At 38.7% G+C, this 144,179-nt stretch overlaps 2 protein-coding genes across 2 annotated transcripts in view; one reads left to right on the forward strand and one right to left on the reverse strand.

Annotated features, from left to right (window-relative positions):
• Positions 1 to 11,235: 11,235 nt before the first annotated feature.
• LOC142143092 (uncharacterized) lies at positions 11,236 to 97,813 on the reverse strand. Its single transcript, XM_075200806.1, has 18 exons — positions 97,610 to 97,813; positions 80,955 to 81,117; positions 78,620 to 78,769; positions 76,145 to 76,305; positions 62,786 to 62,962; positions 58,681 to 58,822; positions 57,297 to 57,481; positions 53,888 to 54,029; positions 51,744 to 51,922; positions 38,991 to 39,191; positions 30,394 to 30,556; positions 28,442 to 28,591; positions 26,457 to 26,617; positions 24,544 to 24,720; positions 21,309 to 21,450; positions 19,899 to 20,083; positions 15,088 to 15,229; positions 11,236 to 12,865 (listed from the first exon to the last, which is right to left on the reverse strand). Exons 1-18 carry the CDS (start codon positions 97,781 to 97,783, stop codon positions 12,684 to 12,686), a joined length of 2,976 nt encoding a protein of 991 aa, XP_075056907.1. The 5' UTR covers positions 97,784 to 97,813; the 3' UTR covers positions 11,236 to 12,683.
• A 23,301-nt stretch (positions 97,814 to 121,114) lies between these two features.
• The window catches only part of LOC142143420 (cytochrome P450 2C5-like), a 25,397-nt gene continuing 2,332 nt past the window's right edge, over positions 121,115 to 144,179 (forward strand). The window contains exons 1-10 of the mRNA XM_075201256.1: positions 121,115 to 121,286; positions 126,414 to 126,611; positions 127,496 to 127,658; positions 128,566 to 128,715; positions 129,820 to 129,980; positions 130,294 to 130,470; positions 133,048 to 133,189; positions 137,703 to 137,887; positions 139,044 to 139,185; positions 144,097 to 144,179. The exon at positions 144,097 to 144,179 is cut by the window's right edge and continues 2,332 nt beyond it. Coding sequence (XP_075057357.1) covers positions 121,230 to 121,286; positions 126,414 to 126,611; positions 127,496 to 127,658; positions 128,566 to 128,715; positions 129,820 to 129,980; positions 130,294 to 130,470; positions 133,048 to 133,189; positions 137,703 to 137,887; positions 139,044 to 139,185; positions 144,097 to 144,179 — 1,458 coding nt within the window. The 5' untranslated portion in view covers positions 121,115 to 121,229. The remainder of the gene's footprint in view (positions 121,287 to 126,413; positions 126,612 to 127,495; positions 127,659 to 128,565; positions 128,716 to 129,819; positions 129,981 to 130,293; positions 130,471 to 133,047; positions 133,190 to 137,702; positions 137,888 to 139,043; positions 139,186 to 144,096) is intronic.

A 144,179-nucleotide genomic window follows, 5' to 3' on the forward strand; every position in this document is an offset into this window, starting at 1 on the left:
TGGTTCTGTTACACTGTAATTCAGGAGCAGATAGTATTCGGTTCATTATTAGTCTATATATATATATATATATATATATATATATCTATATATATATATATATATGTTGATTATATCATCATCATCATCATCATCATCATTTATTTATATAGCGCCAACATATTCCGTAGCGCTTTACAATTGGGGACAAACGTAATAAACTAATAAACAAACTGGGTAAAACAGACAAAGAGGTGAGAAGGCCCTGCTCGCAAGCTTACAATCTATGGGACAATGGGAGATTGACACATGAGGTTAAGTATACATTTTGCATCTTGGCCCAGCCAGACTGCAAAGGTAGGGTGACTCATAAGCTAAATGATCCTGTCACACAACAATGTTGGTCCGGGGGTAGTTGTCTTGTGTGAAATTGTGTAACAGGCTAAAGGTAGTGAGGTTAAGATGGTGGTTGAGGAATATTATAAGCTTGTCTGAATAGGTAGGTTTTCAGAGAACGCTTGAAAGTTTGTAGAACAGAGGAGAGTCTTATTGTGCGAGGGAGAGAGTTCCATAGAGTGGGTGCAGCCCGAAAAAAGTCCTGTAACCGGGAATGGGAGGATGTAATGAGGGTGGATGAGAGACGCAGATCTTTTGCAGAACGGAGTTGCCGAGTTGGGAGATATTTTGAGACAAGAGAGGAGATGTATGTTGGTGCAGCTTTGTTGATGGCCTTGTAGGTTAGTAAAAGTATTTTATATTGGATTCGGTAGAAGACAGGCAGCCAGTGTAGAGACATACAGAGTGATTCAACAGAGGAATAGCTATTTGCAAGGAAAATCAGTCTTGCCGAAGCATGCAAAATAGATTTTAGGGGTTTGAGTCTGTTTTTGGGAAGACCAGTAAGGAGGGAATTGCAATAGTCAATGCGGGAGATGATTAGTGCATGAATTAAGGTTTTAGCAGTGTCTTGTGTGAGATATGTGCGGATTCTGGAAATGTTCTTTAGATGTATGTAACATGATTTAGATATAGAGTCAATGTGGGGAACAAAGGATAGGCGTGAATCAAGGATTACACCTAGGCAGCGAGCTTGTGGGGTGGGATTTATGGTCATGTTATCAACAGAGATAGAAATGTCAGGTATGCTCTTGTTGGCGGGTGGGAATATTATTAACTCTGTTTTAGAAAGATTAAGTTTGAGTTGACGAGAGGACATCCAAGATGAAATGGCAGAAAGACAGTCAGTTACACGGGACAACACAGATGTCGAGATATCAGGAGAGGATAGATAGATTTGGGTATCATCCGCATAGAGATGATACTGAAAGCCAAAGGAACTTATTAGATTTCCAAGAGAAGCGGTATAGATAGAGAACAGCAGAGGACCTAGCACCGAGCCTTGTGGTACTCCAACTGATAGGGGAAGCGGAGCAGATGTGGCTCCAGAGAAATTAACATTGTACATTGTAGTGTTATTAAAGGTTTAGGTAATAGGAAAGGTGTCATGCCTGATATCATATTGAAGCCCTAATCATCAGCAGCTGTCCGGTGCAGTCGGCGAAGAGATCGCACATTGCATACTTTAGTTATTGATATTAGAGAGTAAACCTTTGTATGATACTGGCTATGAAAAGGAGCAGACCCCCTGGAGAGAAGACCCCCACCTTTGGATTCCTTAGATTGAATCAACCTATTACCTGTCTGGCCTGGACCCACCCAACGTCTGGACCTATAGAAACAATCTACATCATCTCTATTGTTCACAATGAAACACTGACTGTATATATATTAGCCGCATCTCACTGGGGCCTCAGTCAACTCTGACACAATATTCTATACAGAATATTGTCCATCGGGTCCCGTGGGTGTGCAAGCGAGCGCAAGCGATTGCATTGGTATGTACTTATCTTTTGGTATTGGCTGTGCTGTACTGTACTTTATCATTATATAATAATGTATTGAATTGTTGACTATTTACATCTGTTAAAAAATAAATCACTTTGTGCTTTGGACACACATTCAATTGATTGGGCAATGCTTACTTTAAAACGATAGAATTACTTTAATAATTTGGGGGCTCGTGAGTTAGGAGTTACGTTACCGGCAGGTATGCAATGCTTACGATATTCAGTTCCTCAACAAAGGGTGGATGGACGGACGCGTCGCATAAAGCAGGAAAGAACGTAATGCGTCTAATACCTGTGGTTCACTGTGTGTTGCGAAACCAAATGTCCGTTGTTGCATAGACTGAAGGAACGCTAATTAGAATTTAGGGACAAGAAAGAAAAAAACGTTTCTTTTTATTGTCGTTTTAATGGTTTAAAGTGTATTGCATTGCTGTGCGTATGTGTACTTCCTGCTGTGCGTACGCAAACTTCCGGTAGATTTGCCACGTGGTTGAACAATTGTTTTGATAGTTATTATATGTATAGTATAATTACTCGTGAAAGCCTCTGAGACATTATTACGGTTGTTGGGAACTTTCAATTTTCTGCGCAGAAAAGGTGTATAGTGTGCGATTTTGTAACGTAGATACACTGTTTATTGTTGAGGTGCTCAGTTGCTGTCTGACGAGGCGGATTGCCCAACTGAAGGACGGTATACAGGGCAGGTATACCGAATGCGAAAACCGGGTTTTCGCAAAGAGCTACCAATAGATCGCAAGGTTTGCTAATAATTAGTATTGGTAGGCAGTGCGATCCGATCGCACCGTTAGTGCGAATTGGTGAAGCAGCTAGGAGGAATTATACTGGAAAGGCAGGTTGATTGTATTAACTTGCGCTCCCAGCGATAATAAACTCAGCAGATTTTTGTGGTTGAGCCAGGGTATCGAGGAGCTGATAGCCCTTGGGGCCCACAGTGATATTTCTGTATTAGGGATCCTCGCCAGGGGCGAGAAAAGCGAGTGAACGCGGCTAAAGGAAATACGTTCACCGAGCATTATAGATCTCTAGCGGTGAGTATAGCAACAGAGTTGAAATTATTTAGTGGAAAGAACAGAGCATTGCGGTGTGTCTGTATTTCACATTTGGCCGGAAGGAACAGAGCATTGCGGTGTGTCTGTGTTCCGGGTAGAAAGTATATTGTGCAACATGGGTGCTAGGCATACGCTAGAGATTGCCAATTTACTGCCTAAGGAAGGTCTTATTGAGTCAGCGAGATTTCTCATGTGTGCAAAATATGGTGCATACGCAACTGTGTATTGTGACACGTGGGTCGAAATGACCAAAGATTGTGATAGGCCTTTCCCAACAACAGGGAGTTTTAATGCAGAGGTGCTAAATACCGTAAAAGATAAAGTACGGTTGATTAAGTCAACGAAAGTGAGAAATGCACATAATCATTGTTTAAAATCGTGGCAAATGGAAGGTAACACGTGGCAGAGCAGCGAACGCACAGCGGAAGTGAGTGTAAGGAAAAACACGTGTTCAGCGGAAGTAAGCATACCGGAAACAAGCATTCCGGAAGTGTGCGTTGCAAAGCGTGGTGAACTGAGCGCAAAGACGCCCCCGATAAATTCGGTCGGGGCGGGAAGTACAGCCAATACCAAAAATGTAAAAACTGTAACTAGTAAGTTGTATGTTGTTTTAAGTAACGTTAAAAGTAATGTTTCAGGACAAAGAAGAGGAACGGTCCCACCAGCAGGGGCAGCTGCTGAAAGTGGTGAGAATAATGAAAAGGTTAACACAGGGGGAGACATCCATTGTACTGCAGCAGCAATTTCAGCAACTAGTTTTAGTGATTTGGTAGACTTACATCCTGTCTGCACAGCAGCAGTTCCCAATGGGAAAGCAGACAGGAATAGTGATGTTCCCTTAAAACATGTAGCAAAGCATGATCCATGCACTAGGTCTGAAACATTTTCAATTTTGTCTGATTTCCCTGATCCTAGGAAAGATTTGACCAAATGTCAGCAGTTTATTAGATATTATGGTAATGTGTATGAGCCAACTAATAACGATTGGCGAGTATTATTGAAGACCTGTCTTCCTCTCAATACTGACATACAAAAGTTCATTAAGGATTGTATGTTGGAGGAGGATGAATCCTTAACCGAGGATGATAATCAGGACAATATTAGACATATAATCACACAGTTGGCCACATATTTCCCAGTGATAGTGGACTGGAGTAAAATTTTTAGTATCCAGCAAAAAGATAGTGAAAATGCAGCAGACTATTTTTGCAGAGCTTTGATAGCAATGGGCAAATATACGGGGGTACCAGACATAAAAGATAATCCATATTACAGAGAGGTTGCTGTTAAAGTTTACATAAAACAGCAAGGATTCTCCAATGTGCTGGAGTAATGCAACATGTACCCTCTCTCCCAAACTCATGGTTTGATGTGTAGGTCTTGATGGTTTGTTGCTGTTCCTTTTAGTCGCTGAAGCATATATACTGTATATAGTCTGGAATTTCTTATTGTTACTACCTCTTGCTTCAGTTTGTGGCATGGCAGATGAGTATAGGGATTTTAATAAAGACTCAGAATTACACTTTTATCACTCACAATGTCCAAGTATATATATGATTTTGAGATATATCACAATTTTTATCAGTTGGACAGTTGATTTACACTGAAATTAAGTTTAGACTATGGATCAATATACTTTTTACCATTTCATTCACTATCAATAATATGGTTTACTGATCGCGTATTACTTATACTGAATTTTAACTAGCATTATTACTATGTAGTTTTCTGATATGTAATTGTATTGCACTGATGAGAATGATAGGATTGAGGAATTGTCTTTAAAATAACAGATCGAAATGACAGGAGACTCCTGCCTATGATGTTATGTGATATGTATAGCGTTAGCAAAACTTTGATCTCTCTTTGAAGTATACATGTGACTATGTGTTCTAAATTCTTTATTAATCTTTCTTTACTTTTACTTACATTGGGAATATCCTTTGGTTATGGTTTATGTCTTCCCAATATATGCATAAGACCTATTGGCCTGTAATTACCAATAGAAACTGTGGGGATGCATGGCTAAGAGACACTCAGAGATCATGATTGCCAGCTACCACTGTAAACCATGGACATCTCTAGTTTAGAGTGATTGGATATTAGATGTGGCACAATTAAAAGGCCAATTAAGAGCATCCCCTGGCTTGCCCTCAGGAAGCTATACTAGGAAAATGTACACCGGCATTATCACTTGTTGTTACAATATAACTCTGTTATGCTGTTTATTCACTAGCTCAGAATCCAACTATACTTATATTAGAAAGGAAAAATAAGGGGATGAACTGAGCAATAGAATTAAAAGCTATGATTAGAGACAGGAGATAACGAGTCAGTGAGCAAAAATCAGATAGCATACATCACAACTTCTATAATAGTGAATGCACTATTTAACCAAAACCATCAAAGAGAACATGCAATATTAGAGTGGAGTCTATCACCACCCAAGGGTGTCTGATTTATAAGCCAATGATAAGTATTTTATTTTATTCCTTGATTTAATTAAATCTTAATGATATACATCTATTTTGTGCAGCACGGTGGCCTAGTGGTTAGCACTTGTGCTTCGCAGCACTGGGGTCATGAGTTTGATTCCCAACCATGGCCTTATCTGTGTGGAGTTTATATGTTCTCCCTGTGTTTGCGTGGGTTTCCTCCGGGTGCTCCGGTTTCCTCCCACACTACAAAAAACATACTGGTAGGTTAATTAGCTGCTATCAAAAATTGACCCTAGTCTCTACCTCTCTGTCTGTATGTATATGTGTGAGTGTGTGTCTATATTAGGGAATTTAGACTGTAAGCTCCAATGGGGCAGCAACTGATGTGAATGAGGTCTCTGTACAGAGCTGCGGAATTGGTGGCGCTATATAAATAAATGATGATGATGATGATGATGATGAGTATCTTTTTAATAGATAAAATATGAAATTCGATATACCAGTTCTAGCTAAGATTAATAGTTGGGACCTTGCAATTATGGTATTTACCTGTAAGGGGCTTTCTATAGCAACTTCTTATGGAAATGCTATCATCATCATCATTTATTTATATAGCACCACTGATTCCGCAGCGCTGTGCAGAGAACTCACTCACATCAGTCCCTGCCCCATTGGGGCTTACAGTCTAAATTCCCTAATACACACACACACACACACACAGACAGACACACAGACTAGGATCAATTTGTTAGCAGCCAATTAACCTACCAGTATGTCTTTGGAGTGTGGGAGGAAACCGGAGCACCCGGAGGAAACTCACTCAAACACGGGGAGAAAATATAAACTTCTCACAGATAAGGCCATGGTCGGGAATTGAACTCCGGACCCCAGTGTTGTAAGGCACAAGTGCTAACCACTTAGCCACCATGGTGTGAATACTTATTATAATATCTTATAGCTTTTTTTTGATCTGGCATACAGGATTGGATTGTGTATATAAAATCTTAGGAAATTTAGACTCAAATTATAAGCAGTGACATCATTATTAACTATTGTAGTTCAATCTGCAATTTTTAAATTACTTTATTTCCAGAAAATTAGTATAATCATATCACATTTCACTATATGTTTTATCTTTATTTCACTACTTTTTAGGAAACAGGATATGTCCATATATGTTAAAGAATATTATTAAAAATTCAACTTTTAAATCAACATCCTAGAGTGTCCCAGATATATACATTTATTTTCTCCTCTTTTATACAATTACTCCTCCCCCCAATAAAGGCCTGCTTGGAGTTATTAAGTTGATGATGATAATATGATTGCTGTTGCATTGTCTGTCACCGGTGATGATGATAAGGATGAAGAGCATTAAAAGTCATAACCTTGGTGATGAGAAGTCAGAACTAAGTCATAGTAATGACATCTTGATTGTTAGGGGAGGAAGGATGAGTTTAGTGGAGAAAATGTTGTAAGAGCAAAACAAAGAGAAGAGCAGTAATATCTGTCATACCTTTATTGCCATCATGCAGTCTTCTGTCAAGTTAAATATCTTTTTTGATATTGAAAACAATGAAGTGTCCAAATCAATGTGTTGCCTCTACTGCTATCTGGCTATCTGATTAGTATTCAGGGGCAGGCTGGGCTGGAGGGCAGGGAGGCATCTGCCCCCTGAGCCAGTCCCACAGTGGGCTAGCTTGGATTGGGTAACTTGGCAACCTGCCTTTTTTCTTCTTTAAAATAGGCTGCTGATTCGAATCTTGCCAAAGTTTGCCAGCCCTCCCCTGTTAGTAGAGATAAAATGAATACACAAATAGGCACTGTCACACACCAGGCTCTCAGATCCTGTCATTTACCACTTTGCTGTCTTTCCAAGCAGCCCCTGAGGTCCTCAGACTCTGCTGGTTTCAGATCTCTCTGCAAGATGCTGCCTAGACTGTCTCCACTCCAGAGATCCCTAAAGAATCAGTGTATGGGCGCTGTTATCTTGGATTCGATCACATGATTCCTCTCAGCCAATCAGGGGATAGCGACCTCCACTCCAGGTCCTGGGAGCTGCCATCTGGGATATGGTCACCTGATCCATCTCAGCAAATCAGAGTGCTGCTTCTGCCCAGCTGAGCACAGTCTACAATAAGGAATCATTAACTACTATAAAAGGACTTCCTGGAGGACCTGTTGCCAGTGCAACATTGTATTTCTATACGCCAATCTGTTTCCTAGCAGTCTGCAGTCTTTCTATCCTTTCTGTTGTTCCACTTCAGGCAGTGTAGTCTGCATTCCAGCTCCAGTCCGGTTGCATCATTCTGCTTACATTCCAGCTCCAGCAGTCTGGTCTAAGTATTCCAGTTTCATTCTGATACCTGCATTCCGGATTCATTCTGGTTCCAGCATTCCGGTTCCATTCTGGCTCAAGTAATCCGGTTCCTTTCCGGTTCCAGCATTCCAGTTCTGTTCCGGTACCTGCATTCCAGTACCATTCCAGCTCCAGTCCAGTTCAACAATCGAGTTCCTGCCTGGCTTCCTTTGCTAATCTATCACCACCTGTACCAATCATTTCAGTTTCATGCAAAGAAACATAATCGGGTCACCAAGGTTTGTGTATCTAGTCACCAGTCAGACTCCAGAGACACCACCCAGTCTGGGTCTGGACAGATCCTCAGACGTGACAGGCACAATGAGCCCTTGACTGCACTTACCAGGTCAACATAAAACCCACTGGGAAAATGCAAAAACAAAATAAAATGAGTGGAATTAAGTGTTAAAGCTTATGGCTTTACTATATTGAGTGGATCTTTATGATATTTAATTGCTCTGTAAGGGAATTGAATGACGTTGTATTTAATTTTAATACAAATTCCTTGAATATTACCTTATAAGAAAGAAACAGGGAATTAACCCAACTTTTTATGCAAAGAGGATGCAATCATTTTGATCGCAAGTGCACATGAATTGTATATTTTGGATTTAAAAAATAATGTTGGGCGTCAGTGTTTGATGACTTACTAACCTATCGAAAAGGCAACTTTAGGAAATTTGTTTCTTTTTTAACAGAGTAATCATCTATTACCAATTATTAAGAGTATCCTTGTTGGTCAATGTCTTTATTGTCCATTATTTCATTAAGGAAGCCAGGGATTTATAAAAACATTTTTTATCAAAGAGGATAAAACTATTGTTTCATTTGATGTGACTTTCACACAAACACATGTAGTTCAACATCCAAATACAGGCACTCTGACACTAAATTGCATAGAGAATGTTAACAAGAATCTTGTGGATCTGTTGAAATACCTGATTCAGGCAATTATTTAAATATCTGTTAAGAAAGAGGAGCAGGGGCACAACCTTGTGCAGTTATCATTTGCTAATATACAGAAAATAACATAGGTTACAGTGCAAGCTTTACAAATTGTAAGAAAATACTGGTATAATTGGTTCAGAACTGACTCAAGCAGAGGCATTGTGGAGTTAAGAACTGGGGTGTTCAAATATAGAGATTAAGTGAAGAGGAAATAGCTGCCCCATGCAATGACTCTGAAAGGACGGATGGTGGCTCATGTGATTCAGCATATTCTGCATGTTTCAGAGCATGGTCGTTTATTCATTAGGCATACTGACTGTGAGCAGCAACGCATGTTATAAAGACTGACATTTCAGTTAATCATCCTCATAATGCTAAATAGTAATATACTAAAATAATTAAAGTACAACTGGCATACAAAGAAATCTATAGTTTTTTAAATCACATCTAGGAACACAGGATCAGAATTTATTTATTTATTAACATTTATATAGAACTAGCATTCTCTTCTGTGCTCTACAATGGGATAACATTTATCCCAGAATCCTGTCTGTATAGAAAGAGAAACAGTTTTTTTTAATTGTATTAAATTGGTCAAAAGGAATGTTTTGGCCAATGACATGAGAGGCGGACATGAGAGATGGAAAGTGGGAGGGAAGGGGCACTCAGGTAGGTGAATTTATTGTAAACATTCCATAATAAAAATAATAAGATTAAAATATTTTCAACTTCAATAAAGAAAGAAAAACTGCTGCCCTTTTTAGGAACAGTGTGTCCTATACCAACAGAAACAAAACATATAAAAGGAAAAGGGCGCTCTTTTCTAGTCTATATTGTAGACCACCAAACAATTTGTAATTAAAAACACAAATATTTATACATTAAAACCATAAGAAACATATAAACATAAAAACATAAATCACTGAATCCCTCTTATTAACCAAAAATACATATTATATATTAAAAACCAAGCTCTGTATACACTATATGGACAAAAATATTCGGACGCTTGACCATTACACCAACAGGGACTGTAATGACATTGTATTTAAATACATATACTTTAATATGAAGTTGGTCCCCGTTTTTGCAATGGTGACAGCTTCCACTCTTCTTGGCTTTCCACAAGTTGTTGGAGTGTTTCTGTGGGAATTTCTGCCCATTCATTCTGTAGAGCATTTATGAGGTCAGGCACTGATGTTGGATGAGAAGGCCTGGCTCTCAATCTTCTTTCCAGTTAATCTCAAAGGTGTTTGGTGTGGAAGAACTTGACTGGCCTGCACAGAGCCCTGACCTGAATCCCATCAAACCATGTCTTTGTTGTCCAGGTTTTGTGCACTCTGGCACAGTTATGTTGGAATAGAAAATGACCTTCCCCAAACTGATGCCACAAAGTTGGAAGCATAGCATTGACTTGGTATGCTGAAGCATAAAAAGATTGTCTTTCAATGGAGATAAGGGACATAGCCCAAACCCTGAAAAACAGCCCCATATCATTATCCCTCCTTCAACAAACTTTACAGTTGGCAAATAGCGTCCTTTTCCTTTGTATGTTTCATACGATGTAATGATACCTTATTGAAAAAAAAGTATCAATATTTAAAAAAAACCAAGAAATGTCTTAGCGAGTCCAAACTTTTCCACGTTAAATTGTGGAGTCTAATTATAATTGGAAGAAGAAATACAGCTTTCCTATGTGAAGAGAACCGTTTAAACCTCTATGCCCGGGGACAGATACATTATGTGTACTTTCCCCTATTACATTCCTTTACAATGGCCAAAGAATGAATATTTATTTCAGATTACCTGTTTCCCTGCTCGACGCGAGCAGTGGATTGTGCTGCACTTTAGACTCCCCAGTTTCTGGAATAAGACTGAAAACTCTTTCACTGTTTTTATTAAGACTTTCTGCTTATAAGTCTAGAAAAAAAACTGAAGCTGTCAATACTAGTGTACAGATTAACTTCATGACCTCTACTCCATTAGATAAATAATTTAATATTTAAGGCTGAATGGATCTCTTAAAAAATTGTGGTTACATGAAGTTGGACCAATAAATATTTATATTTCCCTATGCATGTTATCTATGTTGATTTAAAAAAAAAAAATTAATTCCAAAGAATACCATCTTAATAATTAATTACTTTCCATCTTATCTTTTTATTTAATTTATTCTATGATACTCTCTATTTAGAACCTAATTCCTCCATTAGAGGAGAGGATCTTCCATCCTACATGTCAACATGGGTGGAGAAATTTTACATGTGTTTGATGCCTCAACATCGTTACACGAATTCCCACCACACTCACAGATCAGTAGCTGCATCAGGTATCTGGTCTGTAGTTGCCCCAGAATGCACCCATATTACTCAACCACAAGGGAATCAGCACCTTATCATGGTGCGGATTCCCTGTGTCCCCTTTACTTCATAATAACTCCTTTGCCTATGAAATGATCTTAAGTCCTTACTGTTGTCACAATCAGATGAGCTGACACCACTCTATTTGTGTACAAACACTTCACAAGCCAGATATTAGGTTAAATGTGATGATTTTATTGCAATTTAATACACAGGTTACAGTTACATTACAGGTGTTGTACTAATTTGAAAACAGTACTAACTGCAGTTTCTGTAAATGTCCATGTAACAGAATTACCAGAGTGCAGTCTTTGGTTACTGCATATATTGCAAAGCTTCATGCACCACAATAGGTAGAGTACAGACTGCAGATAACTCACATGAATTTAGAAATAACCAGAATGTAAAGCAGAGGCCTCTAAGCAGAGAACTTAACAGAACGTCTGAAGAGCAGGCAAATGGTGATACAGGCTGTGACTCATTACTGCATACTTGTTCCCATAATAGACAACAAGGATCTGGGGCAGACTGCAGTCAGGATCAGGCATTTAAAGAGCATAGACAGGTGTAATAAGGTGCAATTAACTCCTCACAATCTGAACTGTGATGTTCCACAGAAGCAGCACCACTAGTGGAAATGGGGTACTGCAACAGATTCCTACCAGGGACATGACAACTGTTACATTTACTAAATACTGCCAAAGTGGTGATCCTGGTGCCAAATGTTAAGGAATGGATCTACAGGGTTAATGAGATGTGTAAAATGGAGAACATTATACTATCACATAAACGGAGACATTAAGCCTATATTACTACTCGGTTTTACTGTGTGAACTTTAAAGACACTACGAAGTACAAATACTCTAATGTAATCATCAACCCCTCTTCGCCCACCTCAACAAACAAAATATAATCCCCAAAAACTATTTTGCATGTTCAAAATTTTACTGTTATCAGAAATACGGTATACACTGTTTATGTGTCCCAGTGAGGACCCAGTCAGTGGCACCAGGATTTGACAGTTGCATTGACATTTGTCTGTCTGGATTAATCCATACAACACCATTATTTGCCGAACTTGCAATTTGTTGTTGTGCGTTGCCAGAGAGGCAATATCTGTATGAATCGATGGTTATGATGATTTTTTAGCCTGAAAATATTATGGTTATTTTTATCACGACCACCCCGCATAACATTCTCACCTTCACCTTAAAGGCCTTGGCACTTATTTGTCGCTCATTTAATGCTTAACCAAACTACTCTTCAACTCAGTCACACCTGAAAGCAATACCTTAAATCATGTGGCAGTTATGTGCCTTGTATACTAGCTGGCTTGTATCTAGCTTATTATTTCTGTAATCACATTAATACAATATTGCACAAAAACTAAGAAAATGCAGACAGGTATAGAAATTATCATAAACTCATTTAATACTATGCACTTTAAATAATTTGTTTTATAGGCATCACACAGTAATGATTTTATTTTTTAGGTGGTGATTTCTGTAAAAATAGTCTTTGACCTACCTTTAACCTTACGTATTATTTATGACCTATGACCTTGCTCATTACTTATGACCTACAAATATTAATACTATAGTAGATTTCTGAATACATTTGTGTTAATGTCGTACTATGGCACATATCTTATGAGGCCTGGGTGGAGTGGTTATTCCAACTGCAGCTGTTAGATCCACATCCTTCACATACGGCGGTTTGCGAAATGTGAATTTTTGCAGGAGACTTGTAAAAAACAGGAACAGTTCCATTTTTGCCAGATTTTCCCCGGCACAAACCCTGCGACCTATTAAACCAAAAACAAGGAAGCAAATTATTAAAATCAAGAATGTAAAATATCATTAAATAACTATTTTAAAAGAAAGATGCCCTGATTATAAGTGCACCATGTTCACTGTATCCCTATATAATTACTCAGGATAGACATAAGTCATACTGTAAACAGAAATGTATTTATTGGTGTTTTTCCATGAATGGAAGCTGCCATGTTTTATTGACACAAGTAGAAAAAAAAGGCAGCCATGGGCTACAACAGAAGTGTCCCTATTACAAAGACTTTTATTAAACGTACATCTATATAGTCCACCCAGTGCATACCAAAGGGCGCATCTACTCTCTGCCTTTGTAAGAGGCTTCATCAATCTAGAAGTGCAAAAAAATTAAATCGGACAAGCCGCACTGTGCAAAAGTGTAAACGCCCCATGAAGCCCAACCTCCTATCACTTTCGTTAAATAGAAGGTTAACATTTTCTCCTAAAATTCTGCTCACAATAGCTTTTTTATGGCTCATGTCCTTCATGATTAATTTGTGTGTTGAAATATTATTTTTTTTTCATTGGGCAAGATGAAGTGCACTTGGAAGACTCAAAATGCATTAAAAACATAGGCTGAGATCCGATCTATGCCAGCTCAGACATGATGGTAAAGTCAAATCCTTTTAGTGGAAATGGCATTAAGCACAAATGTCCCATAAGAATGTACCTTCTCCACTATTTAATTTAGTTTCGATAGTCTTGTTTCACAAAATAAAATCTCTTTTTTTGCACTGCTTTTTCAAACTATGCAAATCAGTGCACCTAATCTGTACTTTGCAAGGAACTCCTGCCATTGTCCAGTGTAAACATCTGTTCCACTGCACCCACAACCATTTTGCTCCACAAACTAAAATTGTACTTGTGCAAATTTGGGCTCACAGCACCACTAAAGAGGACTCTGCCCTGCATCTTGGACATTATGTGCTTAGCAAATGACACACAAAGTGTTTGCTTTACAAAACAACTTGAGACAAGTAAAATTCAGAACTCAAATGAAACATACACCAGGTTAGTAGGGAGCCACTGGTGACATAATCTATACCATTGCCCAAAAAAGTTTTTAATGGTCACAATTTCCATCTTAGTCTGTCAAAAATCATTTCCTCATGCATAAGCAAATCATTCATTACAGAATCATAAACAACACATTTTTATAGATTCTTCTGTGCAGTAACCCTACTTAATTATGCATGAACCCTACAGTGCTTGGCACAGGCATAATGAAATAATTATATAGAATTTTAGTAAGCCCTGCTTGCATTTCTTTTCAATTAGAGGTATTGGCTATGAATGTAAAAAAAAAAAACGAACACATTAAGTAGTTAACAGATTAGAGCAGGGTTTCCCCAAATCCGGTCCTCAGGGAGCCCCAACAGTGCAGGATTTCCAGGTCACAAGTGAAATAATTAGTACCAATTGTGGATCTTTTAAATTGTGTCAATCAGTAATGACCACACCTTTGCTCCAGCAAGGAGATATGGAAAACATGCACTGTTGGTGTTTTCTGAGGACTGGAATTGGGAAACCCTGGATTAGATATTTCAGTCCAGACAAACATCAATTACATTCAGAACAGTTTTGTTTCACAAACCAGGTGCATAATTTTGTACAGTTGTGTCTCTATAGTTTACAAGGAAATCCCTTACTCTATCCATCTGCATTACTTTAGGTTCAGACCCATGCAGGCATTTTTTTTAGTGTTTTCTGAGGACTGGAATTGCAAATCCCTGGATTAGATATTTCAGTCCAGACACACATCAATTGCACATTCAGAATAGTTTTCTTTCACAGATACAGTTGTACAAAATTATTCAGCTACTCTATACTATGCATCTGGATTTAAATTGCCAATATGGTAAACCTGAGCAGTGTCGGAAAATGACCATAATATAAGATGATAACTGTCATAGAAAGGACATTTACAAATTGTAATCTCTGGGAAGAATGTGATCAATCAATCCCCGTATTAAATTCCTAAAACCATAATATATTTACACTGCATACATCTTGTTAATTTCAGAACATCTCAGAAAGCCAATGTACTTTAATTTCTCAATTTACTCAAACTGTTAGGTAAAATTTAATCAAGTGGTTAATAAAAAAAAGATCAATTTAGCAACATCAAAGCTTTTTAAATGGTAAAATTAAAACTATTAATAAGAAAATTGCAATGGATTCATGCATAAAGCCATACCTGCAGAAAATGGCATAAAGGCGTCACTCTTCACAAAATTCCCTTTTGAGTCAAGGAAATGTTGGGGATTAAATTGTTGAGGTTCTTTAAACTGAGTCTCATCATAGAGGACAGAAGCAAGAAGGGGAATGATAAAAGTACCCTAAAAATGGAACAAATTGTAAACATTAATTGATGCAGATAATTAAAAAGAGCTTTCTGAACAAAAAAATGAGTACTTGTTATTACTATTATAATAGCCAACAACTAATGTAAGTAGCTTTTTAACTCTTTATCTAAGTACAATCCTAAGGGTCCTCTTTTTATAATATTGTAATGCTGTTAGAACTGACAATTCCATTGGCAGTTAGGATTTTGGCCTGATGCCTGTTATCTTCAGTATTCACATTAAAGGGGAGGATATGAAGAGCATTTAAAAGCATTAGGAAAAACGAAAATAGTCCTTTCCTCTGAGCTTTTGAGGATAGAAAATGTAATTCCACTTGTTAATTCAAAATGTTTAACAGCATTAACTGGACACATTCTTATTTTAGTCTTTTGGAGCTAGTACTGCGGTGTCACTTATGATTTTTTACTTTACCAAGATGTGGATGTGAACTACAAGAAGATGTCAGCGATGCCAGCCTGGATCTAGGTGATCTAATAAAGAGGGTGGTTGAGAGCTATGGATTTCCCTGCTAAAGCACCTCTAGTGCTGGCTGACAAAGCCTAATATTGGTACTGGTATTTTCAGGGTGACCACACTTTTCCACCCCAATTTTGCTGGTACCAGCCTAAACTGGCAGCAAGAGGGATAGTTAAGGTTTGTGGGAGAGTGGGGGGCTTTTTACTTTTTTTTTAAAACACAGCAAAGTTCCTGCTGATGATCATCATTATTATCACCAGCACAGTTCTTGTACCAGAGGGGGAAGCAGCCACACAGATATGCCTCCTAGATGCATATCTGCAGCTAGATCCTCCTCAACATAGTACATGAGCAGCGCTAATATGCCCATGCCCTTACTGTACTTTGCCTACACCTGCCCGCCCCTTCCCCTCTCCCCCGTTCTGCCTCTCCAACCATAGAGAGGTCCAAAGGGGAGATATTTTTCAGTCTGTTCGCAAACTGAAACGTAAACCTTGGTACTGTGCACAGTGAGAAAATTGCATTTTGCGCTTATGAATCTGACTTATGTCCAACTCTATACAATCAGAGTTTTTCATCTGTATAAGCGTCCCTTATAACTTTGTAATATGTGCTTGCATAGTAATGGTAGCTACAAATTATTGGAGCCAATTCATGCTAGCTAGATAGCCCACTTTTTAAAATTGTATTAAGTTTGTGGAAATAATCAGAAGCAACTGTACAAATGCATTCTATGTACAGTACATTAATAACATTATTATTATCATCTTTGACTTATAAGGCGCCACAAAGGGTCCGCAGCGCCGTACATTACATATACAGAAAACAGAGAACCAAGACACAACATGATACAAAAATATATACAAATACAGGTGACAGGGCAAAGCAAATCAGATTATTTCTGGGACAGGTAGTGAAAGGGATGGTAGAAATCAGCGAGAAGAAGGCCAAAGCTTAAGAAAACAGGGAAAACAGGGCTTGCGAAGCAGGCCAAGAGGTACAGAGGGTGATGGAATACTAGAAGGAGCACACAAGGAAAGAGGGCCCAGCTCATGAGAGCTTTCATCCTAAAAGGGAAAGGAGAGACACAAATAGGGTGGTACTAACTGGGAGAGAGAGTCAGGACAAGAAAGTTAGGAGGAGAACTGATAGACTTGAATAAAGAAATGAGTCTTAAGGGCACACTTGAAGCCTTTGAGAGTAGATGCTAACCTGATGGAACGTGGAAGATCGTTCCACAGCAGGAGAGCAGCCCGGGCAAAGTCCTGAAGACGAGAGTGAGAGGGGGTGATCAGTGAAGTAGTGAGGTGGCGGTCACAGGCAGAGCGAAGGGGGTGGGTAGGAGTGTAGGTAGAGATGAGATTGGAGATGTAGGGAGGGGAAGATTGACTAAGAGCTTTAAAGGTGAGGGTGAGGAATTTAAATTTAATTCTGTAGGGTATGGAGAGCCAATGTAGTGAATGTTGGAGGGAGACTGCAGAGACAGAGTGGAGAGAGAGAAAAATGAGACAGGCAGCAGCATTGAGGATAGACTTAAGAGGGTCAAGGCGAGAATCAGGTAGGCCAGAGAGATGGCGGTTACAGTAGTCAAGGAGAGAGATAACAAGAGAGTGAACAAGGGATTTCGTAGCTTCCGTGGTGAGAAAGGGATGTATCTTAGATATATTCTGAAGGTGGAAAAAGCAGGATTTTGAGAGGGACAGAATGTGAGGCTTGAATGAGAGGGAGGAATCAAGGATGACCCCCAAGCCACCGGACTTGGGGGACAGAAACGAGGGTAGTGTTATTAACAGAAATAGAGAGGGGGGGAGGTAGGAGAGTCCTGGAAGTGGGAAGACTATAAGCTCGGTCTTGGAAATATTGAGTTTAAGGAAGCATTGGGACATCCAAGATGAGATGGCCGAAAGACAGGAGGAGACACGAGACAGTCAGGGGATGAAAGATAAATTTGGGTATCAGCAGCATAGAGGTGGTACTGAAGGCCAAAGGAGTGGATGAGGACACCAAGGGAGGAGGTGTAGAGGAAGAAATGCAGGGGACCAATAATGGAGCCTTGAGGAACGCCAACGGGTAGGGGAAGAGGGAGTGATGTAGCATCATGAGTAGAGACTGAGAAGGAGCGGTTGGTAAGGTAAGAGGAAAACCAGGAGAGGACAGTGTTGCATAGCCCTATAGATTTGAGAGTTTGCAAAAGGAGTGCGTGGTCAACGGTATCAAAGGCAGCAGAACGGTCAAGAAGGTGTCAAAGATATTTTATTTTGGATAAAGACAATTTATTAATATAAAAATATTTACTTTGTTTTATCTTATTTTAGTATATCATTAATATTTGATGTGGTATTATTATGTCAATAGGAGCCTTGCGTGTCAGCTAATGAGAAGGATATGAACAGGAATGAAGGAGTTAATTCAAAAAGAACAGATGTTTCTAATCAGAGATATTGGACAAAGAGTTGCAAGAATTTCTTCAAAGTTTTCATTGCGTCCAGGAGAGCTAAAAGGATCGGAATACACCTATATACCTTCTCAGCCGATTTTAATATGACATTTGTAAATTGTAGTACAATCTACTTTTGCTGGTACTAAAAGTAATTGTCTGGAATGTGAACAGACAGAGTTTTCAGAGAGTGAATATGAGCGCAAGCTTTTTCTTTTTTAAATAAACAATGATATAATTTTATTCTTAAAGTTTCTTTTGCTGAAGAAATTAAATTATTACTTTAACAAAATTGAAGGCACTGCTGAGATTCCTCAAACAAGATTATATTTGGAAAAGGGACATTTGTATTTCTAATTTTGAAATGCATGGTCGACGATTTTCTCTTTTATAACGAAAGGTAAGTTATTGCCAATCCTTTTGAAATAGAGAGAGATGTAAACCATGAATTGCAAACTGGTTATCTTGTATTTTTTTTTTCCAATGAAATTTGTGTTGCAGAAATGAGAACTTTTAGCTTATTATTTTTGTTTATAGTAACTGTTTTAGAATTTAAAAGTAGGAGTTTAAAGTGTTACATTTTTCTGTCTGCTACTTTGATAAACAGTACATCATATGTATTTCTGTTATTGGAATGTAGGCAATATAAAAATATTTGCCTTAGTTCAGGGGAGGCTGCTTTGTGAACTGCTTATCTGAGTATAAATGTATGTTAATGAGTGTTGAGAAGTTAAGAGATAAAATAAAGAGTTAATAAATCTTTGTAGTCACTGAATACAGTGTTGAGATTGAGGCTCTCTCTCATACATGAGGCCTAATGGACTTTATGGATAGTGAAACTGCGGGGTCACTATCGATTGATTGCACACTGCGGGACGCCTTTCAACTTGAGAAATCCAGTTCTTAAAATAAAATAAAGATGAATATAAAATATAATGAGCGATTTATGTACTGCGGGGGATAAATCTGATTGCGATTTTGAAACAGTTATGTCTGAAAAGACACAGGATAACAATAAAATAGTGGAGAATTATCCCAATAAGAAATAATTTATTAGCGAGTGGCTGCAATAGCGAGTGGCTGGTGTGAACAGACAGAGTTTTCAGAGACTGAAAATGAGCGCAAGCTTTTTCTTTTGTAAATAAACAATGATATAATTTTATTCTTAAAGTTTCTTTTGCTGAAGAAATTAAATTATTACTTTAACAAAGGATAAGAAGGGAGTAGTGTCTATCGGATTTAGCGAGGAGAAGGTCATTAGTGATCTTAGTGAATTTAGTGTATTTTATAGGAAAAAAAAATGCAGAAATACTCACTTTGCTAATTTTTTTTAATGTTTTGTCATTAATGACTATATTGTTAACAGGCAACATTAATTGATTTTTTTCCCTGATCGTTGCTTTGGGACTTTATATTTCACATGCGTAATGGACGTATTCAGCAGTCCATTGTCTGATGAGCAGAGCAGACCTAGGCCCATATTCTTCAACAGACGTATCATCACATCTGCTTCTTGTTGAATAAGGACATGCATATGCCCAATATATGTGCATTTTTTTTTTAGAGACGCACAATGCTTTTGTTTTATGTTCCTTGATGATTCAGGCCCAATAAGTTTATTTGTGTAAATTGTATTATCTCCTGTGTATGTGTGAAACTATACACAAGTATGTGATAGAACATTATGTCTACAAAAAAATTCTTGGAGAAATTATTTATAAAAGAACAAATTAGGAAATTAGCACTTACCTCTGGGAGAAAATACCCCATGAAGTTGACATCCTTAGTGGTCTGATGGGGTAGGTTCATAGGCACTATGTTAGCAAACCTTTGGATTTCGTGTATTACTGCATTAGTATAAGGCATATGGTGACGATGGTCATACTTAGGTTGCAGATTCCCGATCACTGTTTCGATTTCCTTTTGTACTTTTTCTGAAGATGGGGAAAAGAAAAAAAGCAACTAATAACGTTGTTAGTAGTAATGTTAATAACAATGTCCCCAATTCAGCTAAATGTGTTATATGCAGAAAACATTGCTTTTTAGTGGATGACTTGCCCCCCCCCCTGCCCCCCATTGCTACAATGAGATTGTCTGAGAGTGACCGCCCCTGGTTCCAGTGGTTTGGTTTTATCTTAAGTGTTATCTTCTGTTACATTATGGAGCTACACATATAACACACTGTGCAACTAGATTCCACTTCTTCATCTGAAAAAATCTCCAGTGACACAAATCCATAAACATTCTGACATTAAAAATCAGAACAAAATAGACAACTCCCTGAATCCACCCAGGCTATTGCCCCAATTTACTATAACCACTCCACAAAACAGCAAGCACATGCCCGTTTTTTCTGACAAAAATAAAATCTGCAATGAAAAATGTGACAGGTGACAGTATGATATTATCTTTAGAAGAGCCATTGGGTTTAATAATTTAGTGCCTCAGGTGGAAGTATGTGTTATAACATGAGCTTATATTTCATTTCTATTGTAATATTAAATAAAAATTTTGCTTTGCTGCAACGAATACGATTCAAAAGTGGAATAAATAATAAAAAGCTAATCCCACCCTACCACCTAATACTAATAGATCAATAGATTTTGAAGGCATATGGACAGAGGCGGAACTAGTGAGCTGTGGGCCCTGGTGCAAGGAAGTGGGGAGGAGGGAACTGGAGTTCACTAGTTCCCTGTGCAGTGGTCCCCATTATCTACATGGGCCCTGGTGCACACCACCTGCTGCACCAATGGTAGTTCCACCACTGCATATGGCAAATATTACATAACAAACACCAGAATGAGTTAAATGCTCCGCCTCAGATACAAATTTATTCTGGATTGTAGAACTGTGATTTCCCTGGTAGATATATCATTGATATGTAGTCTTGCTGCTCTTTGCTATATTGTTCATTAAAAAAATTATTAATATTTTAATTGATCTAATATAAACTAGTGATTGTGGTTTTATTAGAAGTTTAGCTTTTATAACAAATCTTGATTTCAAGTTTAGTGAGTTAACATCTAAGAATATTGTGTTCTGTCAGGTCATCTACTAATGATTGTACTATACTTTGGGGCTCTGAAGGGTGCACTAGTAATATTCATCATATACATAGAATTAATGTGTATAGATCCCCCATGCCCAACGTCACATTACCTTGAATGTCGGGATATTTTGTCATGAGAAGAAGACCCCAGCGGAGAGTCGTTGCTGTTGTTTCCATCCCAGCAGAAAACAAATTTCTCACAAGACTTAGAAGGTTTTTATTGTGGTAATATGAATGGTCGTTGTTTTTCTCCTATTTGTGCCAAAGCAGGCACATTGCAATAAAACAATGCAAAAACAACAAGAGTCACTATTTAATTCCATAGAAAGAAGTCCAAACACATTCATTTTTCCCCCACTAAAAGATTTGACTCATAGACCCAAAGGGTCTTTATTGTAGTATGCAAAGAAATTGGGTCTCAACATGCCTCAAGTGTTATCTTGTGTTAATATGAGCTTACAGGTTGCTTCTCTTGTAATAATAAAAGGGGTTAGTGGTCCAATGACAGCTATGACAGCTAGAGAGAGCATCTAAACAATTATAAAAGAAAGGCTTTCAGGGCTATTAGTCACATTAGTTGGGAAAAAAATGTTCACTTTTAACAAACTGCATAATACAGTTGATCTAAAATTCTCATCTAACCAGTAGTACACAACGAAACAAAGATGTATGAATGCACAGAGAAGTTCTTGCCTATATATGGCAATGTGAGTTGTTTTAGGTGTGTTCACATTGCACAGTTTTTGCTTGAGGAGTAACTTAACGCAGTCCAATGATTCTTGGTTGTGCTGTGATCGATTTTAAACTTCATTTTTAAGACTCTATTGACATTTATATAGCACTTACCCAGCTCTTTATAGAGGATATTTAGTCATTCACATCAGTCGCTGCCCTAGTGCAACTTACAATCCATATTTCCTACCATACAGATACACTAGGGTTAATCAGAAGCCAATTAAACTACCAATATGTCATAGTAGTGAGGGAGGAAATCAGAGCAACTGGAGAAAACCCACACAAACATGAGGAGAACGAACAAACTCCACACAGATAGAGCCTGGGTCGGAATTGAACCCGTGACCCCAGCACTGTGAGGCACCAATACTAAACATCGTGGACTGCCTGTGAAAGTCTCTGGGAAATGCAAGTGTTTTTAATTAGTTTTATATTATATATTTTGTTTCATTTTATATATTGGGAGAATTTGGCCAGAAATATATTAGAGGCTGCGTATATTTCACCTACGTTCTTAAGCTGGGTGAAATTAATTCCAGGGACATACAGTTCCTAGTGACTATTACTTCACTGGTGAGTTGGTAAATTTGGGTTTCTGGACCTGAAAACCAGGAATGACCGGAAGGTTGGACAGACTTGTCCCTTCCTCCTGTCCAGGGTCAGTTTGTTATTGGCCTATGGAAAATTGTGCAGCTTTGGATCAGAGCTGGAGAGAGGAAAATAAATTCCAGTTGTTTTTCCTCCAAGTATTGTAAATCTGCCAATTTACTATTGTGCTTGCTGTCTAGGAAGGTCCTAGGGACTCCTGTGTAGAAGTATGTGTTATCTGTTCTACGTTTGTTTGCTTTGTACAATACCTACAGGAACCAAAAGAAAAATAAACTGTAAAATATTAACTGGCTTGAGCAAGGAGAAATATCCTTTTCCCCCCCTCAACTATTACAAATATGTACAAATTACTTCCTAAATGAGTACATGACCAAAATGGTAAAACTTTTTTGAACAGGGGATATGGCAAAATTGAGATACCGTTGTTTTTTTGAATTTTCTCTTCATGCCCATTACAATTGTGACATAATTTTGTTTCAGAAAGAAACCAGATGAATTTATTTTTATTATTGGATTAGTTGCAGCATCTTGCTTGTGTTATATTCTGATACTATATCACTGTTTTTCTGATTTTGACGTACATTTTTGTCTATATTTTGTGACATACATTTATGTCTCTAAGGGTATTTAGTGTGTGTATATGAGATAGCTATATACTTAAACCTAACCATTGTGTGCTACTTTTACCCTTGTTCTGTTTTACTTTGTCCTTCTATTGTTAAAATTTCTACTCCCATTTTTTTTTTGGGTGCCACATTGATACTTGGTTATTTGTACATTTTTATAATTTGTTATTATGTGGCCTACTCCCTTAGTGTCTGCTGAGTGTTTTGGTTTTAGGTTTGGAAATGGTGGTCATGTGTTTTTGCATTGCTCATGTGGCCTTATATTGTGATTCACATTGACCTAGCCTCTGCGTACTCCATCGATAATCGTAACCAGCTAAGTGTTCTCTTGCAATCGGCTGATGCTTGGTGATGGTAGGAAGTCTGGGTATGCCCAGTGTGGTCATTTTGGTGGCATAATTTGTACTTAAATTTTGTTTGTGAGGAAATATTAGAATTAGAATTAGAATAAAAATGAACAACAGGGTAAGTGTGCTTTGTTTTATACACATTAATGTTAAGAAACTTACTACACCATGAATGTGCTGCATATCTACAATTGCTTGCTTAATATTTTGGAGGGTTTAGCACTGTAATGTATACCATTTTGTGAGTGAAATGAGCATGTCTGCAAATTTAAGTCCCCAGGAAGTCCTATAACATTTGTATTACTGCCTTAATTACATTTTGCTCCAAAAGTATTTCTCTCGCCTCATTTGCCTTGTATAACTGCTGACAGGAGGCATTTAGGGCTGACTTTATTTGAAGTGACAACTTTACATTTTGTATTTTTTTTTTTTACACTGCACGCTGTGCACTTTTTATTTTTTTTCGCTTGTATAAAATTTAGACGAACAAAAGACTTTCCTCAGAAAGTAAAGGGTATTTACTGATCATCTCCGACTCTGAGTTGGTGTAAAAATGTTTTGCGTATCTAAAAAGACCCTGCAGACTTGTGCTAAAACTAGAACAGCTTCAAAAGATGCATTTAAACATGTCCAACCTGTCCCGCTTGAAGCCTATCCAGGGCTGGATTTATATCATTGGAGCCTGTAGGCACACAACATTTAATATGCTGTTTCAACATTGTAGTTAGAGAAGAAAATAAGGCCACTATTATACACAATTCATCCCCAACTGAAGTAAATTACTAGATAACAATTTATATTTTCCCTTTAACTAACACCTTTCTGCTTCTACCAGCCCTATGGTGCACATGACCTCCTGTCCTTACTGATAAATCCATCCCTGGGCACATTATACTAACTTTTCCTTTAATAAAAGGGTCTCCATATTGTAAGTTTTATCTTAAGCTCGAATTCAAAGTTTGTTCTTCTGTAGAAGTTAGAGTAAATGCAATTCCAAATATTTATGTAACTGCAGATTAAATGCTTACCTCTTGTTGTTTGACAAGAAATGCATCAATGAAACTTCTCTTATCATCCACATCCAGTTCTTTCAGATGGCTGACAAATGTTTTTGTAATAAACTCGTTTATTTTCGCTAAATTGGTTATAATTGTTTTGTGATTCCCGGGAAAGAGTCCAATTATACCAGGAAACATATTATACAGCTATAAACAAAACAGAAAGTGGTTAAATATTTTAATAGTGACCTCTTGAGAGACAACACTTTGGGTTGTTCCCCAAGGTAGTATTAGTAGTAGCACTGTTGCAATTGAAATCTTTATAAAGAATCATTCTCTAAAATCTTTTTCCAAAAGTGGCAATGATAGAGTTACCAACAAATATCACAGAAATGAGTAGCTGAACATTCTCTGCATTCTTCGTGGGGAATTCATTTACCCCAGAATTAGTGCGGCGTTAAAGCTATTATCGTTAATACAGTAAATTTAACCCAGCTTTCTGCTTGCAGCTCAGAGAGCTGCGAGCAAAACCTGGCATTGAAACTGCCGCAATAACGGTAATTAAGCACATTATTACCATAATAACGGTAATAATGAGAAGGTCTCGTTACTTTTAACAGTAACATGGCCAATTGAATTCCCCCTTCTGATCTTTCAAATGGTTATTTTTGCCCCTTTAATGACTTATTTGAGCGAAGTTCCGAACCTATTCAAATCCAAGTGGATCCCAGGATGCATTTCGATTTGAATCTGCCTACACAGTACTTGTCATATGTTAATAGACAGAACAGACTGCCGTATATGCACAAGCATATGTACAATATAAAGTCATGTCAGAACGCATACAAAAAAAAAGGTATATTATAAAATAAATGATCTCTAAACAGTACAATTAATATGGTTAGTTTAAAAATATTATTTACATTAAATACATAAATCAAAATGTTCTTAATACATACTGTACATACGATACATTTTTATGATCTATATTACTTGCATACACATGTTCTGTGCTAGCTACTGGCATGCAAATGTGTAAACAAAGACTATGATATGCCAGTCATCACTATCAGTTGACACTTACACCTGCCCTGTAGGTGGTGCAAAGATACAGATGAAACAAGCATATTTAAGAGAAAAGCCAAGAATTGAATTGCCCGTGTCTGTGTTGGCACACCCTTACTATACATTGCTTATGGTCATCCGCTCCTCTGTCTACTATTCAAGTTGTAGGCAGTTAAAAGCATCATTTGTGTTTGGGCCTGAACTTCATGCAATTGCTTTTCATTGGTTTAAGGTTTGTTTCTGAGCATGCGCAGAGCTTTTTCACACAAGATACTGCACACAAACGTACTTACATTCAGTACACGAATCAGGCCCCTTGTGGTTGCAAGTCTATAGGAAGCAGTGAACATATAGGTGCCTATAGGTTCCAAAGATGTAGGTCCAGTATAGTCACCACACACACACATATATATATATATATATATATATATATATATATATATATATATATATATATACACACACACATATATATACTTACATACATACATTTATACATACATACATACATACACACACACACACACTGTGGGATTAGTCACTTACAAAATATAGTGCTTCGATGTATATAATGTGTTCTTTTTTTTATTTCAAATGGGCCCAGAATCATTTCACATTTCTTCCAATTAATCACTCATTCCATTACACCAGATAATCAACTTGAAGTTCATGTGAAGCAATTAAATAGCTGCATTTTGTGATTGAATGAGATCATTACACTACACAACAATTTGATTTGAAAAAGCAAAATTCTTGTGTAGCAGATCACTTAGGAAATAATGAGTTACATTACGTTTTGTAATAAGAACTCTTTATTGCAAATAGTGTAGTAGTTTATTCTGTACTTAATACCTGTAAAAAAATCAAAAATGAACTACCGAAATCATGGGGGATGCACCAAGTCTAACGTTTTCATTTGTCAACCTCAAGAGTCGTAAAAATGTAGGGTCTTCATAATCCATGCGATGTCCAAGTGCAATAGTCACAATTATGTTTCCAACTGCAGCATTCATAACCACAGAATTATCAAATGGTTGTCCTGTAAATCAATAATAAGAAATGACAATTGTAATAAACAGCATTTTCTTAGTAAATGAAATAATTGAAATTACATATTAGCATTACCAGAGCAATGTCTGCCTTGAGGCTGTATAATTATATTGCCTTATACAGTGCATTTGAATCAACATGGAGAAGAAACAAAAGGCTCTCTTATAAGAGCCCATTGTCACATGTAGAGAGTGTTCTTAAGTGGGCCATCAACTGTATCTTGCTGACCACTGCCATTTATCCGAACACTGTCTTACTACCTCCCAGTAGGTCATTGTCACTCAACCCCCCTGCGTTTTATTCAGTGATTGGGTTGCCAGTTATTGAGGTACCAAGAGTTGGGTTAAAACCCAGAGCTTACTGGGGGCCTCAGTGAAATTCTGTTAGATTGAGTAGTGGCACCCTAAATTGTGGAGTCTCAATGATAGGAAAACTCCTGTTGGTAGACTGTCAGATACAGGGGCAATTATTAAAAGCATATCCCTGAGCTCTCCTATGTATTATGGAAGCAATACTGAATAGAGAAGCTTGAATTTGGTTACTCATATCTACAGATTGAAAAATTGTGATTTTCAAATGCTCAAACTTTAAATAGGCTAAATATTATTAGCTAAATACAACCAAGGGTCAAGCATATTAAAGCTTAGTCGAACTTACCTGGCTACATTGTATATTTTTTTAATAGTTTTCCATGCAAACATAGACCTCAATTTCCACTGTTCGAATCATAAAAGTTAAAAATACTACAAAATGTAGCCATTTCAGCTTAAACAGGCAGCATCCTAAAGTTTATTTTCGTTTGAGTAAAGGTTTATCTAAGTTTAGGTAAAAGATGAGATGTGGATGAGAAGAAGAAGATTAATGTTGATAGGTCTGTCATAATTTGAGGTATTTAAGTTTCACACATATTGAATGTTAGTGTCTAAAGTAGGTATATGGTTTTGATTTTATTAACATTGGGAAGACCATATAGTAAGGAGCAAGGCACACTAGCACTACTAGATCCAGGGGTAGATTTACTAAAAGGTGGTTTACTTAAGCCACAAAATTTACTAATGGTCAAAGCACCTGTAAAACATCTGAAAATCAGTTTAACAATGCACCACTTTACAAGTTGTCATCCCCATTTTTAACATGCTTAAAATACAGTCAAATTTACTAACAAGTTGTTTGACAAACGTCCGTAAAAACCACCAGCAAAACAGCCAAAAAACAGAGGTGGTTGTAAGAGGTGATTTTGCTTAACCCACTTGTTGTTTATATATTTTGAGGGTAATATGAAAATATAATTATATTAAGGAGCAATAATTGCTAATGGGGGCAATTATTATTTATGAGGCACACATGTAGCACTACATATTGTCCCCATAGCAAAATATATTAATATTGTCCCTTAATATAAAACTAAAATTTGCCCCATAAGTTAATTATAAATTAATTTTGCCCCTTAATAAATAAATAATGAGAGTCCCACAATTCATAAATCAGTGGTGCCTCCTCTTGTGTTCTAAATGGCAAGATAGCTTTTATTATGGTGGTTTGACTAAACCAGTGGCGCCGATGATGTGTGGTGGTTTAAAACCGCCACTAAACACGATTTTCAGTAAATATATCCCCAGTGTTATTTGAAACTAATAGCAATCTATATGTAAATTCTTATCTGAACCTCCCATTATCTCATATTGCCCCTTACAATTTAGGAAATTGTAAACACAAGCTTCTGAGAGCAAAATTGCTTTGAAATAAATAACTCTCATCAACATTATGATGCCCTATAAATATTGCCTTGTATTTATAATTTGCAAGACCGTACCAGTGAATGATTGAAACTTTTGAACTACATGATCACATTCTTCTAGTATTCTGTCTTCTATCGTACGCTTTCCCATGCCAAAGTCACGTAACGTCATAATAGTAAATCTTCTCATGGCTTTCCAATTATCTCCATGAGAAAAAAGAAGACCTGGATTTAGAAAATATAAGGTGTTAATGTATATAGCAATATATTACAGACCTTCTTTCTATGCATCACATGAATTCTTTTTGCACAAGTCTTTATTAAAGGTTACCACATTCTGAAATCATTGTCTTGTGCACACAGCCATTTTTTTTATTATCCATTTCTCCTTCATTCTGGACTTTAACAAGAAAAATGTAAGGAAGACAAAAGCTCCAAAGATTACTTTAAAGTAACAGACTGACCATGGACAGGGGACGTTTATTATAATAAATATTGGTTATACTCCATGCTTGGGTTAAGCTCTTCTCCTGTGCCCTTATCCATTTATGAAGGTCATTATAACACCTTGGGGTAAATGTATCAATATGCGGGTTCTTCAACACCCGCGTGTTCAGCCTCCTCCGCGATTAAATTTCAAGCGGCACTGCATTGTAAAGGGAAGTTAACCCTTTACAAAGAAGCGCCGCTTGAAATTTAATCGCGGAAGAGGCTGAACACGCGGGTGTTGAAGAACCCGCATATTGATACATTTACCCCCTTATATGAATCTCCCACAGCCTTCAAATCTTTAAAAAACTTCAAATTTATATTTTTTGGAGCGTTCTTTACTTCAACCTATGCTACACACATCAATACAACTTCACATCTCCCAATCTCCACTCTAAGCACAACAGACAAGTACACTTGAATCATTCAGCTATTGCTATCCCAATAGTAATTAAGCTGATCTTGAGCCAACTCTAAATATAGCGTGCAATGAAGAAGATAGCTTGTATCAAATGTTGGTTAAAATACTCCTTCAAGGTCATATTGTGTTATTTTTTGGCTTCATGCTGGAATTTAGACTATGAGAGATCTCAGAAACAAGTTTTAGTGATCTGTTACAAACATTTGCCTACTCCCAAATACTTGTCTGTAGACACTAAGAAGAAACATTCATTGATCTAGCTTTCAATGAGGGTCATTAATACACCACAAGGGGTTTATATGCAAACAGCCATTTAGAGCGCTTTCCCTATGCTTCAGGCAATCAGAGGTAAGTCACTCTGATTGGCTATTTGAGGTCAGGCGTCTTTTCATTCGTTTGTGGCTTCACCAGGAGCAAGACCTAGCCATCCGATGAGGGATTTTTTCCCGTATGGGATTAAAACAGGACTGAAGAAAGTAGATTCACAATGGATTTCAGAGTACAAAAAAGTAAAATGAGAGATTTGTGTAAATATATTTATTTTAAGTAAAGGATTACAGCACTTAGTGTCTGTATGTTTCTTTACTATTAGATAGGTTTGTGGAAATACTTGTTCCTCAATACTTTACACCAGACCAAATGAAGCCACAAAAGATAGGGCTCCTAAGAGGCATAATTAGATATGTGGTCTACTTCAAATAGGCCACATCACCAGGGGGTGTGCTATATTTACATGTGCATGTCTTTACTGTACATAATTTGCTCTTGTATATCCCTGATGTGCCTCTCCGGGTATATTGAGCTGTAAGTCATACTACCCTCTAAATGTGGCACCTTTTTTACTGAGCATGCGCAATGCAGCAAAGCACATTTTTGCACCCCTGAGTTGTATTTACGTCCAACTCTAAATAAGGCCATAATTATCTATATTGTTGTCTCTTTAATATTGTTGTGACCAGTGGTTGAAGTGGAAAATGTGTGTGTGAATGGAATTTGATAGTGTTACAGTGCAGTAGGAGAAGTTGTGGTATGGCATACCACCATATACCAGCCCATTCTAACCACTGGCTGTGACCCACATTTTCTACAATCAACTGTAACATTCAAGAAATCTTACCCATTCCTTTGTCCATTTTTTCAAATAATGGGACCTTTGCCCTTTCACCAAACTCTTCAGCATGGTTTACCAGAGCGTTCTTCACCGTCTCATAACCAGTCAACACCACCATTTTCTTCATGCCCATTTGTATGCTGAATACAGAGCCATATGTTTTTGAAAGCTGTAACATCCAAAAATAAACATTCTAACATAACTTTAAAACATATGGTTTTGATTCTTCTTAATGCTGTATATCAGGTCAAAATCTACTATCTTCTGGCTGGACATAGATCAGCACACTGTTATATTTACACCAAGTTTTAGCAAGATGCATGTGTGTTATATATATATATATATATATACACAAGTTAACCCGTGCATGATACTCATGCATTCTAGTCAAATCAAGCTACTTAAGGTGTTAAAAAGGTTCTTGTCATGCATTTGGGGCTAGCCCAGGCCTCCTCCGGGGAAGAGCGTTACTTCCCGACGTAGGCGCCCTTTTTTAACGTGGTTTTGTCCACATGTCACCACCTCATCATTTTTCTCCATCACCTCATCCTTCATCTTTATCGCCACATCTATCCAGATGTCTATCCAGACACAGGGATCTCTCTCAGCGGTCCTGAGTATCACACTCCTCTCGCTCTGTCACCCCCGGCAACCACCAACCACTCCCCACTGTCACCCCCGGCAACCACCAACCACTCCCAACTGTCACTTCTCCTTCAAGAAATATATATATATATATATATATATATATTTTTTAAATCTTTATAAACACTTTTAACAATTAACAAATTAAATTAACAAATTAAAAACATCTTAGTATAACAAATTTCAGCCCTTTCTGAGTTTTTTTTTTCACACACACTAAGAATTTAGTAGGTCAGTGTATAACTTCGCCCAGCAGGTGGTGCTGCAGCTTGGTTTTTTTTTCCCACACACAGACACACGCCACTAGGCTTTTATATAGTAGATAGCTCTATCTCTACTTCCTCTCACCACAAGGATTTGTGTTGACAGATGCCTGGCACCCACCTACAGGTGTAATATCATCATCATCATTTATTTATATAGCGCCACTAATTCCGCAGCGCTGTACAGAGAACTCATTCACATTAGTCCCTGCCCATTGGAGCTTACAGTCTAAATTCCCTAATATAGACACACTCACACACACAGACAGACAGAGAGGGGGACAGACAGACAGACAGAGACTAGGGTCAATTTTGATAGCAGCCAATTAACCTACCAGTATGTTTTTGGAGTGTGGGAGGAAACCGGAGCACCCGGAGGAAACCCACGCAAACACAGGGAGAACATACAAACTCCACACAAATAAGGCCATGGTCGGGAATTTAACTCATGACCCCAGCGCTGTGAGGCAGACGTGCTAACCACTAGTCCACTGTGCTTCAAACAGTCAAACAAAATGAAAACTAAAAATGTACATCTTTGTTTCTGGGCCTTATTATTGCATAAGACCCATGTATAAAGTACACATATTTGATATAATTACTTGAAAGAACTAGCCCAGGCCTGGCCAACCTGTCTCTCTCCAGGGGCTGTGAAACTAAAAATCCCAGTATGCCCACCAGCTATTGGCTAGCTGCATTCCAGGGTCTGTAGTTTCACAACACCTGGAGAGACACAGGTTTCTAGGCATGAACTAGCCAGTTTAATTTTAGGATAAAACTCTTGGGTTGTACAAATTACTTAAAATATGAATCATGCAAAAGTGCATTTTTATTTTTCTAGAGACCGTAAAATAATATATGTATATATTCCAATAATTACAAATAAGGAACCTGATTCATGAAGGATCTTAACTTAAGAAACTTCTTATTTCAGTCTCCTGGACAAAACCATGTTACAATGCAAGGGGTGCAAATTAGTGTTCTGTTTTGCACATAAGTTAAATGCTGACTGTTCTGTCATGTAGCACACAAATACTTTATAGCTTATTTGTACACTGAAATTTAAAGTTGATATTTGTTTGCTACATTTAAAAAAACAGTCAGTATTTAACTTACCGTATATACTCGAGTATAAGCCGAGTTTTTCAGCACATTTTTTGTGCTGAAAAGTCCCCCCTCGGCTTATACTCGAGTGATGCTCCAGGACCACATTGTTTTACTCTATACCCCCGAGTTTCACATACAGCGCATGCGCGGTCAGCAGCGATCATCGGAAACAGGCAGCAGAGAGGTCACACAACGCAGCCACGTAGCTGTCATTATAACAGAATCTAATAAAGTTATCTTGAGTTTAAATCCCGCCTCCTTACTCCGTCGAACAGAAAGAGGGGTAATCTCTAGGAGATTAACGGAACTCTGTAGACTCACATCGTTTGGAACAGTGGACGTTATCGTCTAAGGGATTGTGGGCACTGCAGACAATATCCTGTGGAGACTTGGACTTTGCAGTGATGGAGTCTTGGCACCGGACGGAATTGAACCTTCATAAACATACATGTGAGTAACGGATGTTACAGTTTTTTGTTTACTTGGCTTGAAGACTTACAGTTGTTAATTTGATTTATATGGAACGGGAGTGTTATCGGAGAGGTGTGAATACATTACAGGCTGCAAAAGTCGATATGGAGTAGAACAGAACACAATTGAGGACTATTCTATATGTGGACACTGTCGATGTACATGTATAATTTTTTATAGTATAAGTGAGTTTACCCTTTTGTTGGGAGGTGTTGGAGATTGGCTGAGCGCCGCAGTGTTTATCCATTTGTATTTATTTAGGAGGGTGGGATCTTCAATGCAGCTGCATGCCTATTCTCTTGTAAGTAGATAGAGTCAGTGCGCAGAGGTCAAATTTGGTATTAGTCATCCACGGGCAGACCGGTTCACACCCCACACAGCCTCTACAGGACCCTACACAGCATCCAAGGCATCCCGCATGATGGTAGCTTAAGCGCATTTACTACCATCTAAAAGGTAATTGCACAATATCGCCACACCTGCAAGTCTGGAAGTCACTACCTTTTGAACATTATTCCACTTTGAACACTATTCCACTGTGCACCTATAACGCCTACCTTGCAGACACAAGTACTGCAGATCCATCTGTTTATCGGCACATCCAATTACTATTTCAGTAGCAGTATTACTTGCTTGTTTTCACATACTGTTTTACTGTATACCACTGCATTTATCCAGTGTATTATCCATTTCCTTGCCCATCACTTTAACCCACAATCCCGCTGCTTCTAATGAATGTGCTTCCACTGCAGTGGAAGCATGGGGTCTCAGCTGAATGTATAAAAGTAAAGTAAAAAAAAATTACCAGTAACTGCTGCATTTCCCTCCCTAGGCTTATACTCGAGTCAATAAGTTTTCCCAGTTTTTTGTGGTAAAATTAGGTGCCTCGGCTTATATTCGGGTCGACTTATACTCGAGTATATACGGTATGTGCAAAACAGAATATTAATTTACAACCCTTGCATTGTAACATGTCCTATGATTTATGTCCATTAAAATGGTATACAGTATAATGTATAATGTATTAGGGTTATTGTTTTATTAGAGTGGTATATAGTAGCAGCAATTACTTTTTGTTATAATATAGTGACACATAATACTATAAACAAGTAGGTCAGCCTAACATATTAAAGGTAATCAAAATTAAATATTGAACAATATGTACTTTTCAAACATTTATTTACCTACTGTTATGTAATTTGTCAAGCTTTGTCATTTTTAGTTTATATTCCTGTACTAATATATCATAATCCAAACAGGAATGTCTGCTTATTTGATAAACAATTCTTAAATAGCTTAAGGGAATTTAATCATGCATAAAAGTAGAGGACATTTGATATTAACAGTGTAATATAAGATGTATTTTCAATGCATGTCTTGGATCAAGTTACTTCTCTATGAAAACATTTTCTTGCTAATCCAGTTTATGTGGTATGGGGTTCAAGACTCATATTATTGAGCCTTACTGTAGTGTAAAAGACTAAACAATAAGCATTTTGCTACATATTAAACAGTTACTTACTCAGAACTAACTCATGCATGGACATAACTTGATTAGTCAGTAGCAGGCCACTCACCATATACATTATATGATACATAATGTAAAAACTAGGCTATGGGTAGAGGAAAACATGGCTAGCAGTATGCTACATGACTAAATTCTCACATTACTATAGGTGTATTTTGCCTTACACTACTTGGAGTCTCCACATTTCAGTTATACATTTCATTAGGAAACTTAATTGTGATAACACACAAATTCTTATTTAATGTGTACATAAAGGGATTAAATTAGCACACTATGTTCTATCTTTTTGCCAAATAACTTAAAAATATAGTTAACGTCTGACAGGATGAATTTACAAACTTCCAGTCAACTAGATTGGTGAGAAATAGGTTTAACATAAACTGTTTTACAGTGTAAGAGTGAATGTTTGTGGTTGTTAATGGAATGTTAGTTCACTTGTGTACTCTGCTATTTTAAACACCTGTCATATATTCTGCAGTGTGAACTTTTCCCCTTGAACCAAGTGCAATCTTCTGACAATATACTTCATCCTTTCATTTTAATTTGAGATTGAGTATTTCTTGTAGTTCAGAAAGACAGAGATATAACAGATCCAGTTAATATAATGTTGATCAGTGAAGTTGCTACAAGTAAAGCAGACGTTTGGGGTGCAGATATCAAATCAAAGTTCATACTTATTTACTTCATTTAAATAAGTGAAGAATTCCTGTATCTATTTGGTAACAAATGGTGAAAAAGGCAAAAAGCAAATTAAATATTGCAACAGTAACTGTATATCATTTTTTTTCTTTAGTAAGACATGAGCAATAACTACTGACTATCAATCCTTTATAATCTGAGAGCATATACTTTTTTTAAACTAGCTCCAATTAAATTGTATAAAGAGATCTCCATATATAAGCGTGTGCAGCATGTTTCACTTTGTTCTTTTTTTGGCTACATTCAGGGCCGGATTAACCATAGGGCTAACTGGGCTACAGCCCAGAGGCCTATGGCATCCAGGGGGCCCTTGAAAGTGCTCAGCAGCAGTATTGATCGGTCGGGGGCGCCCCCAGCCCGATCAGTGCTGCTGAGCACTTTCACTGCAGTACTTCCCCAGCGCGCTGTATTCTCCTTACTGAGGAGATCTCGTGAGTCTCACTCTCATAAGATCTCCTCAGTAAAGAGTGTACAGCGCGCCGGAGAAGGAGGTAAGTGCCGGGGGAGGGGCGGCTCGGATCACCGGGGGGGAGGGCGGCTCGGATCACTGGGGGGGCCTCACGGGGAAATGGAGGCCCCGTTAGCCCAGGGGCCTCCATTCCCTTAATCCGGCCCTGGCTACATTGTATATACATAAGAGCACACCTAGGGCTAGATTTACTAAACTGCGGGTTTGAAAAAGTGGGGATGTTGCCTATAGCAACCAATCAGATTCTAGCTTTCATTTATTTAGTACTTTCTACAAAATGACAGCTAGAATCTGATTGGTTGCTATAGGCAACATCTCCACTTTTTCAAACCAACAGCTTAGTAAACCTAGCCCCTAGTCTCAGCTTTTGGGAAGTGCCTTTTTGCAACCGCTCTGTACTTCTATTTTGTGCAGTTCAAGAAAATTCAAGAAAAAAATAACTTCAAAATCTTACCTAGTTTCACATTTGTACCACCTCTTTAATTAGTTAAATATCTCCTTGGCTTCTGGAGAATTTTCACCTAATCTTGATGTCTGTATAATTCCCACTATATGCTCACACTCCTTTTTCATCCCAAAATTTCCCATCCATGTTGTACTTGTACAATCACCCCAACCAAATCCACTGCTCAATACTACAGTCCTTCCCCTACACTGCCAGACACAGGGAAAGACAAGGTGGAAGAGTAAGCATCCTACATTCTCCCCACTGCACCATTCAAGTTATATCCAAGGAACCTTTTCTTTCCTTCTCTTTAGGGGCAGATTGGACACAGACTTTACCAGGAATTTTCCCTGTAGGCCAGTGGCAAATGAGTCAGCTGCAGGCTACCTGATTCTTCTGATTCTTATTTTTTTAAAGTTAATTTAAAAAAGAAAGAAACGATTCACAAACAAATAAAGTACATTTTTTCTTCCTCCCAACAGCGCGGGCCCTGCTCTACCCCCCCCCCCCCCCCGAGAACGGGGCCCCCGCTGCCAGGAGGAGAAAATAACATAACTTTATTTGTCTCAGGATCATCACTTCCTCCTCCCCCCTCCCATGCTTGGCCTCCTCCAGTCCCGTGGAAGCAGTATGTCTCATGGGATTAGCACAACTTGACAGGTTCTGTCCCATGTGTACTCGCACGATGCAGAAGAGACTCCAAGGAAACATGGCTCAAAGGTAAGGGTTAGAGAAACGAGGGGGGAAGGGGCTGCTTTACCACTATAATATACTACGTTAGAGAGCGGAATTGCTGCTATACTATGTGAGAGAAATGGGGGGGGGGTCGCTCTACCACTATACTACTATACTATCTGTACTGTCTGAGAGAAACAGGAAGGGCTGCTCTACCACTATACTATGTGAGAGACACAGGGGGGCTGCTCTACCACTATACTATGTGAGAGAAATGGGGGGCTGCTCTACCGCTATACTATGTGAGAGAAATGGGGGGGCTGCTCTACCGCTATACTATGTGAGAGACACAGGGGGGCTGCTCTACCGCTATACTATGTGAGAGACACAGGGGGGCTGCTCTACCGCTATACTATGTGAGAGAAGGGGGGCTGCTCTGCTACTAAACTATACCATGTGAAGGGGGATGCTCCACTACTGTGCCATGTGAGTAAAACAGGGGGGGGTGCTGCTCTAGTACTATACTAAGTGAGGAAGCTACTCCACTACTAGACTATATGAGAGAAATGGGGGGGGCTGTTGCTCTACTATACTCTATACTACTATACTATGTGAGAGAAGTGGGGGCTGCGCTACTACTACACTATGTGAGAGAAGTGGGGGCTGCGCTACTACTACACTATGTGAGAGAAGTGGGGGCTGCTCTACTACTAGACTATATGAGAGAAATGGGGGGCTGTTGCTCTACTATACTCTGTACTACTGTACTATGTGAGAAGGGGGGCTGCGCTACTACTACACTATGTGAGAGAAGTGGGGGCTGCTCTACTACTACACTATGTGAGAGGGAGTGAGCCTGCTATACTATGTGAGTTTTCCCCACTACCAAGCAATGCGACACCTAACAAATCAATGACAATAATAATAAAAATAATATTCCTTTTTCTCCTTTAAATGCACTCTTTGGAGACTCTTATGTCATACTTAAATCACAAGACTAAAATGCTCTTGGAAGAATGTTTAGTTCATGTACATTTTAAGCTTTTTTATATCAGTTAATTTTCACCTATATGCTTTCCTGTGTGATTTACCTTGGTTGGTGCAACAGGCTACCTCCTGAAACCATAGGTTGTCACCCTATTTTCACAATCTGCAAGTACATGTAAGAAACAGGTTTCATTTCACAAGCACCCGAGATATGTCTCAGGACAGGTGTTTCCAGGTCTACTTCAGTTCCAATTACATAAACATGCCAAAACCGCACTCAGCCTATGTTTATCTGCCCTTTCCCTTACCCATTCCACCTCTCCAAGTGTAAGGAGGCATAAGTGTCAGATGCAACACTATTTGCACATAGATGTATATGTATTCATTTTTGGTGCTTATGCACAGTACAGAAAAAAAAAGACTTAAATCCAGTTCTATATGAGTTCCCAGTGTGCTTTATAAATGATTTCAAGGAACTTGATTACCTGCTAATTACGGTTATTAAATCATAGCAATAGCTGTGTCAATCAGACATTTCATGATCTCCACAGTCTGCAACAGTGAAAGAGCTTTGTTAGACCTGACTGTGTGGTGAAAGACAGATATCTAATAATAAAACATACTAATTTTTATATATATATCATATATATATATATATATATATATATATATATATATATATATATATATATATATGTATATTAGAGTTCAGTTTTCTTTGTAAAGGGACGTAATGTGCCACCAATCTGTAACATAAAGCTATTATGCAAGTAAATAGTGAATTCTATATTGCCATACATATCATTCATAGTTTTGATTATATTAGGACTTGTGCTCTCATATTTGGCCTTTTTACAGTGAGGCTTGATGTGGAAAAATGCTTCTCACTGGATTACGCTCTTTATAACAAAACATGGCATATAATAAAAATATTTCCATTTTTCTAATTAAACACAGCAAACTTATATTACATTTCATAGAGTAACATCAGTAATTGTATCCTGATTACTGTTTTCCTATAAGGGTGAGCTTGTTGCTGTGTACATTGTATCTTTGAATTGGGAAGTGAAAGAACTTTGAAACTTTGTGAAAAGTGTTTAACAAGTCAACAATACCCTGTGTGCATTTAACCCTTGTCACTATCTAAATCGAGATACTTGATATATATTGTCTATAAAACTCAGTACAATCATTGAATTGTGCGAGTGTGAATATCCCATTCTCAAACAATTGATTGGTTGCTGTGGGTTATATCATATTAAACAAGGTAATTAAATTGAATAGTTCTAATTGATTTCATGCACAGTTATTTACCTCCATTAAAGTCAGATAAGGTTTCTTCAGATTAATGATATGCAGGTTCCCAATGATAGGCAGAGGCTTCGGTCCTGGAGGAAAATTCTTTGGTGTTGTATTCCAGTCATTGAAAACATAGATAACTATTAAAGCCAGTATCACAGCCAACACAACAGAATATATACATTCCATTGTCACTGTCTCTGGAGCTGTTAACAACTAACTAATCCTAAGCGAAAATGTAACATTCAGACTCTTGTGAGGATTTAAGTGGTTCCCACACCCACAGGTGTAAAGCACATACCTCCTATTCTTGACAGAGGGCAGGGGCCCCACCATGACATCACATGACATAAAATAAACAGCCAGAAAAGTTAACACAAGGACTGCACATAAAGATGTGATCATTTGAGTTCCTGGTTCAATAGTTGTCGCATGCAATATATCACACAAAATATTATTTCCAAAATAGATAATTCAAATAAACAAATGTAAAGGTGTTATCTAGTTAAATTAAATACTTGCTTCCCCTTCTAGTCAGTGACACAATCATAGGGGGGTATTCAATTGTTAGCGTTAACGGAAAAAAACGAGCGCTCAAAAAATATTACCGTTTTTACGGTAATATTGTGCGTGAAAAGCGTTAATACGGTAGTTTACTCGCGGAATTTCAGCTAGGGAGCGGCGAGCTGAAATGACCGTATTACCGTATTAACGCTAAGATTTTTTGAGCGCTCATTTGAGAGCGTTAACGCTAACAATTGAATACCCCCCATAATGTCCATTTGTGTTTTATTTACACTTATCCAGCAATTCAATGCTGATTGAACTTCATACCATGAGTCTCCCTACAGTTATTCTATTGGTAGATCTGTTAACATGACCTTCTTTTTGCATGACCTTGTTATCTCTGCTTTTTGCTTTGATTCCTGTCTGCAGCCGGTCATATCTATTATTATCAGTTTGCTCCCTCCCAGGTCAGTGCTCTCCTTATGACCACATACTTTCTCTTATTCAACATCTATCCATTATTTAATCTTGTTTAATATAATTTACAGTAACTGAAATACCTGTAAAGTCTTTCGAGCATTGGAATATTCTCAGTGACATTTCTTGGATTTTGGAATGGGGAAGGGGATTTTCACAGAATATGTATAGCACCTTTTACCTTGGCATCATTTTAATAGTTTCTCACCTGCTTCGCCCTCATGAGACCTATGAAGATAAAAGTAAACAACCCACTGCTCAAGATCAATATTGGTTTCTAACAAACCCTGAAGTATATTTCCTTAACTTGTTTTTTTCTTTCATTTTTTGAATTAATGTAGTTTGATGCTCTCAGAGTTATGATGGAACATTCTGCATAAGGAAAATAACTACTATTAGCGTGAGGCACTTTTTGGGTATTGGTGAAGGCGTGTTATTTTTGGCCCGACTATGGCCACATGTAGCTAACCAAAATACAGGTGACAAAAATAAAATACAATGTGTTTAATCTCATCTATCAGGAGAGAAACATAGAATTTGATGGCAGATAAAAAACTGCTTGGCCCATCTAGTCTGCCCATTTTTTACCTATGGCAACCTCAAACCCTATTTGCTCCTTAATTCTTTGTAAGGATATCCTTAGCATGTTTAAAGTACTACTGTATTAGCCTCTACCACCTCTGATGGGAGACTATTCCACTTATCCACTACCCTTTCTGTGAAGTAGTTTTTCCTCAAACTTCCTCTGACACTACTTCCCTCAGTGCATGTCCTTGTGTTCTAATATTTCTCTTCCTTTCAAGAATGTTTCCTTCCTGCATCTTGTTAAAACCCTTGATATATTTGAAAGTTTCTATCATGTCCCCCATTCCCTTCTCTGCTCCAAAGTATACATATCAAGAAATGTTAGTATTTCTGGGTAAGTTTTGTGCTGTAGGCCACTCACCATTTTAGCTGCCTTTCTTTGTACAGTCTAATGTGTATTTATATCCTTCTGGAGATGTGGCCTCCACAACTGAACACAGTATTCTAGATGAGGCCGTACCAATGACCTATACAGCAGCATTATTACTTCTTTCTTTCTGCTACTGATTCCTCTTCCTATGCAACCAATCATCTGACTTGTCTTCCTCATTGCTTTGTTACATTTCTTACCTGCCTTTAAGTCACCTAAAACAGTGACTCCTAGATCCCTTTCCTCCTCAGTCGTTTCCATTATAATGCCATTAATACTGTATTTAGGCTTTGGGGTTTTAAGATCCAAGTGTATGATTTTGCACTTTTTGGCATTAAACTGTAGTTGCCACGCTCTTGACCATTTCTCTAGTCTACCTAGATCATCAATCATTTGTTTTACTACTCTTGATGGTCTACTTTGTTGCATATATTTGTGTAATTTGCAAAACGGCATACTTTCCCTTCAATACCACATGCAATGTCACCAATAAAGATATTAAAAAGCACTGGTCCAAATACAGATCCCTGGGGTACTCCACTAGTAACCTTTCCCTCCTGTGAATGCACTCCATTTACTATAACTCTCTGTTTTCTATCCTGCAAGATCTTATCTCATTCAGGATAGGGAAATTAGTCTTCTAAAAAGCTGGCTTACGAGAACGATCAATTCCTAGATATGTAAAGGAAGAATCTTGTATGATTTCTTAAGTGCTGTGTGGATACAGGACAGGATATTATATCTGCCATTAAGAAGCTTTCTGTATTTTTGTTGCATTGTGAGGCAAAAGGAGCGGAACTGCTTGCCCCACTTACTTGGCACATGCTTCTGCTGTCACAGTATCTCCACCTGAGGACATATATAACATAAATATTATGTTTTTATATCCCTCTGTGTCCAATAACTTCACATCTAGCACTTGTCTTAGAACACCAGGGACTGTAAGGTGCATGAGCAACAACTATAAATGGTATAAACTCGACCAGTATAGGGAGTGAAGAAAAGTCTACAACTTTACTTATGTTCCAAAATTCATTACAAATGTTGACCTTTTAACCATTGGTGCCTGTAGACCCTTTAACAGAGCAAAATGAGGATTTAATTTTCATAATAAAAACAGATGTCGATTTCAACTGCATTTTAATCACGATTCAAAGCGTCATAAGTATTTATTAAGGCAAATAGATGAAATTCAAAAGAAAGTGAGCTCACTTATGAAATCAATGACCTAATGTCACCAATGCATATATAAAGTAAAAAATTAACTTTAAAAAAACAATAAAAAAATAATTCTAATTAATAATTCTCCACTTTTTGCCATATTTTTGAGTCCATAGATATAGATGTCACCCCCCAAAAATAGGCAAGTGTGTTATGCATCTCATAGTCCGAACGGGACAGCAAAACAGCAACAATGTTACCTTTAAAGGTCATGGGTTTAAGCCCCTTTCACCTTTCTATTTCAATCTTCTTTCAAGATTAGTTTATTTTACTGAGAATCTGATCATGGGTGTGGCTGTAATATGTTATACTTATGGTATTTAGAACCATTCTTGAGTTCTGGCTTCCAAAGCAGTCAAAGTCAAACACATCAAGCTGAGCTCTCCTTCCAATGACATAAACAAATGGACAACATATAGCAATTCAGTTGGGTTTTAAATGACATCATTATGTGTATTCTATTGGCCCTAAATGACTAACAAGTCATGGAAAAGTAATAATCCTTCATAATATAAATCAAGTGCTGACTTCACATTAAATACATTTTCCTTATGGTAATTGAAAACTGGGGGGGAAAAAAATAAACTTTAATATTGGACCTGTTCCACATAATTTTTTTCATTGAAGGCAGCTATTTTTTCTGCCTAGTCTGTATCTGAATGCTCACAATTAAATATACTGTATGCACATTATAGAATCACTTATAATGTGCTTTGATTTTATACAATTTTATTGTAGTTATAGCCAATTATATAATTAGCTATAGCTGCAAGAAGAGTGGAGAATGCTGACACTCGAGGACACCATTAATAGAACATCTTACAGCCGACATCATTCCCCCATAATGCTTGCACTGTAATGTTGCTACAATATACAGTATAATTGGCTAGTGTTTTGTAATTAAATACAATGCTCTAAATTAAATAATTAAAATAAGTGGATACCTCCCTTTAATTATTTACTTTACTGCTCAAAATGCTTTGTTTGACAATGTTTTTATGCTATTTTATCTTTATTTTTGTTAAGAGTGGTGCACACAGAAATTTTTCCTACTGAAGGAATTGAAAATCCCACAGAGGGTTTCACATGGAAGTACGTCCCATCTGGTGAAGGGCGAAGCTTGAAAGCAGCTGGTAAAGAACAGAAATAGCTCAATTTTTACAGGTATTTTTCTAACACAAGCCCGTCTTCCTGAAAAAAAAAAAAAAAAGGAGGGAGATGGTATGTTTAAGAACTAATTATATATATATATATATTGTGGCAAGAGCCCGCTACTGCAGAAGCACATGCGTACAACTTCTTCCTTTTTATGGTTCTTTATTGTCAGGATGGTAATAATGTTTTGACACCGTATACTTGCACAGCAATTATGGAGACCCTCAACGCTTATTATACATAGTCCAGCTCTGTCCAGATCAGCCAGCTAGCCCAGCGTTGATCTCCCTGAACAATAAAGCAAGCAGGGTTTTATACCTGACACTCCTCCCACAGGCCTAGCTTGATGGACAGGTGACACACCCACCTTCTCTTTAAAAAGGACACGACCATCCCTGGCTCTGTTTAGACTTTCAGATACACCCTGTCTGTTTGCTGAGAGGAAGCAGCTTTTAAATCATGTAAGTAAACCAATTTTAAACTACACATCTGTTTTTACCTGGTTTAATCTCCACCTAGGTACATAACTGTGCCAATGTTTTACTCTACTTCCCTGCTTTCTCTGCATATTGCCAGCTAAATGCCTCCTTTTGTTACTATATATATATATATATATATATATATATATGCTAAGGCTGCTCCTCACCTTTATATATGCATACACAAAAGGCACAAATAAATTTGGTAAAATGTTTGCAAATGACTTTTGCGTACTTGACTATTCCTACTTTTTTGTGGTAGTTACCATTTATATCAAACTAAGCTATTCCAAATTGACTCAAAGTTCTATCCATTCATTTGATTTGCACTTAGTATTAAATTAAAAGGAATATACAAATTAATTTAAGCAACAAAGTGTAGCTGCGATGACACCTAAAATGCAAATGTCTGCTGTGAGAGTAATTGCAAAGCAAGAAGCAGCAAAAAGACGAAGGGCGGATCAGGATAAAGCCTGACGACAATCTATGACTGATGAACAAAGAGAACGCGAACGTGATTGTCATCGCCATGCAAATATGACTCCTCAGCAAATTTCCCGTCACAGAGTAAAGCGGACAGGACAGACATAATATCACGTCAACGCCTACAAAGTCAGCAAACAAGATGACACTCCATTCTTGATATCAGTAACTTTGATGAAACAAATATTCATGCTCATAACTGTGGTCCCATAAACAGTGTTTGTGAGTTTTGTCATGCTGAGCATTTTGTGGCTGTGCAGCCATCTGACAAACTATTCAATCAGTGTTGACACGAAGATAAAGTCAAATGTGGTGCAATAAGGTCTGGCTCTGTTAAGTTCTTCAATGACATGTCAGAGGGCATTGACAGCATGCAAGGAGCGTGGCTATAAAATTAGAGTGCTAGGTCACCGCCAACCTCTTCCTCTGTAAACGCACCAGCAAATGCTGCACACACCAGTGGCAGCTCTTCCTTCTTAAGCAAAGCAGTGGGAAATGGGACATATTTCCTGAATATCCCTAAAGTCAGAATTATGTCCTGACTGCACAGGACAGCCACCCCAAAATCTAGACTGTTCCACCATAATTGGGAAAATTGGCCATCAGGCTCTTTCATACCTCTTATTGCAGCTTTCGCTTCCTGCTGCTGCTAATGTATTAAGCTCAGTTGCTGCTTGCCTGGATCCTGGTATGTTTTGGACCTATTTGTAAATTGAGATATTATAGGTACTATTTAAATGAATATATGGACAAAAATATTTGGACACTTGACCATTACACCAACAGGTACTGTAATGACACTGTATTCAAATACACATACTTTAATATGAAGTTGGTCTTCCTTTTGCAACAGTGACATCTTCCACTCTTCTTGGCTTTGCACAAGTTGGAGTGTTTCTGTGGGAATTTGTGCTCATTCATTCTGTAGAGCATTTAGGAGGTCAGGTACCAATGTTGAACGAGAAGGACTGGCTCGCAATCTTCTTTCCAGTTCATCTCAAAGGTGTTTGATGGGATTCAGATCAGGGCTCTGTATAGGCCGGTCAAGTTCTTCCACACCGTAATCAACAAACCATGTCTTTGTTGTCCTTGCTTTTTGCACTGGGGCACAGTCATGTTGGAATAGAAAAGGGCCTTCCCCAAACTGATGCCACAAAGTTGGAAGCATAGCATTGACTTGGTATGCAGAAGCATAAAGATTATCCTTCACTGGAGATAAGGGGCATAGCCCAAACCCTGAAAAAACAGCCCCATACCATTATCCCTCCTCCACCAAACTTTACAGTTGGCAAATAGTGCCCTTTTCCTTTGTATGTTTCATATGATTTAATGATACCTTAATGAAAAAAAAAAGTATCAATATTTCAAAAACAAACAAGAAATGTCTTAGCGATTCCACACTTTTCCACATTAGTGTCTGTAAGGTCGACCTAATTGTGGAGTCTTTATATAATTGGAAGAAGAAATACAGCTTTCCTATCTGAATAAAACCGTTTAAACCTCTATGCCCTGGGACAGATACATTATGTGTACTTGCCCCTATTACATTCTTTTGCTATGGCCAAAGAAAGAATATTTGTTTCAGATCACCTGTTTAACTGCTCAACGCGAGCAGTGAATTGTGCTTCACTTCAGACTCCCCAGTTTCTGAAGTAAGACTGAAAACTGTTTATCACTGTTTTATTAAGACTCTCTGCTTATAAGTCTAGAAAAAAACTGATGTTGTCAATATGCTCGTGTTTAGATTAACTTCATGACCTATTCTCCATTAGATAAATAATTTAATATTTAAGGCTGAATGGATCTCATAAAAGATTGTGGTTACATGAAGTTAGACCAATATGTATTTATTTTTCCCTATGCATGTTGTAATGGTCACCAGTGCAGCATAAACTTGTAGAACAAGGGGTAGAGGTCTTCACTTTTAGCAACCGCCTTTCCCGTAGAGACTGGTTTTGCTCACAGGTACTCGGATGCCCCCAGGACTTATGCTCAGAGTAGTACAAGTTTATGCCTGCATGACGGCGCACAGGTAGAGGAGGCAATGCACAAACTAGGACATTCCAGGGCGTCTGCGGATTGGAAAGAGCACCGGTGGAGAAGTCAAATACCAGCAGGGTCAGGGTCACAGGCAATGGTTCAGAGTCCGGGTACAGGCAGAAGATCAGGGCAACAAGCAAGTATCAAAATCCAGGAAACAGGCAGAGGTCATACATAGAAATCAATCCAAAAGGCTTTCACCAAACACAGCACAGGAGCAGGTTAGCTAACAGGAAACTGGACGCTATAACCGGCAGTGAGGTTAAGCCCTCCCTGCCTTAAATACTTTGATGGGCCAATCAGAAAAAAGAAGGACAGGGCTGCCAATTAATTTACTAGCTTATAACTGGCATAGATAATAACATAAACCAGGAACATGTATAAATATATAAATGAACCAATTTAAATCATAGGAGAGCTCCCCCTGGTGTTGTAGGATGTCCCTACACCCTCCTACTCTATGCCAAAAAGATAAGCTCAAGGAAAAATGACAGTGCATTACATTCAATGCACGCGCCCGGCTGCTAGATCACGCCAGGATACGGCGTACCACCGCGACTCGTGACACATGTACCTTAGTGTGTAGGTGATTTTAAAAAATATTAATTCCAAAGAATACCATCTTAATAATTAATTACTTTCCAACTTATCTTTTTATTTTATTTATTTTATGATACTCTCTATTTAGAACCTAATTCCTCCATTAGAGGAGAGGATCTTCCATCCTACATGTCAACATGGGTGGAGAAATTTTACTTGTGTGATGCCTCAACATTGTTATACAAATTCCCACCACACTCACAGATCAGTAGCTGCATCAGGTATTTGGTCTGTGCTTGCCCCAGAATGCACCCATATTACTCAACCACAGGGGAATCCGCACCTTTTCATGGTGTGGATCCCCCTGTGTCCCCTTTACTTCATAATAACTCCTTTGCCTATGAAATGATCTTAAATCCATACTGTTGTCACAATCAGATGAGCTGACACCACTCTGTATGTGTGTACAAACACTTCACAAGCCAGATATTAGGTTAACTGTGACGATTTTATTGTAATTCAAAAACACAGGTTACAGTTACATTACAGGCGGTGGACTAATATGAAAACAGTACCAACTGCAGTTTCTGTCAATGTCCATGTAACAGAATTACCAGAGTGCAGACTTTGGTTACAACAGATTATACAAAACTCCATGTATCACAGTAGGTAGAGTACTGACTGCAGATAACTCACATGAATTTTGAAATAACCAGAATCTAAAGCAGTGAACTTAACAGACTCTCTGAAGAGCAGGCTAATGGTGATACAGGCTGTGACTCATTACTGCATACTTGTTCCCATAATAGACAACAAGGATCTGGTGCAGACTGCAGTCAGGACCAGGCATTTAAGGAGCATAGACAGGTGTAATAAGGTGAGAATAACTCCTCACAATCTGAACTGTGATGTTCCACAAACTCAGCACCACTGGTAGAAATGGGGTACTGCAACAGATTTCTACCATGGTCATGACAACTGTTACATTTACTAAATACTGCCAAAGTGGTGATCCTGGTACCAAATGTTAAGGAATGGATCTACAGGGTTAATGAGATGTGTGAAATGGAGAACCTTAAACTTTCACTTAAACGGAGACATTAAGCCTATATTACTACCCGGTTTTACTGTGTGACCTTTAAAGACACTACAAAGTAAAAATACTCTATTGTAATCATCAACCCCTCTTTGCCCACCTCAACAAACAAAATATAACCCCAAAAAACAATTCTGCCTGTTCAAAATTTTACGGTTACAAATCGTGTATAACGTGTTTATGATGTGTCCCAGGGAGGAACCAATCAGTTGCACCAAGATTTGACAGTTGCATTGAATTTGTCTGTCTGGATTAAACCATACAACACCATATTTGCCGAACTTGAAATTTGTTGTTGTGCGTTGCCAGAGAGGCAATATCTGTATAAATCGGTTGTTATGATGATTTTTTAGCTTGATAATATTATGGTTATTTTTATCACCCCCACCCCGCATAACATTCTCACTTTCAGGCCTTGCCACTTACTTGTCGCTAATTTCATGCTTAATCAAACTACTTTTCAACTGAGAGCAATACCTTAAACCATGTGAAATTTATGTGCCTTGTATACTAGATGGCTTGTATCTAGCTTATTACTTCTGTGTTCACATTAATACAATTAATACAATAATACAATACAATAATACAATTAATCCTCCATCCATGACCTCTTCATCTCCAACTCTCTAAATCTTCTTGCCATCACTGAAACCTGGCTTACTTCTTCTGACACTGCCTCTCCTGCTGCTCTCTCCTACGGGGGTCTCTCCTTTACTCACTCCACCAGACCGGATGAGCGCCCAGGAGGTGGAGTGGGCCTCCTCCTGTCCCCTAACTGTACTTTTCGGGCTATTCCTACTTTACCTTCCCTCTCCTTCTCCTCCTTCGAAGTTCACTCCATCCGTCTCTTCTCCCTTATCCACCTCCGTGTCTCCGTCATCTACCATCCCCCCGGCCCCACATCCCTCTTCCTTGACAACTTCGCTACCTGGCTCCCCCACTACCTAGTCTCTGACCTCCCCTCCATCATACTTGGCGACTTTAACATCAACATTGACAACCGTTCCAACCCGGCCACCATCAAACTTCTCGCCCTTTCCTCCTCTCTTGGCCTCACTCAGTGGACCTCTTCCCCCACTCACTGTCTTGGTCACTCCCTCGACCTTGTCTTCTCTCATCTCTGTGATCTCTCTGACTTCTCTAACTCTCCCTTCCCACTCTCTGACCACCATCTCCTCTCCTTCACTCTGTCGTCCTCCCATGCTCCCGCCTCGCCTAAAGCCACCCTCACTAGGCACAACCTTGATGCTATTGACCCTTCCTCTTTCTCCTCCTCTCTTGTAACTCTACTATCACCTCTTCCTTCCCTGGCCTGTCCTGATGAGGTGTCCTCCCTTTACAACCTCTCCCTCACTACTGCCCTTGATGCTGTTGCCCCAGCCTCCGCTATCCGCAGACGCCGCCTTATTCCCCAACCCTGGCACTCCAAACTCACCCGCTTCCTACAAAAGTGCTCTCGCACTGCTGAACGCCTCTGGAGGAAATCTCGCTCCCTGGCCGACTTCTTTCACTTTAAATTCATTCTCTCCTCTTTCTGCTCCGCCCTCTCCCTCCCTAAACAATCCTTCTTCAGTCCTCTAACCCCCGCCGCCTCTTTGCCACCTTCAACTCCCTCCTCTCTCCCCCTCCCTCTCCCGTCCCGCCCTCCCTCTCCGCTTCTGACTTTGCCACCTTTTTCTCTTCCAAAATTGAAACCATCAGACTGAACATCTCCTCCTCCCCTTCTCCCGCCACCCTCATCGCCTCACCTCCCGCCAACAATCAACTCTGGTGCTCCTTTTGCCCCCAACAGGGGAAGAAGTTAGTTCCCTCATTCTTTCCTCTCTTCCCTCTACCTGTCCTCTCGATCCCATCCCCTCCCACCTGCTTCGCTCTCTTTCTCCCACTGTCTGCTCCTACCTTGCTTACCTCTTCAACTTATCACTCTCCTCTGGTGTAGTCCCCTCCTCCTTTAAACACGCTCTTATCTCTCCCATCCCTTAAAAAAAACCAATCTTGACCCCACCTCTTTCGCTAATTATCGCCCCATCTCACTGCTCCCCTTTGCCTCCAAATTACTTCAGTGGATTGTCTGCAGCCGCCTAACCAGGCACCTCTCGGTCTTTTCCCTCCTTGACCCCCTCCAATCCGGCTACCGTCCTCTTCACTCCACCGAAACTGCCCTGGCCAAGGTTACTAATGACCTCCTATTGGCCAAATCCATGGGTCACTTCTCCCGACTAATCTTCCTTGACCTCTCTGCAGCCTTTGACACCGTGGACCACCCCCTCCTGCTGCAAACTCTTCTCTCTTTCGGCCTTTCCGGATCTGTCCACGCCTGGTTCACCTCATACCTTGCTAACCACTGCTTCTCTGTATCCACATCCGGCTCTTCCTCCTCCCCCTACCCTCTCCCTGTAGGAGTCCCGCAGGGCTCCGTCCTCAGCCCTCTACTCTTCTCGCTCTACACTTCCTCCCTTGGTGATCTCATCTCCTCCTTCGGTCTTCAATATCACCTTTATGCTGACGACATTCAACTCTACACCTCTTCTCTTGATCTTTCTTCCACCCTCCTCTCTCGTGTATCTGACTGCCTATCCGCCATCTCCTCCTGGATGTCCGAGCGTTTTCTCAAAATCAATATCTCTAAGATGGAACTCATTGTCTTTCCTCCGTCCAGACTCCCATCCCGCCACGACCTCTCTATTGTCGTCAACAACACCACCATCTCCTCTGTCACCCAACTCCACTGCCTGGGTGTCACCCGCAACACCTCTCTCTCTTTTGCCCCCCATATTCATGCCCTTGCCCAAGCCTGTCGCTTCCAGCTACGCAATATCGCCCGCATCCGTCCCGTTCTCTCTCAGGATGCCACTAAGACTATCATCCACGCACTCATCATCTCCTGCCTGGAATACTGCAACCTCCTACTCATCGGCCTCCCCCACTCCCATCTCTCCCCCCTCCGCTCTATACTCAATGCGGCCGCGAGACTCATCTTCCTCTTACGCCGCTCCACCTCTGCCTCCCCTCTCTGCCTTGCCTTACACTGGCTCCCCTTCCCCTACAGAATCCTTTTTCAAACTCCTCACCACCACTTACAAGGCTCTCTCCAACTCTACTGCCCCTTATATCTCTAGCCTCCTCTCCATTCACACTCCTGCCCGCTCCCTGTGCTCGGCCAATGATCGACGCCTCCCTCGTTCCATCCGCCTCTCTCCTACTCTGTGCTCCTTCAAACGTGCGCTGAAAACCCACCTCTTCCTCAAAGCATACCAACCATCCACTTAACTCTGCCACTCGCTCTCAACTCGCTCTCCCCCTTGCCTCATCTGGCTCCCCCTGTGCCTGTTCTGTTTTCCCTCCCTTAGGATGTAAGCTCACTTGAGCAGGGCCCTCTTCCCTCATGTCTCCCTACCTGTTCTTCTGCTCCGTTTTTTGCATCAGCCAGCCTGGAGTTTCTGAAGTATTGGTATTTTTGTTTATTGTTTTGTACTGTTTCACCCTGTATAGTCGACTGTTTTGTACTGTGTACGGCACCGTGGAAACCTTGTGGCGCCTAACAAATAAAGGATAATAATAATATTGTACAAAAGAGTAAGAAAATGCAAATAGGTATAGAAATTATCATAATCTCATTTAATTCTATGCACTTTAAATCCTTTGTTTTATAGAAATCATACATTAATGATTTTATTTTTTAGGTGGTGATTTCTGCAAAAATATTCTTTGACCTACCTTTAACCTTACGTATTATTTAAGACCTATTACCTTGCTCATTACTTATGTCCTACAAAGATTAATACTATAGTAGATTTCTGAATACATTTATGTTAATGTCGTACTGTGGCACATATCTTATGAGGCCTGGGTGGAGTGGTTATTCCAACAGCAGCTGTTAGATCCACATCCTTCACATACGGCGGTTTGCGAAATGTGAATTTTTGCAGGAAACTTGTGAAAAACAGGAACAGTTCCATTTTTGCCAGATTTTCTCCGGCACAAACCCTGCGACCTATTAAACCAACAAAAGAGAAGAAAATCATTAAAATCAAGAATGTAAAATTTTATTAAATGACTATTTTAAAAGAAAGATTCCCAGATTATAAGTGCACCATGTTCACTGTATCCCTATATAAATATTCAGGATAGACATAAGTCATACTGTAAACAGAAATGTATTTATTTGTGTATTTCCATGAATGGAAGCTGCCATGTTTTATTGACACAGGTAGAAATAAATGGCAGCCAAAGACTACAATAGAAGTGTCTCTATTACAAAGACTTTTATTAAACATGCACCTATATAGTCCACCCAGTGCATCCCAAAGGGCACATCTACTCTCTGCCTTTGTAAGAGGCTTCATCAATCTAGAAGTGCAAAAAAAATCTGACAAGCCGCACTGTGCAAAAGTGTAAACACCCCATCAAGCCCAACCTCATACCACATTCGTTAAATAGAAGGTTAACATTTTCTCCTAAAATTCTGCTCATAATAGCATTATTTATGGCTTAAATTAATCATGATTGACATTGGTCCAATTTTTGTGTGTTTAATTTTTTTATTTTTTTTTAAATTGGGCAAATGAAAGACAAAGTGCAACTGGAAGACACAAAATGCATTAAAAACATGGGCTGAGATCCAATCTATGCCAGCTCAGTCATGATGGTAAAGTCAAATTCTTTTAGTGGAAATGGCATTAAGCACAAATTTCCCATAAGAATGTACCTTCTCCACTATTGTAATTTGCAAGGAACTCCTGCCATTGTCCAGTGTAAACATCTGTTCCACTGCACCCACAACCATTTTGCTCCACAAAATGAAATTATACTTGTGCAAATTTGGCTCACAGCACCACCAAAGAGAACTCTGCCCTACATCTTGGACATTATGCGCTTAGCAAATGACACACAAAGTATTTGCTTTACAAAACAACTTGAGACAAGTAAAATGCAGACCTCAAATGAAACATACACCAGGACAGTAGGGAGCCACTGGTGACATAATCTATACCATTGCACACAAAAGTTTTTAATCGGACAGTCCCATTTTCCATCTTAGTCTGTCAAAAATCATTTCCTCATGCATAAGCAAATTATTCTTTACAGGAACATGAAAAACACAATTTTCACAGATTCTTCTGTGCAGTAACCCTACTTAATTATGCATGAACCCTACAGTGCTTGGCACAGGCATAATTAAATAATAATATATAGAATTTTAGTAAGCCCTGCTTGCATTATTTTTCAATTAGAGGTATTGGTTATGAATGTAAAAGAAAACCCATTAAGTAGTTCACAGATTAGAGCAGGGTTTCCCAAATCCGGTCCTCAGGGAGCCCCAACAGTGCAGGTTTTCCAGGTCACAAGTGACAAAATTAGCACCAATTGTGGATCTTTTAAATTGTGTCAGTCAGTAATGACCACACCTGTGCTCCAGCAAGGAGATATGGAAAACATGCACTGTTGGGGCTCCCTGAGGACCGGATTTGGGAAACCCTGGATTAGATATTTCACTCCAGACACACATCAATTACACATTCAGAATAGTTTTCTTTCAAACTGAGACGCAGCTGTACAAAATTATTCAGCTAGTCTATACTATGCATCTGGATTTATACTGCCAATATGGTAAACCTGAGCAGTGTCGGAAGAGACTGCCCATAATATAAGAAGATAACCGTCACAGAAGGGACAGTTACAAATTGCAATCCCTGGAGAGAATGTAATCAATCAATCCCCGTATTAAATTCCTAGATCCATAATATATTTACACTGCAACATCTTAATTTCAGAACATCTCAGAAAGCCAATGTACTTTAATTTCACTTTAATTTCTCAATTTATTAAAACTGTTAGGTCTAATTTAATTAAGGGGTTAATAAAAAAAAGTTCAATTTAGCCATTTTAAAGCTTTTTAAATGGTAAAATTGAAACAATTAATAAGAAAATTATAATGGAATCATGCATGAAGCCATACCTGCAGAAAATGGCATAAAGGCGTCACTCTTCACAAAATTCCCTTTTGAGTCAAGGAAATGTTGAGGATTAAATTGTTGAGGTTCTTTAAACTGAGTCTCGTCATAGAGGACAGATGTAAGAAGGGGAATGATAAAAGTACCCTAAAAATGGAACAAATTGTAAACATTAATTGATGGAGATAATTAAAAAGAGCTTTCTGAACAAAAAAATAAGTACTTGTTATTGTTACGTGCCGTGGCTGGGCACCGCCGGGACTCCCTCACCTGTGTCCCGGCCATCGCTATGACAACCGGGACGTCACTTCCGGGTCTCATCTCGGCCGTTGCCAAGGCAACGGTCGGGACACTGCAGTTGATAGCGCTGCATCCCGGCATTAGATGCAGCCAGGCGCGCGCTTTAATCTCAGGTGGAGATCATTGTGACAGCCTCTAGGGCTGATTGCATGCTTGCCCCCATTGGCCAGTGCCTGTTTATAAGGCAGGGAGAGCTTAGCCTCCCTGACAGTTATAGTTCTGTCTACCAGTGTTTAGCCTGCTCCTGAACTATTGTTGCTGTGAACCATTGATTGGATTACCCGTGTATAACCTATTGCCTGTCCCTGGATTCTGAACCTTTGCCTGTGACCTTGACCTATTGCCTGTCCCTGGATTCTTAACCTTTGCCTGTGACTTTGACCTATTGCCTGTCTTTGGATTCTGAACCTTTGCCGGTGACCCTGACCCTGCTGGTACCCGACATCTCCTCCGGTGCTCTGTCCAGTCTGCAGATCGCTGGCCTTTCTCCGTTCCGTGTGTTACCTCGTGTACCTGTGCGCAGCTGTGTGAGTTTAAACTTATACTACTTAGAGCTTAGGACCTGGGGGCATCTGAGTACTTGTGAGCATAACCAGTCTCTACGAGAAAGGTGGCTGCTAAAGGTGAAGACCTCGTCTACCTGTTCTATAAGTTTATGACGCACTGGTTGTCATAACAGTTATTTGCCACTTTTATTAGTAATATTAGTATATATAGGAGAGACAATGGAGGAGAATCCTTGAATAAAACGAGTATGAGTTTTAGCGGCTTCCACTGTGCAGGTTGCGGCCCTCTGGAGAGTATGGTAAATGGACGGATACAGCTATACACAATGGGAGCAGGGACCTCCTTAAGCTGGATAGAAGGTGGAACGCAGGAGAGTAGAAAGTCTCTGAGTAGTAGGAGCTGTACTGACACAGCGAGAGTAATTACCAGTAGTAGAGGTGAGTAGGTAGTTCAGGAGTGACTTGAATGTGGATGAACTGTCACTGATAGATACGTTCACTAACTTGGTAAAGACTATTCAAGCTGCCAATATAATACTAAGTAACGGAGTACTTGTGGCTGGCAGTTATTACCACTAATGCGAAGTAGAAACTTAGTCCAGATTGCAAGTAAGATACACGATGGCATGAAACGATCTGCGGCTGACAGGCTTCACCAATGACATGGAGTAGAGACTTGTCCAGATTGCAGGTAAGATACAAGGTAGCGTGGGACGATCTGAGACTGACAAGTATTACCACTAACGTGGAGTAGAGACTTGTCCAGTTGCAGGTAAGATACAATGTAGTATGGAACGATCTTCGACTGACAGGTATTGCCACTGGTGTGAAATAGAGACTTGTCCAGATAGCTGGTAAGATACAGAGTAGTGTGAAACAGTCTGCGGCTGACAGGTATTACCACTGACATGGAGTAGAGACTTGTCCAGATTGCAGGTAAGATACAATGTAGTATGGGACGATCTGCGGCTGACAGGTATTACCACTAACGTGGAGTAGAGACTTGTCCAGTTGCAGGTAAGATACAATGTAGTATGGAACGATCTGCGGCTGACAGGTATTACCACTGGCGTGGAGTAGAGACTTGTCCAGATTGCAGGTAAGATACAATGTAGCATGGAACGTTCTGCGGCTGACAGGTATTACCACTGGCGTGGAGCAGAGACTTGTCCAGATTGCAGGTAAGATACAAAGTAGCGTGGAACAGTCAGCGTCTGACAGGTATTACCACTGGCGTAGAGTAGAGACTTGTCCAGATTACAGGTAAGATACAATGTAGCTTTGAACAATCTGCGGCTGACAGGTATTACCACTGGCATGGAGTAGAGACTTGTCCAGATAGCTGGTAAGATACGGAATAGCGTGGAACAGTTTGCGGCTGACAGGTAGTGCAGGAGAGCTTCCACGGCAAACAGGAACCACGAACAGGAGCAGTGAACTCCTTGGATACCTCACAGGAATGAGGACAAAGAAAAGGCAACGGTAGTAGGGCTGTAGGTGTCTTAAATAGTGAGAATTAATTAATCATCCAATGAGGAGAGGAACAAGGTTTTATCAATCCTATAGGTCTGCACATGCGCAGACCTCTGGTCAAGATGGCGGCCGGCCGCGGCGCAAGACAGGCGCCGGCAGAACGAAGAGAGACCTAGATCTTGAGCCAGCTGAACTAGCGGTCCGGTGTGTGACAGTGAGCAGCGCTAACATGCCCATGCCCTTACTGTACTTTGCCTCCACCTGCCCGCCCCTTCCCCTCTCCCCCCAATTCCATCTCTCCAAGCATAGAGAGGTGCAATAGGGAGATATTTTTCAGTCAGTTTGCAAACCCGAAACGTAAACCTTGGTACTTTGTACTGTGCATGCGCAGAGAGAAAATTACATTTTGCACTTATGAATCTGACTTATGTCCAACTCTACATGACACCCAATATTCAGTATCTTTCATCTGTATAAGCGTCCCTTATAACTTTTTAATGTGTGCTTGCATAGTAATGGTAGCTGAAAATTATTGGGGCTAATTCATGATAGTTAGATGGCCCACATTTTAAAATTGTATTAAGTTTGTGGAAATAAGAACTATAATAACTAAATAAGAAGCAACTTTACAAATGTACTCTATGTGCAGTACATTAATAACATCCTAATAAATGTATTTTATAGAAAAAAAAATGCAGAAAAACCCACTTTGTTAAATTTTTTAATGTTTTGTCAATAATGACTACTAATAACAGGCGACATTAGTTGATTTTTTTTTCTGTGCACTGTTTTTGGACTATATTTTTCACATGTGTATTGGACATATCCTGCAGTGTATTGCCCGTTGAACAGAGCAGACCTAGGCCCATATTCCTCAACAGACATATCATCACATCTGCTTCTTATTGAATACAGACATGTGTATGCCCGATATATGTGCATTTTTTTTTTTAAAGATGCACAATACGTTTGTTTTATGTTTCTTGATGATTCAGGCCCAATAAGTTTGTGTGAATTGTATCATCTCCTTTGTATGTGTGAAACTATACACAAGTATGTGATAGAACATTATGTCTACAAAAAAATTCTTGGAGAAATTATTTATAAAAGAACAGATTAGGAAATTAGCACTTACCTCTGGGAGAAAATACCCCATGAAGTTTACATCCTTAATGGTCTGATGAGGTAGGTTCATAGGCACTATGTTAGCAAACCTTTGGATCTCGTGTATTACAGCATTAGTATAAGGCATTTGGTGACGATGGTCATACTTAGGATGCAGATTCCCGATCACCGTTTCGATTTCTTTTTGTACTTTTTCTGGAGATGGGGAAAAAAAAAAAAAGCAACTTAGAATGTTATTAGTAATGTTAATACCAATGTCCCCACTCCCTTACAGAATTCAGCTAAATGTGTTATATGCAGAAAACATTGCTTTTCAGTGGATGACTTGCCCCACCCATAGCTACAATGAGATTGTCTGAGAGTGACCACCCCCTGGTTCCAGTGGTTTGGTTTTATCTTAAGTGATTCTCTTCTGTTACGTTATGGAGCTATACATATAACACACTGTGCAACTAGATTCCATTACTTCATTTGACAAAATCTCCAGTGACTCGAATCCATAAACATTCTAACATTAAAAATCAGAACAAAATAGACAACTCCCCCGAATCCACCCAGGCTATTGCCCCAATTTACTATAACCACTCCACAAAACAGCAAGCACATGCCCCTTTTTCCTGACAAAAATAAAATCTGCAATGCAAAAATGTGACAGTTGACAGCATGATATTATCTTTAGAAGAGCCATTGGGTTTAATCATGTTGTACCTCAGGTGGTAATATGTGTTATAACACTAACATGAGCTTATATGTCATTTCTCTTGTAATATTAAATACAAATTTTGCTTTGCTGTGTTGAATACGATTAAAAAGTGTAATAAATAATAAAAAACTAATCACACCCCACCAGCTACTAATAATAGATCAATAGATTTAGAAGGCATATGGCCAGAGGTGGAACTAGTGAGCTGTGGGCCCCGGTGCAAGGAAGTGGGGAGGAGGGAACCGGAGTTCACTAATTCCCTTTGCAGCGGGCCCTATTATCTCCATGGGTTCCACCACTGCATATGGCAAATATTACATAACAAACACCAGAATGAGTTAAATGCTCCGCCTCAGATACAAATTTATTCTGGATTGTAGAACTGTAATTTCACTGCTAGGTATATCATTGATTTGTAGTCTTGCTGCTCCTTGATATATTGTTCATTAAAATAATTAATATTTTAATTGATCTAATGTAAACTAGTGATTGTGGTTTTATTAGAAGTTTAGCTTTTAGAACAAATCTTCATTTCAGTTTAGTGAGTGGACATCTAAGAATATGGTGCTCTGTCATGTCATTATCTACTTATGATTGTACTATACATTGGGCTCTAAAGGGTGCACTAGTAATATTCATCATATACATAGAATTAATGTGTATAGATCCCCAATGCCCAATGTCACAATACCTTGAATGTCAGGATATTTTGTCATGAGAAGAAGACCCCAGCGGAGAGTCGTTGCTGTTGTTTCCAACCCAGCAGAAAACAAATTTCTTACAAGACTTAGAAGGTTTTTATTGTGGTAATATGAATGGTCGTTGTTTTTCTCCTATTTGTGCCAAAGCAGGCACATTACAATACAACAATGCAAAAATAATAAGAGTCACTATTTAATTTCATAGAAAGAAGTCCAAACACATTCATTTTTTCCCATTAAAAGATTTGACTCTTACTTATTGTAGTATGCAAAAAAATTGGGTCTCAACATGCCTCAAGTGTTCACATGAACTTACAGATGGCTTCTCTTGTAATAATAAAAGTGGTTAGTGTTACAAAGTGGCTATAACAGCTAGAAAGAACATCTAAACAATTATAAACGAAAGGCTTTTAGGGCTATTGTCACATTTTTTTGGGAACAAATGTTCTCTTTTAACAAACTGAATAATACAGTTGTTGTAAAAATCTCATATAACCAATCATTACACAATGAAACAAAGAAGTATGAATGCACATAGAACTTCTTGCCTATTTATGACAATGTGAGTTTTTTAGGTGTGTTCACACTGCACAGTTTCAGTTTTTGCTTGAGGAGTAACTAAACACATTTCAATGACTTTTGGTTGTGATGTGATGTGATGGATTTTATACTTATTTTTTAAGAGATTATTAACATTTTATAACACTCACTCAGCACTTTATAGAGGATATTTAGTCAGTCACATCAGTCCCTGCCCTAGTGCAGCTTACAATCTATATTTTCTACCATACAGATACACAAGGGTTAATAAGAAGCCAACTAAACTACCAGGATGTCTTTGGAATGAGGGAAGAAAACAGAGCACCTGGAGGAAACCCACACAAACATGTGGAGAACATACAAACTCCACACAGATAGAGCCTGGGTCGGAATTGAACCCTTGACCCCAGAGCTGTGAGGCACCAATACTAAACATCATGGACTGTCTGTGAAACTCTCTGCTAAATGTAAGTGTTTTTAATCATTTTTACATTATTTATTTTGTTTATTTTATATATTGATAGAATTTGGACAGAAATATATTAGAGGCTGCGTATATTTCACCTATGTTCTTAAGCAGAGTGAAATTAATTCCAGGGACATACAGTTTCCTAGTGACTATTGCTTCACTGGTGAGTTGGTAAATTCAGGTTTCTGGGCCTGTAAACCAGGAATGACTGGAAGGTTGGACAGACTTGTCCCTTCCTCCTGTCCAGGTTCAGCTTGCTATTGGCCTATGGAAAGTTGTGCAGCTTCGGATCAGAGCTGGAGAGAGGAAAAAAAATCCAGTTGTTTTTCCTCCAAGTATTGTAAATCTGCCAATTTACTATTTTGCTTGCCGTCTAGTAAAGTCCTATGGACTCCTGTGTATAAGTATGTGTTATCTGTTCTGAGTTTTTGTTTGCTTTGTACTATACCTACATGAACCAAAAGAAAAATAAACTGTAAAATATTAACTGGCTTGGGTAAGGGGAGTTCCTGACAAAAATGAAACATTATATATCTATGACTATTTCCTAACATACTATATTATATACAGTATGTTTTTCTGAAAATTAATAAGACATTTGTCAAACTACCAGCAGACAAATTATATCTGCGTGTGGCTCTTTATGTCAATTATCTGTTCCTGAAACATGTGTATACATCAGATATCCTAGTGCATATGGTATTAAAGGGATTAGAAAGTCTGTCATCTTCAGCCTACACTATTCTGGTCCACCTGTTGATTATTTGAGTTTGTTAAATTGAGGTTATTCTTCATAAGACTTCCTTTTATTTGAACACTCTTCTTATTTGCAGTTACATGGCACTGCAAGGGGGTCACTCTTTCTTCAACTTCTTTACTTAGCAGTATGAACGTAACTACATTTTGATTGATCCTTTTTTTCCCCACATTTCGTTCTTTTCTGTGTAATGAAGTAATGAGGACCTCTTTATGGTTTGGACTGGAAGTGAAGAGCAACTGATTGCTTTTTTGATATGTTGATATGTTGGCGCTATAAAAATAAATGGTGATGATAAAAATTAAATGTTTGATTACCACGATACAGTTTATCGTACATTCCCTCAATAGTTAACCTCTTAGATGCTAGCATAACACATTCTGACCCAAGTTTTTCTATGGCTATATACAGAAGACATACTGATAAAATTACATTGGTAAACAGTTTTAAGTCTCCTTCCGCCCCCCCCACAACTATTACACATATGTACAAATTACTTCCTAAATGAGTACATTAATGCTTTGACTAAAATGTAACTTTGCCATATCCCCTGTTCAAAAAATGTTTTGAGATTGAAAATACCGTTCTTTCTCTCTTCATGCCCATTACAATTGTGACATAATTTGGTTTCAGAAAGAAACCAGCTTAATTTATTGCTTAAACAAAACCTGAAACTCTCAATGAGGACTTTAGTATGTCATGTTTTTTTTATAATTTTTATCGGGATGAGTTACAACATCTTGGCTGTGTTATATTCTGATACTATATCACTGGTTTTATGATTTTGACGTACATTTGTGTCTCTATTTTTTGATATACATTTATGTCTCTATGGGTATTTAGAGTGGCTATGAGATAGCCATATACTTAATCCTAACCATTGTTTGCTATTTTTACCCTTGTTCTGTTTACCTTTGTCCTTCTATCCTTAAAATTTCTACACCTATTTATTTTTGGTGCCACATTGATACTTGGTTATTTGTTATTATTACAGTTTGTTAATTTGTTTGCTATTATGTGGCCTACTCCTTTAGTGTCTGCTGAGTGTTTTGGCATTAGGTTTGGCAATGGTGGTCATGTGTTTTTGTACTTCTCATGTGGCCTTATATTGTGAGTCACATTGACCTAGCCTCTGTATACTCCATCTATCATAGTAACCAGCTAAGTGTTCTCTTGCCATCGGCTGATGCTTGGTGATGGTAGGAAGTCTGGGTATGCCCAGTGTGGTCATTTTGGTGCCATAATTTGTACTTAAACTCAGTTTGTGGGGAAGTATTTTGTGGGAGTCCTTGATAATTGCGGTGTACGGTCACTGAAACGGTTGTGGGGATAATGTACAATAGATTGACTCGCTTTATTTTATGAACCAAATGCATGAACATAAATTTCAGAAAAGCAGGACTATAGTAAAAATTAAATACAGGGTAAGTGCGTTTGGTTTTATTCACATTAATGTTAAGAAACTTACTACACCATGAATGTGCTCCATATCTACACTTGCTTTGCTTATTATTTTGGAGGGTTTAGCACTGTAATGTATACAATTTTTTTGAGTGAAATGAGCATGTCTGCAAATTTAAATCCCTAGGAAGTCCTACAACATTTGTATTACTGCCTCAATTACATTTTTCTCCAAAGGTACTTCTCTTTTGACTGATTTGCTCTGTATAACTGCTGACAGGAGGCATTTAGGGCTGACTTTATTTCAAGTGACAACTTTACATTTTGTATTTTTTTTTACACTGCACGCTGTGCACTTTTTATTTTTTTTGTCTTGTATAAAATTTAGACGAGCAAAAGGCTTTCCTCAGAAAGTAAAGGGTGATTACTGATCATCTCCGACTCTGAGTTGGTGTAAAAATGTTTTGAGTATCTTAAAAGTCTCTGCAGATTGGTGCTGGAACAGCTTCAGAGATTAATTTAAACATATCCCAACTGCTCCACTTGAAGCCTATCCTATGGATTTATATCATTGGAGCCTGTAGGCACACAACATTTAATATGCTATTGTTTCAACATTGTAGTCAGAGAAGAAAATAAGGCCACTATTATACACAATTCATCCCCAACTGAAGAAAATTATTAGATAACAATTTATCTTTTCGATCAACTAACACCTCTCAGCTTCTGCCCCTCCTATGGTGCACAGGACCTCCTGTCCTTATTGTAAATCCAGCCCTGGGCATATTATATACTACCTCTTCCTGTAATAAAAGGGTCTCCATATTTGTAAGTTTTGTCTTTAGCTCAAATTCAAAGTTTGTTCCTCTGTAGAAGTTAGAGGAAATGCTATTCTATATATTTATGTAATTGCAGATTAAATGCTTACCTCTTGTTGTTTGACAAGAAATGCATCAATGAAACTTCTCTTATCATCCACATCCAGGTCTTTCAGGTGGCTGACAAATGTTTTTGTAATAAACTCGTTTATTTCCGCCAAATTGGTCATAATTGTTTTGTGACTCCCGGGAAAGAGTCCAATTATACCAGGAAACATATTATACAGCTATAAACAAAACAGAATGTGGTTAAATAACTGGATTTATTTTAATAGTGACCTCCTGAGAGACAACACTTTGGGTTGTTGCTGAATCTTAGTAGTTGCACTGTTGCAATTGATATCTTTATAAAGAATTATTCTCTATTTTTTTTTCCAAAATTGGCAATGATAGAGTTACCAACAAATATCACAGAAACGAGTAGCAGAATATTCTCTGCATTCTTCAGGTCTTTCATGTGGTTATTTTTTCCCCTTTATTGACTATTGTGAGCAAAGTTCCGACCCTATTCAAATCCAAGTAGATCCCAGGATGCATTTTGATTTGAATATAGGTGTTAGTACGCTCTGCCTACACAGTACTTGGCATATGTTAAAAGACAGAACATACTGCAGAATATGCACAAGCATATGTACAATATGAAGTCACGTTAGAATGCATACAAAAAAATGTATATTATAACATAATTTAACTCTAAACAGTATTATTAATAACAATTAGGGATGTGCACCGGCCTATTTTGGTGTCTCGTGCTTTGTGTTTTGGATTCGGATTTGCTTGAGGTTTTGGGTTCGGATTTGTTTCGCAAAACACCTGACGAAAGGTTTTGGTTCGGATTTAAGGTTTTGGATTTGGATTTATTTTGAAAAAAACATAAAAAGTGTTAAAATCAAGTTTTTTTGGTTTGTTTTCACTCCTACGCTATTATTAACCTCAATAACATTCATTAGCAATCATTTCCACTAATTCCCAGTCTATTCTGAACACCTCATACCTCACAATATTGTTTTTAGTCCAAAACATTTCACCGAGGAAGCTTTCTGGACTGCATAGTGCAGTGGTCCCGGTACACAATTTGGTACCGGGGCCACAATATATCACCCTCAACTGGTCTCAATTCCACCAAAAAAGTATCTGGACTGCGTAGTGGAGTGGTCCCCACAATATAATAAAAAAAAAACTCAGCTGGTCTGAATTCCACCAAACAAGTATCTGGACTGCGTAGTGGAGTGGCCCCGGTACCCAACTTGATACCGGGGCCACAATATAATTAAAAAAAAACTCAACTGGTCTCAATTCCACCAAACAAGTATCTGGACTGCGTAGTGTAGTGGTCCCCCCAATATAATAAAAAAAACCTCAACTGGTCTCAATTCCACCAAACAAGTATCTGGACTGCGTAGTGGAGTGGTCCCCACCATATAATAAAAAAACCCTCAACTGGTCTGAATTCCACCAAACAAGTATCTGGACTGCGTAGTGGACGGAGTGGTCCCCACAATATAATAAAAAAAAAACTCAACTGGTCTGAATTCCACCAAACAAGTATCTGCACTGCGTAGTGGACGGAGTGGTCCCCACAATATAATAAAAAAAAAACTCAACTGGTCTCAATTCCACCAAACAAGTATCTGGACTGCGTAGTGGAGTGGTCCCCACAATATAATTAAAAACCCCTCAACTGGTCTCAATTCACCCAAACAAGTATCTGGACTGCGTAGTGGAGTGGTCCCCACAATATAATAAAAAAAACCCTCAACTGGTCTGAAATCCACCAAACAAGTATCTGGACTGCATAGTGGAGTGGCCCCGGAACCCAATTTGATACCGGGGCCACAATATAATAAAAAAACCCTCAACTGGTCTGAATTCCAGGGAACAGATGGCGGACACCGGATGGACGTCTAAAACCAACATAGCAGTTAAGGGCGCAGTTCCTCTTTTTTGTGACTGCACAAACAATTAACGTAGTAATAGAAATGACAGGTTTTTTTTGTTTTAAATATAGAAAGAAAGAAGGTAGTACTAGAAATGGCAGTTATTTAGTTTCTTTTAAATAGAGAAAGAAAGAAGGTAGTACTAGAAATGGCAGGGTTTTTTTTGTTTTAAATATAGAAAGAAAGAAGGTAGTACTAGAAATGGCAGTTATTTTTATTTTTTTTTAATTAGAGAAAGAAAGAAGGTAGTAGTAGAAATGGCAGTTATTTAGTTTCTTTTAAATAGAGAAAGAAAGAAGGTAGCACTAGAAATGTCAGTTATTTTTTTTTTACATATAGAAAGAAAGAAGGTAGCAATAGAAATGGCAGTTCCTCTTTTTTGGAACTGCACAAAAAGTGATGAAAATGAAGGTGGAGTTGGTGGCATGTCACGGTCCTCTTCAGAGGACAATCTCCTGACCAGCAGGTCTTTGCATCGCTGTAGACTTTTGTCCGCCGGAAACAGAGACACAACATACGCTTTAAACCGAGGATCGAGAACGGTGGGCAGAATGTATTCCTCTGACTTTAAAAGACTGACCACCCTCTGATCCTGGCAAAGCGTACGAAGGGCTTCATTCACAAGAGCTACATGCTTGGTGGAATCGCAATGGTGTACCAGCTCCTCCCTCACTTTCTCCAGCTGCTTCTGCAAAAGCCTGATAAGGGGAATCACCTGACTCAAGCTGGCAGTGTCGGAACTGACTTCTCGTGTGGCAAGTTCAAATGGCTGCAGAACCTTGCACAATACGGAAATCATTCTCCAGTGCGCTTGACTCAGGCGCATCCCCACACCTTTTCCTATGTCGTAGGTGACTGTGTAGGCTTGAATGGCCTTTTGATGCCCCTCCATCCTCTGCAGCATATAGAGGGTGGAGTTCTAGCACGTCACTACCTCTAGTTAATTTAGTTTGCAAGGCTTGTAAATACTTTGAAGATAAAAAAAGCAGGCTGCACAGACTGTGGAGCTAGAAAGTGAAATTAAACGGACCACGTTACTTTGGTGGCTATCTATGTCCCCCCCCCCCCCCCGCCCTCCACTTGTAGTTGAATATAAAAAAAGCAGCCTGCATAGACTGTAGAACTAGAAATTCAAATATACAAAGAAATGGACAAAGGCAGTTTGGTATCTGTCTGCATCAGATCCCCTCTCCAATAGGAGTAAAATAGAAAGCTATTCAGCCGTTATATAATCTATAATATAAATAGAAATTGAGAAAGGCAATTTGGTATCTGTCTGCATCATAATCATCAACATCCTCCTCAGCGCCAGCTACATCAATATCCTCCTCCCGGTGTACAACATTCACACCTTCATTAGCCAAATCTGTAACTGGACTGTGGGTGATCCTTCCAGCATATGCAGAGGGTGTGCTGCAAATGCTGGATGGAGTCACCTCTTCCCGTACAGTGATGGGAAGGTCAGGCTTCACAACCACCAACACCCTTGGACTCGCCTTGGGGATTTGTGATGTCATCTGTTTAGAAGGCAGAGTTCTTTGCTGTTTTGTTGTTGTTGCTGACAGCATAACTCTCTTAAATTCTTTGTAGGGGGGGTAAGGAGGGCTTAGATCCTTGGGTGAAGATGGACCACTAGTCATGAACACGGGCCAGTGCCTAAGCCGTTCCTTGCCACTACATGTCGTAAATGGCATATTGCCAACTTTACGTTTATCCTCAGATGATTTTAAGTTTCTCTTTTTGCTACTTTTTGAGAACTTGGGCTTTTTGGATTTTACATGCCCTGTACTAGGAGATTGGGCATCGGGCTTGCCAGACGACGTTGATGGCATTTCATCGTCTATGTCATGACTAGTGGCAGCAGCTTCAGCATTAGGAGAAAGTGGGTCTTGATCTTTCCCTACTTTATCCTCCAAATTTTGGTTTTCCATTATATGTAGCACAAGAGAGCGTACCCCTAAGCCACACACACTCGGCAAAGCCTTTAAAGATTATATGCGGCACAGGAGAGTACCACTGGACTTATACTGCTGAATCAGTGAACTTTGTATATCAGTACCACTGGACTTATACTGCTGAATCAGTGAACTTTGTAATATATCAGTACCACTGGACTTATACTGCTGAATCAGTGAACTTTGTAATATAGCAGTACCACTGGACTTATACTGCTGAATCAGTGAACTTTGTAATATATCAGTACCACTAGACTTATACTGCTGAATCAGTGAACTTTGTAATATATCAGTACCACTGGACTTATACTGCTGAATCAGTGAACTTTGTAATATAGCAGTACCACTGGACTTATACTGCTGAATCAGTGAACTTTGTAATAGCAGTACCACTGGACTTATACTGCTGAATCAGTGAACTTTGTAATATATCAGTACCACTGGACTTATACTGCTGAATCAGTGAACTTTGTAATATTTCAGTACCACTGGACTTATACTGCTGAATCAGTGAACTTTGTAATAGCAGTACCACTGGACTTATACTGCTGAATCAGTGAACTTTGCAATATATCAGTACCACTGGACTTATACTGCTGAATCAGTGAACTTTGCAATATATCAGTACCACTGGACTTATACTGCTGAATCAGTGAACTTTGTAATAGCAGTACCACTGGACTTATACTGCTGAATCAGTGAACTTTGTAATATATCAGTACCACTGGACTTATACTGCTGAATCAGTGAACTTTGTAATATATCAGTACCACTGGACTTATACTGCTGAATCAGTGAACTTTGTAATATAGCAGTACCACTGGACTTATACTGCAGAATCAGTGAACTTTGTAATATAGCAGTACCACTGGACTTATACTGCAGAATCAGTGAACTTTGTAATATATCAGTATACCAATGGACTTATACTGCAGGATTGTTTTGGGATATTTTTTTTTTATAATTACTTTTTTTGTAATTTTTTTTATAACTTTTTTTGAAATTTTTTATAATTTGCGAATAATGGGGAAATAACAATGCCCTTAGAAGGACAGAGTACAGGACACAGCACCACTGGTCTGAACAGGACACAGCACAGGACCCAGCAGCACCACTGAACTCAGAAGGACAGAGCACAGGACACAGCACCACTGGACAGAACAGGACACAGCACAGGACCCAGCAGCACCACTGAACTCAGAAGGACAGAGCACAGGACACAGCACCACTGGACTGAGCAGAACACAGCACAGCACAGCACAGCACAGAACTGAACAGCACAGCACAGCACAGCACAGCACGAGATATAGCAGGACAGAGGACCACCTAACACAACCTTCCTCTACCCTGATCAATGCCCGAGTGAAGATGGCGGCGACTAGCGGGGAATTTATAGGATCCGAGTATCGCGAGATCCGACAGCGGGATTATGACTCAGAGCCTCGGTTTTAGTTTTGCAATTGGCGGGAATACCCGGATCTGTCTCGGATCCGGCTCGGATCGGCAACGTTCGGGTGGGCTCGGATTTCAGATATCCGAGCCCGCTCATCTCTAATAACAATATGGTTAGTTTAAAAAATATTTTTATATTAAATACATAAATCAAGAAGTTCTTAATACATACGATACATTTTTATGATCTGTATTACTTGCATACACGTGTTCTGTGCTAGCTACTGTCATGCATATGTGTACTTTGCCAAACAAAGACTATCATATGCCAGTCATCACTATCAGTTGGCACTTACATATGCCCTATAGGTGGTGCAAAGATACGGCTGAAACAAGCATGCTTAGGCCAAAACCAAGAATTGAATTGCCCGTGTCTATGTTGGCACACCCTTACTATACATTGCTTATGGTCGTTTGCTCTTTTGTCTAATATTACAGTTGTAGACAGTTATAAGTATCATTTGTGTTTGGACCTGAACTTCATGCAATTGCTTTCATTGGGTGAAAGTTTGTTTCTGAGCATGTGCAGAGCTATATCACGCAAGATACTGCACACAATGTACTTACGCTCAAACATGAATCATGCCCTTTGTGTTTGGAAGTGTATAGGAAGCAGGGAGCATATAAGTGCCTATAGGCTTCAAAGATGTCTCTCACTAATATATATATATATATATATATATATATATATATATATATATATACTTACTATATTAGAGATGCTCAGGCTCGGTTACGAACACACCCGAACTTAGCACTCGGCTCGGTACTTTTGCATTTTTTCACAATCGAAAATGAGGCAAAATGTCATTGTTACATCGCCGGATCTCGCAAGTTTTGAAATCTATGAATTCCGCCATCCAAAGCGATCTAGCGCCATTAGAAAGAGGGACACAGAAGGGGTAGCACAGTGTGTAGAGCGTTTGGGCAGCAACATAGATAGAATTGAAAAAAGGAGGGAGTAGCAGTGTTCAACTAAGTTTACAGTGACATTCAGGAGAGCTCCATTGCTCCATTGCTAATTGTCATTGCTGAAATCCAAATACTAGGCCTGGCAGGCTATTCTTCTGACTTTGCAGTCAAAGTGTACAGTGTTATCAAAATGGATTCACAGCAGTACACAGAAGAGCAGGAGCACCACGGAGCTGCTGCCACCAGTCTTGATGGTAGTAAACCCTGTACGTCATCTGGTAGAGCCTATGTTAAAAGTACATAGTGTTTTTAAGTCAGGTAAAAAATGTAAAAAAAACACCTTTTACATTGTTCAAGAAAAAAAGAGCTGTAATCCAGGCAAAGTTATCTGCAGAAAAAAAAAAAATTGCCAACATGCCATTCTACACACGCAGTGGCAAAGAAAGAATGAGGCCTTCGCCTTTCTCTATGAGTGCGAGTTTTGCAACTGTTACTGAGGCATCTTCTTGTAAGGTCAGTCATGACCAAGCAAGACCTTGTCATTCGGACTCCAAAATGGTGCCCAATTACTTTTACATGTAAAAGCCAAGCTGGAAGAAAACAGTAAGGCATTAGAGGAAAATGTATGTTCAGATTCAGAAATGACACAAATCCCTGAGGAGAGTCCATCCACGAGTGCTATGTGTAATTGTGACCATTCTGATAGTCTACCTATAAAGAAGGCCCCTTTCAGCATTTCTGCAGATGTGTGCCTGAACAGCCTGATTGTAGCCGGTTATACACCAATTGAGGATGCCACATTGGAATTGAAACAGGATGAGGGGGATATTTGTGTAGCTGACGAGGGCACTAATGAGGATGTTGTGGAACTGGACAAACTAAAGATTATATGACTGTGACAGCCCACTAGGTTGATGATTCGCCTTCACCAGCAAGAACAGCAGCAGCATGTACCCAAATACGTCACATTTGTCAAAGGCAGGCTACTCTGTGTATCACCGGCTTCACTAAGAGGCATACAGCTGACAATCTGTTACAAAAACGAAGGGATGTCATTGCAACATAACTTATCCCGCTTGGACTCTCCTCAGGATATGTCATTTCTGATAACACCACCAATATTGTGAGAGCATTACAGCTAGGTGAATTCCATCACATTCCCTGTTTTGCTCACACAGTAAACTTGGTGGTGTAGAGCTTTTTAAAAAGTGAAGGAGATGCTGTCTCTGGCCTGTAACATATCTGGGCATTTCCGGCATTCGGCAACAGTGTGTAGGATCAAGAGCAATTTAATTTATCCTGCCACCAACTGAAGCAAGAGGTGGTGCAAAGGTGGAATCCCACCCTGTATATGCTTCTGCGGATGGAGGAACAGTGAAAAGCCATCCACGCTTACTCCACAAGCCATGACATTGGGAAAGGAGGGGGATGTATAATAGTCAAGCGCAGTAGAGAATACTTTCCGTGTTGTGCAAGGTGCTGAAACCATTTGAAGTACTCACCTGTGAAGTGAGTTCAGACACTGCTAGCTTGAGTCAAATGATTTCCTTAATTAGACTTTTGGAAAAGCAGCTTGAGAAACTGAAGGAGGAGATTAAAGAAAGCAATTACGCTTAGTATGTCGGACTTGTAGATTAAGTATTTTATTAAATCTTGCAAAACTTTTCTTTTCTACCACTGCTGTGTGTCAATGTGTCTTAGATGTGGTAGGAACTGCTGTGTGTTTGAGTCATTGCTCTTTCGCTTAGCATCCAGCCAGGTGGCTGCAGTATTTGTCAGAAAGTGTATGAAAATAATAATGTGACCTGTGAGGTGGTCAAAATTGACTGCAAATGACTTGAAATTCGTGTTATTGAGGTTACTAATAATGTAGAATCAAAAAAAGAGCAAAATTCTGTGATTTTATCATATTTTAGCAATGTTTCTAAAAAAAACATATCCAAAACCAAAATACACGGGGCGTTTTTCCAAAACACGAAGCTAATCCAGATCCAAAACCACTTCACGGGAGTCAGTGAGCATCTCATATATATTTATATATATATATATATATATATATATATATATATATTCCTAAAATATCACAAAAGAAGGGGCGCTTCCATGGTGTATTATCCAAGTTTAAAAGTTTTATTCCATACAATAAAATTGCACGTACCAGATGGTAAAAATATTCAGGCATAAATAGTACAACAGCTAAATATATGTATATTTATAATTATATTTATAATATGTCGTGCCCTTATATTAAGGTTGCTTCTAATGAACAACATTCCGCAATGTTAAATCTGTGACAGGGGGGGGCATGGTGTTTGAGGGTCTATATTTAAAAAGTATTAAAGCTGAAATTTAGAATGCAAATGGAGAACTATCCACAGGTGCCGCATACCAAATTTCAGAAAAAAATAATAAAAAATGACTAATTAGTCATTATCTAAGTTTCAAAAGCTTGCCGTTTTTTTCAACGTTCTGTTTTGCCAAAGTGACTGTTTCAGTGTACAGGAGGCTTAAAGACATGGGGTCTGTTTTGTTAGAAAGCTATTAGGACTGAGGAGTGTCTTTGAGGGTTTACAAGTTTGACAAAGTTAGTTTTTTTTACAATTAGGAAAAATATACACCATTGTAAAGATAGGGGATTTCATAGCATTGCGCATGTCAGATAGAGGTGTGTGCTAGGTGAACTCAGAATGGCTTCACTTGCGAGTACAAATATGGCTGACTGATCCTCTCGTTTAGAAATTTCATTTCGTGAGCAGGAGAAATTGGCCTTATTTGACTGGTACACGGGGGCTGCTTGGTGTTTTGGAACTGAGAGGGGGCACCATGTAGTATTATTGGACCTGGCATCACTCCCCCCCTCTCCTCCTCCTGCTGTCATCCGCTTCCCCCTCTCCTCCCACTGTCATCCGCTCCCCCTCTCCTCCTCCCGCTGTCTTCCGCTCCCTCTCTCCTACTCCCGCTGTCATCCGCTTCCACTTCCGCTGTCATCCGCTTCCCTGGTGTGTCCCCAAAAGGACTGGCAGTTCCCTCTCTTAGCCGGAGCTGCAGTGTCCATGAGCAGCTGAAGCATAAGCTAAGGGAGCTGCCTTTTCTTCTGAGGAGCGGCCTGCGGTGAACGAGTTCTGTCTATGGACCCTCGCTGTAAGAGACTGAGGAGACGGCGACTGCAACGGCCAACAATAGCCCAGTAAGTGACACCTATTCCCATCAAGCGACACATGGGTGCGCTCTCCAAACACCTGACAACTGCAGTCTGACTGTACTAGAAGCAACATGTCTGTGCATTCAGTTCATGTACACTAGCAGCAACATGCCTGTGCACTCAGCTCATGTACACGAGGGGCAACATCTCAGGGCACCCGGTTGGTTTACACTATAAACAGCATTCAAATGCATCCATTTCTTGCCTTTGCCCCCATTTTATTTCTACTATGAGCGACATGCGAGATTACCTACATGCTAGTGTACTCTGGATTATGCCCACAGTGAACACCATGCCATTGCTTCCAGTGGTTTACACAATAAACATAATACACCGCTATGTCCAATTCACTTAAAAAAACATGTCAATGTACTTACTTTAGCATTGTGCCAGTGTAGTTCATTTATTTACCATACAAATTGGCACTGCTCACTTTTCATCTACGTTGAAATGCGGTGTGTCATTCATTTAGATTAGCAATAATCCAGGGTATCAGTTCACTGACACAAGCAATGTGCACGATTCATTACATACACTAGCAGTATGACACTACAACCAATTTAGTTTAACTAGCGATGTGCCATCATGCCTTGTTCTCTTATAGTAGCAGTGTGCCACTCTGCCAAATTCACTTACACTGACATTGTGTCTCTGGGACCAATCCATTACCCACAGGTGCCAGTGTTTCCAACCCATTACTCTTCAAATATACCTTGCTACAGAATCTGTATAAATTTGTCACTACACATACACCATTGACTTTCCACAATTTCTTATGTCATTTCCCCAAACCATTCACTGATAAATGGCCACAGATAGATCTACTTTTTTTTTTGTCTCGCACATAATTACTATATTGTCCTATACTAATTGCACAATACTAAACAACCACTGCCTTCCAGAACATAGATACATACATGCTGCACCTCACCACTGCCTTCCAAAACATACATACATGCTGCACACCACCACTGCCTCACACAACATACATACATACATACATACATGCTGCACGCCACAACATACATACATACATACATGCTGCACCCCACCACTGCCTCCCACAACATACATACATACATGCTGCACACCATCACTACCTCCAACAACATACATACATACATGCTGCACCCCACCACTGCCTCCCACAACATACATACATGTTGCACCCTACCACTGCCACCCACAACATACATACTGCATGCCTCCCCTGCCTGCTAGAGCATAAATATATGCTGCACTACATCACTGCCTGCCAGCTCATACATACATGCTGCACCATACCACAGCCCGCCAGCTCATACATACATACATACTGCTCCCCACCACTGCCTGGCAGCTCATACATACATACATACATGCTGCACCCCATCATTGCCTGCCAGAACATACATGCTGCACCCCACCTCTGCCTGCCAGAACATACATGCTGCACCCCATCCCTGGCTGTCAGAACAAACATACATGCATGCCGCACCCCATCTCTGCCTGCCAGAACATACATACATATATTTTGCACCCCACCACTGCCTGCCAGAACATACATGCTGCACCCCATCACTGCCTGTCAGAACAAACATACATGCATGCCGCACCCCATCTCTGCCTGCCAGAACATACATACATATATTTTGCACCCCACCACTGCCTACCAGAACATAGATACTGCACCCCACAACTGCCTGCTGGATCATACACGCTGCACCCCATCACTGCCTGTCAGAACAAACATACATGCATGTTGCATTCCATCACTGCCTGCTAGAATATACATATGTCACAGACTTACCTGTCATCGCCGCTCCAGTTGGAAGCCGAACTTCCGGTTTTCGGCGGTCACATGACCATAACCCGGAGGCAGGGAATTTAAATCCCTGTCCGTATAAAAACATCCACTCTGACATTCGGTGATTGTCAGAGCATCCTCCTTTGTTCCTGGCTCCTGTTCCCTGTGGAATCCTGCTTCCTTGACCCCTGCTGTTTCCTGTGTATTGACCTCTGCCTGTGTAACCATTCTACATCTCCAGTCCCAGTGTACTGACCCGTATTGCTGACTCCTCTTCTGTTCTGGTGACCCGTGTACCAACCCGGTCTGATTGACTCCGAGCTTGCCTTCTGATTCTGCCTCCATTGTCTTCCTGTGTACCGAACCGGCCCGTCCAACTATGCTACTCCTGCTCCTACTTCGCTGCACTACATCTAAGGGCGAACCTGAGGACCCTGACTTGCGACTCCTGGCAGCAAAGCCCATTCCGCCTTGCGGCAGTTCTTGGTTAACACCGGGGAGATCGTTAGACTCCGCACCTCATGTAAGTCAGCACTATTTATATTGTAGTAATATCCAGTAAATCTGTTACAATATACACACATACATACTGCACCACTCATTGTAACACAGGCCTGGAAAACCCATGGTTCTCCAGGTGCTTTGTCAGCAGATATCCAGCCGATAGGTGGCAGGGTAGGCTGAGTCCTGTAGATTCACAACACCTGGAGAGCCACGGGTTAGCCGAGTGTAGCACATAAGATATGGTTATGGGCCTACAGGCTAGAATGTCAGAGAAAAGCTTGTGGGCATATGGGGATGGCACATGGCAGAAACTTTGTTGGGTATATTTTACTAACATGTAAAGAAAAACTGGTAAGAATGGGGTGGCATGTGAAAGAGACTGGTACATAGAAAGCGAGGTGTTAAAAAAAGCTTGTTCCGCTCCCCCCCCCACTCGTTGGTGGGGGGAAGCGGAAAAGTAAAAGAAAAAAAAGAACACTCACGTGACCGTAGTGCTCACCAACTTCTCTCTGCTCCGTTCGCACTAAATGTTGGGCGTGACATCATGCCCGACATTCAGTGAGGAGAGCCGCAGAGGGGAGTCGGGAAGAAGACAGAAGAATAAAGAGGAGAAGAAAGAAGCCGATAGAAAAGGTAAGTGAAGGAATGGAAGCAAGGTGAGCATGGCAGAGAGTGAAAAGGTGGAGCACGACAGAGTAAAAGGGGGGAGCACGACAGAGTGAAAGGGAGGCCAAAGCAGCACTGCAGAGTGTGAAAGGGGGCCAAAGCAGCACGGCACAGGGTGATGAAGGGGGGCCTGGAGAAGGGGGGGCAAAAGCAGCATGGAGGGCGCAGTGTGATCATAAGGAGGCACAGCATGGTGATGAATGGGCATTGTAATGTGTGTGTGATGGCACAGCGGTATGCCATCATATCCTGCAGTTAGCTGCAGATTCAGCACTATCATTAGCTTTATCGTAGTTTAGGGCCTGGGTGTCTTAGAAAGAGACAGCAAAGCAACATGATTAAGGATTTTTTAGTTCTACTTTTTTATGAAGTTGCTTAACTGTCTGTTTCTAAGACACCAGGCCCTAAACTACGATAAAGCTAAACTAATAAAATGTAATAGTACCACATGTGTGTATTCCAGTGAACACACACAAATCTGTGAATTAGCAGCTCCACCATTTTGAGTGACAGCAAACTCACTCCATGATAGTGCTGAATCTGCAGCTAACTGCAGGATATGATGGCATACCATGTCTGTATTGCGCAAGGAACACGTCCATTAAGGCTTTTGCTTTAATCATCGTAATTTAATTGCTTTTTGGAGGTTGATATATATATATATATATAATCACTGATGTGTTTTTTTTTATTTCAAATGGGCATTAATGCCCAGAATCATTCAACATTGCTTCCAAAAGTGGTTAATCACTCATTCCATTATCCCAGATACTCAACTTGAAGTTCATGTGAAGCAATTAAATAGCTGCATTTTGTGATTGAATGAGATCATTACACTAAACAACCATTTGATTTAAAAAAGCTAAATTATTGTGCAGAGGATCACTTAGGAAATAATGAGTTACATTACATTTTGTAATGAGAACTCTTAATTGCAAATAGTGTAGTAGTTTATTCTGTACTTAATACCCATAGAAAAAACAAAAATGAACTACCGAACTCATGGGGGATCCACCAAGTCTAATGTTTTCATTTGTCAACCTCAAGAGTCGTAAAAATGTAGGGTCTTCATAATCCATGCGATGTCCAAGTACAATAGTCACAATTATGTTTCCAACTGCAGCATTCAGAACCACAGAATTATCAAATGGTTGTCCTGTAAATCAATAATAAGAAATGACCATAGCAATAAACTGCATTTTCTTGGTAAATGAAATAATTGAAATTACATATTAGCATTACCAGAGCAATTTCTGCCTTGAGGCTGTATAATTATATTGCCTTATACAGTGCATGTGAATGGACTTGGAGAAGAAACAAAAGGCTCTCTTATAAGAGCCCATTGTCACATGTAGAGAGTGTTCTTAAGTGGGCCATCAACTGTATCTTGCTGACCACTGCCATTTATCCGAACATTGTCTGACTACCTCCCAGAAGATCATTGTCACTCAAGCCCCCCTGTGTTTTATTCAGTGATTGGTCAGCTGTTATTGAGGTACCAAGAGTTGGGTTAAAACCCAGATCTTACTGGGGGCCTCAGTGATGGTCTGATAAATTGAGTAGTGGCACCCTAAATTGTGGAGTATCAATGATAGGAAAGTTCCTGTTGGTAGACTGTCAGATATGGGGGAAATTATTAAAAGCATATCCATGAACTCTCCTTTGTATTATGGAAGCAGTACTGAATAGATAAGCTTGAATTTGGTTACTCATATCTACAGATTGAAAAATTGTGATTTTCAAATACACAAACTTTAAATAGGCTAAATATTATTAGCTAAATACAACCAAGGGTCGAGCATGTTCCAGCTTAGTCGAGCTTAGATGGCTACATTGTATATTATTTTCAATAGTTTTCCACGCAAACATAGACCTCAATTTCCACTGTTCGAGTCATAAGTTAAAAATACTACAAAATGTAGCCATTTCAGTTTAAACAGGCAGCATCCTAAAGTTTATTTTCTTTTGGGTAAAGGTGTATCTAAGTTTAGGTAAAAGATGAGATGTGCATAAGAATAAGAAGATTAATGTTGATAGGTCTGGCATAGTTTGAGGTATTTGAGTTTCACACACATTGAATGTCACAGTCTACAGTAGGTAGATGGTTTTGATTTTATTAACATTGGGAAGACCATATAGTAAGGAGCAAGGCACACTAGCACTATTAGATGCAGGGGTAGATTTACTAAAAGGTAGTTTGCTTAAGCCACCAGATTTACTAATGGTCAAAGCACCTGTAAAACATCTAAAAAAATCAGTTTAACAAAGCACCACTTTACAAGTTGCCATCCCGATTTTTAACACGCTTAAAATACAGTCAAATTTACTAAGCTGCTGCTTGATAAACATCCGGAAAAACCACTAGCAAAACAGTCAAAATAAGAGAGGTGGTTGTGAGAGGTGATTTTGCTCTAACCACATGCGGTTTATATTTTGACGGCAATATGAAAATATAATTATATTAAGGAGCAATACTATTTAATTGCTAATGGTGGAAATAATTATTTATGAGGCACATATGTGTAAGAGTATAAAACAATGAATAGTTGTTAAAGTTACAAATATATGTGTGAAATACCTTAAAAAGCTATTACTACAGATACGAGAACTACACCCTTGACACAAGAGGGAAGAAAATAATTGTTTTTCATGGACCAGAGACAATAGCAAGTTGCAAGACTTAAAAACAACGGCCTGAAAGATATTTTCCCAGCACTGGACAAAGGATGTTGCCTTATGGGTACTTACTGCTGCAAAGAAATATTGTTAAACTAAAAGATATTTCATTATATGTACTTTGTTGTTAACCAGTTAATGCTCGAGCTTTGGTATAAATAAAGGAGCAATCTGAGAAGTCTCTCAGAGCTGATTCTAAAACTACAACAACTTGTTTGTGTTTCACTGCCTTCTCTCCAGTTGACTTTATTATGCTAAAAGGAAATCAGGTTATCAGAGATCGATAATAGGGGCACTAAGCCTCGGTACCCCGACACATGTAGCACTCATATTGCTCTCCTAGTAAAATAATATATTAATATTGTCCCTTAATATAATTAAAACTAAAATTTGCTCCATAAGTTAATTTTAAATTCATTTTGCCCCTTAATCAATAAATAATGAGAGTCCCATAATTCATAAGCCAATGGTGCCTACTATTGTGTTCTAAATGGCAAGATAGCTTTATTTCTGGCGGTTTTGACTAAACCAGTGGCGCCGATGATGTGTGGTGGTTTAAAATCGCCACCAAACCCGATTTTTAGTAAATTTGTCCCCAGTGTTATTTGAATCTAATAGCAATTTATATGTAAATTCTGATCTGGACCTCCCCTTATATCATATTGCCCCCTTACAATTTAGGTAATTGTAAACACAAGCTTCTGAAAGCAAAATTGCTTTGAAATAATTAAGTCTCATCAACATTATGATGCCCTGTAAACATTGCCTTGTACATACAATTTGCAAGACCGTACCGTTGAATGATTGAAACTTTTGAGCTACATGATCACATTCTTCTAGTATTCTGTCTTCTATCGTACACTTTCCCATGCCAAAGTCACGTAAAGTCATAATAGTAAATCGTCTCATGGCTTTCCAATTATCTCCATGGGAAAAAATAAGACCTGGATTTAGAAAATATAAGGTGTTAATGTATATAGCAATATAATACAGACCTTCTTTCTATGCATCACATGAATTATTTTTGCACAAGTCTGTATTAAAGGTTACCACTTTTTGAAATCATTGTAATGTCTTGTGCACACAGCCATTTTTTTTATCCATGTCTCCTTCATTCTAGACTTTAACAAGAAAATGGAAGGAAGACAAATGCTCCAACAGAGATTGCTATAAAGTAACAGACTGATCATGGACATGGTTTGTTTATTATCATAAATATTGATTAAATTCAATGTATGGGTTAAGCTCTTCTCCTGTGCTTTTACAAACTTATGAAGTTCATTATAACACCTTATATGAATCTCCCACAGCCTTAAAATCTTTAAAAACTTCAAACTCATTTTTTGAGTATTCTCTACTCCAACTTATGCTACTTCAATAGATATAACTTCACAACTCTCCCAATCTCCACTCTGAGCGAGACAGACAAGTACACTTGAATCATTCAGCTATTGCTATTCCAACAGTAATTAAGCTAATCTTGAGCCAACTCTAATTATACCATGCATTGAAGAAGATAGCTTGTATCAACTGTTGGTTCAAATGTTAAAATACTACATCAATACTCCATCATATTGTGCTATTTTTCTGTCTTCATGCTGGAATTTAGACTATGAGAGATCTCAGAAACAAGTTTTAGTGATCTGTTACAGATATTTGCCTACTCCCAAATACTTGCTTGTAGACACTAAGAAGAAACATTGATTGATTTAGTTTTCAATGAGGGTCATTAATATACCACAATGGGTTTATATGCTAACATTCATTTAGAGCTGTTTCCCTATGTCCCAGGCAATCAGAGGAAAGTCACTCTGATTGGCTATTTGAGGTCAGGCCTCTTTTCATTTGTTTACATTGTGGCTTCACCAGGAACAAATTCTAGTCATCCAATGAGGGATTTTTTCCCCTATGGGATTAATACAGGACTGAAGAAAGTAGATTCACTATGGGTTTCAGAATACAAAAAGGTAAAATGAGAGATTTGGGAAAATATATTTATTTTAAGTAAAGGATTACTCTGTGTCTGTATGTTTCTTTACTATTAGATAGGTTTGTGAAAATACTTGTTCCCACAGGCCCTGGCTGTGAGGGCATGCTTATGCTTATAGTTCTATAAGTGCCAGCATGATCTGGAATTAATGGGCATTCTGGCCCGTATGGTTCCACAAACATCGGAATGTCTGAGCTTTGAATAGCTGCCATTGCATGCTGGGACTAGTAGTTCACAGTCGCCCGGAAGTGGTCCAGTGCTATTCAGCATGGGGGTGACTTACTACGGGGAAATGAGCATTTTATTTTCCTAGAGAAATCTGCCCCTTACTGAACTGACTGGGGCTGGTGCACATTATGACTGGGTGGTCCTATGCTGTGGGGCTTCCTGTTATTATAAAGACCATCCAGGTCTGGTATGTCACCAGCCCAGCCTGCCATAACCTGGTGCTTGTTGCTGCTTTGCAGGAATGCACTACAGTATTTGTCGCTATGGATCATTGGTAACCAGACCAGGCTATAAGCAGCACTTGCTACTCTTTTAGGGGGGGCACAATTTTATCTTACTTGATTTCTTCATCTTTTTTTTACAACAGTAAAGATATGAACTGAAGATCATTATCATCAGCTCATATCTTTACACCAGGCCAAAGGAAACACAAAAGTTAGGACTCATAAGAGACATAATTAGAGATGTGGTCAACTTCAAATAGGCCACATCTCCATGGGGCGTGCTACATTTACGTATGCATTTCTTTATTGAACAGAATTTGCTCTTGAATGTCCCTGATGTGCCTCTCTGAGTATATTGGCTGCAAGTCATACTTCTAAATGTGGCATCTTTTTACTGCGCATGTGCAGTGCAGCAAAGCACCTTTTTGCACCACTGAGTTGGATTTACGTCCAACTCTAAATAAGGCCATAACTATCTATATTGTTGCCCATTTAATATTGTTGTGACAAGTGGTTGAAGTGGAAATATAGATGTGGTGGTAGGGAAAATATATGTGAATTGAATTTGATAGTGCTACCATGAAGGCAGTAGGAGAAGTTGTGGTATAGCATACCACCATATACCAGCCCATTTTAACCACTGACCCACATTTTCTGTAATCAACTGTAACATTCAAGCAATCTTACCCATTCCTTTGTTCATGTTTTCAAATACTGGAACCTTTGCCCTTTCACCAAACTCTTCAGCATGGTTTACCAGAGCGTTTTTCACCGTCTCATAACCAGTCAACACCACCATTTTCTTCATTCCCATTTGTATGCTGAATACAGAGCCATATGTTTTTGAAAGCTGTAACATCCAAAAATAAACATTCTAACATAACTTTAAAACATATGGTTTTGATTTTTCTTAATGCTGTATATCAGGTCAAAATCTACTATCTTCTGGCTGGACATAGATCCGCACACTGTCATATTTACAGCAAATTTTAGCAAGATGCATGTGTGTAATTTATATATAGCTCTATCCCTCCTTCCTCTCACCACAAGGATTTGTGTTGACAGATGTCTGGCATCCACCTACAGGTGTAATATGACTTCAAACAATCAAGCAAAATGAAAACTAAAATGTACATCTTTGTTTCTGGGCCTTCTTATTGCATAAGACCCATGTATAAAGTACACATATTTGATATAATTACTTGAAAGAACCCAAGCCCAGACCTGGCCATCCTGTGTCTCTAGAGGGGTTGTGAAACTAAAAATCCCAGCATGCCCACCATCTATTGGCTGGCTATCTACTCTCAAGTCATGCTGGGGTGTGCAGTTTCACAACACCTGGAGAGACACAGGTTTCCAGGCCTGAATTAGCCAGTTTAATCTTGGAATAAAACTCTTGGGTTGTACAGAATATTTAAAATAGGAATCATTCAAAAGTGCTTTTTGTTTTTCTATTTTCTCTAGAGACCTTAAAATAAAATATATGTATATCACAATAATTCCAAATAAGAACATAATCTGTCCCCAAAAAAAATAAATTAATTATTAACTTAGAATAAAAACTAAAGTTTTATTCACAATGAAATTGACCTATGTACAAAGTCATAATTAGTGTTGTCATAAGGAGACATAAAGTAACAAAGTGATTCATCAGCTGTGATACAGTGAGATTCTTACAATAGTTTCCTTTGTCTCTGCTGGTAGCAGGTAACAGGAGCAGCAGAAGGGGTTTGCAGAGGTCAGCTGGAGTGTCAAACTTTCATAGTAATACTATATAAATTAAAAATAATTGTAGACCCAACTGACACTATAAGCATTAGTTACAATGCTGCAAATTTGTGGACTGACAGCAACAATGGAATCATGCATCCATTTGTATGAACTTGTGCTGAAAAACTCAAATGCTTATTAGACATAATGGTTTTGCATGGGAACAAAATGATGCTCTTTCTTCGGGATCTGTGCCGATTGGATTCTATCTTGCTGAAAATGCATCAGCTGCAGTAATAAATCTGGGTGGAGATTTAGGGAATGGTCCCAGTATAGTAGATTACAGAGAATTTGTAACCACATAAAATGACACATTCTCTGGAGATGGTGGAGATCGTTAATGTCCCATCCTTTCAATGTGTTCTTTTTGCACATCCAAACTTTATACAAGCATAATTGTACCAATGTAATAAAAACCTAAAAAAATTACAAATGTGAAACATTAAAGAAAGTCTATCCTAATCAGGGACCCCACATTGCAGGGTATTGTGTCAAAACTCATTTTGTATATAGAAAAGCTGCACATTTTTAAAAAAACATTTAGTTAGCAGCAGTATATCGATAGAAAAAATAGGAAATCTAATTACATAAAGTGGTTTCCATAGACATGGATCCTGCATGATGTGCAAGAACGTAAAAAGAGATGTTGCTAAAATTCAAGAGGTGAAATCCTCTCAACAGTATATATACATATAAAAATGTGAGGTGAGCATATAATAACTATTAAAAAGGATACAATTCACACTCTCTATTAGAACATTGTACATGATTGTAATATTCCATAATTTCGTTTTGTGGTTTAAAGAAAGTTAATGGAGATTGGAGAATTGTTTTGGCACAGCTAGAAGTTTGATTTGATTTTGGATAATTTATGTTCCATGATTTTAAAATTAAGTGTTTCCTTTTGTGAAGTTTATTTATAGAAAGGGAGGAGATTGTTCCACACACTTCTGGTTTGGTTTAATGAATAACCTCAAATATAATTATGTGGGGTAATGGAACTTATATAATATTTATTGTTAGGCATTTTGTATTGTTTGATTTATCAAAGAAACAAAAAGTGGATTTGAAAGAATAGGTGTCTCCTTAATACACACCCTAGAGGTTTAACATGCCCTACGGGTGTTTGAAAATACAAGCTGGAGAGTTAATGATTTACAGCATGTGTGGATTTTAATTTGATTTGTCTGGACTTGTTAAAAAAATTTAAGGAAGCCCATCGGTATCTACCACGGGCGGAACGCGTTGGTTATTACCTTTTCTATTTCTATTCTTTGTACTACCCTTCTGGGAGGGTGGGGATTCCCCTCCACACACTTCTAGGTTCTCATTTGTGGCTGCACATACATCTCGAAGGAAGCGCGGCCCTACCCATTCTTTCTTCTTGTTTAAAAAGGATGTTATCAGAGTTATCCACAATTCTTGATTTGAAATTGAAACAAGTTGGCAGTGGGATTTGACACTCGGAGAGATGAACTCTGTTAACCCAGGATCCATGGAGAAGTTTTGCCAGAGCCCTACAATTTCTACTTACATGGGATTTGAAACTCTACATGATTTTTTTCTCCCCTCCTGGGGTAAGAGTCCATCTACACTAGTGTCGGTGATTTTAAAGTGTGTTTTGATTTTATACTCATATCCAGATTTATTTCTGGTAATAATGAATATGTTTATTTTTTCAACATATAGACTGATTTGTAATAACTGAATAAATGATTACTTTTTCCTTTTAAGTGCATTTCATTCTGGTAACAGAGATTTTAAAGTTTATTTTTGGACTGTTTTAAAAAAGTAATAGGAGGATTATGTTTCTCTTAAAAGTATATGTGACAGGATGGATCACCTATGCCATCCTGTCTGTTGTTGCTGGGAGCCGCCTGGGCTTACTTTGCCACCGTTCCCTTTCATTATCCCAAAAGCGCCCTCTTGCCGCAGTAGGAGGGCATTACAATGCCGACACAACTGTGCTCCTTCTATGGCACTCAGAACCACGTTCCTTCTGGGTCACTGACGCTGCTAGTGTACCTCGTTGCTGGTGTACCCGGGCTGGTAACTCCGGACCTCTTACTATTGATCCGGGTTGCTGTGAATGGATCCCGCCTGGCCTATCACACTTACCAGGGCTGCATGGGTAGCAGGCAGAGTGGTGCTACTGGAAAATCTTGGGTCCAAACCTCAGACACAGCCGGAGAATGGATTAGATTTGGGTCTAATCTGTAGATCACAGGAATACAGTGATATTGAAGATGTTTCCAAACAGGTCTTTGAAACAAGATGGTTTATTTTCTCTCACCCTAGTTGAAGGTACCAGGGTGATCAGATCAGATGAAGTCAGAAGAATGATACATGCTCACACAGCTCATGTTTTATACAGTTCTGACATAGGCTTTTTTTAGAATCAGGGTGTAGCTTTGCTTAGCAAAACATAAATTTACATGCATTGCAAAGCTAACTATATTTACATTTATCTGTGAAATTATAGAAACGATGTGATGGTTTTCAGATGCAAAGAATCAAGGAGCCAATCTCAATTAAAAGTTCCTGCCTTCAATGTTGGACCTTCACACATCAAAAACTAATTAACATGTGGCCTTTCGTCAGACCGTTTGGCATACATATTCACGCAGAACAACAAAAGGACCCACAACAAGCTAGTTTCCCACATCACAATACACCAAAGGCTTTGTAAACACAGTCTCATTGTATCAGATATATACATCAGAAATAGGCATATCCTATCGCAAGGTTAAACAGAAAAACCAACTTTTCTACCCTGGTCTCAGAGATAACGATTTCCTATATCACAATATATAAAACAGATAAGTGTCTATGCAATTATATAAATATGCGCCCTGCGCTATTTCCCTTCAATAATTTGATACCATAAGTTATTTATAATTGATCCAGTCACAGTATATAAGAAAAATAAAACAAATATAGTTTCTAATTCATTATTAATTATAAGATGCAGTGCATATTCAGAAATGTTTAAGTTTAATTTGTTACAAAAAAATATCGGTGATAATATTTTACTATTTTACACAGATTATACTATGATCTATTTTGTTTTTTGATTTTTTTCACACGTGATAAAAAAAATACAAAGAAAGAAGAGTGGTTTAAAACAAGACAAGAGCCTAACAAGATTTTACTCGACTTCGTTTTCAGGGTCGGATTGTGAGACATTAGAAATTATTTATGGAGGCATTAGGATATGTTTATTGAACAATCATCACTTTTTATTTTATTTGTTTTTGTTACAATATTGGTGTTGAGATAAATATTTGTTATTTTCACTTAAAAGCGCTAGTTCACACTATATTGTTATATTTGGTAAGTCTCACTCCATTGTCAAATCTAACGGGCATTACATGAGCTATGGATTTATAGTGGAAATACAGAGGACTGTGTGGGAAGAACAATAACATACGTGCTCATAGCTCTACTTTATCTTGCTGGGCTGTGTCAACAATGCACAGTCTTTCATACAGAACTAACTGGGAACGAATCTGAAATATTCCAATCACAGTCAACTTATAATCAGTCCAATTCTGGCAGAACATGCTGATTTATTTACAATAAAGTCAATGGGCAATATTAATTTATGTCCATTAAAATGGTATACAGTATAATGTATTAGAGTTATTGCTTTTTTAGAGTGGTATATAGCAGCAGCAATTACTTAATTAATAGTGCCACATAATACTTTAAACAAGTAAGTCAGCCTAACTTATATTAAATATAATCAAAGTTATAAAATATTAAAATATATGCACTTTTCAAAAATGTATGTACATGCTCTAATGCAATTTGTCAAACTTTGTCCTTTTAGATTATATTCCTTTACTCATTTTGTATAATGCAAACAGGAATGTGTGCTAAAATGCTAAACAATTTTAAGTAGTATAAGGGAATTTAATCATGCATAAAAGCAGAGGACATTTGATATTAATAGTGTAATATAAGGTATATTTTCAATGCATGTCTTGGATCAAGATACTTCTCTATGAAAACATTTTCTTGTTAATCCAGTTTATGTGGTATAAGGGTTCAAGGCTCATATTATTGAACTTAATCCTGTACTGGGTCCACTAGAGGGGTAGGGGTGTAGACCTCATTTCCCATCCTAGCCTAGTCATGAGTTACCATATTTAAAAGGCTAATTCATGATCTGGGCATCACTATATTAGAGATGGATGTTCAAAAGATACCAGCTGGTTGTACAAAATAAAGTAAATGAAAGTCTAACTATATAAATACAAACTATATAAATACACCCGGGAGCAGTGGGATAGCCCTGCTTGATATACAATTGTGACAGGATGGACGGCCTATGCCACCCTGTGTGTTGTTGCTGGGAACCGGCTTGGCTTACTTTGCCACCGTTCCTTTTCATTATCCCAAATGCGTCCTCTAACAGCAGTAGGATGGGCTTACAAATTCTGGCACCAATGGACTCCTTACCGTCATCCAGTACCGGGTTTCTTCTGGTTAACTGCTGCTGCGAATGTACACCGAGACTTGTGTACTTGGGATGGTACTCCTGACCTCTTCCTATGGCTCAGGGTTGCTGTGGATGGATCCCCCTGACCGATCACACTGACCAGAGCTGCTGGGTAGCAGGCAGAACAGTGGTACCTGAAAGCTGGGTCTAAACCTCAGAAACAGCCGGGAACAAATTAGATTTTGGGGCTAATCTATACGTCACAGGGATAGAGAAGTTTCCAACCAGGGGGTAAATGTATTAACATGCGGGTTCTTCAACACCCGCGGGTTCAGCGTCTTCGGCGATTAAATTTAAAGTGGTGCTGCATTGTAAAGGAAAGTTTCCCTTTACAATGCAGCGCAGCTTTAAATTTAATCGCCGAAGACGCTGAACTCACGGGTGTTGAAAAACCTGCATGTTAATACATTTACCCCCAGGTCTTTGAAGCAAGTGATGTTTAATAACTCACCTGGTTGAAGGTACAAGGGAGCAGGTCAGATGAAAAAAGAAGAACAATTTTCACTACAAGACAGTGTTTTTATTTGTTTTCTTTTCTACAGATTTGGACACAGCATCACAAAGTAAGCCAGCCCCTTAGGTCTGATCTATTTTTAGAATCAGGATGTAATTTGTTTACCAAAAATGGATTTACATGCAATGCAAAGCTAACAGTATTTACACTTATCTGTGATGTCCTAAAACTTGCTGTGATTTAATGCATCTTGTTTTAGATGCAGGCAATCTAGTAGCAAGTCTAATTAAACCTTCCTGTGCCTTCAGGTGCTGAACCCTCATACATCAAAATGACTAATTAACATGGGTCCTTGCTTGAGACAGCTGCAGAATACACATTCCCAAAGAAAGTTACAAAACCCCAAACAAGTCATTCCCCTACTCCAACAAAGGCTTATTGTATCAGATATATACCTCAGAAATAATGCATTTCCTCTAGCAAAGTTAAAACAAACCAATTTCTTCCCCTGGTCTCAGAAATAAACACATCTCCTTTACCAATATACACACAATATCAAAAATAAGTACATTTGCAATTATATAAATAAGCTCCCTGCGTTATTTCCTCTAAAGAAATTTATACCATAAGTTATTTATAAGTGATCCAGTCATAACAATAATAAAAGTGAATCAAACTGTACCCTTAAGAAAACTGTAATCATTTGAGCCACTCAAAATAAATGGGGATAAATGGATCTCAAATTAAAGAAAATATGTTATTCTATTGTATTATTGCCTGAGGAAGCACTGAACTATGGCAAAAGTTGTCTATCACAGGAACGGTTATAAATATCCTTCATGCTCTCAAGGAACCCTCTTTTTACAGTTATTTGAGTCAACTCAAGCAAACACTCTTCCCTTTTCTCAAATTACATATATAATCACATACAAAGAGAACATGTTGAGCCTTACTCTAGGGTAAAAGACTAAACAATAAGCATTTTGCTGCATATTAAACAGTACTTAACTCAGAACTAACTCATGCATGGACAGAACTTGCTTAGTCAGTAGCAGGCAACTTGCCATATTCATTATATGTTACATAATTTAAAAACTATTCTACAAGTAGAGGAACACATGGCTAGCAGTATGCTACCTGACTTAATTCTCACATTACTATAGGTCATACTTGCCAACATTTTTTTTTCTTTTTCCGGGAGATGCCGGCTGGGACGTGGGCGTGCAGGGGGCGGGGCTGCGAAATCGCGTCATTTTGGCCCCGCCCCCGTGACGGAATGACGCAAATCGCGTCATTTTACAGTGGGGGCGGGGCTAAACGCCGCGATTCCGGGTGAGTCGCGGCGTTTAAACTAAATTTTTCCCCCTTCCTATCAGGGAGATTGCCACACTCGTCCGGGAGACTCTCGCAAAATCCGGGAGAGTTGGCAAGTATGCTATAGGTGTATTTTTGCCTTGCACTAGTTGGAGTCTCCACATTTCAGTTATATATTCCATCAGGAAACTTAATTGGGATATCACAGTAAAGGGAGATTCTTTTTTCCTGTGTACAGAAAGGGATTAAATTAGCACAATATGCGTTCTATCTCTTTGCCATATATCTTAAAAATATAGTTAACGTCTGACAGGATGAATTTCCAAGTTTCTGGAGAACTAGATTGGTGAGAAATGTGTTAACATAAACCGATTCACAGTGAAAGAGTGAACGTTTGTGGTTGGTAATGGAAATGTTAGTCCACTTGTGCACTCTGCTATTATTTCAAACACCTGTCATATTCTGCAGTGTGAACTTTTGCCCTTGAACCACGTTCAAGCTTCTAAAAATAATTAATATTTATACTTCATCCTTTAATTTGGGATTAAGTATTTCTTGTTGTTCAGAAAGGCAAATATATAACAGAACCAGTATACACTGCTATTCTTAATTAATATAATGTTGATCAGTGAAGTTGCTACAAGTAAAGCAAACTTTTGAGGTGCAGATATCAAATCAAGTCAGAGCTAATTCTTATTTACTTCATTTGCATAAGTGTAATACAGGGGATGGATGGCAGACTTTAGCCCGGGGAGCAGGCACATAGCGGCGGCCCATATAAATATATATATATATATATATATATATATATATATATATATATTTTATATATATATATATATATATATATATATATACATACATACACATGAACAGAGGGAAAGTCCAGTGTGTCTAGGCAGGGGCAATTCAGGACTAATCCAAAAAAAAAATTCCACAATAAGCCTTCAACATACACTTTTTCAGTCTAGACAAATTGTTTTTCCAAATTAACATTGATTCCGCACGTTAATACTAGCACTGATATTGCAAATTAACACTAGTACTGATATTGCAAATTAAAACTAGCACTGATACCGCAAATTAAAACTTGCACTGATACCGCACATCAAAATAGCATTGATAACGCACATTAAAGCTAGCAATGATAAAGCAAATTTAAAATATGATCAATACAAAAAACAAACAACAAAAAACATTAATACTATGACACCAGGTTTTGATTATATTACACACAGCAAATGTTATAGGATCCTCTATTTTATTAATCAGTAATTAAAGTAATTACTGAAGCCTGCCCTTATATTAAAGCTTGATGTAGATTTCATATATATATATATATATATATATATATATATATATATATATATATGCATACATACACACACGTATTTAAATAAAGAATATATATATATCCTATATTTTTATATATAATTAGCTGAACGCCCAGTGTTACTGAGACTCACCGTTCAGCCGCATGGCGCCAGTGACGATTTCCACTGTCTGGCTTTGCCTGTGAGGAGCTCCGGCAGCAGCTCCATTTCGCCAGTGATAGGCTATACAGCTGTCGCGTTGTGCTGCACAGTGGGTTTAGCATGTTTATATGTTATTGCCTGTTCGTCCATGGAGGTGGGAAGAGGGTTTAGCAATAGATTATATAATAATTATCTATTACAGTACTGAACCTAGGGGTTGATTTAAAAAAAAAGCCATTTTGCTTTAAAAACTGATGCTTTTGCCAGAAAAATGGCTTGGTTTTGCTCTGTAAAATACTAATAGGGTTATCACTGGAGATAGCCCCTGTTGGGGGAATCTATTTATCAAGCACTATTAATGGATCATCATACAAATAGCACTACATTATTTGTATGATTATCCATTCGCCCACATACACAAAAAAAGCTATTTTTTAACAATAAAATTTAAAAAGATAATATTAAAATTTCTCTCTCTCTCTTTCTCTCTCTTTTTTTCTTTCCTCTTCAATAATGGCGGCAGGAGTGGGTGTTTGTCCTGCCCTGCCTAAATGGGAGTCTCCTACTGTATTGGAAGCTCCCATTGTATTGGTGGGCAAGTAACCAGTATATAAAGAAAATATATATAAATTTATATTTATTATTTTTTTATTTATACCAGATTTATTTATTTTAATTATATATGTATATATTTATAAATATATTTATTTATATATTTATTAATTTTTACCTACTTAATGGGAGCCTCCTAGTGAGATTGAGGCTCCCATATATATGACTGATGGGGGCTGCCCAATCATAATCAGAGGGCCGTCCGCATATACAGAATACTATCCAGTGCACAAGCGGCCACATCACATGACACTCGATGTGGCTGCGTCATTGAATGAATCGAGTGTCATGTGATGCGGCCGCCAGTGCACTGAATAGTATTATTGTATATGCAGATGGCACCGCTTTCACCACAAGCGACGGCCCAAAGGAGGTACTAGACCAAGATGCCCCCCTACCCCCGGCCCAGTCCGCCCCTGAGTGGAAAATACATATATCCAATTGGTGACAACTGGTGAAAAAGGCAAAAAGCTAATTAAATATTGCAACAATGACTAAATATCACTATTTTTTCTTTTGTAAAACATGAGTAATAACTATTGACTAACAATCCTTTTTAATCTTATTACATAATTTTTTTAAACTAGCTCCAATTAAATTATATAAAGGGATCTTCATATATAAGTGTGTGTTTCACTTTGTGCTTTATTTGGTTACCTTATGTATACATAAGAGCACACCTAGTTTCTGCTTTTGGCAAGTGTATTTGTTCAACCGCTCTGCACTAATATTTGTGGAAGTGCAGTTCAAGAAAAATTAATAAAAAAGTAACTTCAAAATTTTACCTAGTATCACTTTTGTACCACATCTTTAATTTATTAAGTATCTACTTGGCTGCTGGGGAAATTTCACCCAACCTTGGTCCCTGTATAATTCCCATCCATGTTGTACTTGTACAATCACTCCAACCAAATCCACAGCTGAACACTACCCTCCTTCTCCTTTTCCTGTGCTGTCTGTTACATCAGTTCTGTTTGTGACATACTTAAATGCATCCAAGATTTATTCATTTAAAAATCCCTCAACATTCTTGTCTTTATAAATGTGGCTAACCTCCTCTGATACTACATTCTCTGCTGCTCTCAACTATGGGGGATTCTCCTTCGGCCAGACTGCCAGACACAGAGAAAGACTAGTGGAAGAGTAAGCATCCTACTTTCTCCCCACTGCACCATTCAAGTCATACCCAAGGTGCCTTTTCTTTCCTCCTCTTCAGGGGTGGATTGGGCCTAGACCTTACCGGGAATTCCCCCTGTAGGCCGGTGGCAAATGAGACCGCTGCAGGCCACCTGATTCTTCTAAATCTTATTTATTTAAAGTTCATTTAAAAAAGGAAGAAATGATCCGCAGACAAATAAAGTAAATTTTTCTCTCCTCCAGATGGTGTGGGTTCTGCTCTGGGGGGGCAGATAGAGTGGGGCCCAGTCTCATGCAAGCAGGATGTCACATGGAATAAGCACCAGGTGCCAGGTGCTGGCCCATGTGTGTGCGTGATGCAGTGGAGACTCCAATGCAGCATGGCTTAAAGATAAGTGTGAGAGAAACAAGGGTGAGCTGCTCTACCACTATACTATGTGAGAGAAACGGGGGGGAGGGGCTGGTCTACCAATATACTATGCTTTGTGGGGCTGCTATACTACTATACTATGTGAGAGAAATGGATGGAGGGGGAGCTCTACTACTATAATATGTGAGAGAAACAGGGAGGGGCTGCTCTACCACTATACTATACTCTGTGAGAGAAACTGGGGGGCTGGCTGCTCTACCACTGCGCTACACTATGTGGGGGGCTGCTCCACTATTGTACTATGTGAGAGAAAAGGGGGCTACTCTATCACTATACTACTGTACTATAATATGTGAGGGGGCCTCTCCACTACTATACTATGTTAGAGACGGAGGGGCTGCTTTACTACTATACTATGTGAGAGGGGGTGGGGGCTGCTATACTATGTGTTGGACAGGGGGCTGCTATACTATATGAGGGAAGTGGGGCTGCTATGTTACTATAATGTGTGAAGGAAGTGAGTGGAGGGGTCTTAATATAATGTGGGTGTGAGGTAAGGTATTCATTTGATGGTGGAGTATAGGTGGGGTCTAGTTATTTAATGGGTGATTTTTTTATTTGTGGGGTGATGGTGGGGCAATTTAATTGAATAGTGGGGTTATTAATTTAAGATGGGGGGATGGGACCTTTAACTAATCTTTGGCTGGTATGAGAGCTATTAAATGAATGTGGGGATGTTTGGGGAGAATGAGGTCTTTTTATTAAACATGAATGATTTAATGGCAGAAATAGTTGCAGGAAATAGATATATTTATTAAATGTAAATGCTATTAATTTATTGCTGGGGGTCTCTACTGTAACTGTATTTTAGGTGGGAGGTAGGTTCTTTTAATGTAGAGGTGGACTGTTGGTCGGAGTTAATTATTTAATGGTGAGTGCTATTAATTTATTTGTTTTCTGATGCTGTTGCTATTAATTTAAGGAGAGGTGATGGGAACTTTAATTTAGCGTTGGGGTGGTTTGTAGCTATTTATTTATTATGGGGCTGAGTTTGTGGAAAAGGGCTATTTATTAAATGTGAATATGAATTATGTAATACCATGAATGGTTGTGGGAAATGATTATATTTATTACAGGTAAATGCTATTAATTTATTGCTAAGGCTGTTTGGAGGGAGGGAGGGTTTATTTTTTAAATGGGAATACTATTATTTTAATTTTGGGGTTGGAGGGACGCCTAATTATTTAATGTGGGTGCTGTTCATTTAATGCTGGGGCTGGTTGGAGTTTTCTAAATTTCATGTACCTATTTTTGTTTTCCAAATACGGTACCGAACATACCAGGATCCAGACAAGCAGCAACTGAGCTAAAGACACCAGCACCCACAGGGAGTGAAAGTGACAAGAACAGGTAGGAGAGAGCAAGACAATCTGCTAACTGTCCTGAATCTGGTGGGGCAGTTCAGAATGTGGTTGGCTTTCTCACTTTGTAAGGATTTGATCCAACTGCAAAGACAGTTGGGAGGAATGCCCCACTTCACACTGTACCGCTAGTGAAGGCAGAGCTGTGTGCACCTAACAGTAGTGCACACAGTATTGGCTGTGCATTTGCCTAAAAGGACTCTAAAATTATAACACTCCTGTCTTAAGTGTTTCGGGTCCCCCAGAGCTTTAATACAGCTTGCACTGATATAATATATATATATATATATATATATATATATATATATATATATATATATATAGAAAAGGAGGAATTTCACCGCACTAGATAAATAGAGATTAACAATTCAATCTCCTCCTAAAGTGTATGTTCCATAACAATAGCCTGGGATATAGAAACAATCGCCCAGGGGGTGCACCCAACACTAATATAGATGAACAAGGAAATAAACAGAAAGAAAGTGTAGGTGGGGCACTCCAAATAGAATAGATAAAATAATTGAATTTATATAATAAACCCAATCAAATAAAGCAGGTGTATCTCCTAAAAAGTAGTATTACAGTAAAAATGCCCCTGTATTTAAACCTACCTTGAGAAAGCAGCCGAGCGAAACGCGCATTGGTCGTTTCAGGGCTCCAACTTTCACCTCCACCACCCAGTTATTTTAGGCAGGGACTTCTCACAAAATCCCGCGATCAGAGGGGAGTAACTTTGTAGCCCTTCACCTGGTGCCAACATCTGCGACTTTATCATTGAATATTTTTTGTCCACCTGATTCATTCTTACAAACTCAGGGGACAGTTTGTAGCGCTTTTATTGATTACAGCATGGCACCACATGTAGGTTTAAATACATTTTTACTGTAATACCATTTTTTAGGAGATACACCTGCTTTATATGATTAGGTTTATTATGACCCTGTTTTTGCATCAAGACTCACCTTAACCTTGCTGCTTTCAACTGTGTGTTTACTGATCTGTTGGAGCCCTTGCAACGCAGTTTGCAGTTTTATTTTGTCTTGTTTCATTGTATGTTTATATGTTTATTTTAAATATTTCGCTCTCATTTCTACCCATATTTTTAATGCATATCATTAAAATTCAATTATTTTATCTATTCTATTTGGAGTGCCCCACCTACACTTTCTTTCTGTTTATTTCCTTGTTCATATATACATATATATATATATATATTTCACCCTTTTGATAAAGTCTATTGTGGACGAAACGCGTCAAGGAGGCAGTCATCTTTTCTGTGTGTTCCAGCCAGCAGCTGGGAAGGAGTTTCCGGTTCATGCTTGGAATAATTTGGAACTTTCTGTCACAGATAAGCCTGCTTATATTTTATTCAATGTACGGGCATTTTACTTGTCATTTTGGACTGTGCCATGTCTATTAAATTGTATTATTTTTTATGAAACAACGCACTTGTCATGAATGTACTACACTATTGTGTTGCTATTTCCCTTTGAGCCCTAGTGTGAAATCCAATTGGAGGCCAGTTCTGAATTCAAGTGGATTACCATAAAGATGTGCAATTTATCATCTGCAATCTGGTACGGGGCCAATCTGGAATAATTATTTCTATTTAATTGGTGATAATACACTATGTTTGGCGCTTCTCTTTTTTCTACTTTTTTCTATAGGTTTACATCTGCAATTTGATGTACAAAAGTGAAGCAGCCTACTGTATGTGTCTTTATATGCTTATGAGCACGTTTGTTCACGTGTTGTTTTAATCTACACTGAGCGCCATTGTCTTTTTCACTATTATATATATATATATATATATATATATATATATATATATATATATATAATGTATTTTTATAGCAAATCTAGGTTTTCCTATGTGTTACTACAAACATTAATATAAATAAAATTCCAATAGTTCTACATGCCGACTACTTTTGTGTTGGCCCCACCTACATTTGATTTGGACCTGCCCACATGAGACCACTTTCAGATTTTTTTCCAGGGCCATTTTAAATTCCCAATCCAACCCTGCTTCTCTTAATTTGAAGTTCAAACCATTATACAGGAAAGTCTTGTTGTACTAGGGAGGGAATTTCACAGAGTGGCTGCAACCTGAAAAAAGTATTGTCTACTCCCAATTCTGAATACAATAAGCATGTATATAAATTGCAGATCTTAGACAGTGTGGAGAAGTCAAGTTGGAAAATATTTTGAAACAAGAGATGTATTTTGTAGTTTATTATTATTATTATTATTATCATTTATTTGTTAGGCGCCACAAGGTATCCGCAGCGCCGCACACAGTACTAACAGTAGACTACACAGGGTGAAACCATACAGAACAATAAACAAAAAGTACCTATACTTCAGAAACTTCGGCTAGTCATATGCAGTAAAGACGGAAGGGAAGAACAGGTATGGAGACAGGAGGGGAGGGGGCCCTGCTCATACGAGCTTCCATCCTAAGGGAGGGTAAACAGATCAGGCACAAGAGGAGCTAGTTGAGGCAAGAGGAGAGAAGGGAGAACGAGCTAAAGGGAGGAGATGGGGGTTAAGTAGATGGTTGGTAGGCTTTGAGGAAGAGGTGAGTTTTGAGTGCACTTTTGAAGGAGCACAGAGTAAGAGAGAGACGGATGGAACGAGGTAGGTCGTTCCAGAGAAGGGGGCTGCACGGGAAGAACCATTCAAAACATTTGTTGGTTTTTTAATGGCATTGTATGCCAGTTGAATTGGTCTATATTGGATTTGGTAAAATAAAGGCAATCAATTTAGGAAGTGAGAGACCAGAGAATCTATAACAAATGTTTTGAAGGAAAATTAGTTTAGTAGTTGCAATCAAAATAGAATGTAGGGGTGAAATCTCAGTGAAAAGGAAATGGTAAAAGTTAATGCAGGAGATTATAAGTGTATGAATTAAAGTATTTGCAGTGCCTTGTGCAAGATATGTTCATTATAGAAATTGTTCTTGGGTGCAAGTAACAGGATAAGGATACACATTATATGTGGATACAAAGGACACTTCTGAGTCAAGGGTGATACCTAGGCAGCTAGCTTGAGGGATTTTTTTCAAGTTTCCAACAGAAATAAAGATGTCAGATTGGTAGCTTCTGTTGACTGGCAGGAATATTAATCGTTTTAGAAAGACTGAGTTTGAGGCAGTGGAATGAAATGCAAATACACTCAGTAACATTTGCCAACAGAGATGGGGAGAGATTTGGAGAGGACAGATAAATTTAAGGATCATCCATGTGAGGTGAAACTCATACAGAAATCCAAATGAACTTATTAGGTGTCCAAGAGAAGTGGTATAAATAGAAAAGACGAGAGGGTCTAGCAACTTTTGCTGTACCTCTGCCCCACTGAATGATCAACTTTAGTTTACTTTTTGGTGCAAATGCACAGTACAGAAAAAAAGACTTACATCCAGTTCTACATGAGTTCCCAGTGCACTTTATAAATAATTTCTTGGAACTTGATTGCCGGACAACCACTGTTATAATATCATAGCAAAAGCTGTGTCAATCAGACTTTCATGATCCCAACAGTCTGGAACAGTGAAAGAACTTTGTTAGAGCCGTCTGTGTGGTGAAAGACTGAGAGATCTAATAATAATAATGCTAACAATGACACACACACACATATATATATATATATATATATATATATATATATATATATATATAGTTATATATAGTTATATAGCTCATTTTTCTTTGTAAAGGGAAGTAATGTGTCACCAAACTAACATAATATTATGGAATAAGTGGAATTAAACAATACATTCTATATTGCTATAAATTTCATTCATGATTTGGATTATATTAGGGGTTTTGTTCTCATATATTAGATTTTTAGAATGAGGCTGGATGTGGAAAAATATTTCTTACTGGATTAGGTTTCCATTTTTTTAATTAATCACAGTAAACCTATATTACATTTCATAGAGTAACATCAATAATTGTATCCTGATTACTGTTTTCCTATAAGGGTGAGCTTGTTGCTGTGTACATTGTATCTTTGAATTGGGAAGTGAAAGAACTTTGAAACTATGTGAACAGTTGTTAACAAGTCACCAATACCCTGTGTGCATTTAACCGTTGCCACTCTGTCCAAATCAAGATACTTGATTCATCTTTTCTATAACACTCAGTAGAATCATTGAATTGTGTGAGTGTAAATATCCCATTCTCAGACAACTGATTGGTTGCTGTGGGTTATATCATATTAAACAATGTAATCAAATGAAATAAATAAATAGTCCTCATTGATTTCATGCACAGTTATTTACCTCCATTAAAGTCAGATAAGGTTTCCTCAGATTAATGATATGCAGGTTCCCAATGATAGGCAGAGGCTTCGGTCCTGGAGGAAAATTCTTTGGTGTTGTATTCCAGTCATTGAAAACATAGAGAACTATTAAAGTCAGTATCACAGCCAGCACAGCAGAATATATACATTCCATTGTCACTGTCTCTGGAGCTGTCAACAACTAACTAATCCTAAGCGAAAACGTGACATTCAGACTCTTGTGACGATTTAAGATGTTTCCACACCCACAGGTGTAAAGTACATACCTCCTATTCATAACTGGGGGCATTGGCCCCACCTTGACATCACATGACATAAAATAAGCAGCCAGATAACATAACACAAAGACTGCACATAAGAGTGCGATAATTTGAGTTTTTTGTTCAATAGTTGTAACATGCAATATATCACATAATATATCATTTCTGAAATAGGCAATTCCAATAAACAAATATAAAGGGATTAATTATAAACTTGCTTTCCCTTCTAGTCAGTGACACAAACATAATTTCCATCTGTGTTTTATTTACACTTATTCAACAATCCAATGCTGATCGAACTAGCTGCATTTTCAGCTCTTTTGCCGGTCTAACTTACTGCAATGTACTCCTGGCATTTCATACACAGTTCTATGCCAAGGAAATGTCCCTGCAAATAATAAATAATTTACCAATGTTCTACACATGTGATGCAGTTCACCTTCTCATTCCTCCGTGAACTTTACTGTCTTAGGGGCCTATTTATCATGCATCATTTTTTTCACTTGAAACTTTTCAATCCTTATCTCCTTAATAAGGATTGAAAGTTTCCAGCAATGTATCAATACATTTCTCAGGGACAGCAGTGCCGATTTCCTGCTGTCCCTGAGAAGTTACTCACCTCTTCATCGCAGTCTTTTCTCATCCGAAGAAAGGCGTTTAAAGCTTCTTCTTCTTTTTTTGTTAGTGCGCATGCGCTGACCGAAAACCTCAGGCATGCGCACTAACATCCTGGACAGCAAGAGGTTGAGTCATGTGACAGGGAGGGATCACATGATCCCTCTACACATGCGCTGTCCAGCTCTGCTCTTCAGAGCAGAGCTGACAGCTGCGAAAGACTTCAGTTATGTTAATGTACACCAGCTTCAGATTGTGTACATTAACATATAGAAAAAGAAACAAATTTCACTAGGCAGACCTTAAATACATAGCGGTAATGAGCACTCCTGTCATGGCCACTAAGGTTCTCGACCCAGAATTCTGCCAGTAGTTGTCACTACACTCGAGGTGCGGAGTCTAACGCAGTGGCTGGTCTTCTCCAGGGACCCCCTTAAGAGGGTATGAGTTTTAGGGGCACCACTGTGCAGGTCGCGGTCCTCAAGAGAGTGCGGCAGAGCAATGGAAATACAGCTGAGATATAGGAGGATTGGGCAATCAGGATAATAGAAAGTGATGTGGCACTCAGGCAGGCAGGTGGTAGACACCACAGACATAGAGATAGGATCTGGCCAATAGGAGAGATAATTCAACAGATGCTACGATGAACAGCGGATGGCTGTGATTTACCTTAGAGGTGGCGATGAGTATCCGGTCAATAGGAGATGTAGATAAGCTCAGCAGATGATTGATATTTACCACAGTGGCGGCGATGATTATCTGGCCAATAGATGAGATGATAAGAGTTGTAATTATATTCAGCGGACGGCTGAAATTTACCACAGGTGAAGTATCCGGCCAGCAGGTGAGATATATGCAGGTGCGGCGATGATCAGCGAGAGGCAGGTATAACATGTAAAGTACCTTTGGCATCATTTTAAAAGTTTCTTACCTACTTACCCATCATAAGACCTATGAAGAATAAAGTGAACAACCCACCGCTCAAGATAAATATTAGTCTCTAATAAACCCTTAAGTATATTTCTTGAAAATGTTTTTGTCTTTCATTTTTTTGAATGAATGTAGTTTGGTGCTCTCATAGTAGTATGATGGAACATTCTGCATAAGGAAGAAACAACAACTACTATTAGCATGAGGAACTTTTTGGAAATTAGTGAAGGCGTGTTATATATGGTCTGACTGAAGAGTCTGCATATGACTAACCAAAATAAAGGTGTCAAAAATAAAATACAACTTTTATTATATGTCCAAAAATCATGATATGAGATCTCCAATTTTTGTCATTTGTATAACATGTTTTATCTCAGCTATCAGAATAGAAACAAAGAAACATAGAATTTGACAGCAGACAAGAACCGCTTGGCCCATCTAGTCTGCTCAATTTTTACATATGGTAACCTCAAACCCTTTTTGGTCCTTTATTCTTTGTAATTATATCTTTATGTCTATCCCAAGCATGTTTACACTACTCTACTGTATTAGCCTCAACCACCTCTGATGGGGAGGCTATTCCAATTACCCATTACCCTTCCTTGCAGTTTCAGTGCATGTCCTTCCTTTGAAGAAAGTTTCCCTCCTGTACCGTGTTAAAAAAACCTTGTTATATTTCAAAGTTTCTATCATGTCCCCGTTCCCTTCTCTGCTCCAAACTATACATATTAAGAACTGTTAGTCTTTCTGGGCAAGTTTTGTGCTGTAGGTCATGCACCATTTTAGTTGCCCTTATTTGTACAGTTTCTAATGTATTTATTTCCTTCTGGAGATAAGGCTTCCAGAACTGAACACAGTATTCTAGATGAGGCCCGTACCAATGACCTATACAGTGGCATTATTACGTCTTTCTTTCTGCTACTGATTCCTCTCTCTATGCAACCAAGCATCTAACTTGCCTTTCTCATGACTTTGTTAAATTGATAAAAAGTCCTTAAGTCACTTGAAATAGTCACTGCTAGATGCCTTTGCACCTCAGTAGTTTACATTACAGTGACATTGATACATATGTAGCCTTTAGGTTTTTGAGACCCAAGTGCATGATTTTGCATTTTTTGGCATTAAACTGTAGTTGCCACTCTCTTGACCATTTCCCCAGTCTGCCTAGATAATCGATCAAAAAGCATACTTTCCCTTCAATACCATTTGCAATGTCACCAATAAAGATATTAAAAAGCACTGGTCCAAGTACGGATCCTTGGGGTACTCCTCTGGTAACCTTTCCTTTCTGTGAATGCACTTCAGTTACAATGACTCTGTTTTTATTCTGCAACCAAGATCCAATCCATGCAAATGAGATTCTTGTCTTTTCCAGGATAGGGAAATTAGTCTCCTGAAAATCTAGTTATTGAGATCAGGATATTAAGTCCTACATATGTAAAGGAAGAATCTTGTATCACTGCTTAAGTGCTGTGTGGATACAGGACGGGATATTATATCTGACATTAAGAAGCTTTCTGTATTTTTGTTGCATTGTGGGTGCAAAAGGAGCTTGTCCTACCCACATAGAGCACATCACAGGCTTCTGCTGTCACATGATCTCCACCTGAGGACCTATATAACTTCACATCTAGCACCTGGCTTAGAACACCAAGGGCTGTAAGGTTTATGAGCAACAAATATAAAGGTGACACACTCGGTCATATCGGGAATCAAGAAAAGTCTACAACCTAACTTATGTTCCAAAAGTCCTTAAAAATGTTGACCTTTCAACCTATGAGTCTATGGACCCTTTAGCAGAGCAAAGTAAGGATTTCATTTTCATAATAAAAACAGACGTAGATTTCAACTGCTTTTTAAATACTATTCAAAGCTTTAATAAGATCACCATGATTGTAGTAAGTATTTATTAAGGGAAAAAGATGAAATTTAAAAGCAGTGATCTCACTTCTGAAATCCATGACCTAATGTCACCAATTCACACTTAAAGCAGAAAATGTACTTTAAAAAAAAAATAAAAAAAATTCTTCACTTTTTGCCATATTATTAAGTCTATAGATATAGTTTTTAGCCCCCAAATAATAGGCAAAACTGTTATGTGTCTCATGGTCCGAATGGGACAGCAAAACAGCAACAACATTACCTTTAAAATCAATGGGATTCGGCCTCATTGCAGCTCTCTATTTCAGTCTCCTTTCAAGAGTAGTTTCTTTTACTGAGATACTGCTCATGTTACACAGCTCCTTGGTCTGTCTGTAATATGTCATACTGAAGGGGGTATATTTACTAAACTGTGGGTTTGAAAAGGTGGAGTTGTTGTCAGTAGCAACCAATCAGATTCTAGCTGTCATTTTGTAGAATGCACTAAATAAATGAAAGTTAGAATCTGATTGGTTACTATAGGGAACATCTCCACTTTTTCAAATCCAAAGTTTAGTAAATCTACCTCAAGGTATTTGGAACCATTCTTGAGTTCTGGCTTCCCCACATTCCTCTGATTATAGTGGATAATAATATGCTGTCAAAGTCAACACATCAAACTGTGCTCACCTTCCAAAGACTCCTAGTATGGCATAAACGAATGGACAACATATTGCAATTCAGTGGAGTTTTCAGTGTACTCTTTATTTGTGTTCCATTGGCCTTAAATGATTGTCATGGAAAATTAATAATCCTTCATGATATAAATCAAGTGCTGACTTTGCATTAAAGACATTTTTCCTGATGGTAATTAAAAACAGTGGGAAAAAATAAATCAATTCAATATTGGACCTGTTCCACATAACTTTTTAATTGAACGTAGCTATTTTTTTGCCTATTCTGTATCTCAATCCTGACAATTTAATATACTATATGCACATTATAGAATCATTGATTATAATGTTCTTTGATGTTATTCAGTTTTATTGCAGCTATAGCTAATTATATAATTAGCTATAGCTGCAAGAAGAGTGGGGAATAGGGACCCGAGAACTCCTTTAATATAACACCTTACAGTCGGGATCAATCCCCTATAATGTTCGCCCTATAACGCTGTTACAATATACAGTATATTTGGCTAGTGTTTTGTAATGAAATAAAATGTTCTAAATTTGAGACTAATTAAATTAAATGTAAAATAAATGTATACCTCCCTTTAATTATTCACTTTATTGCTCAAAATCTTACAAAGTAAAATAGCTTTGTTTGGCAATATTTTTGTGCTATTTTAATGCTATTTCATCTTTTTTAAGAGCGGTGCACACAGCAATTTTTCAAGGCTAATGAAGGAATTGTAAATTCCACAGAGGGTTTCACATGGAAGTATGTCACATCCAGTGAACGGCAAAGCGCGAATGAGACTGGTGAAGATTAGAAATATCCCCATTTTTGCAAGTATTTTTGCAACACAAGCCCATCATCCTGAAAAACATTAGGGAGGGCATATGGTAAGAACTGAACATCTATAATCTCTCTCTCTATAATATATATATATATATATATATATATATATATATATATATACAAGTTAACCAGTGCATGATACTCATGCATTTTTTTGTCAAATAATGTCAGTATACCAAATTTCAGGTCATTCAGATGAGCCCTTTCTGAGAAAATAGTTTTTTCCACAGACACACACACACACTAACACACACCGCTACACATGCAGGGGCGGATCTAGAAAATGTTTGTTCCCCGGGGGGATGTTAGGGCGGGGCAATTTAGGCCCCGTCCCCTTTCTGACTTCTGAGGCTGACGGGGGCTGCACAGTATGTGCAGGTCCGCTCGGCAGTGACAGGCAGGGACAGTGTGTTTAAAACACAATCAGAGCATCCGGGCAGCACACTGTCACTGCCAAACGGACCTGCACATACTGTGCAGCCGTCGGCAGCAAACCCCTGCTAGGGGGGGGGGGGGCGATTGCCCCGATCGCACCACCCTGTATCCGCCACTGTACACATGTGTGTTCATGAGGTAAAATTACCTCATGAAAATGAGTTTGACCCCTCAACTCGTCAATAATGTCAGTATACCAAATTTCAGCCCTTTTTGAGGTTTTTTTTCCACACACACTAAGAATTTAGTAGGTCAGTTAACCCGTGCATGATACTCATGCATTCTAGTCAAATCAAGCTACTTAAGGTGTTAAAAACTCCCCACTGTCACCCCCGGCAACCACCAACCACTCCCAACTGTCACTTCTCCTTCAAGAAATATATAGGTCAGTGTATAACTCTGCCCAGCAGGTGGCACTGCAGCTTGTTTTTTTTTTTTTCACACACAGACAGACTAACACACGCCACTAGACATTTATATTATAGATATATATATATTATATGGCTAAGGCTGCTCCTCACCTTTATAGATACACACAGAAAAGACACAAATACATTTGGTAAAATGTTTGCAAATGACTCTTGTGTACATGACTCTTCCTACTGACTAAATTTAGTTTTTTTATGTGACAGTTACCAATTATAACGACCTTTGCTATTCCAAATTGACTAGATTTTCGATCCATTTGTTTGATTTGCACTTAGTATTAAATTAAAAGGAATATACAAATTGATTTAAGCAACAAAGTATAACTGCGATGCCACCTAAAAGGCAAATATCTGCTGTGGGAGTAGCTGCACAGCAAGAAGCAGCAAAAGACGAAGGGCAGAGTAGGAAAATACACAGCGACAAACTATGACCGATGACCTAAGAGAACGGAAATGTGATCGTCATCGCCATGCATATCTGACTTCTCGCAAATTGCATTCACAGAGAAAAAAATCCAAGAGTGAGCAGGACCAAGGTAATATCACGTCAACACCTACAAATTCAGCAAACAAGATGTCACCCCGTTCTTGATGTCAGTAACTTGATAAAACAAATATTAATGCTCATAACTATGGTCCCATGAACAATATTTGTGAATTTTGCAAGTTTTAGCATTTTGCGGCTGAGCAGCCATCTGACAAACTATTCAATCCATGCTCCCACAAGGATAAAGTCAAATTGGGTGCAATAAGTTTTGCTCTTGTTAAGTTGTTTTTTTTTGAGCTGATATTTGATTCCACATTCGTGGAATAAATGATGCACAAAATTTAACCGTTACCAAAAATGGATCCAACATGATCTTACTCTTTTTTTTTTCAGTCATTTTGATGAAAATTTAACTAGTAGTATATGAATCATTAACTTAGATACTGGTTACTAGTATTATTGTGGATTATAAGAATATTTGAAGACACCAAGAACGTTTGTAGTAACTTTATACAGATCATGGAACTCTAAATTGATTTCTACAAACTTTAGAATCTAAAGTTCAGAATTTGCAAGAATGCCAGAGGGACATTTCTGCACTTGAAAGTTCCTCCTAAATTTCAGTGATCTCCAACTATTTCCACATTTCACATTAAAAAATTTCGCCTAGGACACCTAGGTTTTGTGCGTAACTAAAATAAAGAATGAGTGATATTATGTCCTTGATTCAAGAGTCTTTGTTTTCACTACGATGCCCCCACACTGAATACTGGCTGTTGACATGGAGGGTCAGCTGGTGGTAGTCATGAAAATGATGCCCATGTCACCGATACTGGATACGCCAACAGAAATACACCAAAGGTGCATGCGGAGATGCTGTCTGTGTCCTGAAATATTTAGGGTAATTTTCAGCATTCTGCAACAGCATGTAGGAGAATGCAGCAGCTGCAGGAAGAATATAAGTTAGGGGGAATGTACTTTAGTCCAGCACGGTGGAGAATTCTTTCCATGGTGTGCAAGTTGCTGAAACCACTCAAAGTAGTCACCTGTGAAGAGAGTGCAGACACTGTTAGCTTGAGTCAAGTGATTCCCCTAATTAGACAGCAAAATGTGACTTTTTTTACTGTATTATTTAGGTAACACACAAAGAGGAAAGCTCCATTGCTCCATTGCTAATTGTCATTGCTGAAATAGAAATAATAGGGCTGGCAGTGTTCTTCAAAATCTGCAGTCACATTGTTCTGTGCCATAGCTCACCTAGAAATAGGAGAGGTGGCAGTGTTTAGTGTAGGAAAAAGAAATTCAAATAGGGCTGACACCCGAACTTAGCAGATCCGAGTACTGAGCTGAGTCGGCTCTGTACTTTCGCGCACCCTCGTATTCTATAAGCGGTACTTATAGAATCCAAAGCTTGCAAGATCCGATGATGTAACAATGACGTTTCACCTCATTTTCAATTACGAGGGTGCGCAAAAGTACAGAGCCGACTCAGCTCAGTAATCGGATCTGCTAAGTTCGGGTGTCAGCACTATTTGAATTTCTTTTTCCTACACTAAACACTGCCACCTCTCCTATTTCTAGGTGAGCTATGGCACAGAACAATGTAACTGCAGATTTTGAAGAACACTGCCAGCCCTATTATTTCTATTTTAGCAATGACAATTAGCAATGGAGCAATGGAGCTTTCCTCTTTGTGTGTTACCTATATAATCCAGTACAATGTGACTGCAGATTTAGAAGACCAAGTCTGCCAGACCTATTATTTCTATTTCAGCAATGACAATTAGCAATGAAGCAATGGAGCTCTCCTCTTTGTGTGTTACCTATATAATACAGTACAATGTGACTGCAGATTTAGAAGACCAAGCCTGCCAGACCTATTATTTCTATTTCAGCAATGACAATAAGCAATGGAGCAATGGAGCTCTCCTAAATGTCACTGGAGACTTTGAAGAACACTGCTACCCCTCCTCTTTCTTTTTTACCTATGACGCTGCCCAACTACACTAGAGATTGCCAAGAACTGTGCTACCCCTCTGTGAAATGGTGCTGGATCGCCGTGGAGAGCGGTACTTATAGAATCCAAAGCTTGCGAGATCCGACGATGTAACAATGACGTTTCGCCTCGTTTTCAATTACGAGGGTGCGTGAAAGTACAGAGCCGACTCAGCTCAGTACTCGGATCTGCTAAGTTCGTGTGTGTTTGGTTCTCGGGGAACCGAGCCTGAGCATCCCTAAATGTAAGTGATGTCAATTCCATCTGCCTCTGGGTTAGCAATGAGCGTCCAGTGGTTTGTTTTTTTTCCAAAACCCTACTCGTGCTTTGGTTTTGGTTAAAACTGGGCTGGGCTTTTGGGTTTAGTTATTGGTTTGTACTATACACACACAATATATGCATTTGTAACTATTTCTGTCCATGTATAAACATTTCCCATCATCTCTCTACATCAGAATTACCCCAATTAAATAAGTGCAGGTATTTTAAGATAAATGATATCTTCATTATCACAATATCCATTTTATTTATATTACATATGAAGTAATATTTAAACTAACACTTGGATCGTTACATGTTTACTGCACCACGCCATTTCCAAGTTACAATTTACTGTTTCAAAAGTATGTAGAGCTCGACATACTGGAAGAATAAACTCCAATATATAAGGTGCAGAACAGTAAATGGGTAAATGAAAATTATTTACATTTTCAGTATTAAAGCATTTCACTAAATACTGTTATCCGCAATAGGAGTTTTAGAAGTTCAGCCAAGCTGTAAGTGTTCCCTGTAATGAGTTTCAAGTGTTTACTATACTTTAGTGTAGAAGTTATGACTTACATTCCTTTAATTAACAAAGACAAACATAATTATACATTTTTGAATTGGAATGCAGCATCAAACTTTATGCACCAGCCTTTTTATTTTATTTTGTTACTGCTGGTGCTTACTATACTGCTTTAGTTTATGAAAGATTGCACTTTATTTTAATAGGTAATATATTAACTTGGTGGTTTAATAATAATGAGATGCACATACCAATTATCCATGAGCCATATAAAGGGGTAAATGCATCAATCGGCGGTTTGCCATAATTATTTAAAACAACAATTTTAGTAATAAACACTCAGTGGTGTTTGTTTGAATCAGGTTTGAAGCTGTCAATCAGAACAACTGAGGAGCCTATGCAGGGAGTGTGGTGTCGAACATGACTGTAGTGAGTAGATGATAGAAGAGAAAATCACAAAAAAGCAAAGGCAAGCACACATGTAGGTTTTCAATTCAGTTCCAGTAGTAACATTTTGACTTATGTATAAAAACTTGTCTATAGGATCTCAATAAAGCTTTCAGGACTCTATTTTACTGCAAATTTTTGTAAGTAGACCAAAAAAGTTGAAAACTTGCATCACCTAAAAGCAAGCCAACATTTTATTTCATCAAGAAGACAAGAAAAAGGGGTTCTAGTGTTGGAGGCATAATGTTTTTAAATGGCAGTTGTGAGACTCCAAATTGCCTTTCAAAATAAATATTGAGTTATTAAAAAATGATTTTATTTCTCAGATTGTTAAAATGTGTATTCAATACAGACTACATAGTGTCCTGTGATCTCCAGCAAACTATTACAATAAAATTGTGATCTGTAGAAACAAAATTGTCTGTGTGCAATAGATTAAAATCAAAGGGATAGCTGGAATTCTCTTTGTAAATGTTCTTGTAAGGGTGTTATGTATGCAAGGTGGTCCAGTTGGATCTGAGGGGTTTAGGGACCTGGTCAGACCTCCCAATGGTGTACTGGCCAGAACTTTGACCCGCCAAGCCTATTCTGAGCCTTCCACTGGATGGATTTGGGGCGAATATTTCAAAAGACTTTCAACATTGGATCTCTGAAGACATACTAGGGAGTGTAGGTCTCAGTCAGTCCTCACGTTAGTGTACGCTGGCCAGAACTTTGACCTGGGGAGCCTGTTCTGGGCCCTTCACTGGATATGGTTTATTTGCATATTTGCATTCGGATACCCCTGCACCGATTGTGATGAAACCAACGCGAGTTGGTCCAGTTAGATACTGGGCAGGTTTTAGGGGGGTTAGTATCCCGGTTGGACCTCCCATTGGTGTACACTGGGCAGAACTTTGACACAGGGAGCCTGTTCTGTGCCTTCTATTGGATGGATTTGAATAACATTTAATAAAAAAAACAAAAACAACACTGAGTAGCCACCTAATGGGTGTGTTGGAAGAGCTTCTTAGCTGCTAATTATGGTTACATCTAACTTATTGTTAACGTAATAACTTGAAGATTTAAACATGGGCAATGCTGTGTACTTCAGCTAGTATGTATGTGTGTCTGATATATAGATATATATATATATATTTATATATATATATATATATATATATATATATATATGTATATATATTTATTATCATAGGTGAGCCTCATTCTTTCACAGACTGGAGAAGTCCTTGAATGGGATCAGCTGCATGCAATAAGCCAATAGACAGTGTGTGATCTGTGAATAACTCCGCAAGTTACAATATTAATATGTGAATGGGAGAGCTCCAAGTTGTATATTAACAAGAAGCTGGAGCCACATATATCAATATTTTGATAGAATGATATACAGTATGATGGGGATATAAAGATGACTATTACAGCCCAATTACTATAGCCTGGATGTCTATATAGCAATATCTATTGATTGATAAAATTATATTGTACATGGAGAACTGAAAAAACATTAGAGGAGAGTCAGGATTCCTAGTATGAACACCACGGAGAGTAGTGGTAGTGAAACAGTGATTTTCTTAATAATCCAGTTTACACAGGAAGCAAATAGATGCAGTCAATGGTATGTGGCAAGCTTAGTTCACAGAAGCTGCAGGTTCAAGATAGCAGGTGTAATGGATAAATGTAGAATCCTGGACACAAAAGGTGAATTGCAGCACAGGGTAGCAGGATATCCAGGTTTAGCAGATGAAGCAGGATATCAGGATTACCAGGTTTCAGAATGAAGCAGGAGACACTGGATATTAGGCACAAAAGGAGAAGCACATATTCAGGTTATCAGGTTTTGCACTACAGGCACAGATTATCATGGAGGAATCAGACAGAAGGAAGGTCAGGCAAGCCAGGATCATAAGTCAGAGGATCCATAACAACACCAGGGAATAAACATGTGCAGATTCAAACAAAGCTGTGGTCAGGGTCACAAGAGCAGAAGCAGTATGAGGAGAGAAGCTAAGGTCAGATACCAGGGGGTAAATGTATCAAGGTCCGATTTTTTCAGCGTTATAAAATTGTGGTAAATCGCGGCTGGCAAAAGTTAAATAGATAAAGCATGTGGTCCCCCCGCTCTGACCACTATTAAACCTAGTGCTGCTAGCCTACTGCTGGTTGAGGGAAAATTGGGGAAAAATTTGCATGGGGTCCCCCCGATTTTCACATAACCTGCACTAGGCAAACCAGCCGGGGTGGGTGGCACTATAGCAGGGGGACACGTGGCAGGGGTCCCCCTGCCATAATGACAACCAACCCCAGGCTGTTCAGCGCTGGGCTAGAATCCTAGGGAGTAGTGTCCACTGAAAAAAACAAGCAGGCCCCCCCTCTAGAAAGACTTAGTCAGTGCTGAAAGCACTAGGGCTCTTCCTACCCTCGTGGGCTCTGGGTAGTAGGGTAATAACAGCGAAAATTATCTTAAAAAAACAAATGAATGCAATTTTGTTTTGTGGAACTACAAGTCCCAGCCATGCCAGGGTGCCCTAAACAGTCTGGGCATGCTGATGCTTGTATAACTACAAGCACCAGCAGACCCTTGGCAGCCAGGGCATGCTGGCACTTGGAGAACCACAAGTGTCAACATGCCCTGACATCCATGGCTGGCTGAGACCTGTAGTTCCACAGAAATGTTAAAAAAAAACACTACACCCTTATTAAAACCACATACTTTTATTAAAATTAATAAAACCATAATAAATACAGTAAACACTCTCATTCATACCACATATAGTTATTAAAAATATGAAAACCCCAATATACTTACCAATCTGATTTCTTCTTTTTTCATCAGCATCTTTTAATCCAAAAATGCTTGTAAACCATGTCCAAATTTGTAATTCCAAATGTGCCTGCTTGTAAATATCTTCTGTTCTTCTTGGCCAGGAGGGCCCCCTTGATGATTGCAGTCTTCTGTTCTTCAGGCAACAAGGGCCCCTCTATTTGTAATCCAACTCCGGAACATGCTTGAAAAAAAAATAAACCCAGTTTACAGACGACGCAAACTTCTGCTTGTACAGTGTACAAGCAGATCGACACTAATGAATAGAATACAGCTGCGAGGTCTATTTATAGTCTATGTGGATTTCCCATGTTGTCATGAACATTGCCTTTTTAAATGGGTCTTGCAAAGTTGCTGTGAGGATACCACCCTTAGCTGGGATGGCAGTTACCCTCTGTGGGATTCAACTCACTCAGGTAGACCAGAATATATCCAAAATAACACTTTATTACGACAGCACAACATCACAAGACGATCACAGGGTAAATGGCAGCATGTATCCTCCAGCAGCCTCTTGCAGTCCAGACTCCAAAGTAATAATCTCTGTCTCTATCCTCCCGCAATATTACCACTGCTGATTAGCAAAACAGTTATGATGTTGCCCAGCCTGGGTTACTGGCTCATACTGACCCTACCCTGGTAGGGTTTCCTCCAGCAGCACCGCGATGCCTGGCCCAGAGTTGTTTTCGCTGATGTTTTGTACCCCAGGATCCTCCAAGCTAGAATAGCTCCCCTGGCATTCTGCTCTCTCTATATTCTTCCCTGTATACACAGGAAGTAGGGTCAAATGTCTCAAACCTCTCCCTTACAGCAGGGACACTTTAGCTGCTAGACATACTGTTCATGTTACCTTGATTATACAATAGAATGGCTTAACTCAATTAGCTATTTTGGCTGGATACACTAAACATGGGGTCACAATATTACAGCAGGGAATGACATTGCACGCTTACATGAAACAAAAAGACTTTTGACACATTGTACCAGCAGTGTTACACCGTCTGAATCTGTGATACATTTTGATACAATAACATTTATATTGATACATATCGATACATTTCCCAATGCTATGTCACCCAATATATTACTGTGGAGGCACATTGCATATCATTTAGAAGTTCTAACCTCATTACGGCTCAGATTACCTTAAACCGTGAGAAATGAATGATGAATACAAAGTTCTCAGTCCAGTTGCACCCCGTTTCCTCACAGTTGGCCACTTACAAGAAAATTTACAAAGAGAGTGCCAGATATCCCTTTGATTTTAATCTATTGCAAACAGACAATTCTGTTTCTACATATCACAATTCTACTTTAATATTTCACTGGAGATCATAGGACACTATATACTGTATATTGGATACATAACACATTTTAACAATCTGAGAAATAAAATTCATTTTTAATAACTCAAATTGTATTTACTTTGAAAATTAATTTGGAGTCTTAGAACTAACATGCATGTAGAGATAGCAGAAAGACAGTTAGTTACACAAGATAGTACAGAAGGAGAGATGTCAGTAGGAGAGACGTCAGGGGAAGAGAATATAGATTGGGTGTCATCAGCGTAGAGATGGCATTGGAGGCCAAGTGAGCGAATTAGTGCCCCAAGAGAAGAGGTGTACAATGAAAAAAGTAAAGGGCCAAGAACAGAACCTTGTGGGACCCCAACAGATAGGAGGAGTGGAGGGGAGGATGTGTCTGAGGTAGAAACACAACAGGGGCTGTTCGATAGGTAGGAAGTGAACCAGGAAAGAACTGTGTCACGAAGGCCATTGGAGTGAAGGGTGTGTAGGAGAAGAGGGAGAACAACAGTATCAAAAGCAGCAGACAGGTCCAGGAGAATGCGTATGGAGAAATTACCCTTAGATTTTGCAGTAAGTAGATCATTGGTCACTTTTGTGAGAGCAGTTTCAGTGGAATGTTGGGGGCAGAAGCCTGATTGCAGAGAGTCAAGAATGGAATGAGAGGAGAGAAAGTGAGACAGGCATTTGTACACTATTCGTTTAAATAATATGGAAGCAAATGGGAGGAGAGAAATACGACAGTAGTTGGAGAGAGAGGGAGAGAGAGGCTGGATCAAGAGATGGTTTCTTTAGAATAGTGTTAGGAACCCCTCCAGCCGATACAACACAACCCGGAGTCTGCTCTGCCAGTCAGGTGTTCACTGGAGCCCCTAGTGGTGGGGACAGACTTGACCGCAGACTGACAGTAGTTCGTGAAGTGTGTACCGGCTGGGGAGAACCCAGGTAAGCATAGTGGAGTCCAAGTAAGGGTCAAGGGCCGGCAGCGGACAGCAGATTCAGTAAACAGGCCGAAGGTCAGGGTCACAGGCACGGTAGCAAGATCCAAGTTACAGGCTGAAAGGTCAAGGGTCACTGGCAAACAGGCAGGGTCAAAGTCCAGGCAGGGGTCATACACGGGTAGTCAAATCCAAAGGTAAATCACCAAGAAGGCAGAGGAGCAGGCTAGCTGACAGCAACTGAACGCTATAACCGGTAGGGAGGCTAAGCCCTCCCTGCCCTCTGTGCCTTTGGAAAGTGACAGTTTGTAGAGGTGAGTTAGAGGTCGGCCTGCAATGGAGGTAAGGGAGCGGAGTGGACAGGTTCTAGGGTGAGATGATAAGATGAGTGCAGAGACTTTGTCTACAGCTACTGGAGAGAACGATTAAGGGTGGATTGGGGAGTGCAGGTAAAGGTGGGTAAACTGAGTTTTTTGAGTGGAATTTGGCATGAGGAAATATATTGTTGAATGGTGTCAATTTTGTCTTTGAAATAGGTGGCAAAAACATGGGCAGTGAGGGAGGAAGGAGGAGGTGGTGAAGGTGGGAAGAGGCGACGTGGGTTAGAAAACTGGGTGGGTATTAGAGATTTGAAGAATGTTTGTTTGGCAATTGAAAGGGCAGTGCTGTAAGATGAAAGGATAATAATTGAATTAATTAATTTTTATAATCATTTGATCTAGGAGAGAAGAAAGTTATAGGATATACTGCCACCGGAAAGTTAAATATTTAAAGACTATTTTGGTGAAGTCTCTTTTCCTATAGACTGTTCAATATGTTATTTAACCTGTAGGTGTCACAGTTTGCTCAGTTCAGAAAATAAGCTATTAATTATGTTTCATTTGTTTTATCATTTAACAAGTCTGCATGTTGTTCTGGGTGACTACTTCTCTCTTGTCAACCTTTATGTTATATGAGAAGTAAGGAATAAGTAATATGTAACTTGGGTGACTAGGGAAGATTATGTAATAATAATAAACATTAAAAAGGTGAGCTGAGTTGTGTTTGCAGAGTAAAGGTGATACGAGATATGTTGCAGGAAATCGAGTAAAGGTGAAACATGCATCTTTTATTTACATGTTCAATGGCATGTATACAGGTTTTTCCAGTTCAAATATACAGAAGAACAAAAACATAAAGTTTAATACCATTAGAAATAAGTTTAACATTAATACATAAAAATACATAACAATACATAAAAATATAATATTAACATTTACATTGTTTTCTCATAAGTAACCACAAAACTGCCCAGCGCTGGACTGTAGGTATTAAAAGATTATAAGTAAAATCAATACAAATGCATACAAGTTTGACAAAGAAGGTGCAGCCATGAGACAGAGGGTCTTGCTTCATACTTACCAACTTTCTGTTGTTGAAATCCGGGAGCCTGCGGAGGAGGTGGGCGTAACGGGGGGTGGGGCTCAAAAATGGCGTCATTTTGGACCCACCCCATGACGTGATGACGCAAAACGCGTCATTTGACAGCGGGGGGGCGGGGCCAAATGCCGCGATTCACTGGGAATGCGGGAGTCTCCCGGACATTCCGGGAGAGTTGGCAAGTATGTCTTGCTTATGATAGCATAGAGAGAGAGGGCAATGCTGAGACCATAGAAGCTAGTGGGACACGGAGAGGAGATTGCTAGCTTATTTTACAAAGAGAAAGTAGTATCAGGTTGGAATAGGACAGTAAGCTAAAGTAAAGAGGTGAGTTTGGGGAAAGTGCTTGAAAGATTGAAACTTTGAGGATAGTTTGCTGAAGCTTGGTAAGGAGTTCCATAAGTGAGGAGCAGCTCAGAAGAAATCTTGGAGACGAGCGAGTGAGGTGGTAAACAGAGGGTTATCGGAAATAAAAAAAGGCATAGGTCAGGGGTAAGAATGAGAGCATTCCAGTGTGGGCATTGACTAATTAGGGCAGTCAGGAAAGTGGATGTAGAGCAGCGAGAGAGAAAAATCAGTTTTGTTGTGGTATTTAGAATAGATTGTATTGGGGATAGAGAGTAAAGAGCAGGGGAATGTCAGTTTCATTATTTAAAGCAGTGTATAAAGAGAGAATCGATAAGGGTTTGTATTCTGTCAATGTTCAGAAAGAGGAGGCAACATGATGGCATGTGGGACTGAATACGTGCAGCATTATTTATTTATTCTTATTTATTTATAGAGTGGAGATCATATTACACAGCACTGTACAGAGAATATTTAGTCATTCTCATCAGTCCCTGTCTTATTGGATCTTAAAATCCAAAACCGCTGAGGGCAGAATTGAGGATGACAGCTGGTATGTAAGGCTCTAAAAATGGTGATGTTGTCGACAGTGATGGAAACTGAGAAGTTTAGTGACACAGGTTAAATAGGAGATGATGCGCTCAGTTTTGAGCAAGTTGAGATTTAGGTATAGTTGGGACATCCAAGTGGAGTTGGTGTAGAGGTAGTTGGACACATGGGAAAAAAGAAAGGGGTAGAAGTCAGGGGAGATGAGGTGAAGGTAAATGTCATCTGCATAGAAGTTGTATGATAGGGGATTTAGATTGTAAGCCCCAATGGGGCAGGGACTGATCTGAATAAGTTCTCTGTACAGCGCTGCAGAATTAGTGGTGCTATATAAATAAATAGATGATGATGATGATGATGATGAAGTGGTAGAGGAGGCTGAAGGAGCATATTAGTTCACTGAGAGAAGAATTATGAAAATAGAAAAGCAAAGGGCAGAGAACAGATTCTTGAATAACCATAAGAGTTGGGGGGAGTAGATGTGTCATAAAAAGAAACAATAGTTAGAATAGTAAGAGGCAAACCGAGATTACAGTGCTAAAAGGCAAAGGAGTGTTTGCAGTAGAAGAGGGTGTTTGACAGTTTTGAAAAGTGTCACAGAGGTGAAGAAGGATGAGAAAGGAGATCCTAAAACCTTGCTGTGTACATATCATTGGCCACCAGACTAACCTGCCCCTCACCTGCTCTATGACCTGTCGCTCCTATCTATGCGTTCTAAAAGCAACAGTCCCATCTCCACTCTGAGTCCCACCCGCTCCTATTCTCTCAATATTGCCTTTTCCCTCGATACTGCAAAATCTCATAATCAGGACCTTCTCTACCCTATCTCTCAAGTGTACACATCCTCTGTCAATCACATATATGCTTCTACTTTTACATTTGATTTTCATTTTATATAAATTTCTATTCTGACTGTGCAAAGCTGCAGAGTTTGTGGTACCTATCAAATATGCGATAATGACAATAACTTTAGGGAGGACATTCTCGCTGGAGTGTAGAGGGAAAAAGCCCATTTTCAGAATGTCAAGGAGAACATAAAAGGAGATAAAATAAGTTAGGAAATAGTACACAAGCTAATGAAGGAGTCTGCATGCAAAGGAGAAGGGACAAACAGGGTGATAGTTGGAGACAGATGATGGGTGACTAGATAGTTTGAGGATAGGAGAAATGAGCATGTTTGAAGATGGTAGAGAAAGTGCCGCTGTAGAGAGGCAGGATGAAGAGGGGAGCTAGGTGCTAACAAGGCTTTTTACAGGGTGGGTTGCGGTGGAGGTATTCGGAAGAAATGGAATCAAGGGAACATCTTAAGGGGTGGGGAGGAAGATAGAAATTTGAAAAATGCATCCTCAGTAATAATAGAAAAAGAACTAAGAGTGGAGAAGGTAGTGTAGATGAAGGTATATGTGTAGAGTGTTGAATTTTGAGATAAAGGATTATAACATTATCCGCTAATTTTTAACATGAAACACTAAATATATACTTTCTGGTAGGTATCAGCCTATTTGCATAGAATACAAAATTTACTTAAAATGTACTTCCAGAGACATCACAGGCTTCATGTAGGAATCAGAAGGCACATGCTTAGTGGTTAGTTCTTCTATACCCTGTAATGAACACAGTTTTACTGTACATAGACAAAAACTTCATGATAAATTGCAATCAGATGGGAAAATTGCAAGCGCTGACACCATTAATACCACCCACCTGCATGTTTTTAGGACCCCAAATGTCAAATATACAATACAGTTCCATGCCTAATACACAGAAACAACCCATCTGAGTATGCAATAAAAGTCCTCTGCTGGAATACAGTAATGACCCCATTACAGTATTCTGTAAGATTCCAATGTTCATATACTGTGAAAATTCATGAAACTGTTCAATAGCATCCCATAGCCATTACACAGAAAAAAAACCATTGTCAGAATACAGTAGAAAATTGCCACCAGTATACAATATCAGCCTGTGCCTCAATCAGGGCCTGATTAAGGGTCCTGGCCGCCCTAGGCTTATATGGCTGCAGCCCCCCCCCCTCCTCCGAATATATAGGTGTATAGGAACACTCCTGAATATGAATGTTCAGGTGTATTCTCCAGCATTCAAATTTAGACAGATTGTGCCATTGTCTCTTACCTGTTCTTGCTCTTCTCTCTTGCAACTTTGTTATCCTCTCGCTGGCTTCTGGGAAGTTGGCATCCTGTTTTGAAAATGCAAAAATGTATTATAATGCAAACCCTGAATGATTAGTCCCTTTAGTTAAAACAAAACACTCCATTATGGCCAGCTAAAAGTACCCCATTGGACAGGCATATATAAGCAATATCTGAATATTTGTTGTCAATCAAATACAAACCTCTACCAGCCCCATCTCACTAATATTTAGTATTCTAGTGATTGCTGAGACCACCCATGTGACCACCACACAATCATGAGATTCTGCCCCCCAAAGCTGCTCTATTTCTTAAATACCCCCTGCAGCCATTTTCCTTAACCACAACCCCCCCACAGCCATTTTCCTTAACCCCTGCTGCAGCCATTTTCTTTACCTCCCACCCTGCATCCTTCCCCCTTGCAGCTATTTTCCTTACCTCCACTCTGTAGCTACCCCCCCGTCACATCAAAACTCCCCCAGTCACATATATCAGCCCCCCTCCTCTGCATACATATCAACCTCTCTCCCTCCCTATAGATTTTCATGGCAGCCCCCCTCCCACCCTATAGATTTGTATGACAGTCCCCCTCTCCCTCCCTATACATATGCATGACAGTCCCCCCTCTCCCTCCCTATAGATATGCAGGGTAGTCCACCCCCTCTCTATAGATATGCAGGGTAGTTCCCCCCCCCTTCCTATAGATATGCAGGGCAGTTCCCCCTCCCTATAGATATGCAGGGCAGTTCTCCCCCTCCCTATAGATATGCAGGGCAGTTCCCCCCTCTCCCTATAGATATGCAGGGCAGTTCCCCCCCTCCCTATAGATATGCAGGGCAGTTCCCCCCTTCACTTACCTGTAATTGTGCCAGCGTCGCTCCTCTCCTCAGATCAGCAGATAGGAAGTGAAGACGTCCTGCTTCCTGTCTGCTGCACAACAACATGCAGCCTGGCGATTGGCTGTGTGTTGCTAACCACTGACCACCAATGCTTTTGATCGTCGAGCCCTCCAACCCCCCGCGGTGACCCCCCCCCCCCCCCCGCGGCGACCCCCCTTTCCACCCCGAAAAAAAAAATGAATGAAAAAAAATTTAAAAAAATAAATAAATACCCGCAGTGCCGTGCCCCCCGGGACCCAGCGCCCCAGGCTCCAGCCTGGTCAGCCTAGTGGTTGATCAGGCCCTGGCCTCAATACAGTAATAGCCTAATGCCCGTATACAGTAGCAGCTCAGTGCAAGTGCACAGTTGCATTGTTTCTGCAGCATAAAGTAACAGTACATATTGTATACAATAGGCTTGGGCCATGGGTACCAGGGTCTAACAACTCCTCTGATTGTAATCACAAAAAGATAATCATACAATACAACCAATCTGACCAGTAGACAATATATCCCATTGAAATTATATTTGGAATAAAACACCCCTTGGAGTTTTGTTCCCCATATAAAATATATACTATATGAGCATGGAACTCTTGCGTGACTAATAAAATCCTTTTATTTTCAAGTATTTTCAAGCAGGAGGCGCACTCTGCCTTACAATACACACATTTCTTTGTACTAAACTATTGTTTTTTAAAATTCAAATGAAGCAAATGCTGTTTGTATGGTGAAAAGTATTACATTTGTAATTAATTAAAGAGATGGTTCTAAAGTATTAATTGGCTGAATTTTAAAAATACACCTTTAATCTGTTCACAAAGAACATTCACAGCAGATAGACAGGTGCATCTGTGCACAACAAATGTGGTACATTTCCTCATGTTTTGCATTTGGAGAGTAACCCCTAGTGTGTGTGAATAATCCTGAGATATTAACAACACCATAGTCTAGTGATATCAAACAGTGACCAACATAATGATCTATGTCACAATTATTTTTGATCCCTCTTCAAAATACCCCCTTCACATGCCCCCCTCATTTATTCCCAGGTGTGTTATCTGCAAAAAAAAAGTACATTGCTTTGTGTTCATTCCATTACATTCTACCCTCTATAACACCAGCCTTGCTGTAATGTCAGTATTGACCTGTTTTTTAATCTAGCATATACAAAGGGAGCACTGTACGAGCAGTCACACCACCCATGTATAATACACAGATACAGTACTGTGAAAGACTAGTATACATATTTTCCAGAGTGTCTCTGTGTTCAGGGTGGGTGGAGTCTTTTGGAATTTATACAGTAGTCTGCAGGTCAGGTGTGTTGTAATCATATAGGTAAAACATTCTCTAAGAGTTTAAAAGAACACAACTCTCTGCAGGAGAACAGAATACTGTACAGAGGACTGAATCAGCGCTTTGTGTAACCTCGACAGTACTAAGTAAGAAACCAAATTCTCACACTTTTCATAAAACATTTTGGCTTTATTCTATTGAAATATCCATGTTTGTCTCATTAAAGACATTTCATTGTAGATGTATGTCATTTAGCTGTATATACCAATACTTTATTTACTTATTTACTAATACCTAATACTAAGTATTCAGATGAGTAAACTGTATCATCTAACACAAATAAATGTTTATTTGCCTGTCTGGTTGTGTCTCACATGTCACTATAATAATATGTACTTAATGTTTTAATATGAACTTGTTGTTTTGGTGCTTTGCATATTGCCCACTGAATGACTGGGGATTGCTTATAATTAGTTTACTAATTATTCGCAGAGAGACATAGTGGAAAATTCCAAGGTAGACACATATGTACTCATAATGTAGTAAGGCATAAGATGCTCATAAAAACACATATTAACATCAGTACTACTCATCCCACAATGCATCCAGTCCCAAAACAGTAACATCTGGCATATGTCGGATCAATATCAGCTAGATTGTGCTACAGATCATCATCATCTTCACCAATGTGTATCATTACACCAGCCCCCCAGTGCCTACAAGAGATACTTCTCTTAAAAGGTGTTTCTGCAGTTGCGTCCATGTCTAATTGCATTGCATTTATATAAACATACACTTAGCATAGTGTATGATTAAAATATCAATCTTGTTTAGGAGTGTGGTTTACTCCCATACACACCGCAGTTCGTACGGTACCATCCCTACGCTGCCAGTTTGCTTGTACTACACCATAATCAACTTAGCATACATGGCCTGTATTGTGCTCTGCTATTCTGCATCTCCAGGTAATTAATATGCAAAAACCGAAATATGTACGTATGCATATGTCACAAATCACACTACGAGTTGAGTTATCAGAACCTGTTGTTGACGAGAGCTTCACCAATAGCAACCCCCTTTCTCATAGAACCAGATATGATCGCCGGTACTCGGTTGTCCCCAGGACTTATTCTCAAGTAGTGATAACTCAACTCTGGGTAGGTAGTAGAGATGAGCGGGCTCAGATATCTGAAATCCGAGCCCACCCGAACGTTGCCGATCCGAGCCCGATCCGAGACAGATCCGGGTATTCCCGCCAATTGCAAAACTAGTTGAGGGTTTTTTTATTATATTGTGGGGACCACTCCACTACGCAGTCCAGATACTTTTTTGGTGGAATTCAGACCAGTTGAGGGTTTTTTATTATATTGTGGGGACCACTCCACTACACAGTCCAGATACTTTTTTGGTGGAATTGAGACCAGTTGAGGGTGATATATTGTGGTCCCGGTACCAAATTGTGTACCAGGACCACTGCACTATGCAGTCCAGAAAGCTACCTCGGTGAAACGTTTTGGACTAAAAACAATATTGTGAGGTGTGAGGTGTTCAGAATAGACTGGGAATTAGTGGAAATGATTGCTAATGAATGTTATTGAGGTTAATAATAGCGTAGGAGTGAAAATAAACCAAAAAAACTTGATTTTAACACTTTTTATGTTTTTTTTAAAATAAATCCGAATCCAAAACCTTAAATCCGAACCAAAACCTTTCGTCAGGTGTTTTGCGAAACAAATCCGAACCCAAAACCTCAAGCAAATCCGAATCCAAAACACAAAACACGAGACACCAAAAGTGGCCGGTGCATACCCCTAATAGGTAGGCACCACAGAGGACTTGACAGTGGGATGCTGAGCAGAGATACTCCTGGACCGAATAAAGCAGGAACACTGCGTAGTAACAGGATGCAGTACCAACCTCCACCAGTATTACAGATTGACAGTGTGGAGTAGAGGATGGTGTAGTACCAGCTGTGGCCTGTGTGAGATGGAGGTAGAGAGCAGCACAGTGTCAGGGAAAATGCCGGAGCAAGATTGAGCACTAAATCTGTACTGTGACACACTGCAGACACAGGTGAGTCTGATGGAGCGAATAGCTGGCACCACGATCCTGCAGGTGGAAGAAGATCTCCCAGATGAAAAGGAAGTGTCCGAATCCAAGTAGAAGTCAGGGCCATGAGCAAACAAGCAAGGTCAGTATTCAGGCAGAGGTCAAGGTCACGAGCAAACAAGCAAGGTCAGTATCCAGGCAGAGATCACAACTGGTATCAATCAGGAAACTGGCAGGCTAATCACAGAACCAGGCACATGAAGAAGCAAGCATGTGAACGCTATAACCGGCAAAGACAGAGATAAGCTGACAGGTATTTAAACCAGTAGTAGCCATTCAGGGCAGGTGTCAGATAGAGCTGCAGGTGAGAGGAGTTCAGGTGATCACACTCAGGCTGAAAACAACACTGCAGCAGCCAAAAAGAAAACAGCAGTTACCTGCTGTTCCTAACATTACATGTATTTATGGAGTGAGTACACAGTATGGAGGTGTGTATCTTACACAAAAATCTAACATACGCCAAGTCCAAAGTAGCTCTATAGTGGTTGGCATTGCTGCATCACAGGACTGGGGCCAATTTGATTCTGATTAGGGTGCTATCTGTGTGGAGTGTGTATGTTTTCTCCATGTTTACATGTTGCACAAAAACTTACATGGTAGTTAATTGTTTTTTTAGAAAATCAACCCAGCATTTGTGTGCCTGTGGTTTTATTTGACAATTTATTTTTGTTATTGGTACAGTTGTCAAATAATGTAACAATGCTGATTTAGTGAAGGTAAGAGAGAGAATTGCAGAAGGGAGCAGGCAGAGAGAAATGGACAGAGGAAGCTGCAAGGCTCAAAAAGGGGGAAAAGAGGAACTCTGTTTCATATGTTTGTTTAACAAAAAATCTGTGGAATACATGCTGAAATAGGAGGGTGAATATTTTCTACACTCTAGTTATTTATTATACTCTTCTACGAAAATTTTGTCAATTACTCACACTCTTATCTATGTGCATGTTCAGTCCTTGCTCTTGGGTGATAGGCTTTCTTTCCTATTTCTTTCCTATAGTGATACTTGGGATGAGTGTAAGAAAATAATACACACCATGGAGTAACATACATTTCTGGGTAAAATAGTTGTACTAATCCCTGACCTTAGAACTACCTTTCCTGCCCTTTCTTAAGGAAGCAATTTTCCTTTATTGGGTTGGGGACACTTTGGAGGTATATATGGATGCCTCTGTCTTCTCTAGAAATATTCAATTTCTTTGCGTGTAGTTGGTTTCCATGTGTAATTGAGTCCTTTCCATGACTAACACACAGGTGGTTGTTTATGATATTTAGGGTTGCTTGGGCATGGACGTTAGAGAGCTATTGAACAATGACATCACCCTACACATGGGCACACTCCACACATAGGTTCATGTGCTGATGCGTCCAATGTGATTTTTATTTTTTTTGGGGAGTGGACTCTCGTGCCAGTGAACTACTATGCTCCTAGTGATGCTATGAACACATGTACATAAACACATACACTAGATGTTTGTGAGTTGGAAGAAGGGTGTGTGTATGTGTGTGAACATGTGACATACTGCAATTTACAGTTGAGTTGGTCTACAATGTGCCCCACTGGCCTTTTAAAGTAAAATGAGGTTGCAAACCAAATTTTTCTTTCCTCCTAATTTTTTAGCTACATGTCACAATAGGCATTCTAAGACTTTAAAATGTTATTTGCCATGTAGTCTATATTTGCATGTGGGGTGGTAGTCCATAGTGTATGGGCAGTCACAGTGTTGTGTTATATGTTGGTGCTATTTAAATAAAAGATATAAATAATGATGCATAACATAAAGAACAAAGTTTTGAAGCCTGAACCACAGTTTAAGAACCTTTTAATGAATTTTTCTCTCCTTTGATTATGAGTACAGATGTTTGAAGCTGCCTCAAACTGTTCCTCTAATAGGTTCATCAAGTTTCGAAAAATCGCCAGAGATTCTCAAAATTGATATCTGCTTGCTCATGATTGGTACCAGTTTGCACAGGATTAAGATTAAATTGATATATTTTAACTGCTTTCAAATGTGGATGGAGACTCTCGAAAAAAAAATTACACTTTCCTTTAAATAGTAAATAAAGTAATTAAAGTAATGTTACCGCATGTTAGTAGGCCTTGAATTTGGTAAATTTGTTCTGTTGTGACTTAAATTGTCCACGGTGGTAAAAATCCTCCCTTCTTATTCCTACCTTTTCTAGACTAAACTCCTTCTCACTGGGTTTGCTAGTTAATTGCATTGTGAGGTCTGGATCTTTATATGACATCTGTTTTTTCTGGTAAGATTCTGACAAGGTTATAATCCTTAAGTATAATTGGAAAGTGTTTCTTAGGGATCCGTTTCACTTGGTCTGCTGCGTTACTATATTAAGATATGAAGTAAATTTTATTTGAGTTGTTGGTAGTGGTATCTTTCTTTTTATATGTGAGGAACAGGTCTCTGTCTTCCTTTTCAGATTCCTCAACTGCTTGTTTCACTTTATGGGTGTCAAAGTTCTTTTCATTAAATAGTTGCATCAGGTGTTCACCCTGGGTTCTGTAGCTGTCTAATTGTGAACAATTTATATGTTGACATTTGAATTGGTCAGTGGGTATGTTCTGCAGCCAGCTAGAGAAGTGCCCACTCCTGTCTAGTATATAGCTGTTTACATCTACAGATTTTTTTATTGTGCGTGTTTCAGTCGTGTTATTCTGAATGGGGTTCTCCAAATCAAGGAACTCTATTGATGTTTTGCAGTATTTGTTTTAGTATGGTTGTTCATTTGTTCTATAAATTGAATCATGGATAATTCTGTCCCATCCCAAAGGAAAAATACATATTCAACATAACATTTCCATAGGAAGAGGTTCACTCCACAGTTATGCTCTGACCAAATGTTGGTCTGCTCCCACCAACTCCCATGAACAATTTGGAATAACTAGAATAGAAACTTGTTCCCATCACTGTCCCTTTCTGGTGTATATAGAAGGTACCCTCAAACCAAAATTATTTGCGGGTTAGGACATGTCTAATTATGTCTAGCTTGTGTTGTTGTTCTAGGAAATGTTTGACATTGTGTTTTGGTAGTGTCTTATAGATTATATCTTTGAGAAAGTGATCAATATATTTGGATAAGTTGGATGTGAGTGAATTAATCTCTGATATGATGGGCCTTCCTGGTGGGCTAGTCTGATATTTGTGTATCTTAAGTAAATGGTAGAAGACTGAGATTATGAAGTGAGTGTCATTGAGAAATTCATAATCACATTTATTCAGGACCCTTGTGTCTAGGACTAGTTCCTGTTGGAATTTTTGTGTGGGGTCTCACTTGAGACCCTATAAGTAGTGATGTCCTCTAGGATTCTGTTGGATTTGAGTATATAGTGTATGTAGTTTGCTTTGTCTAGCAGGACAATACCCAATCCTTTATCTGCTGTTTGTATTACCAGATTTTAATGCTGCCTTAGTTCTCTTAGAGCAGTCTGCTCTGCCTTATATAAGGTAGAGAGCTTCTTGTTTTTCCTGTGTTTATTTTGTCTTGATTGTCTTCTACAAGTTTTTCAAATGTGCCAATAAAGTTGCCTTTGAGGTAATTTGGATTAAAAGTTGGGTGGGGAATTCAGGTTAGTGATTTCCCTTACTGAATTGTGTGTATCTGGGTTAAATCTAGGGCGAGCCATCCTTGTTCAAATGATAGTCTTGCTAAATCCTTACAATCTAATGTAATTATAATCATTAATGGCTTATTTCATAGGTGTGCCAGATAGTGTAGGCTGCTCTAATAAGGTTTCCCCTTAATTCACCAAATATAGCGTACATTGGGTTGCAGAAGTCTCACTGTTGATTTGCCCTGTACATGTGACAGCATAGCCAGCCACTGCACAGTGATATAGAAAGTTGTTAAAAATATTTGCTGAAAGCTTTATGGTGAATAAAGATCCGATTTTCAACAATCAAATAAAGGTGGATGAATTTTTATTATGAATTGGTGAAGACTACATTAAATGAGACAATTGGTTACTTACTGACACTAGGGAGTAAATGTATCAAAGTCCGTTTTTTCTCATCTCGCGGGAGATCGGCGATTTTTCAGCTAAAATTTAAAGCGGCGATGGCTTGTAAAGGCAAGTTTGCCTTTACATAAGGAAAAACTTATGACAAATCTAATTCCATTCATTATGGAATAAAATTGTAATGAAAAAATCATCTGAAACAGTTTAAATAATTATCTCAAAATCTTTGTTATTCTCCCTGATAACATTTTCAGTAGTCTAGAATATTAAAGATATTATAGCTTCTAAAGTGATTAGACAGATTCCTGAACCTGAAAGCAATATTCTTCATGAACTGACTGTAAGATTTTTAAATGCATTAATTCTAGAAACTGTCTGTTGACATTGGTTATCTTCCTACTTGAGTACATGTGGGCTGCTCCAGGATGGCAAAACAAAACACCCATCGAAACTGGAGGACTGAAGAGTATTCAAATTATTCATGTGAATAGGTCAATATGATAACAAAGGATCTACTTGCACACATTACATTAGCTTTACATATGCAGGTTGTAACCAGAAATTACATTGATCCACAAAAATATTCCTGAAAGACCAACCTAGTTCTCTCAGTGTAGATCCATCCAAAAAACAAACACTAAACAGTGTAACTAATCAACTATCCTGAGCTGTAAAACAACATTTTACCCTTAGTATCTGCCTCATCTAAATGACACCTGGATCATTAAATCAACAGATCAATTTAATATGTTTTCAGAGTCAATTTTTTTTCAGTTCCACCACCGCTATGCTGCTCAGACCCCACATAAGTGTCATAAGCTTCTTTGCCTGTAGTTCACCGCTCCTGAACTTTTTGGGCCAAGGGACTCAGCCATAGAGTAATGTGTTGAACATGCAAATAGCAGTATTTGATTTAAAATGTATGCAATTATATCTTCTTTATTGAGTTCAATAGTATTTAGTGTGGCTGCTGCAAATCACAAAATATATATAATACAGCACCATATTGCAACCTTTGAAAATGCATAAGGTTAGTTTTTACACTAAATAGATTCTGACACCATACGATAATGTTACATACATTGAGACCTTACAAAGAGGTCAATCTTCCAGCTTCCTCTACTTCTCTCTGGTGGAAAGACCGAAGGAGGACAGAAGCCAAACATTTGACTATTGTTTGTAATATATATGGATGTTTAGTTGTCTAATAAAAGACCTATGTTTTGTCTTCCAATCTAGATTTTACAGAAGACGTTGTTTACCATGGATCCTTTCTCAATTGTTCTGTCCGCTGTAGTCATCCTATTTTTGGCCTATATTTTTACCAATCGTAATAAACACGATTACAAGAATTTCCCCCCGGGACCAAAGCCTTTACCAATCATTGGGAATGTACACATGATCAATATGACAAGACCTCATAAAACATTTCTAGAGGTAATACATTATTTCTGCCAAAACAACACCAAAGTATTTATGTCTGCAATTAAAATGAATATGCTTTTAGACAGTTTGTTCATCTTCTTCCACTAATCCAGAAATTAATACAAGGGAATTCAAATGCGGATAATTAATTCCCCCACATTATGTAAATGTGAAGACATTTACTGAATTTAATCTCCAATGATAAGGAACTTGTTGTGTAGGAGGGTGCAAATGCAAAATGGTAATTTGCACTTAGCTCTGTTATTTGGCATCCTATCCCAAGTAAAAAAATGTACCAAGAACTTGTTTGTTGCATTATTGTAATCTCTTTTTTCCACAATAAAAATGTTTTTATTTCATACACCAGGGTTTCCCAAACCCAGTCCTCAGGGCTCCCTAACAGTGCAGGTTTTCCATATCTCCTTGCTGGAGCACAGGTGTATTCATTACTGACTGACACATTGTAACAGATACACAGGTGGTCCTAATTATGTCACATGTGATCCAGAAAACCTGCACTGTTAGGGGGCCCTGAGGACTGGGTTTGGGAAACCCTGCCATACATCAAGGTTTCATTTACATCTATCTAGCGATCACTGTGGGTACAAGGGTTAGATTCGCAACCATTCTGATATTTAGGAGAAATAAATACCCAATCCTTAATTTGATTGCACAGTTTCCAGATTTAAGATTTTCCCTTTACTACAGTTATACCTTCTTAGAGATTACTTTGTGAGATAGTCTTGAGGTTTGGAGGTTTCAGATCCAGGTAATCCCCAAGTTATGGGTTCCAACAATAGGAACATTTTACTTTACTGGCATAATGTAAATGAATGCTGACTTTACTTCGCAATTTATTTTCTATTGTTTATTGTTATTATTTATTGTATTTACAGTTGTCTAAGATGTACGGCAAAATATTCAGCTTCCAGTTAGGAATGGAAAAGATTGTCCTCCTATGTGGTTATGATACCATTAAAGATGCTCTAATCAACCGTGCTGATGAATTTTCTGACAGACCAAGCCCTCCAGTGATTGCTAAGTTGCAAAAGGAGTATGGTAACTGTTTATAGTTTCCTTAAAGAATATATATATATATGTTTAAATATTTTAGAACTGAAAGTAAATCTGTTGGATTATATGTCACACACACAGAAACAGTAACACAGATCGTTTGCCTATAATCAAACTGACTATGCCAACAGATTAGCCAAACAACTGGATCTCAACTTCCTTTAAACTACTTCAGTCTAACTTGAATTGGGAACTAGTTGTCCCACAATACATAGAGGAGGTCCTGCTATTCACTTCTCAATAAACGTCTGTTTCTATGAGACTCAAACAGTCCATGCAGTGCCAGTAAGCCATTTCAGAAAAAGGAACATCTAATGAGTTTCACTGTGGTCCACCCTACTATTTCACTACAGCTCTGTTACAAGCTAAAATATTGCCTCCCTATCAATTACAGAGAGTGCAAACTCTTCCCACATCTTTAGGACATTGTCCTTATCTCCTTTTACGCAAGCAAAAAGATACTTCAGTGATTTAAATTGTGTATGAATCAAATAAACAGTTTCTGCAAGCAAGTTTACCAATCTGTCAGTCATTCTCTGCTTGCTCTTAGTGAAGCTCTTCCCTCCTTTCTTATTAGGACATAGATTAAGATCTGATCACATTTAGGTCAAATATAGTGTAATATTATGTGAAATGAAATAAATGCACAAATAAAGATATCGCTAGGCAGTTCACAGACATTCCCTCACCACTGTACATGTAAAAAATTTAGGTACAAGAGCTGTGGGACATGAGAAGTTGGTTTAGGTTGGGAGTTGGTGATGGACTGACCGAGAGCTGATTTCATATTATGTTCAGGTGTTTAAGGCAAAGTTTATTCTTGGTGAAGATCACATCACGCCAGAAATATTTTATTTCCAGGACTAATGGATCGTGTATTCGCTTTGTTCAGGTATTGTCATGGCTAACGGTGAGAACTGGAAAGTGATGAGACGATTCACTATTTCAACATTACGAGATTTTGGGATGGGGAAGAAAACGATAGAAAATAAGATTATTGAAGAGGCTGAATGTTTGACACAGGCATTTAAATCATACGGAGGTGAGTGGTTACTTTATAATTTCCACAAGAAAAGAGAATAGAAATTACTATAACAATTATGTTAGTGTTATACACATACATACACCATTGCCCATCTACTTCTATACTCCTCACAAGTGTATATCAGCGATAAGATCATTTAACAGTTTTGAATAATTTCATTATTATTTTGTGATTTAAGCATTTTTTGAAGAGTCTCACAGAGGAGGCAGCTGTCTTGTTGGGTAAATAACTATTCATGAAACTGCAGATGGTCAATTGTATAAGAACCTGCCTCCAGTGTGTGCAGTTGACAGGTGCATGTGCAGTTTAGCAGTATGTTAAATAAAGTTATTTTCATACCCAGTGTTATTCTCTGCTGGCTCTAATCATTGTCTTATTCTATTATTGCTGTAATTATACATTGTGGGGGGAAAATACAGTTGCAGTAGGTTTTATTGCCCTTCATGCTGTTCATTTATCTTAACTTTTAAAACTCCCACAAGTTAACCAGTGTTCATCTATAGGAAGGTCTGATAAACGTCGATTCACCAATAATTGTGGTGAGCAATGCGAAGCAGATTATGCAACAAAGGCTGCTCTATCTGTAAATACAATGCATTTGCTTTAATTTCTTTTAATTATTTAAGTGTTAAAGTTACCAAACTTCCTTCCACTTTATATTAGCTGCTTATTTGACAAACTGTTATTGATGAAGCCTCACCAAAGGCCTGATATAGAGTTGGATGCAAGTCCAAGATGAAAGCATAAAATACACGTTTCCATATTGTGCATGCACAGCAAAAAGTTGTACATCTCAGTCTATATGCGGAATGAGATGTATCTGCCCATTGCTGGTCTCTACAAGTAGAAAGTCAGAATGGGGGAGGGAGGGGACATGCTAGTGTAGCTCAAGAACATTATGGGTGTGGTAACGCTTCTTACTACCTATGTAGTCATTCTAGGAAGTATATCTGCTGCGGTTGCTTCCCCATTGGTCCAAGGTCTGTGTTGCGGATGAATATAAATAAATAAGATGAAAATTTTGTCTGTGATGGAATTAGTACATTCATAGATATATAGTAAATTCCTGTGAATCTTAGCATATTTTTCTTCCATTTCTAGGAAAACCCTTTAATCATATGACCGTCTTGAATGCTGCTGTAGCCAATATAATTGTGTCCATACTACTCAATCATAGATTTGAGTATGATGATCCAACCCTACTGCAGCTCATGAGTTTAATTAACGACAATATAAAACTCTTTGGAAAACCTATGGTCATGGTAAGATGTTCCCTTATTGCTACTTCAAATTTTTGGGGGTCTTCTTCTACTTAATTTTTACATACACAGTAACATATAGTGTTACTGCTGACAAGACAGTTTATAGAGTTAGAGACACCGACAGTGGTATCCACTGAGTATGCAATGCTTATCAGTCTAGCTTGTTTTACAAGATAACAGCACAATTCTCCATTATTCATTTCACTTCTTATTTTAACTTATATCACAATATTGGACTATATATGATAAGGAAATTATTTAAACCTTCTGTATACTTTTCAAATTGGTTTAAAATTGCTTTTTTCTCTTAAAGTTATACAATATTTTTCCATCTGTGATGGACCGGCTGCCAGGAGTTCACAAAATCATTTTCAAAAACATTAGACAGATGCAGAGCTTTATAAGAGCGACATTTACAAAACAGAAGCAAGAACTGGATGTGAATAACCAGAGGAATCTGATTGATGCATTCCTGGCTAAGCAGCAAGAGGTATAAATTACTACTAGCATTTATTGAACATAAAAAAATGTATGCAAAATGCATTATTGTCTCCATTTAAGTCCACAAATATAATTTTATTGAGTGTTATAAATGTTATATATAGAAGATCTGCCCCTAAAATAGTAATCCAAGTCTCTTCAGGGTTTAAGTATTACATATTGTAAACTGGCAGGGAAATATAATCCAGGTGAAATGCATAATGCAATAGCAGGTCAATCCTATCAAAATAAAGAGTCAGTTTTATGTGCCTCTAAACTGGCAGTACCATCCAAGGTGCAGAGATTGCACAAGTTCAAGTGGAAGAAGCATTTGGCAAGGACTAGAGTGAAAGCAAAGTTGGAGGCTAGCCTCCTCTTCTTCAGGTAACATACCAGACTGAATTAAATCGCAAGATTAAGTGAGGGAGAGGCTCCGTGGCACTCCAACCTTGGAGTCCATAATTTAAAACAACGTAAAGGTAAAATGTTAGTTTTTTCTAACACATGTTACGCAATGTTAGCTCTTATCTTCAACTAACCTCACCCTGCATTTCCACCTTCTCCTGTTCCCATTCCATCTCATGGTCACTTTTTGAGTTTGCCGCTTGGGAGAGCAAGAGCCTCTATATGGAGAGGAAAAGTCTTCTAGTGGAAGAATGGTACCAGCTAAGAATCTTCAAGATGGAATTCTGTGGTAATGCATTTCCCTCAAAGAAACTTCTATACAGGTGTATTATTTGTAGGTACTGATATAGCCTCAAGTGGAACCTGTTTTGGGTGTCTATAAATTAATTTCTTTGAATGATGGGAAACCCCAGAGTGGTGCAAAATCTGACAAAAATAAACCCACTCTTTGGTCTCTGAAGAGGAGGATGTGGTTCAAAACCAGATGAATAGCTGGATTGTTCCATATTAGAACAGGTGTTGGGGTGGAGGGGAGTTTGGAGATGCTACATAATGATGTTGAGGAGCACTGCTTGGTAATTTGGAGTTCTATGCTGCAATGGGGCCTACAGTGCAGAGGAAATTGAAATAAAATTAGAGAGTGTAATTAGCCACCACTCTATTCGCTACACCTTAGTTCCTCTTTCCTTCCCTGCTGTTCTTATTTTTGGATTTGAGATCATGTGATCGCCTCTTACACTGCCCTGGAGCCTCCTGATTGGGAAGCATTTCTTCAAATAGCAGGGAGGGCCTTCCTGCCTGTTATAGTGTTGAGCCTGCACCTTGAGAAGACTGTTGTTGCTGACTTAGCATATTGACTGCTTGTTGCTTGACCTTTTGCCTCTTCCTGAATATTCTCTTTCTGCTACATGTCTCAACCCATGCTTGTTTTTGGACATCTCTGCTCGCTGACCACCCTAAACTTTCTATCTTATCCATCATTTCCCTGCTTGCTGCCTACACTCGACCATATGCATCCTTACTGGTTTGCTTTCTGTATACCAGCTGCTGTACTATACTCCCAGTCTCTATACCTCATCGTTTTATGTTGCCCAAGATAAACTTTTACTACTCCGAGTTTAAGTCCCGGGGCATCTGAATACCTGTAAGAATATCACTCTCTGCAGGAAAGGTAAAGACTTCTCTTGTGTCCTGTTCTAGAATTTTATCTAGGTATCCAGTGGGAGCCGTTACAGAGAGCTTAGATTCAATAGTGACTCAGATCCTAGTACCAGAAAGCAAGTACACACTGAGCCAGTGAGTGGCTGTGAAAATTTACATTGGGAACTGCCAGGCACCCCTCCTCCTTCTCAGATTTATATAAAGTGTGCATTTGCACCCGCGGTTTTCTGCCCGCCCGCATAAACCTTACAATTTATTGATGCAGCCATAGGTGAGCTTGCACTGGAACATCGACTGAGCTTTGAAAACGTCTAAAAGCCTATGGAGGATGGTCATTTTTAGTGTGCCTGTTGCAAGAGATCAGGAGTAACCACCTTTTATTTCCATACAGTATTTATCACAAGTTACCTCACACATACAAGCAATGACCCAACATATATTCTACCCACAATAATGGATGGTCTATTTTGCATTTTTAGCCACTATATTGTAAATTTTTCAGCCCTGAGTGAGTATTTAATTTTTAATCCATTCTTGCAGATGAAGTATTCTAAAATGCAGGATACTTCCACCCAAAACTGAAAATTCTTTCTCTGATGAAATACCCCAGATAAGCAATGGTTACTTACCTAAGGTCTAGCATTCAGGCTTTTGAGTGTGATGCCTGATTCTACACATCCCCCTATGCTCTCCCATTTCATGCATCTTTTCGCAGGCAATATGTTATCCATAAATGCTACATTTAAAGCTGGAACTGAAATTTTAAAGGTGTTTTCCAAAATGCACCAAGTACCTCAAGAGTTACAATTATGTAGTTAATTAACTGACAGCATTTTTAAACCATATATCATAGAACTCTTTAATTATGTTGAAAATTACTTTTTTACTTAGCGGAAGCTGTGTACCATATCTCATAAAATAAATATCACCATTAGCGCTACTATAATGTTCAATGATAAGTCAGTTGCCGCTCGCAATGATAGTGTCTTATAGTAAACAGTATTCCGTCTATATTCTACAGGGGAAGCCAGAATCCACTCTGTATTACCACAATGACAACCTGATTGTACTGCTGTCAGATCTATTTGCTGCTGGAATGGAGACAACCACTACCACTCTGAGATGGGGCCTCCTGCTTATGATAAAACATCCAGACATCCAAAGTAAGAAATCTATATGTGGGATAATGCGCTCATACTGGGAAATATTAGGATATGAGAAGTCACCTCAAAGTTCTGTGCCAATATAAAAGCATAAGACAAAGGATGAATGTGGAGCTCTATGTTGACTTCTCATATCCTTATATTTCAAAATAGGGGTTACTTCTTATAATACCTGTATAGCAGTTTCTGATAGAGGAATGAATCATTTGAGTATTTTTGGGTTATGTCATTGTTATTAGACTATGTTTTAGTGTCATTATTGTTTAACTATGTATTTTTTCAAGCAAAATAAGGAAATCAGTCACACAGCTGATTATGATATGATTGTATCTGTGATAAGCTGTATGAGGGAGGGGATGGCTCTAGGGCTGGTGCTGGCAGTGTCATGTACGGCTAAGGTAACATCAATGTTGGAAGAATAGGATAAAATAGAGAAGCTCTCTAGATATTGTTCAAGCACAGTGTATGAAAAAAATGTAAGTATATTATATGCAACCTTTTTGTCATGGACGAGATATGTTGTAACATTGCTGCTGTAATGAAAGATATTGGTATCTTTGACTAGTAGATAAGAGATTTTCACAAAGTTCTGCAAAGTATTCGCCACATTCTGCATTTGGCGACTGAATTTTGCACATTTTTCCAGCTAAATAAGTTCCTTAAATGTTGAGCCCAGAATTCCTCCAACAGTTTCTGTTCTACCTGGAATTTAAACCTTAGTACAGAGCAGAATAAATTGGCTGCAAACTTTCTCGAAATGTTTTGACATAAACAGTAATAAAAAAGTACAAAGTACATAAACAGGAATAAAAATAAAACTTTTATTAGGCCACTGAATGTTAAAGTGGGAAAATCAATTTAGAAGATAAAGAGGAAGTTGATTTGTACTAATTGTTTATTTTTTTAATCTATATCCACAAAGGAAAAAAACATAATGCTAGAAAATAGGTTATGTACACTAAAAAATATTACTTGTCTAACATTGGAAGATCTGCAGATCTGCAGCTACACCTAAACAAGCCTGAGACAGATAAAGCACTTGGTCCTGTTGGAACCCACCCATGTGTATTAAAGAAACTAAGTTCAGAAAGTGATAGATCACCACCATTTTTAAAAAGGGAACAAAATCAGAACAAGGAAATCATTGACTTGTAAGTCTGAATGTTGTCATTGGTAAATTATATTATTTTAAGGTATTCTGAGGAATGTGATTCTGAAATATATTGTAGGGAATAACATAGTGTTAGTAGGGTTTCATGAAGAACTACTCATCATTCCTTACATATCTGATTAATTTTTAATGATAAGATAAAGTTCAAACTTGATTTTGGTATAATATATATTGATTCTTTAAAAGTGTTTATACTGTTTCACATAATATTCTGGTACACAAGATGAGTACTAGATCTATAAAAATATGTACATGGGTAAAGGAATGGTTAAAGGATAAAAAAACAAAGGGTAATTAAAACCTAATACCTACTATAGTAAATTTATTCAGAATATACTCAGAAAGATTGAGTCAAAATGGCAATATGGCAGATTGAATTTAATGTAGATAACTGTAGAGATATGCAACTAGGCTATTGTAATACCTATATTATTTATATATTAAGGGCCTCATTTAGAGTTAAATGCAAGTACTTCTGATCGGTGCCAAAAGCACTTTTGACCAAAGATCCGTCTAAGTTTGCACTCCAACTGAGACAGATCTTCCCGTTGCACTTCTCTGCACTTAGAGAAGTAGAAAGGGGAAGGTAGTGAGCAAGCCTACCAATGTAAAGGTGTCTCTTGCTCTTTACATGCTATTTTGAGTTAAAGGCAACTGCAGATGGGTCTCTAGGAGACGTATCTTTTACGGGTACTTTCAGCTGGTACAAGCGAGAAAAAAAAATTAAAAAAAGTTGTGCATCCCCTCCCAAACAGCATAACCAACCCTTGTGCTGTCTGGGGGAGAGAACAATTTTTTTATTTTTCTTTACATTATTTGTTTTTATTTAATTATCTGCTTTACAGAGCGCTGTGCATGATAGACTTAGATAAAGAGGCTCGTTTGTGCAATTTGCACAGTTTTCTAAGTCGCAAGGATCTAAAGATCTGTTCCACTTTAAATACTATGTAATATACGGGATGAAATTTACACTTACGATTTCAGTGTACATTGCGTCTGACTCTAAATGAGGCCCTAAATGTCATACAATTGGGTAAACTAATTTTAAAAAGGGCTTATGCTAGTTGACAGAAAGCTAAATGACAGGTGACAACTGCAAAGGCAAAATAAAACCTAGGATGCATAATAAATGGGTATAATTACATATGATGCAAACTTAGTATTGCCATTGTATAAATCACAAACTAGACCATGGGGTAAAAGTATCAAGATGCGATTTTGCAAATCCAGTGTTTTTCTCAAGAACTCGCAGATGTATGAAGCTGAGATTTCATGTAAAATCGCCAGAGTTGTGCTTCTGTCAAAATCGCTATTTGCAAAATCGATAGAGATCAAAATCCCGACTGTTTGAAACTGCAGCTATACAAGTCTCAAATGTATAAAGCTGTGATTAACACGGCAGATACAACACACTGCATTCTAGCAGCGTGTTGTATAAAGACATCACTGTTACACTGCCTGTCATTCTGCCGGAGCTCCAGCAGCTGTCAAAAGTGTTAAAAATAGATCAAAGTTAAAAAAAAAAAAGCGTGGGGTCACCCCTCTATTCAGTCTGAAAATCGGGGAAAAATTTGGCATGGGGTCCCTCCTATTTTCACGGAACCAGCACTAGGCAACCCAGCCGGGGTTGGTGGCACTATAGCAAGGGGACAAGCGGCAGGGGTCCCCCTGCTATAATGACTAACCAACCCCAGGCCATTCAGCACTGGGCTGGATTCCCTAGGGAGTGGGGTCCGCCAAAAAAAACAAGTGCGAACCCCCCGTTGGGACACCTAGCCCAGTGCTGATAGCACTAAGGCTCTTCCTACACCCCTGGGTGGTGGGTGTAGGGTAATAACGGCGATATAAGTGGTACAAAAACAAACAAAAACCATTTTGTTTTGTTGAACTACAAGTCCCAGCCAGCCAGGTTGCCCTAAATATTGTGGGCATGCTGCTACTTGTATAACTAATAGCACCAGCATACCCACAGCAGCCAGGGCATGTTGGCACTTTGAGAACCATAAGTGCCAACAAGCCGTGACAACCAGGGCTGGCTGGGACCTGTAGCTCCACAAAACAAAATCTTTACAAATCCACAACACCCTGGTTAAAACCACTAACATTTATTAAAAATAGTAAACCCACAATAATGACAGTAAACACCCTCATTTACACCACATATTTGTATTAAAAATAATAAATCTCCAATATACTCATCAATGAAGTTTTCATCTGTTGTCAGCAGCTTTCAATCCAAAAATAAATATCACCAAAGTCCAAAAAAAAATTGTAATTTGTAATGTCTTCTGTTCTTCTGCCCAGGGTTGGTTAGTCATTATGGCAGGGGGACCCCTGGCGCGTGTCCCCCTGCTATAGTGCCTCCAAACCCAGCTGGTTTGCCTAATGCTGGTTCCTTGAAAATAAGGGGTCCCCACTCAAATTTTTTCCCCGATTTTCACGGGGTAAGTAGGGTTTAAACTAATTAACTTTGATCTATTTTTTGACAGCTGCTCGAGCTCAGGCAGTGTAACAGCGATGTATTTATACAACTTGCTGCTACAGCACAGCAGAGTTTGCTAACATGGGAGTGTTTTACATCGCAGCAAATCGCCAGAGATGACCAACGATTTTGAAGATCAGGGTAAAAATCGCAGCTTGATACATTTAAATTTTTTTTAACACGCTGAAAAAAAATCGGACCTTGATACATTTACCCCCATGCAGGGCCGGATTAACCCGAGGTCTAACTGGGCTATAGCCCAGGGGCCTCGGGCATCCAGGGGGCCTTTCAAAGTCCTCAGCAGCATTATTGATTATTGATCATTGATCGGTCCGGGGGCGGGGGCCTTTCAAGTCTTTTGGTAAAATTTTCTACAGATGCCCAAAATACTTTTTATGAAGTAGGACATCTGGTGGCTTCATAAAGTGGTATATAATTGTATAAGGTGTAAAGAACATAAATATATCTGAGGACAAATAATTGGAACCAGTAGCAATCACCTGTTTTTTCCACTGTATAGATTATTTCAGATAAAGCAACATATGCCTGAGTGAGCATAGTCAACACAGTTATAGAGTAGTAAAGGGCACCACTCGTGTCTTGTAAAGTAGAGCTTATAATGTAATTAATAAGCATGTTACTGGTATATTAAAACATATATTGCATCTATCTTAAATTATGTTTGTATACTAGGATACTATTCAATATTACTACATGCAAAGGAAAACCTTAAACACATCCATCACTGATTCAGTAATTTTTGCTGTAGCTTTTAGTAGAAATAAGAATCCTTCATTGTGTTTCTGGGCTATAAATATGTGATATGAATTATTATTTATATAACACATCTTTTTTAACAGATAAAGTACAAAATGAAATTGAAAAAGTGATTGGATCAGCTCAACCTCAAATAGAGCATAGGAAACAAATGCCGTACACAGAGGCGGTCATTAATGAAATTCAGCGGTTTGGTGATATCATACCGGGTAATGCCCCACATGCAACTTCTCAAGACGTTACATTCAGAGGCTATTTTATTCCGAAGGTGAGTGTTACATTTATCACAGCATATCATAGGAACACAGCTGGGTTCAGTAAAGGATGTCCACAGCAAGATTATTAAGGAGTTATATACTGCTACAAATATGCTAAAATAAACACACACATGTTCTATTGTTTGTAAAAAGAAAGAGTGTATGTGAAAAAATGGCAAAGATAAGGGTTTGATATGAGCCAAACAGAGCATGCAAAGGGATTAGTAGAAGTTTCTCATCTACTCACTTCATGCACATAGTGTAGCAAAAAGCAGACTCTTTAAGAAGCCCCTAGCATGGAAACAATGCATAATCCAAATCCATTTACTGACAGCAGAATTTTCCAAAGCACACATCCATAGTAAAGCAGCAGTAGATGTAAAAGATTCTTCTCTTCCCCTCTTGGGAGGGGCCCAGGAGTTTCCCATCTTTACTGTGACTTCAGTGCCACTTTACCTAACCTCAGATCTGGAGGACAGAAGTGAAAAAAGAACTGACTAGGAACCTGTCTGTTGCTGGTTCTGTGCTGCTCATTGTGCTGTATCTCACCATAGATAATTTATAGTGTATTGCAGAGAACAGTGTGCCATGTCCAAGGATTAATCACAGTATATATGTAGTCTTGTTAATTACAAAGCATATTGATTGTTATACTACACCACTTACTGCCATAATGTCTTCATCTGTTCATGTGTCAATGGGCTACTGGATATACAGTTTCTAGAGATTAAACTAAAGTGCAGATGATTAGATTAGTAAAGTGATACATATAAAGGCATGAAGTTTCACTGTCTGAAGTGACTAGTAACATTTACATAATTAACAGTAGGGGGGGGAGAGAGAGGGAGAGAGAGAGAGAGAGAGAGAGAGAGAGAGAGAGAATCAAGTGGATGGGACAAGGCAATGACTTCATTGGCATGTGTGTTTGCGGTCATCAAAAAAAAACACTACTTGGGTTCCTTGTGATATTGTTGTATGTGGTTGGTCAAAAAATGATCTATTTCATTTGGCAATCCCATATATGGTCAAATTTTCTAAAGACTTCATATTTTAATCTTACAGTTAAAAAACTAAGTCTGCCAATGTATGGGCTTCATAAAAATATTCTTGCTTTTTAACTATGTATTTCTGGTACATAATGAACAGCTTTGAACATTTTTTCCCCAGGGGACCACTGTTTTCCCACTGTTGACCTCTGTACTGAAAGATCCTGCGTATTTTGAAAAACCAGAAGAGTTTTACCCAGAGCATTTTCTCACTTCAGAAGGACATTTAAAAAAGAATGAAGCATTTATACCTTTCTCAATAGGTAATACTAATTCTGAACAGATTTTGTTGATGACAATTTCACTGATGAGACTTGGGTCTTGGAAACAAGATTACCTGCAAATATTACTTGACTGGTCTTTGGTCAGTAGGGGAATTTTCTTGTTTGGTTAACTTATGTATGAAGAACACATCCAGCCTGAGAGAATGAACTTGATATTATCCAGTACTTTAATTAGAGAGGATGAACATAGTGACTATTTATTATGACAAGTGCAGAAAATAAGTAAGTTATAACAAAAATGAAAATGAATCTGTTCACATACTGAGAGTGATCAAACAGTTTTCTATCAAGCAGTTTCTACTACAGAGGCAGCCAAACACCCACTGGGTTCCAATTGTGCTCATGAGAAATTATAGGTTTAATGCACCTATATAAGTCTATAGCACTGGCTATACTGTTAATTTTAGTTGTCTGATATTTTGACCCTTTTTACTCCTGAATTTCACTGTTATCTGTCTATTCTGACCTTGTTTTTAGATATGGACTTAGATACAAATTTGATGCTCTTTCTGCATGTTGTTGACCCCTAAATTTGATCTTGCATTCTGTGTCTCTAATCATTGATCCTGTTTATTCATGTGTTGACTTAGATTAGGTATGATATATCCCTTACCAACAAATACCTCTGATTTTACATAAGTCCAGGAGGCAACTAAGTCCAGAAAGCACAACTTGTTTTAAGGATGAGGGTCTGCTGTACTATGTCATCCCTGAGAATGGTCAAGGTCATATATGGAATTGTAAGATATATGCTGTGGTCGGTACATACTAAAAATAATGATAGTGCTTTGAAATTTTAATGTTGCTGGAGCTTCTCAGAAGAAATTAAGGATGTATTTGATATTTGGATCCTAGATGCCTTCATGAATCGGGCATCTAAAATTGATCATTGCATCAGGATGAAACATGAAGAACTTTCTCGTAAATTTGAACATTACTGGTGTAAATCTTGCGCCGCTAATGATTTCAGAGCATATTCTGCAATCTACCACTCCTATAGAAATGCTCTGGGCATTGCTAAACAAACATACTTTCAATCTCTCATCTATGCTTCTAACCCTAAACACATGTTTAACACATTTAAATCTCTTCTCACTCCTGCCACCCCAATTCCTCCGACTACCATCAGTGCCCTAGGATCTTGCTTTCTATTTCAAGATTGATAAGATCTGTCTTAAAATGGTATCATCTCCCTCGACTAGCAATCAGCTCAATTCCTTTCCAGCATCCTCTGACACCATCTCTTCATTTGATTCCACAAATGAACTCTCTTCTTATCTTCCTACTCTACCTCCTGTCTCTCGATCCCATACCCTCACAAATTAGTAAGTCCATGTCTCGTGTGCTCATTCCACCTCTACCTAAATCTGTAATCTATCTCTCTCTACTGTTATCTTTCCATCATTATTCAAGCACGCAGTGATTACTCCTATTCTGAAAAAGCAAATTCTCTCAAATTATTGCTCCATCTCTCAGCTACCCTGAACCTCCAAACTTCTTGAGAGAATTGCCTACACTTGCCTCATATGTTTCCTTTCTGCAAACAACCTATTGGATCCTCTTCAGACAGGCTTTCGCTCTCAACACTCCACAGAGAATGCACTGGCCAATGTTGTCAATGATTTGATCACAGCTAAAACTAAAGGCCATTAATTCTCCTGGATCTCTCGGCTGCATTTAACACTGTAGATGACTCTCTCCTCATACAAACGTTACAATCCCTAGGTCTTCAAGACACTGTCCTATCCTGCTTCTCATCCTACCTATCTAATCGCTCTTTCAGTATTAATTTCTCTGGAACACCCTCCCCTCCACTCCCTTTATCAGTTGGAGTGCCACAAGGCTCAGTCTTAGGTTCTCTGCTATTCTCTATCTACACCACTTCTCTAGGAAAGCTAATAAGCTCCTTTTGGATTTTCAGTATCACCTCTATGCAGATTATACATAAATCTATCAATCCTCTCCTGTTCACTCACCATCTGTGTTGTCTCATGTTACTGACTGTCTTTCTGCCATTTTATTTTGGATGTCCTCTCGCCAACTCCAACTCAATCTTTCAGAAACAGAATTAATAATTTTCCCACCCAACAATAGAAGCTTCCTGCCTGACATTTCTATTTCGGTTGACAACATGACCATAAATCCCACCCCGCAAGATCGCTGCCTAAGTGTAATCCTTGACTCACAACTATCCTTTGTTTCCCACATCAACTCTATATTTACATCATGCTGCATACATCTTAAAAACATTTCCACAGTATGTACACATCTCACACAAGACACTGCAAAAACTTCAGGCACTTATCATCTCCCGCATTGAGTATTGCAATTCCATCCTTACTGGTCTTCCCAAAATCAGATTCAAGCCCCTACAATCTATTTTGCACACAGCCGCTAGATTGATTTTCCTTGCAAACCGTTGTTCCTCTGCTGAGTCACTCTGTCAGTGTCAACATTGGTTGCCTGTTTTTCAATGAATCATATATAAAATTATTCTGCTATCATACAAGGCCATAAATAAAATTGCACCAACGTACATCTCCTCACTTGTCTCAAAACTCAAAATATCTCCCAAATCGACACTGCCATTCTGCACAAGATCTGTATCTCTCTTCCATTCTCATCACTTCCTCCCATTCTCGGTTACTGGACTTTTTTCGGGCTGCACCCACTTTATTGAATTAACTCCCTAGCACAATAAGACTTTCTTCAGTCTTCAAACCTTCAAGCGTTCTCTGAAAACCCACCTCTTCAGACAAGCTTATAACATTCCTCTACCACCTGCTTAAACTCCCTAGTTTACTACCCTCTACACTGCTAACACAAGACAAAAACACTCTGACCAAATTAGTTGTGAGACTGATCATATAGCCCAATAAATACTTTGTAAAATTTGCATTCTAGCTGAACAAAAAGTCAATATGATGTAGCACTAACCATTGTGTATAAAACTATTGCCCCATAGATTGTAGCAGGGCCCTCTTATCTCTCTGTCTGTATGTATTACCCAGTATTGTTTTGTTACTGTTTGTTCCCAATTGTTTGTTCCCAAAAGCGCTATGGAATCTGCTGGCGCTACATAAAAAAACAATGATGCTGATTGATGATGATGAAAGAACAATCATCAACTACACCTTCTGCTTCTTTGCTTTTATCTATGTCTAGCCCATCATCTTACTTGTAGTTCCCTGCTGTTTATGCTGAACCTGTTTTCCTAATTTACCTGTTATTGTCATGATCTTAATCTTGGATATTGATTTGGTACTGAATCTGTCTAATAGTTAGTCCAGTGGGGCTATTGAGTACTAATAAGAACAACTTGCTTTAAACTATACTTAAAAATCATGATAGTGGAGTCTTTGGTGTTTATTAAGTGGAGTTTTCTCAGATGAAACATTTTCGCTATTAGATCCCTCATTACTGTTTCACATGAGGCACTTCAGGGATTGTCTGAAACACAGTGATTATGTTTCTATGGAAAAGGGAGATGTTCTGGGTCTTTTAAGTGCTTTTAATATTACAGTACACCATGGATATCCATGTCTATATGTTCATACAAGCTACTGTAATAAATATGAACAAAGTAAAAATAATACACAGAACAAAATCTCTTGCTTACACCTATAGGGTCTGATTTAGATGTCAAAAAAAAAATGCCTCATTTACATTTGAGCGAAAAAAGAAAAAGTGAACAGTGCAGAAAGTAATGCTAAATAATTATATACATTCAAGTAACCTCATGAGCAACAAGTATTAAACATATTCGGTATAAAATACATATTTAATTGATTCAAACAAAGTAATAAATAAAATAGAACGTCAGTCTGTTATTAATAGCAGTAAATGTACCTCCATATATATTGAAACACAGCACAACTAAGATGTCATCAAACAAGCAATTGAATGCCAGGAACTCAATAATTAGGAACGCAGGTACTGTTCCCAAATAAGTCCAAGCCTCCAATATACCTTAACGGCAATACATAGAAAAATATGCTCCAACTGAATATGATCATAGTAGAAACTGAGCGAGTTCTTTAAGGCGACGATTAGAACTCCATATAGAAACAATGTGATACCATAATATGGATAGAGTCTGTACTTCTAGAAGTAACAAGTTCCAAATAATTCTAGTATGTAATCCATATATAGATCGTGAAACAGGAATTTGAACAACTCACTTTTTGCCATCTCTCTGATGGTAACTACCATTCCTACCACCTGATTCAAAGTAGCCTGCTGCTTAGCTGTTCATGCAGCAAACACACACCAAGATTCCATTAGGATCCAACAGAATAAGACTCACTTGTGTTTTCTACCAATAGCATTGTAGTGAAACAGGCAGCACGTTTCGTCCCCTGCTTGTGGACTTTTTCCAGCCATCATTTCCATTTGAGCATAGATGTGTCTGCACCTTTCCATTTCCATATCTGTGTTTCAAAATTGCATCATAAGACTTGTGCAACCTTAAATCTAGCAATATAGATGCGGCCAGAGGCAATATACATCATTCATAATAATCAACTCCGAGACTCTCACCTGGTTTATGTAGGTCCAAGGTTTCTCATAGCTAATGTACTTCAAGACCTGTTTCACTCAAAATAAGATACATCTCAGCCTAAATTTCATCTGTTCCCATATATTTTTCCCTTAAATAAAAAAAATAGATATTTATTTGACTCAAAATCCGTCCTGGAAAAAATCTATATACAACATTTTCTTGAGTAGATTTCATAATAAAAAGGCTATCTAATGTGAAACTGACACAGCTTCAAAAATGTAAAACATTACTGAGGAAATACCAGATAAATAAACTAATTGTTAAAATGTGATTAATATTCACTGCAGCATTTAGCTGCTACTAACGTTTCCTATTTGTTTTCTTTCTAGGTAAAAGAAGCTGTGCTGGGGAAAACATGGCTAAAATGGAGCTATTTCTGTTCTTCACAACGCTGCTGCAGAACTTCACAATC

This window comes from Mixophyes fleayi, chromosome 3 (genome assembly GCF_038048845.1).
Source record: "Mixophyes fleayi isolate aMixFle1 chromosome 3, aMixFle1.hap1, whole genome shotgun sequence".
Lineage (NCBI taxonomy): Eukaryota > Metazoa > Chordata > Amphibia > Anura > Limnodynastidae > Mixophyes > Mixophyes fleayi.

What these genes read in the sequence shown, in the direction of transcription:
- LOC142143092 (XM_075200806.1), bottom strand. Translation starts at nt 97,783, where the DNA reads ATGGAATGTATATATTCTGCTGTGCTGGCTGTGATACTGACTTTAATA. An exon ending in AAAATATCCTGACATTCAAG is followed by an intron (nt 57,482 to 58,680) that starts GTATTGTGACAT and finishes CCCCATCTCCAG; the next exon opens with AAAAAGTACAAAAAGAAATC. An exon ending in TGGGGTATTTTCTCCCAGAG is followed by an intron (nt 15,230 to 19,898) that starts GTAAGTGCTAAT and finishes TTCCATTTTTAG; the next exon opens with GGTACTTTTATCATTCCCCT.